This window comes from Lacerta agilis, chromosome 4 (genome assembly GCF_009819535.1).
Source record: "Lacerta agilis isolate rLacAgi1 chromosome 4, rLacAgi1.pri, whole genome shotgun sequence".
Classification (NCBI taxonomy): domain Eukaryota; kingdom Metazoa; phylum Chordata; class Lepidosauria; order Squamata; family Lacertidae; genus Lacerta; species Lacerta agilis.
In genome coordinates, this window is record NC_046315.1 from 89,910,452 (window position 1) to 90,032,101 (window position 121,650).

General features: G+C 42.5%; 2 protein-coding genes across 4 annotated transcripts; one reads left to right on the forward strand and one right to left on the reverse strand.

Annotated features, from left to right (window-relative positions):
* The first annotated feature begins 4,056 nt into the window (after positions 1–4,056).
* DNAJC3 (DnaJ heat shock protein family (Hsp40) member C3) lies at positions 4,057–39,224 on the forward strand. Its single transcript, XM_033147893.1, has 12 exons — positions 4,057–4,251; positions 8,459–8,569; positions 13,025–13,149; positions 14,665–14,739; positions 22,811–22,963; positions 25,809–25,990; positions 27,126–27,245; positions 28,726–28,831; positions 28,919–29,039; positions 32,940–33,072; positions 36,200–36,348; positions 36,764–39,224. Exons 1-12 carry the CDS (start codon positions 4,170–4,172, stop codon positions 36,916–36,918), a joined length of 1,512 nt encoding a protein of 503 aa, XP_033003784.1. The 5' UTR covers positions 4,057–4,169; the 3' UTR covers positions 36,919–39,224.
* A 1,683-nt stretch (positions 39,225–40,907) lies between these two features.
* UGGT2 (UDP-glucose glycoprotein glucosyltransferase 2) lies at positions 40,908–120,842 on the reverse strand. Of its 3 annotated transcripts, XM_033147894.1 has the most exons (39): positions 120,682–120,842; positions 117,311–117,393; positions 114,507–114,637; positions 112,750–112,862; positions 110,013–110,187; positions 108,098–108,194; positions 107,560–107,632; positions 103,993–104,093; positions 98,382–98,481; positions 96,667–96,727; positions 89,822–89,913; positions 89,450–89,600; positions 80,645–80,764; positions 76,875–76,960; positions 76,162–76,297; positions 74,047–74,178; positions 72,573–72,734; positions 69,931–70,054; positions 69,743–69,841; positions 68,008–68,102; positions 65,062–65,268; positions 64,691–64,822; positions 62,760–62,887; positions 62,389–62,484; positions 61,191–61,296; positions 60,292–60,371; positions 58,950–59,139; positions 56,770–56,928; positions 55,570–55,655; positions 50,551–50,635; positions 50,101–50,180; positions 49,138–49,236; positions 48,776–48,860; positions 46,593–46,775; positions 45,454–45,614; positions 45,073–45,187; positions 44,734–44,850; positions 42,518–42,662; positions 40,908–41,397 (listed from the first exon to the last, which is right to left on the reverse strand). In XM_033147894.1, the coding sequence occupies exons 1-39, from the start codon at positions 120,825–120,827 to the stop codon at positions 41,375–41,377; spliced, it is 4,554 nt and encodes a 1,517-aa protein (XP_033003785.1). In that variant the 5' UTR covers positions 120,828–120,842; the 3' UTR covers positions 40,908–41,374. The 3 variants fall into 3 exon arrangements, with proteins under 3 accessions (XP_033003785.1, XP_033003786.1, XP_033003788.1); XM_033147895.1 differs by lacking the exons at positions 114,507–114,637; positions 120,682–120,842 and having other exon boundaries at positions 117,311–117,375; XM_033147897.1 differs by lacking the exons at positions 40,908–41,397; positions 42,518–42,662; positions 44,734–44,850; ... (1 more) ...; positions 45,454–45,614; positions 46,593–46,775 and having other exon boundaries at positions 48,779–48,860; positions 49,138–49,228.
* Positions 120,843–121,650: the final 808 nt, after the last annotated feature.

Genomic DNA, 121,650 nt, shown 5'->3' on the forward strand with positions numbered 1-121,650 from the left:
ATTTACAAAATGTTTAGGGGCATGCGTACTCCTGCTCCCCCCAGGAAAAAAAGCACCGACCAAAACTATACCAATTTGTTTTCCATTATTACATCCATCAAAACTTATTTACACTGTTGAATTTATCTTAACGCTGTCAGAGTTTTCAGCTGTACACAATAATTTCCTATATATTCAATAAACGTTTTCCAATCTTCTCTAAACGTATTATTGATTATTAACTCCCTCCTGGCTCTACGCAGCCTGCAAAATAGCTGTGCCCTTTTAAAATGTGGCTCTTTTGGGGGGGGTGTTATTGGGTTGTTGTTTTTATTTTGATTATATGTATTGTGGTTTTTGTGTTGAACTTTTCTGTGAACCTCCCCAAGACCTCCGGGTATAGGGTGGTATATAAATTCCATTAATAATAATAACAACAACAACAACAACAACAACAACAACAATAAATTGAGTTTAATTAAATTTACTTTTAAATAGACATAGAGAGGATTGCACTGTTAAGTCCCCTGTCCCCGTCCCCCGGTGCATTTTAGCACCCTGAGGAGTCAGGTGTGGGTTTCTTGCACAGCACTACGCTTGCCTTCAGTTACAATCTCACTAATTACCGGTAATGGAGAAGGGATTTTAATCTGCAGATTTATATGCAAGTTAATTAAGCCACCAGTTATAGATTAAACCTGGCAGTCTTAATCAATGCAGACGTAACTTTAAGATGCACAGATCGATTACACAGCTTACTAAGATCCCAGTGCGGAAAATAAAGTTGCAAAACTAAACAAATTGCTTGGGAATTCATGTAGGAGACATTGGGATTTGCTAAAATTCAAATGCTGCACGCCTGTCCAAACTTTATTCCTTGCAACCGGGAGGTGGGATGTTTAGCTAGGCCAAAAAAGAAATGCGCTCCTGGAATTTGGCATGTTAAAAGCATTTTAATTTTTGCAACAAACTTCTGGCCACCTTCAAAAGAAGACAGCGGCGGGGCAGAGGAAGGGGGAGGCAGGCCTCCAGGGCCTAAGTGAAGAAGACCCGTCTTCCTTTTCCCTGCTCGGCTTGCCCCTGCTGGAAAGAAAGGAGCTTTGCAACGAGGCTGTGGGAAGTGTAGTTGCGCAAGGAATCACGAGACCATAGAATTTTAGAGTTGGAATGGACCACGAGGGTCATCTAGTAGTCCAACCCCCTGCAATGCAGGAATCTTTTGCCCAACCTGGAGATTAAGAGTCTCATGCTCTACCGACCGAGCTATCCCAGCATAAGAGTGTTGTTGGGGGGGAAACTATACCATTCAGTATTCCCTTATTGCATCCATCAAAACATATTTACACTGTTGAATTTATCTTAATGCTGCCAGTGTTTTCAGCTGTACACAATTATTTTCCATATATTCAATAAACGTTTTCGAATCTTCTTTAAACATATGTTCTTCTTGTTCTCTTATTTTATATGTTAAGTACAAGTTGTGCATATTCTGTCAACTTGATTTGCCAATCTTCTTTGGCTGGGACCTCGCTCCTTTTCCATTTGGGAGCTAATAAAACATGGGCCGCAGTAGTAGCATGCATGAATAACATTTTTTTATGAAATTGAAAATCTGCTGCTGCTCCTTCCCAGCAGCAGTAACTGGTGCTATCCCAGCAGTCACTAAGCTCCACAGCAAGAGCCCAGAGACATGCATGCACAAAAGCACCCCCTCCTCTCTCCTGGGGATTCTCTTAGCTTGTGCCCAGGCAGCATCCTTCAATCTCTGCTTGCTGAATCGTGCCTCCTTCAGTAAAAGACAGTGGGTGGGTTGCATTGCAGCCTCACTTGCACAGCCTCATACTGTTGACTTATATTAAGCTTGTGGTCTGCTAAGGCTCCTAGATCCTTTTCACATGGACTACTGGCAAAAAGATCTAGAGTTCCACGTGTATCAGCTGGAGCAACGCTGGACCCAAAGGCTGCAATTCTATGCACAGTTCTGAGTGCATTCAGCTCCCATCATCCCTGGGCATTTGCCTCGCTGGCAGGGGCTGATGGAGGTTGGAGTCCAAAAATGTCCAGAAAGGTCGCAGGTTCTCCATCCTGAAAATTGCAGTCAAAAGGAGAGACTTGGGTGGTGGGTATGTTTGCCAACTGTGGAAGTTTAAAAACACCCCCCAACACAACTCTGAATTTTGGATGGTTCTCAAGTTGCTTGTGGTTGCAGGTGTGTATGGAATAAAACAATCTTCGGTCATAGGAGGCTGCCTTTTGCAAAGGCAAACCATCTGGCTCACCCCAGTCTACTGACAGCAGCCTTCTAGAGTTTCAGACAGGGATCTTTAGCATCAATATCTGGAGATGCTGGGACTGAATTTGGGACCCTTTGCAGGCAGATAGAATGGCCCATTCCATTAAATGCCAGTGACTGCTATGCTGATTATTTTTCAAAGCTCAGGGAGAAGGGACAGGATTGTCCCTCCACTACATTAGTGATAACAAGTTTAAAATGCTAGTGGCAAGAATTAGGTTTATTTGTTGTCTGTATAAGCTCACAGACAGCCTAGAGGTAGTGTTTTGTTTTGTTTTGTTTTGTTTTGTTTTGCTAGTTTACATACTTCCACTACAGGAATTATTATTATTTTTAAGTGGCATGTATACTAATACAGTATAACATCATGGAATGTTACTGTAAACATTATTTTGGTACTACTGTTTAAAAAAACCCCCAAAACTAATCTAAATAATCCAACTATTTTGTTTCTTTAGGTAAGTAGAGAATATTGGCTATAGTATTGCAACATCACATAAATGCAACGTCACATAATGACGAGACTGTGTTCAGCCAAAAGCAGCCATTCATAAGTTAGTACTGTATACACCAATGCCTGTAATACACATACCTATATTTATTAGAATAATTTTAGTGGCCTCTAGTGGGTGTTTGTGGCATTTTATATTTTTTACATTTAAAGTACCTAAACTCATGGGGGACATTTCTTATTGCCAGGTCACTATCAGCCTACCAGGTTACTTCTCCTTTTTAAGTGCTTACCTCCAGGGAGTTGGTAAAGTGGGAACTGAAAGGAGATAATGATAGCCATCGTCAAATATCTTAATGGCTGTCAGTCAAATGGAAGATGGAGCAAGCAAGCTCGTTTTCTCCTGCTCCGGAGAGTAGGACCCGAACCAATGGCTTCCAGGTACAAGAAAGGAGATTCCAAATTAACATCAGCAGGGGTGACAACTTGAATAAAATATTGGGGGGGGCTGGAAAACCCCACTCCGCATAATCAGTCACAAGACATGGCACACACACACACACACACACACACACACACTATTTGAATGGCAATGCCGATCAATGGGGGGGGGTATTTTTGGGGGGGGGGGAGTTGGCTCCTATGAACATCAGGAAGAACTTTCTGACAGTGGAACAAACTCCTATGAGAGGTCATGGACTCAGAGGTGAACTTTGGGCTCTCAAATTTCAGCAGCACCCTGTGTGATGCTAAAATTCAGTGACACACACACAACCCCCCTCTTGCACTCGGTTCTTAATAATTGTTGCGGCTCCCCCTGTGACACCGGCGCCCGGTGCAGCCAAACCAGTCATCATGCTACCCTAAAACTGTTTCTTGACAGGCTCTCCTTCATTGGAGGCTTTTAAGCAGAGGTTGACTGACCCCCTGCCATATACGATCCAGCGGAGATTCCTGTATTGCAGGGGGTTGGACTTGATTACCCTTGGGGTCCCTTCCAACTCTACAATTCTAGGATTCTGTGTCCTTGGGGGGAGGGGAAGAGACCCGTGTAACTCGAAAGCTCACATTTGCCTCTTCAGCAAAACTTCGGAAACCAATTCTGTCTTTTAAAAAAAAATCATCCGAAACGAGACCGATCGCGAAGTTGGCAACTGGTAAACTCGGCTCTGAAAGTGAGGGCACGAAGTGAGGGCGGCAGCGGGCTTCGGTTCCCCTTAACGCGCATGCTCAAGTCAACCGGGGGCGGGGACTTTTGACAGTTCGCCTCTCCTGCCCTCCACGTTCCCCTTTGCGAGGGGCGGGACAGGCGCCAGCGCGGCCAATCGGCGGCTCCCACGACCCACCCCGTGGAGCCTAGCTCGGAATGTTGAGAGTTCCAGAGTTCCGAAGTGAACTTCTCGGCGGGTCGGGAGGCGCACGTGGGGACGGAGCGGCTCCGCAGGCATGGTGTCCCCCCGGGCTTGCTCGAGCAGGCTGGGCTCGGCGCTGCCCTTGCTTCTGGTCCTGTGGGACCTGCACTACCAGGGTGAGGAGCAAGCGCTCGCTGCTGCGGGGCAGGCGGGACTGGGGTGCGGGCAAACCCGGGCGTTTCCTTAACCGGGAAGTAGGACGATTAATTACCAGGAGGAAAGTTAAGCGTGTTGTTTTATTTTTCAGGGGTGGGGAAACAGTGGCAATATATGAGGTGCTGTAGTTTAGGGCGCGTCGACTTTTTCCTATTCCAAATCGGGTGCTTAAAAGATCACAGCGCTTGGGAACCCAAAAGCTGTTTTGGCTAAATTAATATGATTCGGTTGTACTTGGTAAGTAGAAAGTGTGTAAAATAGCACTGAAACCATAGAATTGTACAGCTGAAAGGTACCCTAAGGATCATCTAGTCCAACTTATTGCAAAATGCAGCTGTCCCATATCAAGATCGAGCTCGCAAACTTGGGGTTATCAGCACCATGCTCAACTAGTCGAACTATCCAGGTATGCTCAGAAATTACTGCCAAGTACTTGCAGTTGTATTGTAATGATGTTGTTGTTGTTAAGGTAAAATTAAAAGTACTTGGTTTTCCAAAAGCAGTTGTGCTTTAACATAGATTTACCAAGCTAAATGTTGCCCAGTCACAAAAATAATAGCAGATTTGAAGTCCTCACACCTAAAAACGTGTTTTGAGGACCTCTCAGGGAAGAAATTGGCAAAAATTAAGTTTTACCCCCTAAAATGACAGCAAAACTGTCCTCCTTGGGGTGAGAGGGGGTGGGTGTGATTCCACTTAATAGTGAACAGCAAAATGTGAGCTGGCTTTTTGGGCCACTACAGAGTCTAGCGTGGGTTAATGTGTGGAATATGGACCTGCTCTTCTGCTGGTGGGTACCCAATGGTGGCCCTAGCAGGGCTCAGGAAGGGGCTTGGGTGGTGTAGCATAGCAAATATGTGTGGGGGATCCTATTGTGTGTTGTCCGTAAGGGGAGGGACTCAAGTTTTGCCAGGAGTACTCATGACTCTTTGCCAGTTGTTGGAGAGAGGAGTGATGCAATGGGAGTCCTGTCTGTGTCTGTTCAAAGATGATAAAGTGTAGCATTTTTCAGACCAAGACTATACACACGTCTTATTTCAGCTATATTCAGTGAGTCTTGTTCCCTAGCAACTCTTTAGGATTTCAGTTTAATAATATGGTTTGGGAAGTGTCCAGCTAAAATCTTGCTTGTTTTCCGGCATTGCTCAAATCTCACTGTGAGTGACGTTGGGCAAGCTACACCTCCTTCAGGCTCAGCTGTTCCAGCTATAAAGTGGAGAGAACATTGTCATCCTGCCTTAAGTTATAGAACTGTTCTAATGATGTAATAATATGTGTGAGGCACTTTGAGCATGTAGGAAGATATAAATATATAAATTCTGATGATGATATTGTAGTAACACAGCATTTCCTGTTAGTAAAAAGCTGTTGTTGGTGTGTTGTCCTGAGCTCCTTGGATATTATTATTATTATTAATTAAACCTGTATGCTGCCCTTCATCCAAGGTCACAGGGCGATTCACAACATAAAAATACAAAATGAGAGCAGGAAACAAATAATGAAACAAAAGCACAGCAAAACCATTAACTCTCTTCCCACAAACACACGGACAAGGTCATAGGATGTTATTCAGCTAGAGACGGTTGAAGAGGAATGTTTTTGCCTGGTGCCTAAAGGTGTATAATGAAGGCACCAGGCAAGTCTCCCTGCGGAGAGCATTCCACAAACAGGGAGCCACCACAGAAAAGGCCCATTCTCATGTTACCACCTTCTGGACCACTCATGGAGGAGGCACACAAAGAAGGGCCTCAGAAGTTGATCTCTGGCTCAGGGTAGGTTCATATGCATTTAATTTGTGAACCGGGCAATTGCAAATACTGTGTAAACAAAAAATTCCACAATCTCAACAACCACAATAGTGTTTCAAAGCCCATCCTTTCTGTGCTTCCTTTATCCTCACATGGGTGGCTGTGACCTGGGGTCTATGGCTATCAAGGCAGTATGCATTATAGATCTGTGCACTTGGTGGTCAGCATACATAGGTCAACATAGTATCATACATGTGTATGATACTATTGTAATGCAATCTATTAATTGGCTGTGGGGCATAGCCTGAAGACACATGAGGTCACCACCTTGCTGAAGCTAAGCAGGTCTTGTCCATGCAACCTGAGAACCAGTTCTGGTCAGTGCCTAGTTGGGTGACCACCTGAGAGCAACATACATGCCACCTTGGGTTCCATGTCAGAAGAAAGGTTCCATGTCAGGAAATAAATAATCCTAATATTTTGAGTTTGCAGGGGCGCATATGAAGAACATTTGTCTTGTGATAGGAATAGAATTGTGTCTAGTGCTATTGCTATGCTTTTCGGCAACCATAAGCACATTTAATAACAATAAATAAATAAATTTATTATTTATACCCCGCCCATCTGGCTGGGTTTCCCCAGCCACTCTGGGCGGCTTCCAACAGAATATTAAAATACAATAGTCTATTAAACATTAAAAGCTTCCCGAAACAGGGCTGCCTTCAGATGTCTTCTAAAAGTCTGGTAATAGTTTTTCTCTTTGACATCTGGTGGGAGGGTGTTCCACAGGGCGGGTGCCACTACCGAGAAGGCCCTCTGCCTGGTTCCCTGTAACTTGGCTTCCTGGGAACTGCCAGAAGGCCCTCAGCACTGGACCTCAGTATCCAGGCAGAACGATGGGGGTGGAGACGCTCCTTCAGGTATACTGGACCGATTTAACTGTAAATAAACTCTGATGAACCCTGTGTGACACTTCTACATAGATATGTTGAGGAGCAAGGCTAGATCAACACTATATATATTTTTAAAAATTAAGTTTAAAACGCACGCGGCACATATTTAAAGCCACATGGCTTCCCTCAGAGCATCCTGGGAAATGTAGTTTGTTAAGGGTTGCGGGAATCGTGTGTCTCTCTGTGTGGGGAAACTACGGTTCCAAGTTTTCTTTGAAGGAAGCCCTGCACTTTGAATGTGCTTTAAAAGTATTGTGTGCATCTGTTTCAAGGTATAATACCCCATCCCTATGCATTTAGAATAATCACATGGCACAGCCCTGATGGAGTGTACCACTTCAGACTGTAGATGGGAGGAGTTTCCTGTTTTAATGTTTTTTGGCGTAGACAACTCCTTGCATTAGAAAACTTGCACATCAAGGAGAGAATTGTGTTACGACGCCCCCCCCCCCCACTGTCTTAGCATTGTAACTACAGGGAGCTTCTCTGAGACCTATAGGCTAGGTAGCAGGTAAGCCTGTAGCTCCTTTAGCATCTAAATGGGACAGTCTCAGCAGTACATGGTTATTCTGAATGAATAAATTGACTTTACATTTAGTGGTTTTATGTGGAAAACTGCAATCTTGGAGTTTTGTACTTTGTCTTTGAGGCACACACTTGCATGCATTTATATATGATTTCTAGCTATATAAATACTGGCTCTGGTTTCGTAAGATAAAGTTGAACTTTTTATAGCTTGCTCATCTCAAGTAATAAGAGTCTTGTACAGCCTCCATAGACACTCGCGTAACTTTGCTTTCAGTTTTTCTCTTAATAACACCCAGATAACCGCGCTTAATATTTTGTGAGGGCATGCATGAGGTAAGAAGAGATTGCGCAGATATAATGTAATTTGGCCTCCAGAGTTTTTATTGTCCGTGATGATGCGTGAAATGGGGAAGAAAATCGTCATATTGGCTGTCAGAGCTCAGTGAGTCTGTTGAACATTTAGAGGGAAAAGTTATTTGTACTTGAAAATGGCAACTTTGATTTGGAAATCAGTGCAAGACTAAAAAAAAGAAGGGGAATAAAAAAAACACCATATTCCTTAGCTTCTTCCTTTTCTTTCTAAATGCAACTGGCTAGAAAGTACACAGAAGTGTATTTGTTTGTGTTGGTGACCCCATTGAAAGCACAAGATGCACTTGAGAGCAGCAAACGGAATTAACTTTATGAATCTTATGACTATTACGTATTTAATGATCTGAGGGAATGAACTCATTTTAACTTTGAGAAAAGGAAACAGAAATTGCATCATGGCTTGATAGAGTATGCAGATTTTTATTCTGTTTTATTCATATTCATGTATGATAACATTGTGGTGTCAGCTTGGAGGGAGGAGGGAAGCAAATAAAATAGTAAAACAATTCAATTTCTTTCTTTTTTTAAACGATATTAAATATATATATATATATTTCTTCTTTTAGGAGCGGAATGTGGGATAAACGCAGAAGTCGAGAAACAACTTGAAATGGGAAAGAAGCTGTTGGCAGCTGGACAGCTGGCAGATGCTTTGTCTCACTTCCACGCTGCCATAGGTGTGTATCGAAAAGCAGTTGCATTGCATTTGATAGCATTATACTTTAGCCAAATTTTTGTTCTCTCTTTTACCCAAAAGTTCACTGTTCATCTACAAAAACCTTTTCCTCAGTGTACCATCCCTCTTGAGGGATGTGGGTGGCGCTGTGGTCTAAACCACAGAGCCCTAGGGCTTGCCGATTGGAAGGTTGACGGTTTGAATCCCCGCACCAGACCATAGGGCGCACAAAGTTTTTAGAGGAGGAAAACAAGGAAAAAATATCCTGAGTGCAGGGCAACAGCAAACAGCCTGCCCGCCGCTCCCAAACCTTCCCGGGGCTTCAGAGGAAAGGGGAGACTGCTAGCGAGAGCCGCACAGAGCGTGTTAGCGGCTCTTGCTCCGCTGGCTTGACAGCGAGCTGGAAGGAGGGACGGATGGGATGTTGAATAAACTCAAGGGCTGTGTGTGTGTGTTGAACCAAGTCAAGGTGTGTATGTGTGTGTGTGTGTGTGTATGTGTGTGTGTGTGTGTGCATGGGGGGGTGTTGAATCAAATAAAGGGGTGGGGGTGTTGTATAAACTCAAGGGTTGTGTGTGTGTTGAATCAAGTTAAGGTGTGTGTGTGTATTTGTAGGGGAGTGCCACAAAGTAGTCTTTGTACAAAGGAGACCAGAATCTGCCGCTGGCATGGGAAGGGGGAGCAGTCTGGTTTCAGGCTGCTTCCCCCTCTTCCACTGTTCTGTCGCCGGCAGGGACGGGGGAGCAGCCGGATTTCAGGCTGCTCATCCCTCCCCCACCGCTGGGAGCCACGGCTCCGGCGGCAGAGGCTTCCCTCCGCTTGAGGGATCCCGCTGCCATCCAGTGCCTTCACTCCATAAGACGCACAGAGATTTCCCCTTTCTTTCTAGGAGGGAAATAGTGCGTCTTATGGAGCGAAAAATATGTTAAGTTTGTTATTGGTATGAGCTTTCGTGTGCATGCACACGAAAGCTCATACCAATAACAAACTTAGTTGGTCTCTAAGGTGCTACTGGAAGGAATTTTTTTATTTTGAAATCAACAGGACTTGCTTGCAACATGTGATTGTAGTTGGGATCAGGGTGCATGTGTCATAATTTGCAAATGCAGCTCCAGTTTGATGTAACAATCACAGTTTGACCTACCGTGGTTTATCAGTCCAGGAATGAGCCGTGTACCTGCACTCTCCCTCCTTAATTCAAGGACCTGGTTTCTGCAAAGTTAGGTCTGACCCTAGTTTTGTATCCTGGTTTGAGGGAGCCCTTAAGCCAAAGCTTACCAGTTCAGAAATCAGGGAAACTATGGTTAAACTAGGCATGTGAGGGGAGGAACGTGCATGTCGGCACATGGCTTGTTTCTAGGCTGGTAAACAATGGTTCATTGGACTGCGGTCATGAGGTCTGAACCAGGCCTTTGCCTTAGTAGTGGTGACTTTTGAATTTTCTGTAAATTAAATGGGCATGCTTGGGGGTAAAGTTGTCCTTGGTGCATTCTTTAGGCTTGGTTAGTCATGGCAGATAGAAAAATGCAGCGTGTAACGACAGTCTGTATTGTGAATTGTACAGGACTTATCCAAATCTCCCGGATGTCTGTGGGCTCTGGGTGTTCAGAGTGTGATTCAGGCCTGCTTAGGGAAATCCAAGGGGTTAACACATTGACCCATAGGCTGGCAAGGGCCCAAACCCGATATGGGACCTTCATCCACATATAAAGCAGGAGGAGCGAGTATTGGGTGTCAGTGGGAGAGGAATGCTGAACTGTCCCCCACCTTTTCTCCCTGCCTTTGGTTGCTCCAGCACTTGGTCTCCATTCAGGACTCTGGTCCTCTAGCTTTTAACTGTATTTCTATGTGAACGAGACTGATGCAAGGAAAGAGAAACTTTGCCTGTCTGTCCCTGGGGCACCAGGTTTGGTTCACAGCAAGGGCCTTGCCCGTTTCAGTTGAATCCTTATAAATGGAGAGCTGCTTTATATGTGAAATTTGTGCTACACAAATGTAATCTCCCATGTATGGGAGAGATCAGGAAAGACTCAATCCTGCGTAAATGCAGAAAAAACCCTCCCCCACTTGGATTGTGTTTCAGCTTCCCTGCCTTTCTTGGGAGAAAAATTGTGTAGGTTTGGCCCTGATAGATTTTCTCTGTGGCAGGTCAACTAGCAAACATCATTGTAGCGAGGAGTGTGACAAATGTTTTAGGCTCTTCTTGACTTTTTCTGCTTTCAGCACTTCTCTCTCTCTCTACGCTGCTTTGCCCCTTTGACAAGGATGCTCCTGAAACGCTGCGGATAAGCATTTCCAACCCATGAAGCTAGGGCTGCACTTTGCAGCGATTTTTTCCCCTGAATTGTTCTTGGCTACTAACGTGGTTAAACTTGAGCTCCCGATTTACGGAGTCGAGGCACCAACAACCATCCATTTTGTGCGCTGGGAAAAGTTTTCTGGCTCGGAACGCTGAGCTTGCTTTTATGCAAGCGATAAGATGTTCGGGTTCTTTTTAGATGTATACAGATGCTGGGGCTGATGGATGGTATGTGGTAGCTGTGCTCCCGCACCTCTAATCGCAAAACCTGGATCTTTGGCAGAGAGTAACAGATGAGTCTTAGTAGGTGTCTTCCATTCTAGGTGTTCTCTGCCTAGAATTGGCATTTTTTGTAGCACGTTGAACCTTAATTTCTTTTCCTGCGAAAAGGGAGGTGGCACTTAATGATTAATTTGGGGAACTGAGGAGGCAGTTGGGTCCCCCCCCCCCGATCTGTTACAAAAGCTGCCATGTGGCTGCATAACATGAGCTTTCCACATAATGTGACCTCAGGACGTGTTCTTAAATTTTATCCACTGCCTGTTGATGACAGACATCTGCCTTACAGCAGGTGTTGAGTAGAAAGGTTATCAACCAAAGGCACAGCATTCAGCAAGACTGATTCCTGACACCTCATATTGTTGCAATCGGGAGGATTGGGAGAATGGGATATGGAACAGCAGGAAGCATTTCCCAGAAAATCCTGCCTGTCGCCACCACTTCTACAGTTTTCTGGCTTGGTTTGTTGTGCCAGGACAAAAGGGAGTTTCAAAGAGTGTTTAGCTATCTAACTTTACCGGTATATACCCATGATTGCTTTTAAAATATATTTATGGTGGTTGTTTCATTTGTGTTTTGCGGTTTATGGTTTATCTTGTGATGGGAAAGTCTTAAAAACGTGTGTGTGTGTGTGTGTGTGTGTGTGTGTGTATCCGTCCGTCTTTGTCTCCTCCTCTGGCTATCTCCATGCTGCTGAAATGCTGCATCCATTATCTGGGGTCATTGGCTTAAAAATGTTGCCAAAGGCACAAATTAAGGAAATACAAATTGTGATAGACAGAAGAAGTAGGGAACCCCTGGCCTTTGAATGTAACTAGAGCTGCTGGGTCGCTGCCGCCCAGGCCATTTCTGCCAAGACACACCCATCTGCCCTCTGACCTTTGCAAGGTCTGTCAATCAGCCGATCATTGGTGCTTTGCAGGCTGTGCCTTTGATTTCAAACCACACGGGCAAAAGTGAGTCCTACCTAAATGAGCCCACCTATCAAACTTAGCCCATAAGGATCTCTCCATCTACTGCATCCAGTTCTGTGGACAAAGGAAACGATAGTTTAATTGCAAGGCGGTGGGGGGGGGTAGCTCTCTTTTTTGTCATGACCCCATTTAAAAAAATATTATTTTTTTGAAAGGTGTGCATGGCCATGATTTGGCTCAAGTTGGGCAGACTGGGGACTTGTGGATTTCATGAAACCTCCCCTTATCCCTCCTGCCCCCTCCCCACAATTCAAGCTCTGGGGAGAAGCATCCGGTTTGAAGCACTGAGAAACTCCTCCTTAGCAAAGCCTATATACAATGCAACATTCTTGGTGCGGGAGGAACGTTTTGTACTTCCATTCAGTCCCACAGCATCCTCATTGTCTGGGATGGGAATAAGAAGTTAGGATTGGCATGTTTCCGTCCCCGATGATTGCTGTATCAGCAGAATTAATGGGTATTCTTAGAAGAACACGCCACCTCTGATCTCCGGTGAGATGGTTATTTGGCCTTCCGCAAATGAGAGACGCGGGAGCCTGCACCAAAATGTAAAACGGCCTTCGAAAGGCAAGCCTGCAGTTTGAGATAAAAAGCTTTAGCATGTAGGGGGCTTGACTTCATTCCACAGCTGGAATCCACTTGGATGCTCACCTCCTGAAGCCCTAAAAAATAGCCAGGAAGCTGAATGCTCCTATGTGCGTGTGATTTTCATTCCCCCCCCCATTAGCGTTAATAGTGCAAATGTGTCCTATGGAAACATTCCCACCGCTAATTAAATGGTGGTATCAGGCTGTTTAAAAATTCTGGTAATGGCACTGTTATTTCTCCTTATTGCGTGCTTAGTTGTATCCAAAGATTTGGCTGGCTTGAGGCTATGTTCTGATTGCTGCTTCTTCACTTGCAGAAGGGGACTCTGATAACTACCTTGCCTATTACAGAAGAGCCACAGTATATTTAGCCATGGGCAAATCTAAAGCTGCCATTCGTGACTTAAGCAAGGTGGTTGAATTAAAGCAGGATTTCACATCGGTAAGCAATACTTTCCAAAAGACTCCTCCAGGGTGGATGAAAACGGCTTTTGTCTTTGTTTTTTATGTTGCCTTTTAAATGGGAATCTTTTTTCCCCCCCTCTCCAGTAAGTGGCATAATCTAACAGAAAACTTTTTATTATCCTATAACTTGGAGAGGTTAAAATGTAGACTGAAATTCCAGCAACTGCAGGATACAAAACGTGCTTTAGGAGAGAGGGCCACCTTTTCAAAGTGTTAATTCAGTTTCTGATGGGATTGTAAGGTACCCAATATCGTGCTGATGTTTTGATGCAAAGTAGGAGTGCCCACCTAGCAGTTCGAAAGCACGTCAAAGTGCAAGTAGATAAATAGGTACCACTCCGGCAGGAAGGTAAACGGCGTTTCCGTGCGCTGCTCTGGTTCGCCAGAAGCGGCTTTGTCATGCTGGCCACATGACCCGGAAGCTGTACGCCGGCTCCCTTGGCTAGTAATGCGAGATGAGCGCCGCAACCCCAGAGTCGGACACGACTGGACCTAACGGTCAGGGGTCCCTTTACCTTTACCTAGGAGTGAGTACTGGGTATTGAAATCAAGCCTACATAGATTCTTACATGCCCTCAGTTAGTTTTTTGAGATGGATTCTTCAGTGGTCTCCCAGCCCCCTTTTCTAAATCACTAGATCACAAACTCCTTGCGGGCAGGGATGTATATCATTTTGCTTATGTGGCTCTGTAGAACATTGTGTATGTTTGTGCTGCGGTTCCCAAAGGCTTAACAAATCAACCATATTCCCATGGAACCCTGGGACTTGTAGCTCTCTGAGAGGAACTGGGGTCTCCTAACGGCTCTCAGCATCCTTAAGAAACTACAGTTCCCAGGATCCTTTGGGAGAAGCCATGACTGTTCAAAGTGGTATCATAGGGCTTGAAATGTGTAGTGCAGACGCAGCCCGCATCTCTTCAGAGGCAATTTCGGTTGAATTCGGTGGGGCTATTTAAAGTGGGAAAATTATTGAACAGGAGTGGCAATAGACAGCCTCCCCAAAGGCTTTGTAAGACTGGGGGTTCTCAGTGGAAAATGCACCCCCCCCCTTCCTGGTAACTCACCTAATACAGATTCTCTCTTCCTTGGCAATCTGCACATTTAGCTTATGCCCTTTGACTCTTGGTTCTAGCTAGGCAGCTTCCCAAATAATTACCTGCGGTGGTGGGAGGGGCCAAGGTACTTCATGGAACAGCAACAAACTCCATGCTTTGAAATAGAAAATAAATATGTGTTCAATGTATGTGTGCCTACACTTAAGAACCGCATTCATTCATTCATTTAATTTTTATCCCACCTTTCCAAGGAATTGAAGGTGGCATAATTGGTTCTCTCTCCTCCTGCATAGGGTAGCTTGGGGTGAGAAATAGGGCCTACTCAAAGGTCACCCAGGGATTCTCATGGCTGAGTGGGGCACAGACTTCCCTTAGTTTTGCACTAGGTATGTCACACTGTGTCTTCCTATGTTACAGAACTGTTTCCTTTATTTTAGGCAAGGCTGCAAAGAGGACACCTGCTACTGAAGCAGGGAAAGTTTGATGAGGCAGAAGAGGACTTTAAGAGAGTGGTAAGTAAGAAAGCTTAATAATGGGGTTATTGAAATATGGAACAGCGCCCCGTGCTGAAAAAGGGTGGTGCATTGCACATACCCAGTGCATATCACACAGGGTAGCTTCTGCGTCACAATGGCAGAATAAATATTTTTGAATTTGTGCAGTGCTAGGAACAAGGGAAAAGTGGGAGACTTCTCTGAGCATAAAACTGACTAGATAGGGTACTGATATTTAAATACATTTCCACAATAGAAGCAGCCTGGAAAAAAACCTGCAAAACTGAAGCAATAAACTTAACAGCACAGTGCGCTTATTCCAATGTAAACCCCACTGTGTACAATATGATTTGCTCCCCAGTCGGCACACATAAGTCTGCAGCATAACTTTCGAAACCCTTCGTGAATTTGTCCAATCCATTTTTTAAAAAGTCATCTAAGCTAGTAGCCATTGTGACGTCTTGTGGCTGTAAATTGTATGACTTAAATATTGTGTGAAGAAGTGCTAGTGCAAATGGTCTCTCCAGATCTAACACTGAGTTCTATTCCCTCTCACAAATTTCCCTTTCTTCACAACGTACAATTTTCCGTATGCTTATTTGCTACGTAGCCAAATGTATATGAAGGGGAACCAGCCAAAATGATTCAAGTTGTTATAAAATTTCTGGGGTGTTTACGACTGTAAACCGAAGATATTAACAGGAAAATGGGATTTTGAAATGTAATAGGGTTTGGAGATTGAGAACTCTTATCAGGAGACAGTTAAAAATCTTTGGAGACAAGAGAGCCACGATTTAAGCGTGACTGACTTAAGGCCAAAGTATTAAAAATATGAAAAACAAGCACACACCTCTTTCCCAGCACAATAATTTCTACCATAGTTTTGTTTTCTGGTGAAACATAGGCAATGAGTGCTGTCTCTGATTTTTAACAGTTCTGGAATTCCCCCCCCCCCCCCATCATGTGCATGTAGCATTTTTAATGTGTTCTTGAAACCCTTTTTTTAAAGGTTCCATTGGCGATCGATCTTTGTTTCCAAGGGAAAACTGTGGGTTGTATCCATCGGAATTGTCCTGTTCGTGCAAGGACTTCTGTGTGCACAATGGGACGGCGGCTCCTTTCTCTTCTGGGGGGGGGAGGGGGTTGTTTCCCCAAATCCTCTAGGAGACGAAACCCCATTGCGCAGGTGGAAGGGCATGTGCTAATGGGACAACTTTGTTGGAGACCACGCCACTTGTCAGACGCAGGGCTGGTACCAGGGCTGTCTTAAGCATATGTGGTGCTGGGGTGCAAAGATCCGCCTGGCGCCCCCCCCTAGGTTGCCCAGTCCCAGGCATGCAGGAGGGTGGACCCAGCTGGCTGCCCCAGTGTCTCGCCGGCTCAGTCGCCCCCAAACTTGCGGTGCAGAGCCGCCTGCAGCAGAAGAGCCCGCTGCGGCGCTCCGATTGACGGGCGGGCTCTTCCCTGGACTCAGCTCTTGGGCCCCAGACTCTTGGCCTGGCGCCCCTGAGGGCCCGGTGCCCAGGTGCCCCGCACCCCTAGCGCCTATGGGTAAGACGGCCCTGGCTGGTACACATCATCTGCCTGATATGCCTCATGGTGCCACTGGCCCTGAATAGTCCTGGGTGCTGGCCCATTTTAAGGCATCTTGATTGGGAGTGACCACCAATGGCCCCCCACCTGCCTGTAGGCAAGAGTTTGCAGGGCACACAAACCATTGGCAATATTTAAGTTGGAGTTATATAGCAGCTCCTTTGCAAGATGCTTATCTCTTTTACTTAACCTTTATCATCATAGGGTTGGGTGGGGTGCGGTGCTCTTATGACAATCCAGTTTCAGAAACCCTTTCCCTCTCACATTGTAGATAACACTTTTGGTAGCTTCTGGTCTTTCTGTGCCTGCGTAAACGCCTATTAAACATAGCATCACACTTTCCAGCATTTGCCTTTTTGCAAATCAAACCTTTTTAGAAAGGGGAGGCTATAAACAGAATAAATTATAAGCTTTCCTTGAGAAAGTTAAAGTGGCATGTTGTGTAAAGCTACGGTGTGGTGTCTTTCAAGTAGAATTAGTGTGTTGCTTGGAGGAATAAATTTAGCCCTCCAGATGTAAGGAATTAAAAACGGGCAGGTGGCTTCATCAACCAGTTGTGCTGCTAAAGCCATAAAGTTTGGCTCTGTGGAAGACAATTTTGTCTGTATGTGGTGTGAGATGGTTCTGCAGACTACGCTTGTAAAGGAGAGCTTTTCTAGATGGCTTCTGGAAAGGATGAGCTCACAGTAAATCCCACCCCTTGCCAACTGGCTTCCAGAGGAAAATAGGAAGCAGAAATGTAGATTTCACAGGGATTGTCTTTTGTGTCACACAACAGAAATCTTTTAAGTGTCTCTTATGCTGTGTGGAATATATGCAACTACAAAGATTTTAGCATCGTGGTAATTTGGGTGAATGTGTGATCAGTCCCAAGTGGGGGGACTGTGTATGAATTGGGCCCTGGTGAGTTTGCCTCCCCTGTCTTTTTAAAATGGCATTAATATGTATAATGAAGAGGAGGTCTGGTAAAGGGTGCATAACAAACAAGAGTTTTAATAACAAGGGGATTATGGGAGACATAGCGGTGCAGCGTGCTGCTCCTTGCAATACAAAATTGAAAATGATAGCACGGTGACTGGAAGGTGACTCAGACAATTCCTAGTATGGCAAATTAAGGGAGACACTAGACTACAGGCATCGTCTCTCTCGGGAACCACTCCTGGAGCCACAAGCGGAAAACTGATTGTTCATTTTGTATTGTTCCACTAGAGGCCAGCAAAGACTATTATTGAAGACCAACTTCTTTTGTCGGCTTCTTTTGTCAGTTTTGTGTTTTTCTAATGCAGAATGTCCTGTTATTCAGTTTTGTATCCTGCCTATTTGATTAAAATGCTGCCTAGCCAATAATAGAAGCCTTTCTGCTTCAAATAGGCCATAGTGTTTCTCTCGAGACAACGTGATTCCTAGTTATTATATATTTACAGTTATCATTATTTTACAATTATTATTTATTTTAGTAATAGTTCTGATTTGTTTGCGGGACGGTTATGCAACAATTAACATTCACCCTGATGTGTTTGCGGAGTGTTTACACATCTCGATGCATTTCCCTGTCCCTTTCCAAACCACAAAAAAAACATTCACGAGAAAAGAAAGAATAGTGCAGGATAGCTCAGTTGGTTAGAGCAGGGTGCTGATAGCGTCCAGGTTGCAGGTTCGATCCCCCTATGGGACAGCTGCATATTTCTGCATTGCAAGGGGTTGGACTAAATGATCCTCAGGGTCCCTTCCAACTCTATAATTCTATGATTTGTTGCACTAGGGTGAAAGAGCCCTTTGCTTTGCTTTAGTTGCGCAAACCTAAAGTTATGCAAATTCAAAACCAGATGCTGCCACCAGATGGCCCCAGAGAGCAAAAAAAAATATCTATGCAATTTTTACATAGCATTTTAAAAAATTTGTTATAACGATTCAATTTCTGACTTATTTATAGCGTTTTTTTCCTTGTATGTAGATCCACTCCAGATTAGTGCTAGGAAGGAGAGAGGCAAGAGGGGAACCAACTAGAACTGCTCCCCAGTTGCCCACTTGCTCCTCCTCTGCCTAACAGCTACTTGGGTGCCAGCCATGGCATACGATGATGGGATTGGGCTGCAGCTCCACTCCTGATGGGTTGCTCGTTTGATTGCATTTATAGCCCAGCTTTTTCCTGGTGTACACTTAACCCCCGTAACAACCATGTGAGGTAGGCAAACTAAGGCCCGGGGGGCGGATCTGGCCCAATCACTTTCTAAATCCGGCCTGCGGATGGTCTGGAAATCAGTGTGTTTTTACATGAGTAGAATGTGTGCTTTTATTTAAAATGCATCTCTGGGTTATTTGCGGGGCCTGCCTGGTGTTTGTACATGAGTAGAATGTGTGCTTTTATTTAAAATGCATCTCTGGGTTATTTGCGGGGCCTGCCTGGTGTTTGTACATGAGTAGAATGTGTGCTTTTATTTAAAATGCATCTCTGGGTTATTTGTGGGGCATATGAATTCATTCTCCCCCCCCCAAAAAAAAAATTTAGTCCGGCCCCCCCACAAGGTCTGAGGGACAGTGGACTGGCTCCCTGCTTTAAAAAGTTTGCTGACCTCTGGTAGACTGAGAGGCAGTGACTGGCCCAAGGGCACCCAGTGAGGGGTGGGGTGGGGATTTGAACCCTGGTCTTCCAGGTCCTAGCCTGGCACTCCAACCACTTCACCACAACACTGGAGTGCCAAACACGAGCAACCCATAAACGGGGCTAATAGCTGTCAGTTACCAAGTGTAGGCAGACCAAATGATAAACATATCATTGGTGTTAGGGGCCAATCCTGTGCACACTTACCTGGGACTAAGCTCCATTGAATACAGTGTGACTTACCTCTAAGTAAATGTACATAGAATGGCATTGTTTGTTAAAGTGTGGGTGTCTGGGGTTTGGGTTTAGGTTGATAGGAAGCCCTGATTCTCAAAGCAGTTTAAGAAAAGAGTGGGGGGGGACCCCACACAAATCCTAAGTTTTGAATTTGTTGTTTCTTTTGAATTATTTGCTTTGTGTGTGTGAGGTTTTTAAAAATCTGCTTTCAGAAATTGATGAAACGACTTCTAATGTGCCTGCTGGTGTTTTATGGATTTTTTTTTAAATGTTGCACTGTGGGTTATAAGATTGGTTAGCTATGAAAAACTGATAAATTACATGACACCAACCTTAGGAATATGCAGGCCAGAAATGCAAGCTGATGAAGCTCAGTATGACAAATTGTTAAACCCAACACATGTCGCTGTGTTTTTGGCTTAACAAAGCAAATAGATTCATAAAGCAGAAATGAGATGCACACGCAGATAATTTTTAAAAGCAGTTTGACCACTTCCATCTCGTCTATTTTATACTGTTGTTAAACTGCTAATTAAGCTGTACTAAATGATTTTTTTTATTACCTACATTAGCTTGCTATAGGGAGGTCACTGCAGTATATTTTTTATAGCCACAAGTTCTGCTGGCATCATTATTTTTATGGCTAGAAAGCTTAAGTTGACAAACTTTTGATGGATATCCCCTATCCTGGTGGTGATTTCTTAGTATGGCATTTTCTATAAAAGGGTAAATTTCCTGAGAGAGACAGGAGGCCACTAAAAAGCCTACAGACCCATAAGCGATGTAAATATTAGACCATTTATATTGCATAGTGACCACGCAGACAAGTGGTGGGTGATGCAAACTGGATGTCACTGATGTGCTGGGATGTAGGAGCAAAATCTCTTGTAGCACAATCTTATGTCTAATTGGAAGTAAACCCCGTCAGTGGGGCTTACTTCCAGGTAAACGTGCATAGGACTGTAACTTCAATGGGTATGGTCTGAAAAGCTGATGTTCCCCAGTTCTCTTGTCCCATATAAAGGTAAAGGGACCCCTGAACATCAGTATGTCAGGGTTTTTCTGGATTCTTGTTACCCCATTTCCCCATGCTTTTCGACCAGCTGCTAGGCATGCGATTTATCCTCTAAAAGCAGTGCTTCTCAAACTTGGGTCCCCAGCTGTTTTTGGACTATGGCTCCCATCAACCCTGACCACTGGTCCTGCTAGCTAGGGATGATGGGAATTGTAGTTCAACCGAAGTTTGAGAAACACTGCTCTTCAAGAGAGGGATTGGAAACAGTGCCGTCTTAAAGGGATCGGGCGCCCTGGCGCGACGATCCCTCGGCGCCCCCGGTGGGCCGCCTCTCCGCCCACCCCCCTCCCGTGCTGGCCGCCACTCGGGAGGGGGGGTGGCCGAGCGGGGGATGAGGGGCGTGGCGCTGCAAGCCGGCCGCCCTCCGGAGCCCCAGCTGGAGCGCTGGGAAGGGCGCGCAAAGCCCCGCGCCGCTCCAGCGCCACGCCCCTCATCCCCCGAGGGGCGGCCAGCGCGGGAGGGAGGTGGGCGAGTGGGGGATGAGGGGCGTGCGCTGGAGCGGCGCGCACTCCAGCTGGGGCTCCGGAGGGCAGCCGGCTTGTAGCTTGGCGAGTGGGTTGGGGAGGGAGCGCCCGGTATGTCGGCGGGCTCGCGGGGGCACCCCTGGGGGGCCTGGCGCCCTGGTGCACCGCGCCACCCAGCCTCTGAGACGGCCCTGATTGGAAACGTCTGTCTTTCCAGATGTTGTTGGATTCCAGTTCCATCAGCACCAGCCAGCGTTTCCCCTCCGCAATATCTACAGGTTAACTTATTGAAAGACAACTCCCCAAACCCCTAACCATTTGGCACGTGGACTGGGGCGGATGGGAGTTGGAGTCCAAGAACATCTGAAGGGCACCAGGTTTCCTATGAAGATATTGCAGCTGTTGTTGGAATGAAACTCAGGAACGTGACACATTTGCCTGTTACCATTTGACTGACCTCTTCTCCTCCTATTTCCCTTCCTCAATGCCACTTTTGTGTGTACCTTTCCCTTTCTGTTCCTCTTGGACTCGCTCGCTGATTTCACTAGCATGGGAGGTAAGGAGGATGTATGGCCTTGTTTGCTTCCTTGTTAGCGCTCAAGTGTTTCCGTAATCATGATAAATATATTTTCATAAATCAAAAGGCTAAAGACGCCTTTTAAGAGTGCACGTCCCGAACGTGGGGGAACTTAATCATCGTTTTATTATTTGTTCAAGTGTCAGATAAACTAGGAATGGTTCGGAGACAAAAGTAAACAGGCCCTGCCTTGTGTGCAGGGCTCACAGTCTAAAATGACTGAAGAACTGAAACTGCATGTCAGAAAATAGCAACGACGGCAACCCTCCTTTTAATTGGTTTGTGATTGCTTGTTTCCATTCATCAGCTAACTCTGGATGACAGGGACAACCCTGGGCTTTTTTGCACCTGGAGTATAATGGCACTTCTCCCCCCCTCCCCTCCATCACCCCTCTCTTTCTCTCAATCTCTCGATTTCTTTCCTTTCTGCCTTTTCCTTTCTTGTGTTAAATGATGCACAGAGGAGGAGGCTGGAGAAATGTAAACTGTATCCCCTCTGGAATCTGCTGTCCAAAGGGAATGCTTCATGATGTTTCATCAGAAGGTCAGACCTTCTCAACGATAGGCGGCGGATTTAAGGAGCATTTGGTTTGTTTAGAAATTATATTTGTATTCCTAACAATGCATATTGAAATTTCAATATGTTACATGCATTTTCTTTTAAAATAAATAACATTTTCTACTCTAATATCCTGGAGTTATTCCCTCTCTCCCTACTTCAACCCCAAATTCAGTAGTCTGACCTTCTGTATAAAACATGCCTTTTGCCTTGTTTTATGCACATAATTTATTTCTAACACTACAGTATTCTCCCAACAGCTTATTTAGCCATTATAGTGAAATAGTCTGTGGGAGGGATGTGTGCTTTGCTATGTTGAATTATTTGGTTGGATTAGCCGCTGGGATCCAAGCTGACAGGTTGTCTCTATTACTAGCAAATTTCCATGTCTTTGGAGGTGAAAGGAGCCTTTTTATTCTGTGTTTCCCCTGCAGCTTGTGTTCTTTTGTTTCACATTCTCTATATAATTGTGTGAAGCAGTGTGTCTTTTCTAAACAAAGCTTTTGTTAAACTTTGCATATCAGTTGATTTGGCTGAACCAATTTGGTTCAGATGGCGAGTAAAATCTTGGGATCGAGGACATTAAATATAGGGGTGTTGTTATCCATTCAAAGCAAGTCTTGGCCCCATATTACAAAAAAACAATAAAATCTAAATCCTACAACTGATGGCCTCTAGAGATTATTGACCTCCAAAAATAAAGGCTAGCGATGGTAGAATTTTGAGTTCAACTACATCTGAACAGCTGCAGGTTCTTCATCTTTTTATTTATGGGGTAATATCCAGACTTAGTCATGTTTACTAAAGACCCATTGAAAACAGTTACCGTAAGTTTTAAGTTAGTCGTGACTATCAAGTCCCAAGAATTTCCCCAAAGGAATTCAGTGGCATCATTTTGCTTTGTGCACGGTAGATGATGGGTTGTGGAATTCCTCTGTTTCAGGTGTAACTGTTCTTTGTCTTTATTTGTTCGTTTTTGCAGCTTCAGTCTAATCCTAGCGATAAGGAAGACACAGAAGCTCGCACCCAGCTGATGAAGTCTGTTGAGATGCAGCGCCTACATTCCGAAGCGCAGTCAGCATATCTCACGGGGGACTATTACACCGTTATCGGTCTCTTGGATGAAATTCTGAATGTAAGTCTCAGAGGGGAAACGGCTGCCAAGAAATAATTGTGGGCTCTGCAGGTGGCAGTTGAGCAGCTCCTCTTAACAAACTCTACTTTGATATATAGTCATACCTTGTGTTACGTACACTGTGGGATGCGTACGTTCGGGATACGCACCGCGGCGACCCGGAAGTAACGGAACGGGTTACTTCCGGGTTCGCCGCGCATACGCAGAAGTGTGCGGTGTCATCATGTGCATGCGCAGAAGCGCCAAATCGCGTCACGCACATGCGCAGGCGCGGCACTTCATGGTATGGACGTCGCGGGTTATGAATGGGGCTCCGGAACGGATCCCGTTCATAACCAGAGGTACCACTGTAACTCAAGTCCTCAGATCAGTTCAGCTTGAGGTCATAGTAAGAATCTGGCTAAGTGCCTGAATGGCTGAAATTTCACCACTGATTACTGCCTCAACAAATAAATTAGGTATTTATTTGAATTTAAATACCGTCCTATACCCATAGGTCTCAGGGCGGTTCACAGAAAAGATCAACATAAAAACCACAATTTGTTGTTGTTGTTCAGTCGTGTCCGACTCTTCGTGACCCCATGGACCAGAGCACGCCAGGCACACCTATCCTTCACTGCCTCTCGCAGTTTGGCCAAACTCATGTTAGTAGCTTTGAGAACACTGTCCAACCATCTCATCCTCTGTCGTCCCCTTCTCCTTGTGCCCTCCATCTTTCCCAACATCAGGGTCTTTTCTAGGGAGTCTTCTCATGAGGTGGCCAAAGTACTGGAGCCTCAACTTCAGGATCTGTCCTTAATTAAAATAAAAACAACCCAATAACACCCCCCATGGCGTTCACCTTTTACACCCAATGACCTTGTGGCACCGGCCGTGATGCCTTAACGGGAGGCAGCTGTATGCAAGCTCCGTATTTCCGAGGTTCCCGTTCCCACAAACCAGTCTTAAAGGGCCGATATCACCACATGCCCCCAATCGAGTAAATAAATAAAAAATACTTAACTATTAGAGTAGAAATAATCAGAATATTTTAAACTGAAATGATCGCTGAGGTCACTTGGAAGATGTCGTGGCGCGTTCTAGCGACCCGGCTGAGAGATAGGCGTGGCTTCCTCAAACTGACCAATCACATTGCAGGGAGCTCGGTTCTAGAACAGGACAGGTGGATGTCCTGCCATGCCCATGCTAGTGGGGGGGTAGAACTTAGCCATTACATCTAGTAGCCATGATAGCCGTATCCTCAATGAATTTGTCTACTCTTTGAAAAAACCACCCACACCCAGTGAGAGCAAATTCCCTGCTTTAACTTACTAACTTTGCAAAGAAGTCCTTGCAGCTTCACTGGATGTCTGTTGTCAGGGCGTTCAGTGGTTGCTCATGAGAAATCAGCCGAACGCAGAGCTTCTAAAAACTAAGTTCTTTATTGTGCAGATATTTACAGTGGAGCAAAAGTTCAAACGTCCATCTCATCCCTCCGCAGAGTCCGGGAATGAACCCTTCCGGTTCTTGGTCCAGCAAAAGAGGCACGGGATTCTAAACCCCCGCCTCCCCCTTCCACGTCTTTCCTGTCTGCGAACTCGGGGCACGGGAAACTGTCCCTGTTCCCCGCTTCCCCCTTGGTGCTCAGGCTCTGCGATCCCTTCACAGCCCCTGCGCCGACTTCCTGCCTCCAACTCCCCCTCCCCACTGGAGGAATGGTCGCTTCCTCCCGAGGAGGGGGAAGACGAACTGCTGAACAACGGGGGTGGTTCCCTGTACTGCAAACGATCCTGGGATGCTACCGGCCGTGGGGAGGGGGGTTTCCTGACATCTGTTGAGTTCCAGTGTTATAAGAGGGAGGATAGTTTTCTCTCTCCAACTTTCTCTCCAACTTGCATTATTTTATGTGCCTCTACAATGCTTCCTCCTGCTCAACTTTCCTGTGAACTGAAAAGCTCCAACTGTTGAAAGCTTTCCTCATAAGGGAGTTCAACCTCGTGATCATTCTGCTTGCCCCTTTTGGGAACCTTTTCTACAATAGCCTTTCTGAGGCATGAGACAACCGGAACACAGGTTACGCCATAGATTTATATAATGGCATCGTCTTTAAATAAATGCTTACAAATCAGATGGGTTTTTGTTAGTTAGACACAGGCCCCAGTCTCGCCACACAGGCACAATGTTTAAGCACCCACTAAAGATGCAGGTGGCGCTGTGGTCTAAACCACAGAGCCTAGGGCTTGCCGATCAGCAGGTCAGCGGTTTGAATCCCTGCGACGGGGTGAGCTCACGTTGCTCAGTCCCTTCTCCTGCCAATGTAGCAGTTCGAAAGCACGTCAAAGTGCAAGTAAATAAATAGGTACTGCGGGAAGGTAAATGGTATTTCCATGCGCTGCTCTGGTTTGACAGAAGCGGTTTACTCATGCTGGCCGCATGACCTGGAAGCTGTCTGCGGACAAACGCCGGCTCCCTCGGCCAGTAAAGCAAGATGAGCGCCGCAACCCCGGAGTTTTTTGCGACTGGACTTAACGGTCAGGAGTCCCTTTACCCAAAAACATTGTTTTTAATGGGTCTTGCTCTGTGTGCTGCCCACTGTTGTTGTTGTTGTTCATTATTAACTAAATGAACCCTATACCTGTAGATTTCAGGGCAGCTCACAACATAAAATCACAATATAAAAAACTCAAAATGCATAATAAAAACACAAACAAAGGCAACCCAATAATCTCATAATGTGTGTAGAGATGGATCTTTGCCTCACCATAGAGGCGCCATCAAAGTACATTTATCGTCCTTTTTGTAAAAATAAAAATGCAACAACAAACGTTTTGGACCAAAGTCTCGCTTTCATTTTTGGTTTCTCAAGGTTTGTGTTTGGGCTACAGAGATGCGGGAGCTTCGAGCTGAATGTTACATCAAGGAAGGAGAGCCTGGGAAGGCCCTTAGTGATTTAAAAGCTGCTGCCAAATTGAAGAGCGATAACACCGACGCATTTTATAAGATCAGCACTATATACTATCAGCTGGGAGACCACGAAATGTCTTTGAGGTAAGGTTACTATTATTACATGTAAGGACAAAAATAAAAAAGTCTCCACAGAAGTAAGTTGGGTTCCCCCCCCCCAAAAAAAAATCTGCACAGGTTGGAAATACGCTTTGCCTTGGCAGAAACAAAATCTCTGCTTGCCAAGGTATCGTAGGAGCTTGGGAGACATATGTTGGGGAGAAATAGCTCAGAGAAACATTTATTTCTCTCAAGCCTATGGCTTCCTCATTGAAAATCCCCCAGCAACACTTGCCTCCGATCTTATTTTGGGTTTTGGGATTGGGGTGGGAGAGAAAGAAAGGTTCAAAATGCTTAAGTGGGGCCTGGGAAAAATTGGGTGGGGTGTGGCAGGAAGAGTTTTCTCACAGCTTTTTCCCTTTGGCCTTCACATCTTGAGGGAGAAGGTCGGAGGAGGAAGAGCAAAGCACCTTTGTCCGCTCCTCTGCCCATTTTCCTCCAAAAGTGGAGGAAATCCACCACATTTAACTTGGAGGAAAGCACAGGGTTCAGAACCCCACCTGTTCCTTATGATGCCCATCTGTAATTCCTGCTGGTGCTTGAGCCTATGCTTTTGGGCAATCAAAATGTTGCCTTCTAAAACCAAAATATCACTCTCTTTGGAGAACTCTCTGAGGCATCACGTCCCATGCCAGAAAGCTAATTGAACACTTTACCCACAAGGGCTTTTTGGAACCTCAGAAACGGTCCCTCGTATCTCTGCCCACTTTTAGAACCTCAGAAAACAGTGCGATGGGAATCCAGTGCAAATAAAGCATAGAGAGAAAATGATTAAAACAAGTTCTTCCCAGAATGTAAATTCCAGGGTTGCCTGACTGACTATATTAGTTAGCTCCAGAGAAGCTTTTAGCTTGAAAAGAACACTCTAGTATCCAAAGTGGGAGGAAACAGATTGTGTCCCACCCCTCTTTTTACATATATACCATAAGCTTTTGAGAAAACCCTTAATATCCCAATTTTTCAGGGGAGGAAATGAATCTGAGAAAGTGTGACCTGTGAAGGGACACACACAAGATGAGTTTAGGAGCAGGATTTGAATCCAGGTCTTTAAAATCTAGCATGCTGTCCACAGAATAAAACTGACTCGCCACCTCCTTTCTCTTTTCCCCCCTATAAAAAGTGAAGTGCGTGAATGCCTGAAACTTGACCAAGACCATAAGGAGTGCTTTTCTCACTACAAGAAAGTAAAGAAACTCAATAAACAGATTTTGTCGGCAGAAGAACTCATCCAAGAAGGCAGGTAAGGTACTAATTGTTAGGTGCTCTGTGAAACTCTTTCAGTGTGAAGACAGAAACTCAGGCCTGTGATTCTTATCATGGTTGGTCGGTACTAGGAGATTTTTGTTTTTCTATCTGGGTGGGAACCTTACTAGGCCAAATCCCAAATAAAATGCATCCATGCCATTCACTTTTGTTAGACAACAAATGCGAACAGCATGAGCTGTATTTATTGGGGATTTTTTCTGTGCTGCCTTCTAATTTCTGGTTTCTTTTTCGATTTTATTATACGTACCAGTATATTAGACGCACAGCAGTCTCCCATCTAGATTACTAACCTCACCTAGACTGGCCCAGATTGGCACCTGAGGTGGAAAATCTCTCAAGCCCCTTTTCCCTTCCCTGGCAGGAAAAAAAAAGTGCAGTGAGGATACATTAAATAATTAAGCGCTACCCTTTAATGGCACCCCAAATTTGGTGCCTGCCTTGCTCTGCTCTGTGGTATGTTCAGTAAGACTACAGTGTCTGGTGTCCCCCAAAACATTCACCAGGCCCATCTTCCATTGGTTTGTTGCTCCAGTTTCCACCTTTCCTGCCATGTTATCTTGGTCTGAATTTCAGAGGGGTCTTTGTTTCTGTTCTAGCTGTTGGCTCCCCCGTCATACGGATCCGGTTGCGATTAGGCTCATTGCTGGGATCCCCACCGCAGCCCCGAACAATGGCTGAAACATTGCTCTCTGCATGTTTGATTGTCATTATGCAGCCTTTCAGGGGGCTCATAAGAGGGCCAGCACTAAAAAAATTCACAGATATTGATTGGAGAATGTGTGGTGGGTTTTCTGTGGCCACATAAACACACAAACGGCTTCTGGTGCCAAGAAGTGGGTAAGCCTGCAACTTGCAGTGCTGCAGAAATGACAAAGGGGGGAGGAAGCAAAAGCTTCATTATCACTCCAGTTGCTGATAAATACAAAAAAATGGGGAATCGATTGGCTTTGTGAGTAATTAGAGAGGTTTACCGCATGGCCTCTGTGGAAAGCTTTACGTAGTTATTCATCTCCCCAGTAAATTAAAGTGTCAGGGCTGTTAGTTTTAGCGCTAAATGCCATCTCTTATTTAAAACGGCATTTTAATGTCTCAGCGTTTAAATGTGGAGATCACAGCATATTTGCAATTAAAATGCTGCAGCTGCCCATAAATAAATCTTCGTCAGATTGTTAGCTCTTGGGGGAAGCAAGATCAGACCAAAGCTTTGGAAGACAGGAAATGCGCTGCGCACAGAATGTGCTCCAAATGCCACGGTGCCCTGTAACCCACTCGTAGGAAAGGTAAATGAATGCCAGACCTTGGGGGAAGCAAGGCCTGGTTCGCTTGCAGTGCTATGCCAGTTTAGTGCTACGCAAATGAGCCTGGGCACTCCTTCCTCCCCTTTACTCCACCATGGCTGAAAGCACCCAGTCCCTAGTTTAAACTAACCACCGTTTGTCGTCTGCTGTAACTAGGTACCAAGATGCCATTGATAAATATGAGACCGTGATGAAAACCGAGTCCGAAGTTCCCGTTTACACCACTCGAGCCAAAGAGAGAATCTGCCACTGCTTCTCAAAGGTAAATGTTTAGTTTCATCTTTTTTTCGTTGCTGTTGTCGGAAATGAATGCAAGCACTGACCTGGTTGTTCCCTCTTCCCTTTTCAGAACCAGCAGTCGGTCGACGCCATCAAGCTCTGCACAGAAGTTTTGCAGCTGGAACCAGACAACGTAAATGCTCTCAAAGACAGGGCTGAAGCGTATTTGCTGGAGGAGCAATATGAGGAAGGTATGAACTGGTTTTTGACTGTAATAATAAATTATTATTAAAGCTATGGTTAAAGCTATGGTTTTCCCAGTAGTAATGTACGGAAGTGAGAGCTGGACCATCAAGAAGGCTGATCGCCGAAGAATTGATGCTTTTGAATTATGGTGCTGGAGGAGACTCTTGAGAGTCCCATGGACTGCAAGAAGATCAAACCTATCCATTCTCAAAGAAATCAGCCCTGAGTACTCACTGGAAGGACGGATCCTGAAGTTGAGGCTCCAGTACTTTGGCCACCTCATGAGAAGAGAAGACTCCCTAGAAAAGACCCTGATGTTGGGAAAGATGGAGGGCACAAGGAGAAGGGGACGACAGAGGATGAGATGGTTGGACAGTGTTCTCGAAGCTACTAACATGAGTTTGGCCAAACTGCGGGAGGCAGTGAAGGATAGGGGTGCCTGGCGTGCTCTGGTCCATGGGGTCACGAAGAGTCGGACACGACTGAACAACAACAACAACAAATTATTATTATTATTATTATTATTATTATTATTATTATTATTATATGAGAAAGGTAAAAATTCAAGGACAGCGGATGGTTTTATATAGAAATGAACAGCATGGGGCAGTCTAGCTGTTCCCTTTGCCACCATGCAAAATCAGTCCCGTTGGAAAACGGATTAAGAATGACTGGTGTGCATTTATTCACATTCTTAATTTTGAACAGTCAAGGCACTGTGGTAGTGTGCTCAGTGCATTATTTGCAGGCGTAGCTATTCCTCTCTAAACTTTGCAGCAGAAGCCAACTCTGAACGGTGCGGATTCTCTGGGGTTTGTGCTGTTGCTGCTGCTCATGAAGTTACCTTTGTCTGATAAAAGTATGCAAGGTACCAAGCCTTGTTGCCAAGCCTGCGTCCCCCCTTCTGCCCCCAGAGTGGCTTTGCAACTAGTTTTTCCTGCTTAAAAAAAGCACACACAGTGTCAATATATACATATATTGTTTAAAAAAGGGGAAAAGGTAGCCCATTTGAGGAAGGGTATGAGAGGCAGGTAAGACAGTCAACTCAACGCCATTTTTCTAGTTGCTGATTGGTATGTTTTTCCAATGCAGCACTGAGGGGGAAGGGCAAGTTAGCTCCCTTTTGCGGGAGAAAATAAAACTCTAAGAAGCCTTGTTTCAAAGTATGTTTGGGGGTGCCCTTGGGTGTCCTATGTGTTTAAGTACATTGGCGAAGTGTTAAATCTACACATTGTAGATTGGAGCATGATGTCTTCATCAAGTAAGCTTCACCAATGGAGACTTGAGAATTTTATCATCAAGATCATGGTAGGGGCTGTAAGGTTTCTTAATCTAACCCTGGGTTGTATCTTTCCTTACACGCAACTACTAAGAGAGCCATGTTGTGCCCGATTGGTACGTTATAAACCCTAAATCGGTCACTTTATTTTGCTTATGTGGGTTTGGCGGCACTTCGTGCTCTCCCCCATTTTATCCCGACAGTGTTTCTCTGAGGTGGATTCAGGGTAAGAGATAGCAACTGTCCCAAGATTACTTGATGAATTTCATTACAGAACGAAGATTTGAACCCAGTCCATCGCTTTTATCTGTTACACGACACTGGCTTTCCCTTTGCCAATATGTAACCTGCATTCAAGTATCTTCACTCCATTAGCCATGGTGTGTTGTAGTTGCCCGCGGCAATGAACGAAAAAGGCAAACTTTCAGCAGGCATTCTTTCATCCATTGTGAGATTTTCTAATACGTGCTTTAAAGGGGTGGATGAGGTTGTCCGGCATTTAACATTACCAGAGCAATAAAGCTGCAAGATGGGGGGGGGGGGAATCTCAGGAGTTTCACTTTCCAACTCTGACGTAGCCGTAGAGTGTTTACGATGGGCCTGAATAGCAGTTTCCTGCTGGTTTTCTAAGTGAACGGCCAAAGTGTTAAGAAATGACAGTGGCAGGCAGAGAACTCTAGTGGCAAATCGCAGTAGGCTGGCTTAGTGAGAATGAAAAAGAGTAATCAGATTTGCGCTTTGTTGGTGGATGGATGTTTTAAATCACTGGGGCACCAGAACTACTTTTTTAGTTCTTCTTCAAAAGGGAATTGCGTGCAGCCACTGAGTGTCTTAAGTGATATAAATTGGTCACCATCTCCTGCCGGCTTGCCCAGAAACAGCAGAAAGATAAATGTAATGCCTACCGAGAGAGAACAGCTGCTGGAAGATAATCTGATGCAAATGCTTTGTCTTACTTAGAAAAACCAGAAGTCTTGAGATCCACAATGAGACTTTCCGAGATTAAAAACGGAGAAACCAAAAAGGGAAAGGCTCATTATGTAGGAAACGCAAAACTGTGAAGGACACTAAAACGGAAGCTGAAGTGTTCCATTTAGTAGTGAATGACATTCATATTTTTACAAAAACACACCACCTGAAGTGTCCGCTCAATGGTTTTGTGTGGATTGCTCCAGTGATTGACTCAAAGTGGTGGTGGTTTCTAATACCTGTACTCAGTATGGTTTTAACTTCCCCTTCTTATTCCAATGCTTGGATTTCTGAAGAACCATTGATAGGAAGGACTGGGGAAGTTTTTTATAAGAGAATGAATGGGAGATATTGGAAGAGAAGGACAAAGTAATTAATGCAGAGCAGGTGGAGCAGAGAGCTAAGTGAGGAAAAGATCATATTTCTGTGCAATTGGCATTGCTAATGCTGCGTTTTCAGCTTTTATAGAACAGTACTAACCAGGTGATCAAATCTCAGTTTAATAATCTGAGATAGGCATGAGGTTTAGGCACCTGTATGCAGCCGCTTTGCCACGCCTTTCACACAAAATGAACAAGCTAGGAACCTGCAATTATCCACAGCTACCCATTGCATCCAAACTGAGAAACGGTGGTTAATGGCTTCCAAACAACAAAAATATGAAGCTGTGGTTTAAAGCTGGTTTCCTAACACAAATATAATGAGGAGCCATGACCACTCCTTTCCCTAAGGTGCAAATAACTAGACTACACACGACATATTGGTTTTGGGGTCAAATAAGGCCACAACTTTATTGGTTACAGGTGTGAAGGTTTGGCCATAGGGAGTGAATCCAGCAGGGGCATGGGGCACACACCCTATGACCTACATCAAATTGGGGCATCCCCCTAGTGGTCCCCATTGGAGGAGTGGGATGGCCCTAGGCCCTGTCTGAGTATTGGACAGGATCCACTCCTCCTGGATCTTTTTAACAGGATACCCTTACCCGTGGAAGGGCAGGCAGAGGCTACAACCTCCCCTCCAACCAAGACTAGGCTTACCCAATGCCTGTACGCCTTACAGAGTTGCGACAATTGCTATGAGGTAGGCGAAAACCCACATGGCAGAGCCAGTTTGCCAGATGGGAAAAATTCTTGCCTGGCCCCTAAATCCGGCAACCGACATTGTCCATAGCAAGGTTGTACCATCTGCAAAACATCTGAGGGAGGGTGGATGGGAGAACCAGTGCAGTGCAGTGAGTGAGAAAGAAAGAAAGAGAGAGGGCAAAAGGCCCTGCAGGCTGGGCATTTATCCCTGCTCTGAGTGCAGTGCCAAGTGCCACTACTGGTCAGTTGGTGCCCAAGGGAACGCCCCCTAAATTCCTGCCCCGATTGGCCAATTCGGCAGCCAGATGATGATCCAGCCTGCAATAGGCTGGTTCACAGGGGAGGCCCAGGGCCTCCCCACAAAGCTGCCCGCCTGAGGGGGGCAAACAGATTCATCTACCTTTTTTGCTGCTTGTGCAAAGGGAAGAGTGTTATTTTGGCTTACTTAGCTGAGACTTGATTTTCCAAACAAAGACAGTGAATAAGTTAAAATGTGAAATTGAGCCCTCTCTGCTGAAGATTAATCGTTGCAAGATCATTAAGTGCATGCATGTCTTGTTTATTATGTGTAGCTATTCAAGACTATGAAACTGCTAAGGAGCACAGTGACAGTGACCAGCAGATTTTGGAAGGCTTAGAGAAAGCCCAGCGGCTACTCAAGCAATCTCAGAAGAGAGATTACTACAAAATTTTAGGAGTAAAAAGGTGAGTACTTGATAGTCTGCAAGTTTCTACATATTAGGTAAAGGTAAAGGGACCCCTGACCATTAGGTCCAGTCGCTGACGACTCTGGGGTGGAGTTGTGGCGCTCATCTCGTGTTACTGGCCGAGGGAGCCGACATACAGCTTCTGGGTCATGTGGCCAGCATTACAAAGCCGCTTCTGGCGAACCAGAACCGAAATGCCGTTTACCTTCCCGCTGGAGCGGTACCTATTTATCTACTTGCACTTTGACGTGCTTTCGAACTGCTAAGTGGGCAGGAGCTGGGACCGAGCAACGGGAGCTCACCCCGTTGTGGGGATTCGAACTGCCGACCTTCTGATTAGCAAGCCCTAGGCTCTGCGGTTTAACCCACAGCGCCACCCGCGCCTACATATTACTTCTTGCCAATTGTATCTTGCCTTTTCTCCAGGTCCTCACAACATCACCCACCCACCCCTTTTACAAGTCTTTCAGGTGCCCAAAGCTGGCTTCATTTACTTGCCATCTTCTCAGTCTCAAGCATGGACCTCTTGTCACTTAGCTCTTGTCCTGTAGATTTGGACAGTGCCTCAGTGCTCCTGTAATCCAGCCCCCTGCCAATACAGGAAATCCACTACTACAGCATCCCTGATGGGTGGGAAAGGGCTGTAGCTCCGTGGCAGAGCATCCCAGATCCATTCTCCAGCATTTCCAGATAGGACTGGGCGAGACTCCCTCTCTGAAATCCTGGAGAGCAGCTGCTAGTCAGCGTTGACAGCAATAAACTAGATGGACCTGTAGTCTGATTCAGTATAAAGCAGCTTCCTGGGACCATAGAACACTGGCCCTAAAGGATCTTCACTCGGCTCTCAGTACATTTCCAAGCACAGTTCAAAGTGCTGGTGCTGAGCTTTAAAGCCCCGAACAGCTTTGGCCCTGTATATCTGAAGGAGTGTCTCCATCCCCATCATTCAGCCCAGACACCAAAGTCCAGCTCCAAGGGCCGTTTAGTGATTCCCTCACTGTGAGATGTGAAGTTACAAGGAACCAGGCAGACGGCCTTCTCAGTAGTGATGCCCGCCCTGTTGTATGATCTTTTGTAGACATCTGAAGGCAGCCCTGTCTCAGGATGCTTTTAATGTGTGATGTTCTGTTGTGTTGTTGTGTTTCTGTATAATATGTTGGAAGCCGCCCAGTGGCTGGGAAACCCAGTAAGATTGGGTGGGTACAAGAAACTTCTTATTAATATTCCTGTGTTCATCCAGTTCATCCATATTCTGTGTGAGTCTGTTCCACTGTCACAGCCCATGAGGAAGTCCTCCTGAATGTTTAATCCTAAAACTGTGTACTTTCCACTGTTGCTTGACCATCTTTTATGGAGACCAAAATGAATGGTTATTTCTTTATTCCACATACAGCATTCCCCCCCCCCCCCCGCAACAATACTTTAGAGACTTCTTCAATCTCCTAAGGAAAGTACATAATTTTTTATTTGTTTGGCCAGAAGCCATAACAAAACTAAAATATCAATACAAAAGATAATCCAAAAGAACCAACAACATGCACGTACTGGAGAGAACCGTGATTAGATAAGCTCTGGCCTCCAAAGGGGAACACTGCGTCCTAAAGCAATGTTAATTTTGAGCGGAGAGCAAATTCATTTGAACAGGCAGCACCAAAAAGCCTCATTAGCTAAAGGCTGGATGAAGTATTAAGCAAAGAACAAAGCCACTGTTACAGAAAAGCAAATAGCCATGGAAGGGGGAAAAAAGAATGATATAAAAGACCAAGGGCTGAAACAACTTGGCAAGTGAGGAAGGCGATTGCTCGGAAGTGTCTTCTCGAAATACCAGTCTCTCATGTGCAAACTCCCGTCTTTAAAAGGGTACAGATTTAAGAGCATAGCAACAAGAGTTGGGCAGGAAGGCTTTCTCCCACCTCACCCGATGTGCCTTGGTGCAGAGAGTTGCTCTTCGCCCTCTGCTTGTCCTCAATTGACCACTTTTCACTTTTAGCAAAAGCTGCTGTGTGGGGTCCCCAGTCTGAATTATGCTTGCCCCCCACCAGTGCAATTTGCTGCAAGCAGCACCCCTTGAGGAAGCAAATTGCAGCTGGAAGCAGGGAGAGACTTTTGACAAGAAGCTGGTTTTGACAAGAAGCAGTTGTCACAGCACAACTGCTTTTCCTTCAGATGAAAAGTAAACAGTTTATGGCACACTTTAACGAAAGGAGGTTAAACGAAAGGAGGAGCTTGGCCTTTAGAATGGGAACAAGGTTGCATTAGCAAAAATAAAAAAATTGTTGCAGTGGATCTGTAGGTGCTTCTTACATTGCTGTCGCTCTACTGCAGGGGTGGGAACCTTTTTGGCTCTGCAGGCCACATTTTTGTCAGGAACTAGCCGCCTCATGGGCTGCCCACCTGTCAGTCGCATGACATCATAAAGACATCAGGTGGTTGTTGGGGCTTCAAAGCACAGCCAGGCATCTGATCATGCAGCCAATCAAACTGGCTTCAGCTCTAGTGCCCATCAGCAATTTAATGTTTTGTTTAGGTTTGTTTGAAATAGACTTATGTATATAGATTTAGCACAATTGGATGTTACCCTTATTTCCCACTCCCCATGTATCCCTTTTTGTCTAGTGCAAGTCTCAAGTTTGTTTTTTCTCTACTGTGCATAACCAGAGAAACTGTCTCTTTAAAAAAAATCCCAAAAGAATTCAGGCTAGGGTTATTAACATTCTTGAGTCCTATTGAAGTATTCAAGTAACATGCAAAGGGGTGAGAAATTGTAGAGGCACGAGAGGCACATGCACTGCCTAGGTCTGAAGGGGGCTTCTAAGTGCATTCAGAAGGATGCATTTAAGATACCTCTGAAAGATCAGCTACCCTGATAATAACAGAAGGTGCTTGATCCTGCAGAGGCATCCAATCCTGTTTAGCTGAATGCACTTAGCCCCTTCAAACCTTCCAACTCAACATGGAAATGTCTCCTGTGGGGATGTTGGGGGTGGAGCTTACTGCTCTTCCCATGATCCCTTTAGGGCTTTAGGTGCTTGCAAAGACGTCCCGTTTCTATGTGTGCTTGTGTTTCAAGAGTTACCTTGACGTGAAGACAGTTGGAGAACTGATTTTCCCCGCACTCTCTGTAGGAATGCAAGAAAACAAGAAATCGTCAAAGCATACCGAAAGCTAGCAATGCAGTGGCACCCAGATAATTTCCAGGACGAGGAAGAGAAGAAGAAAGCAGAGAAGAAGTTTATTGATATTGCAGCTGCCAAAGAAGTCCTCACTGATCCAGGTATGTGGGCTTGCAGCTTGTTTTGGGACTTGTTCGTTCTCAAAACGATAGACCCACGCAGCCAACAAGTTTGTTTTGCTTTTCATCTCTATTTGAAAAGCAGCAGTTCTCTTCTTTGCAGATGCGTAGCCAATGCCACTGTGTCCAGGCCCCCAGCTAGCACAATGGTGACGGTTTGCTGGCAGCTGGCATGTGGATGGCACCAGGCTGGCTTCCTCTGGTTTCTTAATCATGTTCCACTTGTGAAAAACGCTGATTACCTGACATTTAGGGCCAACTGGGGTGGAAGGCATGCCATGGCTATCCAACCACTTGAAATTTTAGTGGTCTACCATGTGTATGAAATATCCTTAGAGCCCAGTTGGATGATGTGTCCAATTCTACAGAGCTCATTGCCACATGTGTGTCTTTTCAGAGATGCGGAGGAAGTTTGACGCAGGGGAAGACCCGCTGGATGCAGAAAGCCAGCAAGGCGGAGGAAACCACTTCCACAGAGGCTGGAATACGTGGCAAGGGTTTGACCCGTTCAGTTCCGGAGGACCTTTTAAATTTAAATTCCACTTCAATTAGAAACAACCCCACCGCCTTCCTTTTTTGTTTCTAGGACTCTCTTTATTTTTATTTTTAGACAATTTCAATTAGGAGTTTGAACTTAAATAAATGCCAGCTTTTCAGTGATAGGCTAAAGAGTAAGCAAGTCCACAATGGAGAGCCAAACAACAGTTATGTTAGTACTGGTTATTTCTGTCCTTTTGGGTGTTAGATCTCTGATCTCTAAAGAGGTGGAAGGCTGCGGAAGTCTTTGGAGCCCTTATTCTGAAGTGGGTTGAGACCTTCAACTCAAGACACATTAACACCAGAGAAGCAATTGTTTCCCCAAAGCACTTTAATTTTTCTTCTTTTTACTAAACTCTTCATGACCTTTGGAACGCGATGGGATACTTTGTGCTTTCTCGTCGTTACAGTGAGAAAAGCAATCTAGTTTTCATTTCTGTTAAGAGGAAAAGTTTGTTTTCTTGGGAGACATTGGAGGAGCTTCTCCATCACTTCTGCATGCTGTTGACACTTCTGAGGCACCCTGTAAACATAGCTCAGGTTATGACAAAGCCCGCCTCTTCAAAGCAGGATATGGATTGGCCCAAGTATAGATGGTATAACTGTCCTCATACTACTTTTTAGGAGGATTTTATGCAACATGCAAATCCTCTAAAAAGCCACTCTAGTGCTTAAGATAATTCCCCACAGAAGCATCACTAGGACTCTTTACTTTTCCAATATAGGACGACTGCAGCTGGCTTTTGGGCTTTTTCTAACTTATTTTTTACAAGGGCAATTTTCTCATTTGGATTAAAACCTCTTTTCTTTTTATGGTTCCTTCAGAAAGATACTTAAATAGAATGATATTCTTAGTTGGTGTTAATTAAATAGATCCATTTTGAGCTTTTCACTCAACATATGCTTGACATTTGAGCAGAACGACTGAGACATTGCCCCAAATGTGCAGAACTAGTTCTGATCTTGAAGGTTTTCTTTCTTAAAAAGGAAAGAGATGTGTGTAGTGTAAGGAAACTTGTCAACGATGACAGTGTTGGGATGAGGATATCAACAGTGTTTTACAATTTGATGAAAATGTGACCCCTCCAAAAGGCAGTTTTTAGTGCTTCGTTGCCTTAACTAATGCATATAACCAAGAAGCATTTGGGGGTACATAGGAAGAAGGCACTGTTTCATTCTGTTAAACCACTGAGCTACTTGATGTCATAGGAAGCCAAAGCTGACTTCCATTTTAGCTTTGCTGCAGGAACTGGGACATTTCTGATAGCCTTAAATTTAGCATTACTCTGGTACTTGTGAAATGCATTCAAAACAGAATTTAGAGTCCTTTCATAATGAGATGATGGACCTGCAAAAGTGGCTTTCAAAAAAATCTAGCCTCTCTCCAGAAGGCAATTTTTGAGCATTAAGAAATGACTTTAGTGCATTTTGGGCTCAGAGCAGTCTAGTTAAAAATTTCACCACCTTCTCACTCCAGATCTCGAGTCAAAAGTTCAAGAGTAACTCCGCTAATGTTGTAGCTTACAGTACTACTGGTATTCAGTAATCCACAAACCGCTAACCAGTTCTTGCAAGTGAGAGCTATGCATGGAGTAAATTCTGCATATATTTTCTTTTGCTAGATTTGCTGTTACCAAGTCATGTCAATTATGTCCAGTTCGGGTCTAGCGCATTCTCCCTCGCACATCTCAAAACAGCAGAGAAGTATTGAATGGTTGAAGTGCTCCTATGGCGGCTTAATTTATAACGTCTTCTGGCACAGGACGGATTTTTGGAATTGTTTCTTTGAGCACATGCATCTGAACTGCACATCAGACCTTGCTCTCTGTAATCTTCCTAAGTAATGTAACCAATGCCAACCTAATGCTTTTCCTGTGTCCAAGGGAAGTATGTCAAAAGTGTGGCCAAAGGCAGCTCTTATGCATATATGCTGAACAGTGATTTAAATAATTCCTTTTTTAGGCCTATTGTTTGAAATGGGGGAGGGTTCCTGAGAGGCCCTTTGTTTTATTTGTGTCTATTTCAGTTGTTTTGGGCTATCCTTGGGTTTTTCGAGAGCTACTAGCATTGCTCTTGGGTGAAGTGCAATTAGGGCCTGCAAATTAGATTGAACCAGAGTACCTCAGTGCACGATTTATAGTGAAAAAAGACCAGCCAGTATCAGTTAACATATATACCATTGCAGTGTGGGTGCACTTTGGAAATGTCTTGGAATAAAGCTCTATTTTTAAAAAAAACGTTATGAAAGCCAAGAAGGTGTTTTGAAGATAAAGATGCAAACTATTCAAGACAAGATTTTGATTAAAGCTGTGTCTAAGTTATATCTGTTTCAAGCTGCCATCTTTTTTATGAAGTGAGATTAATACCAAGGTAAATAACTGCCATAGTTTTTACAATAAGCAGAGTAGACGAGACTGTAGAATGTTGCTTTTTAACCACTGTCTCACGGTATGGGATAATACTGATAATAGAAGCAGCGCCGGTCCCTGCGAAAGAAATCTCTACAGCAACAGCTCCATCTCCCTCGCATTTGTTTCATGGAGGGCTTACAGCTCCTGCTCTGTCTCAGTTTCTCCTCTACAGCATCTAGTAAAATCTGCTGGTGTTGCCATTGGCAGCCACTGATGTGAAATCAAAATGATGCACAGCAGGAGAGAAGTAAATTTTACTGCACAAAGTGAGAATAACTTGATTTTTATTTTATGTTAAATTCTTATTGTACCATTTGGAGATGGCAGTCCATTGTTTGTTGTAACATCTAGTTCCAGCCTGATATATCATTTTATACCAGAGAGATAGGAAGTAAAGGACATGGATTAGTTTGGCTTAGTGTCATAAAAACTCAAAATTAAAGATCAGGAGGATCCAGGAAACCATATGCCCATCAATAATAATAATTTATTATTTATACCCCAGCCACTCTGGGCGGCTCCCAGCAAAATATTAAAAACACAATAGAACCTCAAACATTAAAAACTTTTCTAAGCAGGGCTGCCTTCAGATGTCACTGGTAACAAGGCTGATATTGTAAAAGACAAAGCAACATAAGACTGAGGAAGAAAGAGTGATTGCAAAAGAGACACCTTGCTAATCTATACAAAGAGAGGCATTTTAGAGAAGCGGTAGAGAAATGTGAGTGTATCAGCAAAGACTCTCAAACAGTCACAAAAAGTGTTGTGGAAGCAGGAAAAGGTTTATCAACTGGAATCCGGTGCATCTGAATGAGGGTCTCACAAAGATTTTGGTTTTTAAATAGATTTATAGATGAAACTGAGACAGGAGAAATTGTTATCTTACCCTTCCTCCTAAAGGAACCCAGGGCAGCAAACAGAACAGTGGCCATGTTTGCCCCAGGTTGGCAGAACAGGTAGACTAATGTTTTGGGGCCCAGCAGCATTTAAGAACATAATAATAATAATAATTTATTATTTAAACCCCACCCATCTGGCTGGGTCTCCCCAGCCACTCTGGGCAGCTAGACTATCTGGGAGAACAAAAAAGGAAACTTAGGCAGGTAGATTGAAAAGAAGGTTAAATGTATATTGGGGGGGGGTGCAGGAGTGAGCATCCAGTAGTTCCAGTAGTTCCTCTGGGGTCTAAGCCATTTGTTTTTACAAGTTGCAAAGAGGGATTATCAACTTTTAAGTTTGCAGACCGGAACTGGATGTTGGAGGATTTGTGTCTGCAAAGGAAGTCCTTCATTTAGTAACGTCGGAGGTAGTTGCAGTTTGCTTGGCCCACACCACTTAAGTGGCTGCTCTTGCTGAGACTCGGGGCTCCCGCTTGGTTTTCCCTGGCAGCAGCCGCTGATCTTACGCAGCATCTCTTTCAGAACCCAGGGGGAATATTGAGGTTTAGCAAGTGCCAAGACGGTTCAGTCCTTGCTGAGCTGGCGAGCTGAACCCACCACGGAATAGAACCCAAATGATTTCTTGCACCAGGAGAGTAAAGTTCGGTAAAAGTGACATCATACATGAATGAGAAAGAGGCACGCAGACACGTCATACAGAAAAAGCAATGCAACTTCAAGTATTGTCTCAGATCAGCCTCCTTGGAAGCTTCTGCGGAAAGATGGAATAGAGCTTTAAAAAGAAAAGTATGAGATGGGGGTGTTTGTTTGTTTACTACAGACAGACACTTTAAAATTATTACATGAGATCTCCAACAAAATATTTGTGTAGTGTGAAACAAAAGCATTGTGCACTTGGCAAATGTAGCACCAGAATTTGTAATGCCTTTGGAAATGACGGAAGTGGAAAGGCAATCGGATTGAATGACAAACTGCACAGCCCACCCTTTACTAGGTTTCCTTTCCACTCTGTTATTCCGTTCCAAGTCTCAATACAACGTCAGATGTTTTTATTTAAAAATATAGAGCATCTCTGTAGTATTTACATACATCCACAAAAACTACCACTAACCCCCAGTCTATGGCCAGTAGCTGTGTCTTCAGGACACTCTTCAAATAGTGCTAAAGTTCATCATGGTTGGGATCTATAAATGAAAAACACACAAAAAAATTATTTGAGTACACAGAATAATTGCAAGATCACACAAGAACTGAACAAAGCCGAGACTTTCTTCGTGCCATTTTCTCATCACCGTTAGAATCACAATTAAGTTACTTAGCCATAATCTTCTGCCCAAGTTGGTGGTTCTATTGCAAGCTGGTTCCTTCACGTAGGAAACAAGACAACCAGAAGTTACTCCAGAGCTTGCTGTTCTACTTCTGGAACTAACTCACAAAAAGGGCCACAGACAATATCATTATACAGGGGCTTGGATAATCTCTGGATTTTATTAGGCAGTAATATTCAATCCTCATGAGAAGAGAAGACTCCCTAGAAAAGACCCTGATGTTGGGAAAGATGGAGGGCACAAGGAGAAGGGGACAACAGAGGATGAGATGGTTGGACAGTGTTCTCGAAGCGACTAGCATGAGTTTGGCCAAACTGCGGGAGGCAGTGAAAGATAGGCGTGCCTGGCCTGCTCTGGTCCATGGGGTCACGAAGAGTCGGACATGACTCAACAACAACAATATTCATTCCAGAAAAGAAAAGAGCAAACAGCTCAAATTCTAGTATCAGCTACCTTGGACTGTATTGGAACATTATAGGAAAGCGGGAACATTCTTTTGGCATTCTCTATTGGCATATACAAACACATAGGGCCTAGGGAGGGTGCAATACACCCTTGTTGCCATTTTGATTGCCATCCTTGAGTTGGAGGGTAATTTTCTGAAACAATGATCTTTCTGAACTCATGAGGGCTCCCTACCTACACATATTAAGAAAGGCATCCTTGCATGGTTCTGAGCAGAGGTGGAGCTAGCTGCTCTGGTACTTGGAGCGGCACACATGCTGTGCACCTGGGGGCGGGGCTAGCATCCTAGGGGGGCAGCGAGTGTCCCAAGGGGGTGATGTCACCTCCCCTCAGGGATGACACCCAGGGCGAACCCCACCCACTGCACCCCCTTTCCTCTGCCAGTGGTTCTGAGGACCCCAACATTGCAAATTCACCAGTCCTGATAAGCAATAAGTTCCAACATTTAATTGCCTATCACCCCCGTCCCCCCGCCAAAGGTCTTTAATGAGCAAATGTTTCTATACCTCACCTTTTTGCTGAGACTGACTCATGATTTTCTTCTCCTTTTTTATTTGATTTATAAGCTGCTGTATTTCAGAATCATACTCTGTCCATTCAGGAACTATCCTGATAGCAGCCTCTAGTTTGGGTTCTTTGGTTTTTGGATTGTTACACTGAAATACAAATATTACAAACAGATTATGGGTCTGATATTGCGATCCAGAAGTGTCACATGGCACAGTCCTCCTGCAGCTAGAATGGAGGAAACCCTGGGGATGGGTCACAAATGAGGGCAGAGACGACATAGCAGGGAAGCAAATCTATGTTTCCCAGGTTTGTGTTGTCCCACTTCCCATATCTGTCTTCCATATGGGACTCACATTAAGCCCTAAAATGCACACCATTCTGGTTCCATAGCAGAATTAGAAATCGTAGCTGTGCTGACACATCAGCAGCCATTATACAAATTATGTTGGCAAAAAAAATCCACGCATTAATATATTTCTGGAGAACAGAATGCCATGCTTTTCAATCACTGCTCTTTAGGCAGCCTGCACATCTGGATAGCATTCTTTTTTATAAACAGAACCATCTGTCACCAGCCCCCCAGGAGCCCTCAGTCCCACCATTCATCTTTTTTTTAAAAAAAAAACTGCCTCATTCCAAACAAGCTCTTCTGTCAACTTCACCAAAAGCACAAGAATGTGAATCTGATGGGGAGTCCACAGCAGACAATCTGATTCTTAAAGATGGAGATCTGATGAACAGATATAAAATTGGATAGCAATGCTCTTCTTGAAAGATATTCACACCTGTATCAAGGTGATTGACTGGAAAAGCCAAGAAAGCTTGACCTGTATCAAGGTGATTGACTGGAAAAGCCAAAGTGTTACTATGCAATTTTCCCTTCCTGAGAAACCTTGGGTGGTAGTCAACCAAGTTATACCGGTACTAGATCTATTGAAATTAATGGACCTCATGTTGATTAATTTCAATGGCCCAACTCGTGAGTCAAGTTACTTCTTGGTGTTTTAACATGCAGGCACAAATGGGACAGAGATCGTCTTTGTGGTCAGGGTTACAGTGAACCACCATTCCATGGGATCTGTTCACCAACTGGCCACTGGGATTTTACCTAAGGTGAGAAGCACCTCTTACACCATGGGATAGAAATAAATCACTGAACCATGATACACCACATTAATTTGAAGAGTGACTCTCTAGACCCAAGAAAGAAAGCATGGGTTGTATCTTGCAGATTAAACACGTGTAAAGTTCAGCTGCTCAGTTTTAAAAGGTAAAGGTGCCCTAGACGGTCAAGTCCAGTTAAAGGCGACTATGGGGTTGCAGTGTTCATCTCGCTTCAGGCCAAGGGAATAGGCGTTTGTCCACAGACAGCTTTCCAGGTCATGTGGTCAGCATGACTAAACCGCTTCTGGTATAACAGGACACCGTGACGGAAGCCAGAGCGCACGGAAACGTCGTTTACCTTCACACCGCGGTGGTACCTATTTATCTACTTGCACTGACTTGCTTTCGAACTGCTAGGTTGGCAGGAGCAGGGACCGAGCAACGGGAGCTCACCCCATCGTGGGGATTCGAACCACCAACCTTCCGATGGGCAAGCCCAAGAGGCTCAGTGGTTTAGACCACAGCACCAATGGAGGGAGGGCATGGAATAAGTACATGTGCTCAGTACCTCCTCCTGACATTACCAGAGGGTGGATTGCAGCGTGCATTGAAGAAATGCCTCATTATCCAACAGTTTACAGCAGGACTGCCTTCAAGACACCATGCAACAGTATTCTTCTTTAAAGGTAAAAGACCCCTGACAGTTAAGTCCAGTTGCAAACGACTCTGGGGTTGCAGCACTCATCTCGCTTTACTGGCTGAGGGAGCCGACGTTTGTCCACAGAAAGTTTTTCCGGGTCATGTGGCCAGCATGATTAAGCCGCTTCTGGAGAAACCAGAGCAGCGCACGGAAACACCATTTACCTTCCTGCCGGGGCGGTACCTATTTATCTACTTGCACTTTGACGTGCTTTCGAACTGTTAGGTTGGCAGGACCTGGGACCGAGCAACAGGAGCTCACTCCGTCGCGGGGATTCGAACCACCAACTTTCTGATCGGGAAGCCCTAGGCTCTGTGGTTTAGACCACAGCACAACCCGCGTCCCCCTTTAGGATGGATAAAATGTACACTGTGGATGTTGGGGGAGGGGGCAATTACTATAAAGTAGCTCACCAGATCAATGGTTTTAGCCTTTTTCTTGGATTCATCGCTGCACCAAGTTTCACACCACAGCCACTCTTGAGGAAGAGATTTAATGGACACCTGATGAATCATGTTATTTGGAAGATCCTGGGGAAAAACACAACTTCACCAGTTAACGCTGCTGCTGCGGTTCCAAGATACAAGCTGAATATTGTGAATAGTAAAATGTTACACACAGTAGCTAAACAGCACTAGCCCATGCTAAAAGCAAAGGGGTGTATTTTCTTTAATTGACTGTGCTACTGTCACTAGCAAGAGCAAGCAAGACAATAGTTTTGTGACATACATACACCACTGGTTGCAGCATACCTGATCTAGGTTGGATAAACTGCCTGGATCCTTACTAAGGGCTTGGTATTGACCTCTAAGCCTATCTCCTGCAGCAATCTTCCGGAACCTCTTCAGATCCACAACATACAAAGCACTATAAAAACGACAAGTTTCAGAGCAATGTATTAAGGTCACATTTCTTTGTATCCAAAAGAAGGGTAAACATGACGCCAAAATAAGGTCTCAACACATAAAAAGAACCCATAGAGGTTCCATGCTTTGTCTATATGTACTTCAGGTTATCCTGCTTAGTGAAATATTCAATAGAGAACTTTGGCATAAAAAATGTTTTAACTAATTTCTACATACCATAAAAAGGAGGGTGCAGAGAAGAGAGATTGGGTTGTTTAGTTCTCCTACCTAATGTGGTACTTCCTTTTTCCAAGATGTGAAGCCCAATAGCCTGACTTCCAGAAACGGTAACCATCCATTTCTGGACGGCTATCGCAGAAGGGAGTATAGCCATAGGGTGCTCCTTTCAAATCTATATCTCGGAGTTCTTTCAAGTCGCTTCTTACGATCTGAACAGTAGGAGAAAGAGAGAGGATGGTGTAATGCCTACACTCTATATCAGTGTTCCTCAACCTTGGGTCCCCAGATGTTTTTGGCCTACAACTCCCATCATCCACGACCACTGGTCCTGCTAGCTATGGATGATGGGAGTTGTAGGCCAAAAACATCTAGGGACCCAAGGTTGAGAAACATTGCTCTATATGACATCATGGAATGCACGGCCAATTAAAAGTAGGAAGCAGAATGCTGGGAAAAAGCAAAGTGAGGAAGGAGGCTAGGTGGTGATAACTGGGGGAAAGAGGAAAAGCTGAACAGAGACCTAAGGGGGAGGGGTGGGGGTGGAGAAGTTGGCTTTTTAAGTGTTTCAAAGCTTTCTTCATCCATCTCATCAGAACATCACTGAGAATTGAACTACCATACTCCATACGTTGAACACACATCTCTGGCACAGGTAGCAGGAATCAAAGCCATTATGGAATGCAGTTCCATCCCAGCTCCCAATTGAAAGAGGATGCCTAGCATGAGCCTAGCAATGCCAAGCCCCACTTGGGGTGAAAACGTTACAAGCAGACCTTTTCATCAGAAATGGTGCCACAAACGCTACATCCTTGACGGCAGTGACTTCCTGGCCAAGTGTACAGAACTGGGAACCCGCAATCAACAATGTAACATGGGAAGGATTTTACCTGAACTCCAATACTCAAGTGGGGGTTGCACTTTCAAAAGCTCTTCCACAAAACCTCACCCAGGAGAAGGATTATGTTTCTGAATCCTCTCCGGGATGTGCTGTGCATCAAAGGGAGCATTCAGATGTGCCCACTCAATGGACTAAAATGGTACAATCTAGGGTTAAACTTTAACCAAGCAAAACTGCAGTTCTGGCCTGAAGCACAACATTCAGGCATATCAGGGACATGCTGAACCAATGCATTCAAGAACAGTCTTAGATGCATACTGTACTTCCTTAAAAACTGGACTTTTTTTACCTGATCAGCATCAACAAATATTATTTTGTCCACAGCCAACGGGAAGAGAACATCCAGAAAAAGAATTTTGTAACCCCAGATGATTCTTTGCTTTTCTGCCTGTTGATGAAGCCAGTGGGGCCATTTGTACTGCACAAGTTCATACTGGAATCCGTATTTGTTTGCCATGTGAGGGATAACTTTCTACAAGATAAAAAGACAGAAGGAAAGTTGCACACACGCTGTTGCCAAGGAAACTTGTCACGGTCACATGGGAAACTTGAGGCAAGCACTACTTCCAATACAATTCCCAGGTTCACCTTTTCCCTGGGGGTGTCTAAATCAAGGGTGGCCTCCTTCTTAGCAGCCATTCCATCCCAGACACTAGTCAGAGAACAATCCAACCCCATTTAGATGGTCAACATCTTGTGATAAACTTGGCAATCTCCTAACAGTACATGCTTCCCAAGTACGGTGCACGTGTCCTCAGATTTGCCAGGATGTGAGGTTTGAGCAAAAAACACTGTGGAATTGCGGGTGGAAAGTCAATTTATGAAACAATGCAACTGTTTGACATGAAGATTATTGTAAAAAATGTTTGAAAAAATTAACGGAGCAGAATTAATGTGCTTCCTGAAATTTCCTTTCAAGAACCAGTCTGACGCATGGTAATTTTGTCTTTCCACGGGCAATATAATAAGGTTCACATCGAGCCTTACTACTAAAAGTGAAAAAAGCACTTTCTTTTTCTAATCAGACCTTGCTGATCATTTGGCCATGTCAGATAAAGCTACATTGGGCATGGGGTGTGTAGCCTGTGGGCAGCCAGTTGTCACTCTCCGATTTCAAGACTGTTATTCTCAACTGGAATTGCTCCTCTTTCTAAATCGTCGAAGAGCTCGGCCTAATATTAGTACAGTCCAGGTGCTGATGGGTGGGACCAAGGTGTTAGAGGATGTGCTGCATGGCTGCCCAGCATCCCTTAAGATAGCCTGCTGCTCTCAGATGTGGCAACAGACACTGTCCTGTCACCAGTGTTGAAATAAGATTCAGATGCCTATCTGGTTGACTTCTGCATATGGAGTAAGGTGGGGTGAATGTCGGAGGGAATGCCTAGTTTTCGGGAAATGATATATAATGAAATGAAAAGGATGTTTAAAATAACCTTTGTTAAAAGAAAAAAAAACCAACCCAGAAGCTTTTCTTTTAGGAATTATACTACCTAAAACGTATAGAAATTTATTTATGCTACTACAGTGGCAAGAATGTTACTTGCCCAAAAATGGAAAGAAGCAGAAATCCCAGCAAAGGAAGAATGGATACAAAAACTTATGGAATATGCAGAAATGGCAAAACTTACCAGAAGAAATTAAGATAACCATTTTTTAAATAAAAGAATGGAAGTGGTTTATTGAATATTTACAGATAAATTATAAACAGATAAAAACACTGGCAGGATTATTGTAATAACCTGCAGTTTCATAAGAGTATATATTTAAAAGAGATGAATAAATGAGCAAATTATGTTAATTTGGATATGTAGAAGACATTAAAAACAGATTTACGGAACTGCAGAAAGAGGAGGAAGTCAAGTTTTGAAATGTCAAAATGATTGTAAAATTAGTGAAATGTTTAAAATTAGTGAAATGCATAAACTTGAAAAGTACAAAATAAAAATACATAAAACTTTTTTTAAAAAAGCCTGATGTTAACTGCACTTAGCTATGGTGTTGATGTACCCCTTAACTGTGACTGAAGGGAACATTTGTGATCCCATGGCTTTATCTTAAACTGCAGTTTGGGCATTGGCCTGTTATGTAATAAGTGGCCATGTTCGATCCTTTCCTGCTCTATAGTTAAGAATCATAGAAGAACCAGATCTTCTTAGCTGCAGTGTGACGCTTTCAAGTTACCAAACCTTTTGAGAAATAAAACTGCTCATAACTGGATTTTACTCAAGAGTTTTAAAAGTTATAAATTGCCCTGACAGAATTTAAAGCACAGACAATGATTACGAATGTCTCTTTCAAAGGCCATCTAGACAAAGGTCACGTTTAAAAGTTGAAAAATGCATGTTGATGTTACTCAATATAAGTTTTGATTTGTGATCTTAGAATACTGACATCTTTCTGCTAACAAGAGTCTGCTATTATTTTCATGGCTCACAAAAGTTTTTAACTTAACAGGGAGATAAGTGTACTTACTTTAAATGTTGGTGACAGGTAATTTTTCAGAAACCAAAATTTAACCGGTGTCTTGGTGTGGCGCAGAACTGAGAGCATCATAATTCTGGAGAGCAAAAAATATATCATCGGTGAACGTTTTGGCATATGCAGAGCATAACATTGCCACAGAGATGCCGGAAGGTAACTTTATATTTGAGATCTTTACAACTGGAAATAAAAAATCCTGTAACAACTACACATGTCTTGCTTATACTGCTCATGCAACCTGCCCCCAGCACTCAAAAGCTCCATGTTAAATACTTCATTCCACTTTCAAAGTTAAAATACAGAGGAAAAACACAATCCTATCCTAAAATACAACAACGAAAAGAATCAGTTACCTTAAAAACCGTTCATACAAATGGCCAGAAGCAACAGAAAAGATATTTAACATATCCATTTTCTTTTCGTTTTCTGCTTTTTGAGTCCCTCCTGTAGAACTTCAAAAAGAGCATTATTCAGCTGGCATTTAAAAGCAAACATCAAGACAAAAGAAGAAAAAAAGGAGGAAGGCACAAGAGCCCAGAGAAGTCTGCAGAACACTGTTTTATTGCCCCAAAACATGGCCCTTTTTGGTTGTGTTGCCCAAACCGTGTAATAATATCACCAGGGGAGGACTTGGCTGCTGCTGAATTTAACGTATTTTCAGTACCATGTGAATAAATTTATTATTTGTCCAGGCCTTTTTAATTTTATTGAATACGTTTTTATCCCTTCTTTCCTCCAAGGTACCCTCACAAAAAAGCATGTGACATGGTTAGGCTGAGAGGCTGTGACTGCCCAAGGCCACTCAGTGAAGTTCATGGCCAAGTGGTGATTTGGACCTGGTTCTCCTCTCCCAACCCTAACCACCTCTAGCACCTTGCCTCTCTTTTTAAATCTTCACATTTTTAATGTCCCTGTGTTATCATTCTGCCCATTCAAAAATCTCTGCTACTTGTTCTGGGAGCCTGAAGAATGGAGTTATAAACGCCCCTAATAATGTCCACAGTGAAGAAACTTTCTGCATCAGTTGTTCATAATAAAATTGGAATTGTACTATGCATTGCTGATTTTGAAGATATGCATGATCAACAAAACTGCCTGTATTTCTGGACTTTTCGGGGGGGGTGGCAAACATGGCTACGGGGACCATCGTGGTAAATTTCGGCACTGCAAAATGCAACACTACACTGCTGTACATAAAATAATGTTTAACATCTTCATTGAGGAAGGGCCAGTTTCTTCCAAGTAATCAGCCTTCAATTCCCCAAAAAGGAAAATCAAATGTGCTGGTTTGCCCCAATGCAAACAAGCCAGTTTACCTAATCATGAAATCTTCTTCTTCTTCCGCTGCCCCGTCACTCAAGAGGCTTTCATGAATTTCATCAGGTTTTTTCTGCACCTACACATGAGAACAAATTGACAGCACACACCAGGCACCATTACAATTGTACTTTGGTTTTTAAACAGCTTAGTTCTCGAATGTTTTGGCTCCCGAACTCCACAAACCTAGAGGTGACCGTTCCGGTTTGTGAATGTATTTGGAACCCAGATGTCCGACGGGGCTTCCGATTGGCTGCAGGAGCTTCGTGCAGCCAATCAGAAGCCGCATTTTGGTTTCCAAATGTTTTGGAAGACGAACGGACTTCCGGAACGGATTGCATTCAACTTCCAAGGTACGACTGTACTAAGTTCCATGCCAAACTAACCTCACAGAAGAGAAAGAAATGAAACATAAAATTGTTCCCGTAATGTTTTATTACCATACATACCTGGACTCTGATGATTTTGCTGCTGAAACTATTTAGTACCACAACAACCTCTTCCGAAACTTCAGAAGAATCAGTTCCTTCATGCCTAGGAGGAGGGAAAAGTTAAGTTATTTTAACTTCAGATTAGAAAAAAACCCCACTTCTTTTTTAATCACAGCATAAAGGAGTAGAATGTTTTGCTCAGATGAAAATGAAAACTGCCTGTTCACAGCATGGTTTGTACCAGCTTACTAATTTAGGAAGTTTTCCACATTTATATGCTTCCAGCAGAGGCTGCTGGTGGAAGGATAAATTTTGGGGGAAGGTCATATCAATTTAGCAAGCAAGTTGGTTCAACAAAGCATAAATCAATACGGTGCTATTATGCTCAACAGCTGAGTTCCAGAGGCCACCTGGCACGAAAACCCACACTTGAGCTATCAGTTATCCACAAGCTACAGGCTCAGCGTCTTTAAAAGCTAATTCTAAATGCAAAATATGCAGTTGTACCTTCATTGAGTGAATAATCCTAATCACACTGAAAAGCAAAAAGTGGCTATTTGGACAACTCCTGTTGCCAAGTCTCTGAAGCCTAGTTGCCAATAAGACCAATCTCTCCCCTCGAGTATCTCTGCATGCGAAAGACTGGCTTCTTGCACAAAAGACAACTTACTGATTCAGCCTCAGCACAGCCCCCACCCCGCTTAAGGCATTCTTAGAAAAGAAGCCAAGCACTATCTGGTAATCTCTTGCAAATATCTGGGCCCTTCTCAGCAAGCCTTCAGAATGATTCTTCCTAAAGCAAGCATGTCTAGAATATCACCAACAGACACACCGCAAAAGAAGATGTCAAAACCAGCTTTAAGACACTGACTAACAGCCAGAAACACTTCTTACAATAAAGGCAACTTCTCCTGTTGTTGTAAAGCCCCTTCCAGCCCTTTAGGAAGGGGGGGGGTGCAGTGGACACGAGCCCCACACGTGCGCAGGGGATGATTGCATCCCCTGCCACCACTGGCTGATCCTTGGGTGCGGTGCCCGGCTAGCTGACCAATTGGTACAGCGGTCGGGCGTGGCTGGCTGCATTTAAGCCAGCCTGCGCCCAGGGCTCAGCCTCTTGCCATCGGATCCCATCCTGCTCGCTTTCCCGCCCTCCCACCCTTTAGGTAGGCAGTTTCTTGACCTTGCTATGGACCACGGTTGGTTGCCGTTAAGGGGCCTGGTAGGAATTTTCCCATTAGGCAAATTGGCACCAGCCTGGTGGTTTTCGCCTACCTCGTAGCAATTCGTCACAACTTGGTTTTGGCGGTTAGGCATTGGATTAGCTTAGGAAGGTTGAAGGGAGGGGGGAGGTTCAGCCATCACCTCCCCCCAAGGCTTTGAAGGGTACTTCAGCAAATGAGTCCGGGGGGCGTGTCCCTGTCCGAAGCCGTGTTTGGTGAGGGCCAAAGGCACGCCCCAGATCGGTAATCACAGGGTGAGTCCCTAGCTGATGTGCAGCAGCAGGGCTCTCACCCATTGGTGGTTAACCCTTCCCGGACTGCCAGCACAACGTGCTGGAGTCAGATATAGCCGGTAGTTCCAATGCCTAAGCCAATACCGCTCAACATCCGTAACCAATAAAGTTGTGGCCTTTTCATGCCCATTTAACCTTATACATTGCGTCCTGTGTCTTTATTTCACCTGGGGGGGGGGTCGGGTCTTAGACATGCAATCTATTGGCAATTGTATCCAACGTCACTCTGTTTTAGGAAGCAAGACAAGCTGCAGACCCGACAAACATAAAATAGACAGCATTTTGTTTATTTGCTCCCCAGTATGTAGATATTCCAATATGGTTAGTTTGTTTAGTTGCCAAACCAAGATTTTGTTTATTTGCTCCCCAGTATGTAGATATTCCAATATGGTTAGTTTGTTTAGTTGCCAAACCAAGATTTATAGTTCTGTAGGGAAAGGAACAGACAAGCATTCCTAACCAATGCATCTGGAATTCATTCATTTTATTTGTATGTGGCTTTTCCACACACACACACACACACACACACAACCATGTTCAAAGTAGCTTAAAACATATTAACAGGATGCGTTTCATGCAAACACTACAAAAACCATTTCATAACAGCAAAAACAATAGCACAGTATCAAACAATAATTTTGATTATATATTTTGTGGTTTTATATTTTGATTTTGTTCTGTGAACCACCCTGAGACCTCCAGGTATAGAGCGGTATATAAACTCAAACAACAACAACAACGGAAAACAAAAATACAGTAACTTACCAAAAAAAATCCACATTTCAATACTATAAATATAACAAGATTACATAAACCATATCCAACAGCAAAAATAACAAAGGAGTTTTGCCTTAGGCATTGACTGTATTCAGACATAATGCTATACCGTTGCTTGGAACAAGGGTGGGAAACTTTTTTTTCTGTTCAGGGTTGTGTTCCCAACGGGGTCATCTGCCAGCAGCAGTTCACTACTGGTGGGCAGGGCTAACACCAAAAGTGGGCAGGGTCAGGCCTTTGGTTGACCCAATTGACATCCTATGCCCTTTTAGAATGTGGTCTTTTATTTCTTTGGGGTGTGTTATTGGGTTGTTGTTTTTCTTTTGATTATATATATTGTGGTTTCATATTTTTATTTTATCCTGTGAATTGCCCTGAGACCTCCAGGTATAGGGAGGTATATAAATTCAATCAATATAGTTTCTTTGTTGAGACAATGCAACAAGCTGTGGTTAAGTAAAAATGGAAACTCCTCCTTGCGGCTGTGACTAGGATAGGAGGGAATGCACAAGCCAAAGTTGTGGCTCGTTCTATTGTATCTGTTTACTGTATTCCTGTAATACGTATTTGATGTAGTTCTTGGGTCTAATAGATGGAAGTCCCCACAACCTTTAGACATATGACTCCTTGCCTCACAGCCAGCAATGGGAGAGAACAGAAAGGACTCAGGTAGCCAGCTCAAATGTCCAAACAACCCAAGATCCTAGTGTTTAAGCAGTTTAAGCAGCCATTTTAATTTTGTTCCTTAGGTAGTCAAATGTCAGTGCAAAATGCTCAGTTTGACAAACAGCACTGAAGGTAAACACTCATGTCATCAATTGAAGCTGGGGTCCCGGGTGTGGTCACAAAAGTAGACAAAAATACCCCCCCCAATGAATTCAATTCATGAATTCATAATATTTGTACAGCCTTCGATTTGAGAACAACAATATGGTATTTCCTTCTAAAATCTTACCACTTTTTAAATGTTCAATCATTTATAACGCTGAGCTTAAGAGAGCTGCATTACTTTTGGGGAGGAGCGTTGCTTGATTACAGAGCATCGCTGTCAAAAGCATTCACTTATTTTTAAACATCTTTTAAACAATGGCAGGTTCACTTATTTTAAAAATCCAATAAAAAGCCAGGGGCTGAAGTGAGAGATGAAACATAACACCCCCCACGTCTCTTGATTAATGTAATATCAACACATATTTCAGGAAACCTACCCAGCTTTAAGATAAATTGCTCAGAATCTGGATTCCAGAAACCCCCGTTTATTGCTTTATTTTATTTCCCTAGGCAGCAATCCTTCATGCAATTACCTGAAAGTAAGACGCATTGAACACAGTGGAACTTAATTCTGAGTAGACACATATTTACCTTCTTTCATTATTAGAGCCTTTTTATCCTACTCTTCTAGTACAAATGTACAAAACAATAAAAAGCTATCAACAGACAGGGTCAAGATTTAAACAATAATAATAGGGTTGCCATGTTTCAAAAAGTATAAACCAGGAAACCCCAAAAGTTGTTGATCTCCCCCCCCCCTTTCTTTTTTTCAAAAGTGCCAACTGACTTGCCTAAGATCCAAGACAATAATAAGGAACAAATTTACATATGTGGGGATATCAATTTAAAGAATGAGCAATTTTAAATGTTATTGTAATTCCCCCCGCCCAACACAGAATTCTTTGATAACCATCTACCCTCTCAGCTGAAGCCGTTGTTTGAAAGAGTTCTGCTTCATTTGTCAAATATTCCCCAGACCACCAGCATTTGTGGAGTTTTGCAGCCCAAATGGTCCATGCAGGCAGTAGCAAACCTGTCTCTGACCTGCAGGGTTCCTGATCCAAGCCCTGCAGTGCCTGACAGCACTATAAATAGAGAAGCACTGGATTGAACTGCAAATGAATCATAATAATTAGACTGAAATCTTGTCACTTGAGAGATGCCAAATTTAGATCTGGCGTCATCCATAGTTACACTGCATAAGAAATCCTGGTTTACAGGTGCAGCTGCTTCACCGTAAATGTCTAAATAGCAAAGGAGCTTTTATTTTATTTTTAAAGAATAATTTCAAGGAGATTAGTAACCTGAATACTAATACATTTCTTTAAAAAAAAAAAAACAGATCGTTTAGTGCATCCAGAAACCAGCCTACTGTTATGTTTAATTCCAACAAATTCTATTGGATTTAGTGCACTTCTTTTTCAATTGCATGGTGGTTATGCAAGTGCTTTAAATAATAAGCCCAAATTCTGTACCAAGAAAAGCTGAACTCTGCAACATAAAATAAACGAGTAAGCAAATCAGCATATGTTTGTTTCTTTTAATTTACCCCGTTTCTGAAATTATCTTTCCTTATTTAAAAAAGCGAGGATGCTAAGGATGTTAAACTCCCTGTTTATACCCGTTACGGAATTTTTATTCCTATGATTTTAAACCTTTTGCAGTAAGACACTGTAATCATGTAACATTCCTAAGTCTTGAAGCTGGGGACTGTACTGTTAAGACTGCCAAATTCCCAATTCAGATGAAGTGAGAAGAATGTGAATTCTTCCAAAGGCATCTCTTTGAACCAGGACGGTTTGGTGAACATCATTCCTTCAGAAGATGCAGGGAGCAAGCAAGGTTAGTCAAAACACCTAGTCAGACTGTGCTGTTGCAAACAGTAGAATGAACAGAGTTGTGTTGATGCCTGAATGTTTCTCTGCAGCAATTCCAGTGACTGCCACATCATTAGCAAATGTTATGTTACGACTTACCTATATATTTGGTAGATTTCTTCGGATCTTCCTTCACGTAGTCTCAAAATCCAAGCACCTGGATTTGCTTTCAACTGAAAATAACCCTACAAAGGAAAAAAAAACAAAAGGAAAAGGAAAATATTGCTTTGAAAGCAGGAGGGGAGAACACTGTCTTTGTACACAATGGCTGTGTTCAACAAAACCTAACATGCCCACAGATTTGCCTGTTGTTCCTCCCCGAATGCAGCCCAGGAAGCAGAGTTTGGAAGTTCACTTCTATTTTAGTTGGCCTGCAGCCAGTCACATTGTCTAAATCTGACAACCAGCGGTTATAGTTTTTGGAACAAGCCAACTTCAAACTATGGTTGATCAAGCTGGTTTGTTTTAAATAAACCAGTGTTAACATTAATCATGGCCCCTTTATAGAACTGTAAGGATCACTTAGAACAGGCATGGCCAAACTTGGCCCTCCAGATGTTTTGGGACTACAACTCCCAGCATCCCTAGCTAACAGGACCAGTGGTCAGGGATGATGGGAATTGTAGTCCCAAAACATCTGGAGGGCCAAGTTTGGCCATGCCTGACTTAGAACCTCTGGGAAAATTCTACTCATGGCACCACATCCTACATAATATCACGGGACAGTGACCTGAAAACAGAGCATTTTTCTGCTATTGCCCCTGTATTTGCATGTAGAATGAGTCTGTAGGAACATCAAGCTCATGAAATCCTTGACCCCTTAAAAAAAAAAGCTGTTGGTGCAACCACAAATAGAAGATTAGAAGCTTCCATTCAATTTTTTTATTGAACGGTTTAGTGTTGGGTCATAGGATCACAGAATTGTAGGGTTCAACGGCACACCAAGGGTCATCCACTGCAATGCAGGATCTATATCCTAAACTGTGGTCATACTTAACTATAGCTCACAAAAACATGGCATAACCATGTTAGGAAGTTGGCTTGTTTTAATAAACCATAGTTAAGATCAATAGCAGTCTGTTCGTGTTCAGATGCAACATAAAGCTGTAGTAATTCAAAAGCAGAAGCAAAATATTCAGCTTGTCTGAAACAGCCATGTGTACCGTTATAATTAACCATCTTTTCTGGGCCCAAAAGGATAAAAGAATCAAATAGTAATGGAACAGTTGTGTTTAGGTAGGCAATAATATGCATTTGGTCAAATAAAGTATTCCATCACCAGGCCTAGCCAGAACCTACCAGATTGGCCATCACAATGGTATCAACTTTAACAGGATTTTTCCTAGTTCCCAAAGTGAACTGCAGTCCGTGAGTTGGCTGTCTAGTGGCTACATCAAAACAATGTCCTTCAAGCAACAAATACTCCAGCTCATACTCTGCTGAAACAACACTCTCAACCTGTGAAAATGCACAATTTCATTGGTTTAGAATTCCAGAAACTAGGGGGTGAGAAGCATATACGGTTAGTCAAATGTTTTGGCTATGGACCTGCGCAGAAGGCTTGGTCTTACTGAAGGCATTAGATCTGATTCAACCTTGCTTCCACAGTATTTAAGCTCTGTCCTTTTTAATACGGCAGATGGAGGGGGAAAGGGTCCCTTCCTCCAGCTGTCCAAGAACTGATTAATTTTGCAGCATCTACGATTTCAACTGACATTCAGTATTTTAACCAGAATTCATCATGCTTCTTTTAGGAAGTTTGCTTCTCTTAAGAAGCTAGGAACATGGGGTACCGCTGTATACAGTGGCACCTTGGTTCTCAAATGCCTTGGTTTGCAAACGGCGAAAACCTGGAAGTGTTCTGGTTTTCGAACATTTTTCAGAAGCTGAATGTTCAGTGTGGCTGTCAGCTATTGTTTCCGGGGCACCTCCACCAATCAGAAGCTGCACCTTGGTTTTCAAACATTTCAGAAGTTTGGTGCTTTTGTTTTTGCTATTTATTTTGTGTTTTTGAGGCTTTTGGGGTTAATTTGTTTTTGTGACTGTGGAACCCAGTTCAGCTACTGATTGATTGATTGTGTGACTGCGGAAATGGATAAAAGCCCCCCATCCAAACAATGACTATCATCAGTGCAGGTAAGAAAAAAAAATGTAATTTTAATTTTTATCAGCTATACTACAGTACATTGATTATTGCTTTCATTTTATGGATCAATGGTCTTGTTAGATAGTAAAATTCATGTTAAATTTCTGTTTTAGGGGTTGTTTTTAAAAGTCTGGAATGGATTGATTTGTTTTGCATTACTTTCGATGGGAAAGCGCACCTTGGTTTTGGGACGCTTTGGTTTTAGAATGGACCTCTGGAACAGATTAAGTCTGAGAACCAAGGTACCACTGTACTGAGTCAGACCATTGCTTCATCTAGCTCAGTATTCTCTGCACTGACTGGTAGAAGCTCTCCAGGACTTCTAGACAGGGTTCTCTACCTGGAGATGCTACCTGGAGATGCTAGGGAACTTCTACCACTGAGTTAAGGGCCATTCTTCTACTGCTTTTTGGTACTGTATGCCAACGCAGCAAAATTCAGTGGTAGCTTTCCTTATCTATTACCTTCATCCAAATATATGAAAAATGTATTGCACAACAGGGTTGACTTCAGAGTTCCCAGAAAGAAAATGTCAGCTTTATTGTTTTTAACCTAGATGTACCCTGCCTAAAAAGTGATTAATCCAAAATCCCCTGTCACGTTTTCATTTTGGTGGGGCCCTAAGCTAAGTATTTGCAAATACCTAAGCTTTTTAGCCATTAGTGCCAGCAGCTGGCTAGACAGTTAGGATCAGGAAGCTACAGTAAGTACTCTTACAAATTTATTGAATACAAAAACACTCATCCTTAGGCAAAAATAAACCCACACCAAAATAGTGGAAACAAAGCAATGTTCTTTGTAATATAAGGAGAGGCAAAATACATAAATGTGTGTAACTCAGCAGGACTCCTGGTTTATTGCCATCAACTCGTTCTACCACCAATACAAAACTTCTTATACTGTCAGGCAAGTGTTTCAAAAACAGTCTATGATGAGCTATAGAAAAACAGACCCAGAATTTACATTGTAAAGGCATATAGTGCCACTGCAAACCCTTAGGTATGCTGTAAAGAAGTTTGAAAATAGAACAATTCACTACTTACACATCAAGTTATGACTTCCGCTCCTTCTTGGTTACATGCTTAGTACACGTTAAAAAAAACTTCTTTTGTCACTAAATCTACCTGATTTATCTATCTGATTTTCACTAAATGTATCTGAAACAGGGCAAACATTTATCAAGTCTTGTTATTTTTCTTGAGGCATTTTTGGCCTGCAAGTCCTAAAGAAAACACAAAACCTGGACATTTTTGTAAAGGGAGGAAAGAATTATTACTTTGTCAATTATGCATTTGTGCAATTCCTACGCCTATGTTTAGAAAACAGTACTTACGTCTTTCAAATAAATGTTATCAAGGTCATAAGAACTGTTCACCGCTTCAACCAGCCAGCTTTCTGGAGTTATCATGTTGAGGGTCAGGAGAAGGGATTCTGGCATTTCAAAGAAGTTTGCTCCCGGTGCAAGAGGAAAGGAACCACTGGCCCCTGAAACAAGTTCGGGCTCCAGAACAAAACGATAAAAACTACGGCAAGGATATGAATGTCAGTGTTAAAGGGAAAAGAGCAGGAAAGGAAGGGCAAGACGCAACTGAAAAGTTTGCATAGCAACTTTTTTATAACACCTTTGAATCCTCTGATCCTATTTTATACATTCATCATTGCCGAGCACGCAAATGCTGCTATTTTTGAAGCAGCTAATCCACACGCGACAAGACAGTGTAGGAGATCTTTTGCACCCTTTCTTTATTTTTAATTTCCACAGGCTTTATAGTTCTTCTAGCTCAGGTCGGATTCCTGTGCCACAATTACCAGCCGAGCCCTCAACAAACACATTCTCTTCACTGTCAACACGTGCCAAGAAGGCGGCTGGTGTTACCAGCCCTTTGAAAAACAGAACACGCAACTCAGGACGCCAGCATTAGCCAGCTGAATGCGACAGCCCTATTATATAGGGCAAGTGAACAAGCCCTTCAAAAACATGAGGCACACAATGATTAATTTTCCTGCCCAGAACCCATTTTATGCCTGGGAGAAAGCAAATACAAGTCACAGAAAACTCATAATATTATAACAAATGATCTAATTATTTTGGCAAAAGGAAAGGGCTTCCTGGCTGTTGGTTACATGGCAGAAAGCAAATATAGCAAAAATGATAAATAAATGGTAATATGATGAGCTCCGATAAGCGATTCCAATTATAAAGTGATTACAATTATAAGCTTTCTTTCTATGAGGATATACTTTGCTTAAAGGACCATTTTTCTGCATTAATACCCACTAATGTTTTATAAGCACCAGCACCAAGCAACGAGTTGCTGCATTTATGCTAGGCATGTTTCTAACAGAGTGCAGTCAACCAATGTGCACATTTATTTAAGAATTCAGAGAAGCAGGAAGTGGGTGTTAATGCCTGGGTACATGAAAGGACTGGAAGATCAAGTATTTGTGGCAATACTTGCAAAATTACTCACAGTAATTCCAAATAGAAGGAAAGGAAGATTTGGAGAGAAGGAAAGTTGCAACAGGGAATCAGCAGAGTGGGAAAACATAAATGAGACTAGCAGAAGATTGTGGAATACTGTAGCTGAGTAAAGTCATTAGGCAAGGCAACTACTTCTAAGTGGGAACCATATTATGGGGCACATTTCATTAATAAACTTTCACGTGTTACTTACCTTTTCAAAGGTGCCTCTGACAGCTTGAATCTACAGTTCATAAACAGCCTCAGTTTCATGTTGACAACCTGACCAAGGAACTAACAGAAGCAATTCTCATATTAACAAAATTGTTTTGTGTGGGATTTTTCCCTATCCAGAATTAAGCACAATTTGCATGGGGCAACAGCGTAATTCCCGACACTTTCATTGCACATATAAATTTACTTGTTTGCAACTTCTTACACCATACCCAAGTGCAACAGAAGTGGTTGCATTGCCCTAAATCCACCTCAAATTGTTTATTCCCCCATGCTAAATATAATAATAATAATTTATTAATAATAAATAATTTTCCCCAGCCACTCTGGGCGGATCCCAACACAATATTAAAAACACGATAAAACATCAAACATTAAAAACTTCCCTAAACAGGGCTGCCTTCAGATGTCTTCTAAAAGTCAGAGAATTGTTTATTTCCTTGGGAGTGAGTTCCGCAGGGCGGGCGCCACTACCAAGAAGGCCCTCTGCCTGGTTCCCTGTAACCTCACAGTGAGAGAACCGCCAGAAGGCCCTTGGAGCTGGACCTCAGTGTCCGGGCTGAAGATGCTCCTTCTGGTATATTGGGCAGAGGTCGTTTAGAGCTTTAAAGGTCAGCACCAACACTCTGAATTGTGCTCAGAAACGTACATATATACAAAATCATCTTATGAAGGAGGTTAGCTTAAAAGAGAGAAGTGGCCCAAAGTCACCCAGTAAATTTCATGGTCAAATGAGGATTGGAATCTGGTTTGTGTTCTCTCTCTCTCTCTCTCTCACACACACACACACACACCACCCACCAACAGCATTCTGAACTACACAGGTTTTAACTAAATCAAAAAGCCGGAATTGCATGCAAGAAATCAATATGATCTTACAATCAGTAAATGTGACAGCTTCTGTGCTTCTCTCGACAACGGGTCTACAATGCCAACAACGTCAAAGAAGGGTTCGCTTTTCTGCTGTGGATCTACCTTTAGTACACTATGGGGAGGAAAACATACCTAAGTATATAAAAGGGCAGGTATGATTTGTAGGGATGGCATACACTGGAATTTTATAATACAGTATAAACCCTTTGCATTTTTAGAAAGCACACTCTGGTTCAACAGATGTCCCATCGCTTCACAATACACAGCCGATGGCGTGAACTACCTCCAGAGAAAAATATTGTGTCAAGTGGAGGTTTATATTCCGCTATTACAAAGCACAGGGGAAAAAACTTTTAAACCATTTCTTGAAGTGATGGGATATGACTTAAAAACAGAACCACAAGATCCATTGGCTTCTGAACTGAAGCATTTGGGACAAACTCAAGAAAGGGACTTAATCTCAGTTGCCACACACACACACACACTTAATAATTATGACAACAGAAAAATCCTCCAAACTCCAGTCATTAAGTCATGTCAGAATGTAGCAGTTTATCCATTTCTAAAAGTCAGGCTTCGTATGAGTTCTGACTGATGTGTTATCAGAACCTTTATTAAATACATCAAGTGCAACCCACAACAAAATGTTGCAGCTTGAAGTGTTCCTGTTTTACTGTTCTGCGTGGTCTGTGATCCTGTCCTTCATTCCCGCTCCCATCCAATTCCCCTGCCAATAGTTAATCAGCATTTCATGAACTCTGAACATGCTCAGTTTTCATTGGGCTAATGGTCATTTGGGGGGGGGGAGTCCCCTATTAGGTCTATTTTCCCACCAGTTTTTATGTACTTCTGCAAACCTCAGGGCTCTGCTGATACCTCCCATTCCTGTACACTGTCTATGTGGTTTTGACCATGTGAACCTATGCACACATGCCTAATCAGCACAGATAGAGGAATTTTAAAAGCAACATCATTTATTTTCAGTTCTCAACAATTAAATCGACTATGGTCTTAGATAGCAAGTTTTTAGATCAAGTTCTATTCTTGGGTATATCTGTGGATTGTTCATTGCCTGTACACATACTAAATCAAGTGCTAGAATACGTTTCATGAAATGTTGAAACATCTTACACATCACTCAGATTTCACAACGACGAATGCACTGTGGCAAAAACTAACACACAATAATTTAGAGGCTTTTTACCTGTGCTTCTCTTTGAGAAAGTCAATATCTCGGCGAACATCACTTTTAGGCAAGGAAGAAAGAAGCGCACTCACTTTCATTGCTAAATTACTGCCGCTAAAGAAAAGGGGGAAAAAAAGGTTTTTTCTTCAAGGCGAACAATCTTATCAGCTACATTTACCCCCTAAAGTATATACAAGGAAGTGTCACCATAACATTCTGAAGGCTTTCAAAAGACGTTAAGACTCAAATGCAAAAGGTCAAATTGATTTGGAGCCAAAGGAGTGAATGTCCAAAGTCACATTGCCTTGGCTAGTGAGGAAAGCTCTAGCTATAATCCAAGAGAACCCCCCAAAAATATTTTAATATATATATATTGAATGAAATATTACCGTTTACCGCCAACACCCATTTCCTTGACCAGGGCTTTGACCTTTGCTGTTGCCTTACTTAGCGTTACTTGCTCCAACAAGTCAAAGTCTTCTGCGGTCAGTTCGTTTTCACGTAGAGGGCCTATTACCTGTTACAAACAAATTAAGACATTGGTGGAGATGGGGGAGGAATGCTACATTTTGCTTTTCAAGACTTCAAACCAGCAGCTGCACCTAGAATGAGCCTAGCTGCCAGTGAAGCTTGAAGTACTTGTGTGTTATGTTCTGCGCATTTTGCATGCACTCTTTCATATCGTGTACGAGAGTGACAATGGCACTGGTGCTTCTTCCCCCTTGCCCCCTTGTAGGGCCTTTAGTGTAATGCCCCAGAGCATCATCAGCCATGGGGTAGGATCCCTTGATCCACAGGCAAGAGCACACAGTGCTGCCTTGGCAGCTAGGCGGTTCACCAATACTCTGTGCAGGCCCACTCCACACTCGGGGAAAAAACACACCAAGAACTCTGGCCAATATACATATATTCAGACAGAGATTACAAACTCTGTCTGAATATATGTATTTGAATGGATTAGTTTTTGTTATAATTGACTATTGATTTGCGAGTAGGGACTACTCCCACTATTGAAACTTATATTGGCCAGAGTTCTTGCTGTGTTTTTTCTTGGTGCTTTTAATAATAATAATAATAATAATAATAATAATAATAATAATAATAATAATAATAATAATAATAAAAAATTTATTATTTGTACCCCGCCCATCTGGCTGGGTCTCCCCAGCCACTAATAACAACCACTCCACACTCAGGCATGGAAATATTTCCATTCTGGACAACCAAACTGGTTCAGTGTCTCACTGTAGACGGTGGCTGCATTTATTACAAGATCGATGACCTGTCAAGGTCACCACCTTCTTAGACCTGCTGAAAGCTAGGTGAGTATACAATTGTATCACTTCCCTGTGAACAGGCAAGGAAGTCAGAAGTAAATGGTGCTGTGCCAGCAGCTTCCCTTTTTTATATCCCATTGGGTGCTGAGACCGGTTGGACTCATTCAGATGAAGGGCTTAGCTGGAGTGGCGAAGACCCATTCAGGCCCTTCTTTGTGTGTCTCCTCCTCGAGAGGTCCAGAGGGTGGCAACACGAAAACGGGCCTTCTCTGCAGTGGCTCCCCGCCTGTGGAATGCTCTTCCCAGCGATGTTCGCCTGGCGCCTTCATTATTCACCTTTAGGCGCCAGGCAAAAATGTTCCTTTTTAACCAGGCCTTTGGTTGATCTGATTGACATCCTATGCCCTTTTAAAATGTAGCTCTTTTTTGCGTTGGGGGGGGTGTTATTGGGTTGTTGTTTTTATTTTGATTACATATATTGTGGTTTTTATGTTGACCATGTTCTGTGAGGCCTCAGGGCGGTATATAAATTCAATAAATAAATAAAAATAAACAGGACCCCAAGCCCAAATATAATGTGTTTGGGTGGGGAAATGGATCCAGCCAGCAGCCTGAATCCTGACCTCCCTCAACCCCTGCAGGACGTTTCAACAATGCAACTGGGACATCAGGGGAAACACTGTCCTTGGATGATTTGAAATGAAACTCTGTGAGTAAAGGCTCAGAGGTTTGCAGATGCCAACCATCAGCCGTTCAGCAGTGTCTGTTTATGGAAAGGAGCCAGATCTATTCCTTCCTGCAAACCCTTATACAGGTATATGACATCAGGTGTAGGGAATATGGGCGTGGTTTGGGGAAGATTAGGACTGTGCAGGTAAAATTAGGAGCCTTCTGTGCCAAATGAGGCCCACAACCAGAGGTTCCCTACTGCTGGTTTGGAATGGTGGATAAGATGCCAGTGAGATGAAAAAAGAGCAAGAGCTGGGCTTTCTCAATAAGCTGAGTGAAGTTAGTCCTACAAATGAGTTTACTTGTTTACTTACCCTGCCATTACTAACAACAGCCATTTGCCCGGGAAGCAGCTTAAGAACCTCCCGACAAAACATCCGGTGAGCCTGAATCACATCGACACCTATCGTGTTGTACTTCTTCTCAAACGCATCGTTATTCATGCCCTAGAACAGAAAAGTAAAAGATGTCTCCCAGGTCAGAAAAGCTAAAACATCTTCCTCAAAGAGAGACTGGGTGTCAAATCCAGCCTGGCAAAAGCACTTCCAAATACTGTACTTAAATCAGTTTCTCCTTGAATTCACGGTGCAATGGCACCAAATGAGGAGGGCCCTCCTTTAAAATTACTTCACTGTCTTGCACGTTCAGCAAATGTGAAGAGGGTAAAGGAGGTAAAACTACTAACCGGAACAAGAAGTGTCTTGATTTTAGTTCCCGTAGAAAGAGATCTTGCCGTGTCCTCTTTTAGAATCCGACCGAGAAAGTTTTTCAGACTAGCGTTTTTCTGCGTTAGAAAAGCTGCCAAGATTGCCCTTGCAATGACAGTGTTATCTTCAGTTATTTTCGATGCAGGATTATGCACAACCCCAAGCTGTACATGACTGCTAGTTTTCTGTAAGACACAGATAGACGTTACATGTTTACTTATTGTTACAGTTAATGCCTGCAAGTCCCTCCCAGACCACAAACTCTCTCTCTCTCTCTTCCTTCAAATCCCTTCTCATAACCCACTTTTCCCATGGAGCCTTTTGATAAGCCTGTCAGTCTGCATCTGCAACTGGAGTGAAGCCTAAACACATTCATCCTTCAGTACCCTTGCCTCTCCTTTCCTTGTTATCAACTCTCGTGTTTTCAAAGCAGCTAAGGTTGATGGGGAGATGCTTTGAAAACATGAGAGCAATTGGCTGTGGCTCCCTGGTATATGCCGAATGTGGGTTTATAAGCTCCCTTTTACACTTTGTTGTGTTTGTCACTGCAAATAATGGTGTACACACAATAAACAGGCTTGCTGTTGAAGTGTGAATTGTCTCTGAGAATGGCATTATAAGACTATGGAATCGAACCAAGACTCCGTGTAGTCTAGCAATCTGATCTCAACCAGCCACAAGTTTCTAGGAAGTTTACAAGCAGGGCATAAATGTTATAGTCAGCCTCCTTCTCAGTTTGCGTTTCTTGGTATAGAAAGTATTGATCTGATGTGCAGATATCTTTCCTATTCTAATTAATTCAAGAGGGTTCTGGAAGCTTCTGTGTGTGAAAGAAACTGGTGCAAGCTGGAAGTTTCTACCTGACACCTAAATCTCTATTCTGCCTAGAAACAAGCAGAAGGTTCATGATATTTGGGTTATTCCTTCAGAGAAGCTGAGTACAGCGGGCTTAAACTGGTTCTGTTCTCTCTTTCTGTCAAGGTCATGCTGGCTATAAAAGTAAAGCCAGAAGGAGCCCGAGTTTCACTTTCTAACTCCTCTTTCCTTCTGGTGTGGTGTTCTGTATATAGTATGCTTAGTGTTAAGGTCTTAGTCTTATTATAAGTTATTGTGAGTTTAAGTTAAGTCTGCTGCAACTGGATTTCTTATGGGCAGTGCCAATCCTGAATATATTGGATTTGTGACCATTATGTTTATTTGCCTTAAGCAGCAGTAAAGCTCTGCTGGATGAAATATTAATTGCCTCTGGTCAATTTCTTTGGGAATCCTGCAACGTGTTTAAGTTTTTACTCTGCTAACTATATGCCAGGGACGTGGGTGGCGCTGTGGTCTAAACCACTGAGCCTAGGGCTTCCCAATCCGAAGGTCGGTGGTTCGAATCCCCACAACGGGGCGAGCTCCCATTGCTCGGTCCCAGCTCCTGCCCACCTAGCAGTTCGAAAGCACGTCAAAGTGAAAGTAGATAAATAGGTACCGCTCTGGTAAGAAGGTAAACAGTGTTTCCGTGCGCTGCTCTGGTTCGCCAGAAGCGGCTTAGTCATACTGGCCACATGACCCGGAAGCTGTACGTCGGCTCCCTTGGCCAGTAAAGCGAGATGAGCGCGCAACCCCAGAGTCGTCCACGACTGGACCCTTGGTCCCTTTACCTTTACCTAACTACATGTCGGAGTGCTGCTCTGCATCAATAATGAGTAGAATTTATGTTACTCCCTGCACTCAAGTATCGAAAAACCTGAACCTTATGGACAGTTCATGCATGTAAAGCAGAATTCAGAACTGTTACGGTGGGAGCAGCCAAGATATATTGTTGGGTCCAGACAAAGTTAGCTATGTATTAGTCCAGCTGAAATCAATGGGACTTATGCTTGTCACAATTAACTAGTCCCGTTGAATTTAATCACTGACCTGAATTCCTATATAGCATATAAAGGTGGTATATTCCGAACAATCAAGTTAACAAAGACAAATGTGACTAAAGCACGACTACCTTAGTTTGGATCCAACTCAAAAGATGCCAGCTTATCTTTTAGAGCAGGAGGCTCCAATGGCTGTTTTCCTGAACATTATTAAAGTCCAGGAAAAACATCAGTTTGGCACAGTAAAACCAGATTTAAAGGACAGTTATTTACTCTGGAAGAAGAAGAAGAAGAGGAGTTTGGATTTGATATCCCGCTTTTCACTACCCGAAGGAGTCTCAAAGCGGCTAACAATCTCCTTACCCTTCCTCCCCCACAACAAACACTCTGTGAGGTGAGTGGGGCTGAGAGACTTCAGAGAAGTGTGACTAGCCCAAGGTCACCCAGCAGCTGCATGTGGAAGAGTGGAGACACGAACCCGGTTCCCCAGATTACGAGTCTACCACTCTTACCCACTACACCACACTGGCTCTCAGTGTCAGATACTTTAAAATTTTATTTATTTAGGCAACCATTCTGTCCATCCTAAATGCAGAGATGGGTATGCACTGCTCAGCATGGAGACTGGATCATTCCCATAATCATTTCCTTCCTTCCTTATTAGAAACACTCTTGCTAAATGAAGGGTTTGGGTGCTGACATAGAAAATTGCATGCGTATAATGAGCTTGTACCATTACATGTAATACAGACATGCCAAAAGAGGTTAGCATCTTTCATCTGGCCTATTTCTTCCAACTCTCTTTGGCTTCTTCAGTCCAAGTCCTTGCCAGCTTTGAGAATTATTCAGTAGCTAATATTTTCACAAGCTTACCTATTCCCTTAAAACTTTTTATTTTATTTTATGGAAAGGAGATAAGACATTAGGTTAGTGAGACCCATTCCACAGTGATGAAATACTGTTGCCATTATTTATATTTTCCATCGCCCTCCTTCTCCAGAGTCTTGCTGAGAGAGATTACCCCGCTGCATACATGCTATGCGGACACAGGAATTTTACGGCACTGACCAGGTATTTCAGCGCGTTTGAAAGCAGTTGCCTCCCATCTGGGTTATCAAAATCAGCAACGATCCATATGGTGCCTGGGTATACTACATCTTCATCTAAAAAAAGACAAGAAAAGAACCCAGATCGAACATTTTCACTTTTCAACATTAAAAACATAAAAAGGGAAGTGCGTGAACAAGAGTGCACTGACAGAACAGAAGTATGGATTGCTGTATACAGAGCTATTTTAAAATATGCTACTAAGTATTTGGGGCAGCACCACTCACACCATGTTCTTACAAGAATGTGACATAGGACTGAAACAGCAAGGAGATGGCAGGACGCTGCCCCAACTGGACCCACCCCTTGCCTGAATGTCTGAATCAGATAGCCTAGTCTACATGCATAGGCCCCTCGCATGATTCAACAATTCTAAATCATCTTCAGTGCTGGTGCACGCTCCGAACTTCAGCCCCAAAGTGCAGCTGGCAGGGGGTGGGTCTGGCAGGGGGTGCACCAGAACAACCATTGAACACGGCTCCACTCTTCCCATTGCACGGCAGGAGGGAGAAACGGCTGCAGAAGGCTTACGTTCTTAAGTGCTATTGCTGGCACAAATATAATGCTGAACTACAATTAGCTCTACAAAGGGAGGAATGCCATGCAAGAGGAGGAAAGTATTGTGCACAGAACCCCAACTGAAGTAGCCATTGTCACTGATTGGGAATGTTGTATCTCGATCAGGCAAGTTTAAGAACCAGTTGTTAAATCCGTGTTCAAAATCAATTGCACACATTGGGACAGAATGTGGCTGATATGACATTAACAGATGCGCCATGTGTGGGATAACCAGTCTCATATAACTAACATGCTTAAGTCTAATCAATGCATGAAGGGGTTAATACCACAGAGTAAGCTGTCCTGGCAGGATTAGCTAGGTCCACTTCCCCTCACCTTTGTAGGAACTAGGTAATCAAGCCTTTGTTCTTCCCAGTCTACTTGAGAAGCTCAGCACTTAAAGAGGTTTGAGGTGGTTGCTCCAGCCCAACCACATGGCTCTCACAAGCCACTCTTGATATCTTAAGATATGAATGACTTCCCTTCTTGTCTTTCCATGGTTCATTTTACATATCTTATATCCCTGCATAGTTTACAAAAACTATCCCAATCGGCTTTCCATTATTATATCCAACAAAACTTATATACACTGTTGAATTTATCTTAATGGTGCCGGCGTTTTCAGCTGTACACAATAATTTTCCATTTATTCAATAAATGTGAAGCACATGAATCTGACCTTTGGAGAATTGTAAGAACCATTTTTTAAACTCACCAAACATGTGGCCTTTTCCTATGCTAGGGGGAAGAGGAAAACTTTGGAAAGAAAAATTTTAGGGGACATTTTGGAACTCACTTGGAGGGGCATAATTTAAAGGTCTAACAGGCTATATTTCCACGCTTTGCTGCGTATTTTGTGGTTTTAAATCTCTGCTGGGGTTCTCTTACCTAAGAGTAGTTGCCCCAAATTTGGATCTTGTTATATTTAAGTTACGTTTAAGGATCTTGTTATATTTGAATAATATTGAATTAAATTATATTGAATGTATATTTGAGGGGTGTTTTTTTACTTAGCTTAAAGCAACAATACAATGTTATAACTAATCTTGGTAAACCATTCAGCTTGTATCAGACATTGCTCTATGAATTCAGGGCTAATAATGCTACATAACAACAGTTAAACAAAAACAAAACGTACCTTTCCTTGTAACATACTTCATGTTTTCTGAAATAACAAAAGTCTTATCTTGAGAGTCCAAGAAGGAAAAAGTTGAGAAATCGTTTGTATCTATAGGAACTGCAAAAATTAAAACGTGGATTGTTAATATCAAATATGAAATCAAACTTAGGACTGACAAAAAGAAAAGAAGCAGTACTTGGGTTTACCTGATGGGGATGCAAAGTTCAAATATCTTCTTTTAGGATCAAGAATCTTGTCGTGTATATGTGAAACTACATTCTGTTGCTCCATGATGAAGTCTACTGCGTTTGTATGGTCATTCAGCACACCCTGAAAGGAAAACAACAGCAGGTTTGCTCAGTTTCCGCACTGCTCAATAACTTTAGATCATTCTGTTGGTACCTATTTGAAAAGTACTGTACCAGTGCCTGTAAAAGGTCATCAGGGCGGGTAACAGCTCCAACTTGTGGTCAAAGGCAGGAACAGAACTTGCCGGAAGTAGGCAGCTTCCATAATCCAATTTGCATATTCACCAAAATTGAAAAGGTTGCTTTGGAATTTTATAACAGCACTAAAAAGGAGGGGGGAAATGCATACAATCTTGATTTTAAAAAAATGAGCTAAATAAAAGAGCTACCAGTGCATGAAAAATGTAGGACACCTAGCCAGCGTGGTGTAGTGATTAAGAGCGGAAGACTCGTAATCTGGTGAACTGGGTTCGCGTCCCCGCTCCTCCACATGCAGCTGCTGGGTGACCTTGGGCTAGTCACACTTCTTTGAACTGTCTCAGCCCCACTCACCTCACAGAGTGTTTGTTGTGGGGGAGGAAGAGAAAGGAGATTGTTAGCCGCTTTGAGACTCCTTAAGGGGAGTGGAAGGCGGGATATCAAGTCCAAACTCTTCTTCTTCTTCCTAAGGGGGGGGGTGAATTTCAAAACTGGCTTCAAGTCCTGGTGACCTTCTACAGGATGCTGTGTAAGGAGAAATGCTGCCTCCCCTCAGTGGCGTTTTTCAGTTGAGCATCCCCATCTTTGTGGGAGAGAAATTTGGAGACTAGAGACCGGGGTGTCAGCTTCTGGGAGCTTCCAAGAGTCCATAAATTCAGGCTCTAGACTATAATATCCGTTAGCCAAAGACATCTTTTTTATAGTGAAGGTGAATCCTGTTATTTTTAAAAAATGGAACAGAGGCTAGAATGGATTTGGGTTCAATCAGCACTCCTACTCCCTTAAGTGGCATTGGGGTGGGCTCTGCAGAAGGGCTATTGAGGAAGAGCTGCCAGAATTGTGAATAGCAGTGGCATATAGAGGGGGTTATAAAAGTGGTGATGCAAAACTTGAGACCCCTCAATCTTGAACTTGAGACCCGTCAACCCAGTCTCCATCATCATATTCTGGACTAACAATTGAGTCACGTGGGTCAGCCCCTGGTATTGGTAATAAGGTCGTCTGAAATCAGTACAAAACGATCAGAAGATTGTGGAGCAATTTCTTCTCTCTCCAGGGAAGAATGCCATCTATGAAGCAGAGTCTTAGAACACACCTGCTTATATCATTTTGTGAAGGGCTTTATGTTTGGAAGTTAATAGCAAAACAGCCTTAGGTTGACCATCACGTTCAGAAGGAGACAGAGGGTGGGAAGGAGTCAAAGTTTGTCCCCATGTTCAGAGGAAACTTCTCCCAGAAATGCCTCTTTGGTTAAATTGTCTCTGAACATCAGCATGAAGCTTAAAAACATGTGGGATGGGTTGGCTGCTGAGCTGCAAAGAGTTAAGGCGAGGGAGAGTTAAAAAAAAAAAAATTGACCAGGGGGAATTGGTGACTCCTTAAAAACTCCTCATTGTCTGGAGGCTGAGGTAGAATAAAGCATTTCTAAGAGCTCAAACTGTTCTGTGTAGCCTCTCCAGGAATCTTCTCTGCTTCTCCGATGAAGAAGGAAACAAGCGGTTAAACAAGCTTCAAGCAGATACTCCTAAGAAAGCATGGGTCTTAATGATTCATCCCCCCATGTAATGGGATCACCTGGCTTCCTGCTCTGAAGGTTTAATGGCTTGCACAGGAATGCTAATGGCCTGCTCCTGCTCCGCTGGCTCCAGGTGCTCGCCCTTTTCAAATGCCTTGCAAGCTACAATGCAGCTGTCAGAGGCAGAAATTGTGGGTTCGTTTGCTGTCATTCTCCCTTTCCAGAGATGCAACAAGCAGGTGTTGGGGTGCCAGTACAACACACACCTCCAACCAGATGTCGTGGATCCAGAGTGGGTTGTGAGGAGCTTTGCAAAGGGCAAAAAAAAATACATTGTGCTCCACTTCCGCCTTCTGCTAAAACAACCACAGGGAGAATAGGAATGAAGGGAAGGCAAGAAAAATCCAAGCAGATAAGGCAAATGGGACTTTTACTGTTGTTGTTGTTATTATTATGACTAGAATGGGCAAAAGACAGAGGTTACTGTGAAGAAAAAGCTGAGGAAGGAAAAGGTAAAGTCAGGAAGGTGGTTAGAACATCACATCACACAAATTATTCAATCATTTAAAGAAAAGGATAGTGGGGGGGAAATGTCTTCTTATCCAGTCCACATTTTTGTAGCAATATTTGTCTTCATACTGTGGCTCCAAGCATCTCAAGGATTAACAAGGTCTTAGTTAAATTCTAAAGCATGGATAATAATTATATATTAGGTTTCAAAATCATGACTGCAAATTAAAATAATGATGCCATTTAGGTTTTCACAAGATTAATTCCAAACCGCCTCATTATAAAAAACGTAGAACATAAGCACAACTTAAGCAATCTTACTAGCCATTATTTCACTGAGCATTTGCTTAAAAATAAAATAAAATGCTAAACATACCAAGAACACTGCCCTCTGGAAGGACTCTGTGGCATCCATGATCTTCACCAGAGAGGTTTGTAGCTCTGCAAGATTCATCTCTTTTCTGTTAAAGGGCACGCCATTAAAGAGAGCTTGAGGCAACGGACCCAGGCCAGTCTTCTTATAAAACATTGCTCCTGCCTAGATGGAGCAAAGATGTCCCAATTATATAGAGCTGACTGTGGAAAAGTAGTGATTAGATATCAAGAGAAAATGAACACAAACATCTATGCATCGCTTGCTGGGACAGGTGAGGAGCAAAGTGATTTATTATTCCTTTACAACTTTTCAAACAGTTATTTTAAAGGCAGGGGGACTGGCAGTCGCCGGCTGAGAACATGACTTCCTGAAACAATGCATTAACAGTATTTGGGTTGAATTCAGGTTAAGTTAGTCGAGCTCAGTTCCCACTGGAATCAATGGGACAAGTCAAGACTAGCATGAACACAAATTTCAATGAAAACTAGCTTTAACTAACTTCTTCTCAACCCAACCCTCCGGATTTCATTTAGACCTGCAAATTCATTGACAACATTAGAATTCTTCATTTATTTATTCTTTCAAATCAATGCATTGATGAAAATATGGAAAGCTGGTTGAACATGCACTGTCATAGGTGAAAAAGGATCTCATGACAGGCAAGTCAAACAAGGTAACGCCACTGTTTTGAATGATAGCTGCCTGTCTGCCTTTCCTGCTTACTTACAAAGCCAAGCATCAAGTTGAATTTACATAAATGGAAACAAAATAGAAAATTCTTTCCAGTAGCACCTTAGAGACCAACTGAGTTTGTTCTTGGTATGAGCTTTCGTGTGCATGCACACTTCTTCAGATACCAGCACCTTAGAGACCAACTGAGTTTGTTCTTGGTATGAGCTTTCGTGTGCATGCACACTTCTATCTGAGGAAGTGTGCATGCACACGAAAGCTCATACCAAGAACAAACTCAGTTGGTCTCTAAGGTGCTACTGGAAAGAATTTTCTATTTTGTTTCGACTATGGCAGACCAGCACGGCTACCCACCTGTTACATAAATGGATTCAGGATGACTACAATCCTACACATGGTGGCTCAAAAGCAAGTCCCACTGAGCTCAATGGGACACGCCTCCCAGGTGACCGAGAACAGAATTGCTGCCTGCAAAATGTATTAGGATAGTGTTGTTTTCTGTTTCCCTATTGACCCTCAAACAACAGAGCATATAAGACTCATTTTAGAAGATACATCCACACATCTGATCCTGGCCATTTCCTGCATTACAGCATCAATGCCGCTTTGCCGATATTCCAGACTCTGTGGCATAGGTATTGTGGGAAGTGAAATATTGTACGTCCTCAAACATCTGATATTCCAAAACCTCAGTATTCAGCCCATGGATTCGTGCCATCCACCCAATACTTTAAAAAATGATATTTTTTTTGTACATACTCTTGCAACTCTGTACTGTTCCTACCTGTCTGTTCTCATCATAATCAGAATCGACACCCAAGATATCTTGCAAGTCAGCATGAGGAAATCCTGTGACAAGAAAACGCTTCACATGCCCCACAGAAAGTACACCTCCCTCTTCTACTTCATGGTATATCTAATTAAGAGAGAGAGAGGAACAGATAAAGAAATGTGATCAACCATTCTACTGATGTATTCATATTATATTAAAATTTTATTGCCAAGCTGCAAGTGGATTTTAAAGGCTCCTGCCGTCCAATCACAGGCCCATCTAGCTCATTTTATTACCGGGTTTTTCAGCAGTAACCAAGAGACGGCACACTTTAATGCCTCCGCCAATTAAACTTCAATGAACTTTCACTCTTAAACTCATCCATCATATACATTTCTGGGCACTTAGGGGAAAAGGAGAAATTCAGGAGAGAGAATAAAACTACCCTTTATTTTCTGCACAATTACATGCATCCATCTCACATCCTTCCAGTACCCAGCCATGAAATGCGTCAAGCAAGCAAAGCAAATATTTACATAATAAAGCTGTCTTGTTGCCTACTCTCTTCCAGAAATATGAGTAAACTGCTAAATATGCAGTCATGTTAGAAATATCACAGCTTAGCCGTCAGAGCTATTTAAGGGAAGACAAGTAGGGAGGCATAAAACCTCACAGCTATAAATTAGCCACTAATAAAGTTAGGTTAGAAATGGGGAGATTTCTATTAGTGGCACATAATTCAAGGACAGCCTCCCTAGAACAGCTTTGGGAGCAAGGAATCCTGACGGCTTCATGGGAGCGTTAGATAAAATTAAAGAGCTAACTTTTCATGATTCTATTCTGCAAGCTTCAGCTTTAACCTGCACTTAAGCACCTGGAATTTACCTTTCTCCTCCAGGGTTCCTGTGAAGCAGGAGTGCACCAACTCTCTTAAATCCATTTGTTTAGCGTTTCTGTCCTTAACAATCCCAAACTGGTGGGCAGAAGCCATTTACACCAGGGGGTCAGAAAGTCTTTCAGTCCGAAGACCAGATTACTAGTGTGGAAAACTTCTGGCGGGATGGGGTGGGTGGGTTGCATTTCAGCAGTGGGTGGTCCACACAGGGGCGTAGGGAGCCGCTTTGCCACCTAGGGCGGCAAACGCGGGGGACACTCCCCTGGGGGCGGGGCGCTGCTCACTGGCGTGCACGCAGCATCCCAAGTGGATTGCGCATGTGCAGACATGCACAGTCCACCCAAGATGGCGGGCGCGAGCGGCCGGCAGCGGCACCCGTTCCGACCGTGCGGCAAGTTTTAAGGCTGCAGCGCACGAACAGCAGCACAGACGCTGTGCTGCTGTTCGCGCACCGCAGCTTTAGAAGTTGCTGCGCCCCACAAGCGCCAGTGGCGCCGGTCGTGGGGGCAGGGCGTCGCCCCCAGTGTCGCCCCCCCCAGGGCGGTACCCGGGGCGGACCGCCCGCTACGCCCCCTCGCTCCGCCAACTGGGTCCACACCCCATAAGTGGGCAGGGCCAGACAAGGAGACAAAAACAAACACAGCCTCTTATTGCACCCTCTTATTGGCCTGACAAAAGCACTTAAGGATGGATGGTAAATATATTTCATAATAATGCCTAACATTGAATTCACCGTCTCCTTTTTTTGTTCCGTTCCATGTTTTCCAGTTTAACCACAGTTGGTTTAAGAGTAAGGAAATTCTAATCTGCCTCCACACACACACACCCCTGGTTTGCCTAGCAATGCTGTAGCTTTTCTTTGCTTTCACCTGTGCCGCATTTCTCTGTCTGCATGAGTCATCTGAAGCTAGCTGAGACTTCCTGCTTATATGTCTCAACTGCCTGCACTGAGTTGGGAGCGTGCGTCTCTATCTTGAGGCAGGGAGCTGAATTTTATGTTTTTGGCCCATTCAGGCTAAGATCTGTGCCCAAAGGCTCATGGATCTGCATCCACCCCCCACCCCACCAGGAAAGCTTGGCAACGATGAGAACAAAACATTTTACGAAAAAGTATTTTTTAAAAATAAATGCATTTAAATAGTATGCCCCCATGGCTACTTTGTACCTGCAGAAAAATACAGGTAACCTTGGGGGGGAAAGGATTGTTTTAAAAATATTTTACAAGCACTAACTCTCGTCATGGCAGTAAAAGCCGCAGGGATATCCATTTCATCTGCAACGAAGTTAAAAGCTCTCCATAAAGCTACACCTGCATCCTTGTTTCCGTCAACGACTTCATCAGTATTTAGGACGAAAACAAACCCAATTCTGTTCAGGAAAAAAAATGGAAATTCTGTAAGAGTTGCAGCATTTTACAAAAGCACATTAAAAGCAGATTAGAAATGTTGCGTGTGAATCCAAGTAGCAAGAATAAACTGGCAACATTCAAAATATTAAAGTGAGTGGCAGTGGCTTACAGCAAATAAAAGCAATTTAATTGTTATGAAATCATCTACCATTAGTGACATTGACTGTGCAGGCAGTGAAAGAGGTAAACTGGAGGGCTAGATAGCTTACAGGTAGACCTGCTTAGAGAAAGGTTTTAATTTAGGGTTACCTCCCTGAGCTCAATCCAATTATGACATCTGACTGCAGATAGTTCTCATGTAGCTATAGGTTCATGGGGGATTTTGCATCTCATGTAGCTATAGGTTCATGGGGGATTTTGCAGATTGAAAGCATTTTAACTGTCCTTACCCTATCATGAGCACAAATAATCACGAACACACAATTAAGAGGATGGCTGGAAGGGCCCCAAGGGTCACCACACATGACATTTACACAGACTGTACGCCAGTGTACACCATCATGTATAAGAAACATATCTGCCTATATTTCAACTTACCTAAGAGGCACCTTTTGAAAGTAGAATACTTCTACAAGTTTCATGAAGTGAGCTGCTTCTTCTTGCATAGGATCAATAAAGATGACCTGACGGGAGAAGAGAATCCTTAGGCCCAATATCATTCCCTGTACTTTCTCCGCTCTTTTCCTTTGCAGACTGAAGAGGCCCGAAGGAACACATTGAGGTAGCATATCTGTTCTAGACTGTACGATTCCAGACTGCAAGTTTGGGCTCACACAACTGAATTATCTCCCACAAAAAGTATTGATGCCCGACAGACGACATTTAGCCCAGCAAAAATCACCTGACGTACTTGTAGGCTATGTGAAGAATTTCCTTGTATAAGGGACATTCCCAAAATGTGTACAGTGGTACCTCCGGTTACGAACTTAATTTGTTCCGGAGGTCCATTCCTAACTCTAAACCGTTCTTATCCTGAAGCATGCTTTCGCTAATGGGGCCTCTCACTGCGTGTGCACCGCTGGCATGAGTCTTCCGCTCGCATCCCGGGGCAAAGTTCGCTACCAGGAGAAACTACAAATAGACTGTATGGAGTTGAAATAAGACTTGGGTTGATTCAATAGCATTGGAGGACCCTCGGCTGGTAGTGATGCAGCAAGAATTATTTGTGGATTGTTGATGAGAACTTGTGGAGCTGAACACCACTTCAAAGGGAGAAGCCAGCTTTGATGGACAATTGATAGTGGAATTTACGAGGGGTCTGGCTCTCCTGGAAAGGAGTGGAGGAAGGCACGCAGGGGGCGAGATTGCTGTGTCGCAGTTTGATTTACAAGAAGAAGAGGACAAGATGGCGCCGGCCGGAATGTGATATTTGGAGGAGGATGGCTTTATCCATACAGAGACATTACTTATTATAATCGTGTCTGCTTGCTGGCATTTATCAGAGGCTGTGAAAATACTGGACCTTGAAAGCAACTGGATGAGATTAGAAAAGCGCTCCGGAGTCCGAGACATGGGGAACTCACAAATTAAAAATTTGGTATAATTGGAATTGTTATAATTGGAATTGTATAATTAATTTGGATTGTAATTCGATTGGTAATTGGAAATATATATTGGAAAATCAATAAATATGATTTTTTTAAAAAAAGAGAAACTACTTCTGGGTTAGCAGAGCTTGTTACCCGAAGTGTGCGTAAGGAGGACGGTACGTCACCAGAGGTTCCACTGTACTGTCATCTGCACCGTGAAATGGTACAGCCCATACACAGATTTATCACTTCAGTGAGAGCTACTAGTTCAAAGATATCAGAAACAAGTAAGCACGTCCCTAGTAATGGCTAGGGGGAATGGAAAGATAAAAGTCCATTTATATACTTGAATGCAACTTTAGAATTTATGCATTTGTAGCAAAAGTCTGGGTGATAAACAGTAGCAGATTTGTCATTTTGAATTTTGTTCACAACCTCCCAAAATGTATATGCTTACCGCTTCCTGCGGCAAACCTTTGATGAATGCCACTTTTGCAGGGGGTCGTGAGAATACTTAAAATATGTATATCTACATTTTGTCTACAAATATTTTACACCCTGGAAAAGTTATTACTCTAGGTTGCTGTATTTTTTATTTTATTTTTGCTGTTGTTACTGAATATCTCAGATGGCAACTTTTCATCTTACGCATTTCAAAGCCAAGAAGCTGAACCTAAATAAAGGAGCCAAGATTTTCAACCTTTGGAGGTGAATTCTTACAATGGCATATATTCATTTGGCCACAGACATCAGCACACAACAATCTGGCTAGCAAAGTGACTGCCCTGGTTCTTTCAGCAACAACCTTTTCGAATATGTGCAGGCAGTTATCTATCAGCTTGGCCAAGGATGAACTTATCACGCTAAAAAGAAATAAGTTGTGTCATGTTAGATGTATCAGGACTTAATGCAGTATTCCAGGCAGACAACGGTAGGCTCTCTCTCACTATAAAGTGTACTGGTACTTAAATTAAAAGCCTAATCACAAGGAAGAACAGAAGGATAAATTGAGTTTTAGTGTCTAAAAGCCAACCAGCCATAGAGGTGCACATTTTAATTTCGCTTTCTTCTGTGATACACTAACAGAAAGGATATGGAGCATGGCTGCTGCAGCTCAAGCAAGAGTTGCTCTCAGTGTGTGTGTCTCCACACAACTACTTTATTTAAGTTAGCAGCAGTTAAGACAATGATGTAGGTTGTTTCTCCCAGAAGATGGCAGCTAGACTTGAATCATGAGATAGTGTATTAATTAGGTATTTTGATGGCTTTTGCTGATCCCAGAAATTCATATTCACATTTCGCTTCTAAAAGTGCAATAGCAGCTTTCACAGTCAAAAGAAGCCTAGCTTTTATCATACTTTCTGAACATGTTGCTGGGATTAAGCTTAGAATTTTTGGAAATCAACTCTGACGGTTCTGATTTCAGCAGGTAGAAAATAAGAATAATCAGCTAAAGAGGTTCTCAAATGCTGAACACACTGCCAAAATCTCAGATAAAATGTGCATGTATAAATTCAGTTATGTATTTGAACACTTCTGAATACTCAGGACCACAGGGGGCTGATTCCTAAGTTCCTGTTGTGGCACAAGAGATGCCTCTTCCATGTAGCCAAATCCCATACCACACTGGTATACTCTTTAATCAGGAATTCCTTCAGCTGTACGAAAGATGCTGTAATAACCAGAGGGCTGCATGCTGTAATGGCACGGGACAGATCAGCCCACAAACATGAAAGTGATGAGGTACGTGCATTTTACAGTTCAATGGTTCCAATTTTCTGGCTGCTTCTCTTGGTATGAATGAATAAAACACATACAGACTGCAACTTCAGTTTAGGGCAGCTTATACAAAGCACTTATGTCATGTCCCAAACCTCAGCAGAGGCCAAACTTCTGACACAATGGAGGAGAAACCAGGTGGATCAACACGACCAGCAAAGCACAACCCGAACTTGTCAAGTCAGGAGCCCCTTGGGTCAGAGCCTCCTGAATGAAGACTCCAATAAACAATATTTCGTTAAATAGATTCTCCTGCTGCCCACTTTCAGACTAGTGCCTGAACATAAGGTCGGGCCAATACACAAGCTGGCCACTGACCAAGAGGCAACTGAGTGCTAGGTTCCCAAGCCAGAAAAATTTCCCTTTAGGGTTCTCCACTTTTGAGAAAGGAAGTGGAGCCCAGGAGGTGCAGTCTGGCGAAAGGGAGGTAAAAAGCTGTGATTCTGATAACAGAAAAAGTATATACCGTATTTTTCCATGTATAACATGCCCCCATGTATAAGACACCCCCTATTTCTGGGCAGCAGCCAATCACACATCCCCCCCATTGCACTACCCATGTATAAGACACCCCTCAATTTTAAGCATCAATTTTTAGGGGGGAGACACCTAATCTTATACAGTACATGGGAAAGTACGGTACTTTGAACTATCCAAGGTTCTCCAAGTCCAGCCTGATCTTATCTGCCTGCAGCTCCAAGCTTTTGCTACTTGGGAAAACGCTGCTAGGAGAGTAACATTTAAAGATGTCTTATCATATTCATTTTCTAGACAGATGCAAACTACGCCTTTTCAGAGTCTTCACAGATACACCAGCACAGCTATGCATATTTTACACACAACCAAGTGAAACAATCTTAAATGACATACACAGACATGTGGATTGCGGCCCAGAGGGTGGGGAGGACAAAGGGCTTTTCTGTGACCTCCACGCAGAAGACCCTAATCCCAAAATAAACGAATATACAAGTAAGTTTGGCCAGTACCCCCAATACATACCATGTTATATAGATTGCGCCGAATCTGCCGCATCATTCCTGCATATGCTGGTTTAAGAAGTTCCTGGAAACTTGTAGGCCACTTGTCATAGATGTGATCTGTTTCTAGGTCATTGATCCACTGAAACACAGAAGTGATTGCCAGAGTTACCATTAAAACCAAACATTATAACCAGTTACATGATGACAACATACTCACATGGCTGTAAGGCTAACGTCTTAAGCACATTATGTTAGAGATTTCAGTGACCTACTGCAGAAAGGAAATGCAGCTGTTATCTTTAAGCAATTAGTAGTTGGCAGAAAGCCCAGATTGCTCTCTCTCTGACCATTAGCAAGCACCTGTGATTGGTCAGTGGAGTATTTAAAGAACTCAGCTTTCTCTGAGAGGGTGTGGTAGGTGCTGGTGTGTGGCGTTAGGTTGATGAGTGAGAGAGAGACAGAGAGAGGAAAAGATTTTATGTTTTGTTTCTTTTATTTTGTAAAGTCTGTAAATAGTAACTTATGGATGCTAGTTGCTTCAATCAATAAATACTGCATATAGTTATCCAGTGAGTTGCTGAGTTCCTGCGTTGAGCTGTCTAGTCAATTTCACAACAGCCAGAAGCTTCCAGAAAGGCTGCGTCTAACTCTGCTGTGTCCAGGAATACGTTATACTCCTGACACTAAATCCCAAAGGTTATGATTGTCTTAAGAGGTTATGGGAGTTCCAGACTGTGGCTGGTGATTGGCTGAAGCTGGTGAAGCTGTGGACGCGTGGAACTGCAAAAGACAGACAACAGCTGCAGCGTGTCATTGCTGGATGCTGTGGATTCCTGTGTTCTCTCTCGGAAGCTGTGAGTAGCTGGTTCCTGGGTTGTTAGGAAACATTGCTCTCAGATGGCTTCTCAACCGTTTCAGATGGCGTTTGAGCGTCTGAATGACCACAACTACTTGCTTTGGTCTGAGCGTATGCAGGCTGTGTTGCAGAGGGACCATCTCTGGCAGGCAGTAAATAAGCCACCTGCAAAGCCTGATGAAGAAGATCAGGACAGAGACCAAAGAGCAAGGGCCACCATAGTCTTGGGGCTGGAAGACTCTCAGTTACCGCATGTGAGAGGGATTAAGTCGGCAAAAGGCGTGTGGAAGGCGTTGAAAGACCTTCATGTGCGTGAGACAGCAGGTTCCAAACTGTTTCTTCGCAAGGCGTTGTATAAAGCAATGTTGCAGCCTGGAGTTACAATGCAAGATCATTTGCACAGTTTGCAGATGAAATTTGTAGCGCTTCAAGAAAGAGACTGTGTATTAGACCAGCAGGAGAAAGTGTCTATAATTTTGAGCTCTCTTCCTGAAAGCTGGGACAATCTAGTCATGACATTTGAAGCGATGAAAGAAGAAGATTTGACTGTTAATTACGTAACTGGGCGTTTGCTGGAAGAATGGCAGAAGCGGGAGGACAGGTCGTTAATTTCAGAGGCTTCGGCAAGCGGTCGGCTTGTAAAGAATGCAAGCAGCGTTCCAGAAGGGAAGCAACAACAACGTTCGTGTCCGGCATCTGGGGAAGAGTCCGCGTATGCTGTGCGTCGGTGCTATCGCTGTGGGTCAACGCGGCATTTGAGAAAATGGTGTCCAGAGGCGGCCAAGCAGCAGCAGCGACAGGAGCAGCAGCAGCGTCAGGAGCAGCAGCAAAGACAGAAGAAATTCTTCAAACGCACCAAGTCAGCGCAACTTGTGACTGCCGTGGTTAAGTGTGCTGATGAGAAACAGACTGTCTGGGTGGTAGATTCAGGAGCTTCTCGGCACATAGTAAATTCAGAGAAAGTTTTTGTTTCTAAGGGCCAAACGCAAAGCAGTCAGGTAGCTTTAGCTGATGGGAGAACTTCTGAGGTACATTCAGGGGGTTCTGTATATGTTCCTTGTCTGCGTGAGTGCCTGGAGAATGTGCTGTATGTACCATCACTAAGAAGCAATTTAATGTCAGTTGATTGTTTGCTTAAAGCTGGGTTTAAAGTTCATTTTGAAAACAACAGCTGTATTATTAAAAAGAATGGTGAGGTTCTTGGCACTGCTAAGCCAGAAGGTGGTTTGTTTAAACTTAAAGCTGGCTCTTCAGTTGCAGCAGTGGTCAGTAATTCTCAACCTGTGTTAAACAACAAAGCTATGCATAACAACTGTTTACATTTACTGCATAGGAAGCTAGGCCATGCTGGATGGAAAAGTGTTTTGAAAATGCCTGAGTTAGCTGATGGATGTAAGCTAGAGAGTTGCAATAAGTATTTGGACTGCAATGTATGTAAGAAAGTCAAAATTTGCAGAGTTCCATTTCCCAGAAGTGATAGAGTAAGTGACTCACCACTACAGCTTGTTCATTTGGATGTAATTGGTCCTTTTGCTGTAAGCAGGGGTGGAGCACGTTTTTCTCTAACAATTGTGGACGATGCAACACGTTTTTCTTGGGCCTATCCCATGAAACACAAGGGAGATGTATTTACCAAATTCAAAAGCTGGGTAGCATCAGTGGAGAGGTTTTTTTCTGTTAAAGTGAAAAGAATTCAGAGTGATCGTGGAGGTGAATTCATGTCTAATGCTTTCAGAGATTGGTTGCAGAAACATGGTATTGGGCATCGAAAAAGTAATGTTTTTTGTCCACAGGAAAATGGTGTGGCGGAACGCAAAAATAGATCATTACAGGACATGATGCATTCAATGCTTGAGGATGCTGGGTTACCTATGTCATATTGGGCTGAAAGTATATTAACTTCGTGTTATATTCAGAATAGGCTGTTCCATCAGACTATTGGTACTACTCCTTATTTCAAATTGTTTGGAAAGAAACCTAAGATAGATCATCTACATGTTTTTGGTTCTAAAGCGTGGGTACAGATTCCAAAGCAAATGAGAAAGAAAGGGGAGCCTAAATCTAAGCAATTAATTTTTGTAGGCTACCAAGAGTTTTCAAAGGGTTACAGGTTTGCTGAAGGTACCAATGGAATTGTGATATCTAGAAATGCCAAGTTTTGTGAGCACGCTGGCTGGGAGAAATTGCATGCAAACACAGAGGTTTGGTTTGATTCCCAAAGGTTTAACAGTGAAAAAGAGACTCAGAGTTCAGAAACTGTGGGGGAGAAAAGTGCTGAGTCATTATCTCCAAAGCAAGAGTCAGATCAGTCATCGCCTGTTCCTAAGCAACAGCAAGGGGGGCGAACGTCTGAGGGGGAAAATGAAACAGAGGAAACTTTTACTCCTAGGAGGTCACAGCGAGAAAACAAAGGAGTGCCTCCGAATCGTTATTGTTCTAGCACAGGCAGTGTATGTAATGTAACGATAGAGCCTCAAAGTTTCCGGGAAGTTTTGGCATTACCACAACAACAGGCAGATTTGTGGAAACAAGCCATGAATGAAGAAATGGCATCTCTTAATGAGCATGAGGTGTTTACACCTGTGGCAACACCTAAGGGAGTGAAGGTGATTGGTTGCAAGTGGGTGTACAAACTTAAACCTTTTGGTTACAGGAGGATACAAATACAAGGCTCGCTTAGTAGCGCAAGGTTTTTCTCAAAAGCCTGGTTTAGACTTTGATGAAACCTTTGCACCTATAGCTAAAAGTGAGAGTGTCAGGTTACTGCTAGCCATAGCAGCGAAGCGAAAGCTTAAAGTCAACCATTTTGACGTACAAACCGCATATTTACATGCACCTTTGAATGAAGACATTTATCTTGCTGAGCCACCCGGGTATGAGACGGGTAACGGAGTGTTAAAACTCAATAAAGCTCTTTATGGTTTTCGGCAGGCCGCGAGATCTTGGAATAAATGTTTACATGCAGCTTTAATTTCATTCCAATTTCGACAAAGTGTAGCTGATAACTGTGTCTATGTGCGTGGAACTGGTGTCAAACAAGAGTATTGCCTTGTGTATGTTGATGACTTATTACACATGAGTAAGTCAGACAGTTCCTGCGTTGAGCTGTCTAGTCAATTTCACAACAGCCAGAAGCTTCCAGAAAGGCTGCGTCTAACTCTGCTGTGTCCAGGAATACGTTATACTCCTGACACTAAATCTTCTTTGTTACCTTAGCTACGTGGGAATTACCTTACCCTAAGTAACCAACTACTGATGACACAACCTAGATGGCAGAAAGTGAGGAGGAATTAAAGAACCTTTTAATGAGGGTGAAAGAGGAGAGAGCAAAATATGGTCTGAAGCTCAACATCAAGAAACTAAGATCATGGCCACTGGTCCCATCACCTCCTGGCAAATAGAAGGGGAAGAAATGGAGGCTGTGAGAGATTTTACGGTACTTTCTTGGGCTCCATGATCACTGCAGATGGTGACAGCAGTCACGAAATTAGAAGACGCCTGCTTCTTGGGAGAAAAGCAACGACAAACCTAGACAACATCTTAAAAAGCAGAGACATCACCTTGCCGACAAAGGTCCGTATAGTTAAAGCTATGGTTTTCCCAGTAGTAATGTATGGAAGTGAGAGCTGGACCATAAAGAAGGCCGATCACCGAAGAACTGGTGCTTTTGAATTCTGCTGCTGGAGGAGACTCTTGAGAGTCCCATGGACTGCAAAAAGATCAAACTTATCCATCCTTAAAGAAATCAGCCCTGAGTGCTCACTGGAAGGGCAGATCCTGAAGCTGAGGCTCCAGTACTTTGGCCACCTCATGAGAAGAGAAGACTCCCTGGAAAAGACCCTGATGTTGGGAAAGATGGCACAAGGAGAAGGGGACGACAGAGGATGAGATGGCTGGACAGTGTTCTCGAAGTGACTGGCGTGAGTTTGGCCAAACTGCGGGAGGCAGTGGAGGATAGGGGTGCCTGGCGTGCTCTGGTCCATGGGGTCATGAAGTGTCGGACACGACTGAATGACAACAAGTAACCAACTACATAGTTGGGAGAACATTCAAATACGTAACCATGTAGTTAAGGACCAATTGTAAGAGTCCTCCTGACCATGAAATTCTGTGGGAAAGACTGAAGTTCCTGGCCTCTATTTTACACACTTGCCTGAGAAGTAAGTATAATTGACTACAATGGGACTTACTTCTGAAAAACAACTTCAGTATGACTCTGTTAACACTCAGAAATAAATGCTTAGGTATCAGATATTTCAACAAAAAGGCAAGGGATAAGTAATAATTTATATTATTTTTTCTTTGTTGTTTGTTTTTAATGTTTATTTTGAAATAATTTTCAATAAAGATTATTTAAAAAAAAAAGGCAAGGGATAAACAGGGGTCGTAATTTCATTGCAGGACAAAAGTAAAACAACAGAGTAGATTACCTGATATGCCAAACAGTGTTACTGCTTAAAGTTTTCTCTTGCCTAACTTAATATGGTGCTAAAAAGGATTTCCAAAGCTTAAGAAGCACTTTATAGACTTTCTCCCTTCAGGGAACACTTTCATTGACTTGTCTGCCAGAGAATACTTGATAAATTTCCCTTGGAACCCTGCCCTGCACAATACATTGCAAAAGATTCTGACGGCTGTTCTAGAGTATGCATTCATTTCAAAATAGACCTTTCCAGGGCTGCTGAACTGAAAGCAGAGACTGGGTTCATACCATGGTATGTGCTAACCATGGTTAAGAACCTCCCCTCCTCAAACTCAGCTCCACCCAAGTCATGATGGACAACAGCAACAACCGGGGAAAAGAAAGTCGTAACATCTTACAAGGACAGAAAGAAACACCACAGACAGAATAATTGCCACACACAGGAAGAGCAGGGATATAGTTTGAGTTCCTTGCTTGTAGTTTTATAAATCATTTAATGTGTTAACATGAATAGAAGTTATTAATATTGCAGTTGTTGTATAAGGGATTATTATTATGACTGGAATGTAATGGAAATTAATAAGATTTTGGAATGCAGAAATAAAACAAATTATGAAGCCATCAATTCCAGCACGTGGGGGGCCACTTTTATCAAAATTATCTAATTGGTATTTGAACGATTGGTACTAATAATAATTGGTACTAATAAGGGTAATTCAGATGGAGGGCACAAGGAGAAGGGGACGACAGAGGATGAGACGGTTGGACAGTGTTCTCGAAGCTACTAACATGAGTTTGGCCAAACTGCGGGAGGCAGTGAAGGATAGGTGTGCCTGGCGTGCTCTGGTCCATGGGGTCATGAAGAGTCGGACACAACTGAACGACAACAACAACTAATAACTGTATTATAAATTGGTATTGTTATAATGAGGCTATTATTGGATTATAATTGAAAACTAATAAAAATTATTATAAAAGGGGGTGAAGTACCCACATTTAAGTTTTCAATCTTATAACAACTAGACCAAGCTTTTTTTTTTTTACATGCTTGTCTGCTTTTGCTCCTTCTTTGCCCAGGATTCAACTTTATAAGTTCATTAGGATCGCTCTTGTCTCTTCAGTCTAGCAACCTCCTGAAGTGGAGCAATGCTGTCACTGCCCAAATAGTTTTAAGGTCTGGGGTCAAACACCTAAACAGACCATCATATTAAATGACAGCCAATGCATAGGGATAATGGGAATTTGTTTTATTTATTTAAAATATTTTTAACCAGCCATTCATTGCAAAGTTGCAATCCAACAATATCTTAGAAGGCACCACTTTGGTTATCCCAGTCTGGAATATATCTAAGCAGCTCTGTTGCAGGGTGAGACCAGCAGAGGTGAGCAAACTGCCTTTCAGAGAAGCTTGTCAGCCATTACTGAAATCCACTTTAAGGTATGCCCAGCCAGAGAAAACCATATGAAGAACTGGCAGGGCTTTTCTTCAGCTGGGACTCACCAGAACTTAGTTCTAGCACCTCAGAGTTGGGTGCCATTGCTGTTAGAAGAGAACAAGGGAGAGATTCGTGGTAAGTTCTGGCACCTCTTTTTCTGGAAAAATAGCACTGAGAATTGGTACTGTTAACAGTCTGCATTTAACTATTAGTAAGAAAATGTATACACTGGAAATCTCATCACAATCATTTAGGGAACACAGAGAGAGAGAGAGAGAGCACTGACAAGGCAGTTAATACTGGTCTACTGTACTCTGAATAGATTTAATTGCATGCAAGTTTTTTTTTTTTAAAAAAAAAACTACACAGTTTAAGGAAACACATATTAAACAGATAAAAGAGAAGAGGGTTTCATCCCCTTCGGAACTCAACGATATATAATGCAGTAAGCAAGTATTTAAAAATTTCTCAGCTACTACCTGTGTTAATATACTTGTCAATAAAGGGTAATTCAGCATCCTTTGGGGTTCTTCCTTTCAATTTCTTCCTCACTTACAAGGAAATTGATCATTTGATACTGAAGACTGTTTATCCACTGATGTACACTTGCAGTTAATGAATGCAGACTTTAATATGGCAGCTACACATAGAAATAAGGTTCTGGTTTTTTGCAGTTGTATCTGAATCTTACCCAATGGCTATCAAGTTCACCAGCAGAACTTTGTGAGAAACCTGAATCTTCGCAATTAATAAATAAATCTCTTTCCTTCAAACAAATTCACAGAATATACAAAGCTAACTTTCTTACTTAGAGGTGTGTGTGTGTGCAATCTATAAATGTATTTCAGTATAGGGTATTATTATTAAATAATAGTAATAGTAATAATAGTAATAATAATAATAATAAAGATTGCTTTGTATAGGACTCATTTTTTATTGAATATCATTTACTATATTTGCCTAGACCAGTAGATCCCAAACTTTATTTCCCATGGAGTATATGAAAATTTCTGATGGTCTTTTAGCTGGGGCAATTAGAATAAGATCCACTATTTGACTATTGATTCAAAACCCTAAAATGTATTTTATATAACTGACTTTTTATTTCTATTCTTTGTATATCATATTGTTGTTTTATTGTTATGGCTGATGACTGATGCAAATAAAGATTCATTCATTCATTCTGATGATCTTGGCAGAGCAATTAAGTGATTTTTCTGCCTCTTGTAGTATTTGTAATGCACTGCGCAAGATGCTGTATGATTTTAAACTGTATTTCATTGCTTCTTTTAATTCTTATATTGTATTTTATTGTATTACAATTTGCATTCCATTGAATTCAAATTGCAAAACAAGGAAATACAATATACAAAAGAAGCAATAAAAACACAATTAAAAATCAACATGAGTATGCAGAGATGCCAAGTACCACTTGAATGTGGCTCACTGGTGGTCCATGGACTACAGTTTGGGGACCCCTGCCTTAAAACAAGAGTGGCCCTTCTGCAAATGGAAGTGCTCATTGTTGCTGCTGCTGCTGCCTGTACTACCCTGTAAAAGTTCTATACAGGTTATGCTGTATAAAATGGGCACACACACCCATTTTACACACATCATACAGAGACAGACAATAAACTCAGACATATTTCACTGCTTGCTGAGAGTGATTTCGACAAGCAACTCAAGGGAAGACTCAAGGGTTTCATGCAAACGTAGCCAGAAAGCATAATGTAGCAGCACTTAAGAAAATGAATGCAGCCTATCCCGTATCTGTCATTTAAACTAAGTTAGAAAAACAGTTAAAGTCTTAACTATACTTTGTTCACTTCATGATCAGCATACCTGCTGGACATTTTAGTGTTAAAGCCTTAAATGCAGTTTTCAAGAGAGGCGGCCATGTTATTTAGATGCAGCAAAGAACAACAAAGGGTGGAATTCAACTGAGTTTTACTTAGAACAGACCTGCTAAAATAAATGAACATGCGAAAGCTAGGTTTATTCATTTCAACAGGTCCACTCTTGAATAAAACTTAGATGAGTATCACCCCAAGGGTCTCATGGGACTTTAAAAGTTGTTAGCTAGATAAAGAAATTAATATGGTTACTTACTACTATTGAAGAGTGACGAATGTCTAATGCATAAGCGTCATCATCAGAATGGGCATCTAATCTCATGATTTTATTAAGAACATCTCCTTTAATTCCAAGGGAGTGAAGTCCGCGCATTGCTTTCTCTTCTACCTTCAAAGTTTCTAAAAGACTATTTAAAAAAAACCCACAAATATATGATTTAGTTAAGCAACTCTTTCGTTCTTCCTCTCAATTTAAATTAAACAAAACAATCAGATTGCTATGCATAATATTCTTTTTAGGACTGTCAATACAGAGCTAACCACAGCTTAGCTGGTCTGTGGATCAAGTTACTGGGCCTTTTCGGTATAGTTAATACTGTATAGGAAAGTTGCATAACTAATACTTTACCTAAATGGATCATGAAGATTCAAATCCATACGAAGACCATTTAGAAATAAACGTGCTTCACCAGGCTGAAGTTCAATAGCTTCATTCAGATGCTAGAAAGATAGTAAAAAGAAGTCAAGCTTAGTATAATTTAGTCAAGACAGTTTAAAAAACTGTCTTCAGAATATCCTCATGTTTCAAATCTGAAATCTATGTGAACAAGATGACATTAATTTTGGCTGGATAAAATTTAATCTTCTAATTATTTTTGTAGATAAGGGATTTCTCCTCTTCTACAGAGTGGGCTTGATGCTAACTATTCATGATCATTCATCCTTTCTTCCATATTCACTGCTCACAGAAAGGAAAAACCAAATAACCTGAAAGACAGGCTTTAACTTAGTTTGACAAATTGTATTTCAGGAAATTAGGCTAAGCATTTGTTGTTGAACACACCACAGTCTTTGAAGCAAACCAGTTCTGGCTCGCTATATATTGCTGCCTATGGTGAAGTGCAAATTGCTTCCCATCCCCTTGTAGGTCACATACTTCAGAAGGTTTTCCTGCACCATTTATAAAATAATTGAGTTGGAAGGGACCTTAGGGATCATCTATTCCAACCGCCTGCAATGCATTCAGTCTCCAATTTCTGTCATGGTACAACGCAAACATCTGGTCATGCTGAGCACTGGGAGGGTGCTGGGATGAGATGGTGATCTCCCAGTACCCAGCCAAGAAGCTTGCTGCTCCACCTGCCAAAAATGCAGGCAGGCAGAAGTAGCAGGGAGGGCAAAACTGGGATATGCTGGATCACGAGCCAGCCCCACTGCTGTTAATTGCCAGTAATTAGGCTGATCATTATAGCAGCTCCAAGCTGGCATAGCCCTGGTGTTTGAATGGCTCTGTTTGTCTATCCCCAACCCCAGCAGTAAAAAAAAAGTAAAGGACCGCTGGATGGTTAAGTCCAGTCAAAGGCGACAATGGGGTGCGGCACTCATCTCGCTTTCCAGCCAAAGGAGCTGGCGTTTGTCCACAGACAGCTTTCTGGGTTATGTGGCCAGCATGACTAAACTGCTTCTGGCGCAATAGAACACTGTGACAGAAACCAAGAGCGCATGGAAATGCTGTTTACTTTCCCGTCGCAGTGGTACCTATTTGTCTACTAGCACTGGTGTACTTTCAAACTGCTAGGTTGGCAGGAGCTGGGACAGAGCAACAGCAGCTCACCCTGTCACGTGGATTCGAACTGCCAACTTTCCGATCAGCAAACCCAAGAGGCTCAGTGGTTTAGACCAGTGTTCCCCAACCTTGCCCCTCCAGCTGTTTTTGGCCTACAACTCCCATCATCCCTGACCAGTGGCCTTGCTAGCTAGGGATGATGGGAGCTGTAGTCCAAAAACAGCTGGAGGCCCAAGGTTGGGGAACACTGGTTTAGACCACAGCGCCACCCAGCAGTGGATTAAATGTGCTGCCTGGCAGCGCCCATACCGGAGCTAGATGCAATTTCCCTATTTTCCCGCAATAAAGAATATTTACATGGTATATTGTGAAGCAGTCTCAGTTAATGCAACTTTTAAAGAGAAGAAATAGGATACTATGCACCATTAGATCATGAAAAAGATTATCTGCTACAGCAGGGGTAGCCATTGTGCCCTCCAGATGTTGTCGGATTTCAGCTCCTATCATCCCTGACCATTGCTCATGTTGGCTGTGACTGATGGGAGTTGCAGTCCAACTTCTGGGGGGGGCACCTCAGACTGGGCTGCACCTCACAAATATACTATACAGTTCTAACTTTAAACTGACTTGGCTCTTAGACTGCATGGGCCTCAGCAATTGCCCTTTGCTGATCTAGTTAGTCCAAGTCTAGATGGGCTTATTTGAGTGTTAATCTTGATGTCTTTGATTGTTTTTTCTGTTTTCCTTTTGAACTTTTATTGAATATTATTGACTTAATATATTACTGTTATAATTGGTTCCATATAAATGTGTTTAGATGATATATTGCCAGTGTTGAATTTGATTTTAAAATTCTTCATTCCTGCTCTGTTTTGTATGCAGACTGATGGCCGTGTGAACACACCCCTCTCTTGGTTCTTTCTCAATCTGTAAAATGGGAGTTACCAAACGGCCTACACTACAATGTACGCCAAAGGCAAATAAGATCAGGGACAATCTCTCTCTCTGTCTCTATATACATACAAAGAGGGCTGGTCTAATGGAAACATTTTTTCACTGGACCTGGTACAATGGCTGTACACTTATAACATGGACCACACAAAGTTTGTTTTTAGACAGCTAACCTGAGCAAAAACAAAAGGAAGGCTTCCTTAGGTGAGTCTGTAACTTGAAATGTTATTTAGGCTTCAACAACTACATCCTTCCGTAACACAGCTACTTACCCTTGAAAGCTATTCTGACTGCATCTAATCACCATATACTTTTCAGTCCTTAATAGGCTTTAGCCTCTTTCCCATATTGCATTTTCTATTCAACTTACATTATCTTAGAGGAGAATCTTTCAGTTCTGCACAGCTTGAAATCATGCCTCTCCTGCTGCTAGACGAATATCCTGTAGCTCAAAAATGTGCATGACAATTTATTCTGCTCTACTACTGATGTCTGAATAGCTGCCAGATTTATAGACAGACAAAAAAGACGAAGAGATTGCTTTCTCGCCACTGCATTCGTGCACACCCAAAGCATTTTTTCATGCGGTCCTTAGAGATAATAACCTTATGTATGCAGCCAGGTGAAATTTGCATAGATTAACCCCAAATTTAATTATCTATATTCAAAGAACTAACCCACGAGGACACGGTTTCGCCAAAAACCTGACGTCATCCGATACACTCAGAAGTTCCGTCAAACGCTAGCAAAAGGCCCCATGCAACGTTTGGCGGTGAAAACCCCACGTTTCAAGGCACTCCACAAAAAGCCCTTAGCAGCCTGACTCGCAGGGTCACGATTTCCCCAAAAAACCGATGTCGTCTGATTCACTCAAAAATGGTGCCAGACACCTGCAAATTGGCCCCTGCAATGTTTGGCAGTGCAAACTGCATGTTTCACGGTAGGCCATAAAAGGAGCTCTCGGCGCCCTGACCCGCAGGGGTCATGGTTTTGCCAAAACATTGTCTGATTCATGAAATTTTGTTTTATTACTTCTCTTCAAAATTACGTTTGAATTCCCTGATGTAGTAAGTTTAAAATACAAAGAACCAACTTACACACACACACACACCCCAATACCCCATTAGCAATTGTGTAGTGCAGTTTCTGCAAGTATATTAGACTCCTGTCTACTCAAACATTACTTTGGATGTGACACTTGAGAGAGAAAGACTCAAAAGTTCTTCTGTTAGGTAACAGGATTTTCCAAAAGAGAGCAACTGGCATCAAAATGTATTCAGGTCTATTTTAAGAGCTATTTAACTACCAGTACTTGATACCATTTTACACTGCGTTTGTGCAGCTGCTGCAGTCTAATAAAAATGAGTAATCTGCAGTAAGGCAGAGAGAGAGAGAGAGAGAGAAGAGGAAAGAGGAAAGAGGAAAAAGGAAAACTTAAATAGGAATTCACTAAAAGATGCTTATTAAAAAGATCAAATGGCTCGAATAAAAAAAATAGCTCCAGGGCTTTAAAAGAAGTATTTGTTTTAGATCAACCACGTAAAAGTGTCAGGAAAGCATGAAAAACACTGTGCTATTTAATAGTGATTTTCATGGGCATGAAGTTCAGTACTGCTTTGAAGCATCTACAAAATGAAATTTATAGCCTGGTGCTAAGCATCTTTACTCAGAAAATAATAAGCCCCACTGAATTCAATGGGACTTACTTCTTATAACCAAGCTTAGAACTGAAGTCTGGATCAAATATTCCCCTTCTATGAGGGGATTTTGCCTAGTTTTGGTATTTTCGAAAGACTATTCTGAAAACCAGTAATGCCAGCAGTGTAGAAGAGAAACATCTTAGCACAACCCATTCTGAAGCAGTCTCAATGGAGTGATCAGAAATCCAAAATCCAAAAAAGAAAAATTGTTGCCAGCAGAATATAGAGCAGTAGTCATGTTAGTTTCTTCCAGCAAACACAAAGAGTTTTGCTGCGGCATCTTCTAGGTTAGCAGATTTATTGGGGCATAATGAATCAATGAAGTGGGTTCTAGCTCGTGAATTTTTTTCACCACCATAAAGCTGCTCACCTATAAGGTGTCAAAGCCTCCTTGAGAGCATTCAGACGTAAAAGCTAAATGCCGAGAAGGAGCAGGCAGGCATCTCGGGCTTGTATTGTCCTATCTTCCCTTTGCAGATGGGGATGACAAACTTTCAGTCAGAGTTTAACAAAATTCATTTGAATCTGGAAATCTATGGGTTCCCACTAACCCCAGGCTGGAATTTTCTAATGTTGGGTACATCTTTACTCGCACAAGATGCAGGGAGAGCTGCTAAGCTTGGGCAGCTTTAAAAGAAGATTAGACAAATTCGTGCAGGCTATGTCCTGCCTGCTCAGTCAGATGCAGAATGCCTCTGTATACCACAAAGTGGGAAGAGTGCTGCTGAACTTGGGTCCCATTGGTGCAATTCCCATATGCATCTGCTTGGCCACTGTGAGAACAGAATGCTGGAGCTCTGGGCCTTTCGCTTTACCCAGTGTCAGGCTTTGGAGAATCAGCCCCCCCCCCCCCCACACACACACAGGGCAGCCCAGAATCAGAGAAACGATAAGAGTTCTTACCAAGCAATTTATTCAATAATTCACAGAGAACGACGAAGGAATGCAGCTGTCCCTAAATTGGAGTTGCTCCAACTGAGCTCCTCTCCCCCCTCCCTTCCTAGCAACAGCACTTCCCCTGACGGTGGCCGCCAGGGGCTAATTGTCTCTTGATTCCTTTGCTCTTCCACTTTCAGCGCACGCCAGGTTCTGGGAGAAGGGGGGGGGGGTCAATAATGCTCTCCAGTGATAACGTGTCAGCTGGCTGCTCTGTCTCTGTCTCCCCCTTTCTCTTTTCCCAACACCTCCCAACTGTTCTGTTCACCTGTCTCTGACCTGTGACCTTCCTCAAACCACTGCTGTAATTCAATACAACCTTCCTCTTCTCTGGGAAGTTCAGGAGGGAGGGGAGGTCTCCACCATTCCTCCTCAGTCTTGTCCCCCTCAGTCCAGTCCCTAATACCCAGCTGGGCTTTTACGTTATTATCAGGATACAGCATGCAAGCCTGAGGCTCATACCTGCACAATCTTGCAGCACGAAACCATAATTTAGCACATGGGTGGGGAACCTGCAGCCCTCCCAGCTGTTGTTGGACGACTTTAGTTCCCATCAACCCTGACCATTGGCCATATTGGCTGGGGCTGATGGAATCCAACAACATCTGAGGGGGGTGTTTACTGTTTTAAGAACATGTGGATTAATTTTTTGCAATATATGGAATGGTTTCCACAAGGAGGTAGGGAGGAAGAAAAGTGCAGACCTAGCAGTAGATAGGTGGTGTCGGATAAGAAGGGTGGTTCTTTCTGACAAGTTTATCAAAATAGATAAGGGACCCTCCAAAAGTACATAGATAATTTTGAGAGCCTGAAGTTTGTTAGAGATTGCAAATTGCCTACGTGCAGAAATGCAGCTGTCTATCTTCAAGCAATTAGCAGTTGGCAGAAAGCCCAGATCTGCTCTCTCTAGACCCTTAGCAACGACCTGTGATTGGTCAACGAGTTCCTAAAGAGTGAGCTCTGTGTGAGAGCTTGTTGTGGTTAGTGTGGTGGTTGTGTTAGTGTAGAGAAAGTGGTCAGTGTAGAGAGAGAGACAGAGAGGAAAGATTTTATGTTTTGTTTCTTTTATTTTGTAAAGTCCGTACATAGTAACTTATGGATACTAGTTGCTTCAATAAATACTGTATATAGTTATCCAAGGAGTTGCTGAGTTCCTGCATTGTGCTGTCCAGTTAATTACACAACAGCCAGAAGCTTCCAGAAAAAGTCTGCGGTTAACTCTGCTGTGTCCAGGAATACGTTATACTCCTGACACTAAATCTTAAGAAAGTTGTCTACATGTTATGCACAGAGAAGGGGGGGAGAGACTTTGCGGTTGGTCCATAACCTAACTCTGCCTGCATCACTGGTACTGTACCCTTGGCACCCACAAGTTCCTCAAATAAAGGGTGGTCAAGGAATTTAATAAATAAATAAAATTCTTCACACCTCTGCGAGTAGCATCTTTTATATACAATCAGGGAAGAGCAGAAAGAGGTGTCAATGAGTATCTGATCCACTATACATATAAGAAAATGAATCCTGAATGAAGCAATCTTCCCAAACATGGGGCTGTTTGGAATGGGACAGTAGCTGAAGATTACTGACTTGATCTAGGATGATAGGGGTAAAGCTGAGGAAGGAGGCTTATATTTTAGAACATACACTGAGGAACACAGATCTCAAATGACCCATGGGTTAAGGGCGAAAGCTCAAAATATAATTCTGCGATACATTAAAATACATTATCGACAGAGCAAATTATCCTGCGTGCAGACATTTGGGTACTGAACTGATTTATGTTCAACTCCAGTGGTCAATTAAAGCAGCTTAGTTCAGAGTTAAAGCTCAAGCCCTGAAGGTAACACCTGAACATTAATGGTCTAAGTTTCATTGCTCACTGTAGCTGGAAGGGCTGCTCAGCAAATCATGTCATGCAATATTTGAGCAGAAGGTGTCATGAGCAGCTAAGGACTGCAACTGATGAGCAAGTCTACATTTTGAAATTCTGCTGCTTACATTTTAAGTTACATCACAATAAGTTTATCTCCCAGCACTGTATAATATATGCATCTCTCGACAACTGCATCATTTTGTATAATAAAAAGAACAGTAACAAACCTGTTGATTTTCCTTTATTTCTTTCCGCATTTGCAGGTTCACTAACACTTTGGTCAGGGATCTGAAAAAGTCAGAGATCATGAACTGTTCTGCCTTTCGGCATTTCTCCCACCTATTCTGAGGGAGTAAAGTACTCCATAGGCAAAGTTTGCATGCAATGATATATCCCCTCTAACACCCAACCACAATGAAACAACTGGTTTAAACTAACTAATTTGTAGTAACTTCTGAACTGGAAACTACAATTAGCTTGAGCTATGGTATCTTAAACTAGGCTTTTCCCCCTGTGGCAGGTGAGGGCATGTTCAAACCAGATGTCCACTCTCAACTTTTTGTTATCTAGCAAGACCTGTAAACTTTTCTTCTAACTATTACAGATTTTTAGAAAAGACTTTTGATAGACAGTGGTACTTGACTTAAGCATCATTTTCAACGGTTGTTATATGCTCAAATACAAATTTTATGCAAGATGTATTCAAACGGGAACAAAGAAAAGTTATTCAAGTTTCTGCCAGTCGACAGAAATTACTGCTCATGTCTAACATCAACCATGCACTCTCATCTCCGCCTTATTCTGTCTAAGGGTTGTCACAATAGTTCAAAAACTACAGCCAGCTGTGCCTTGCAATGTCAAATAAGTACGGGATTGTATTGGGGATTCGAGGCATCGCAGACCGTAATAATAGTGTATTGTCTGATAGAACAGTAGGGAAAGAAATTTGGCTTTTGTAGCAGAGGGAGACCCACAGGGTTGTTGTAAGGGTAAACGAGATAAGAACTGTAAAGCGTTTTATCCACGAAAAACGCTATAAAAAGTTCACTTACAATCATGACAATGTCTGCTAATGAAGGAAATCTTGACATGATACCAGTTGTATAAACACTGGAGAGCTAGCTTCGCTGCTGTTATGAGTAATCGCTTGGTATAGAAAGATGACAAAGAACTGCCTATTATTGTGGCATGAATGATCATGGCTATGTTTCTTAATTTGACAACTTGCACCCAATGGGCCATTTCAGACTTAGCATTTGGATTTACATACTGGATCCTTCCATCTGTTGAATTCTATCAACTGTTGTTTAGGCTTGTTAAAAACCACTTTCCTGGCCACATGATAAGAATCAGCTTCAAGGCAGGATGTGGGGTAGATCCTGATTTTCTTTATTGACACAGACAACTTACATAGATATATGAGAGCAGTCAGGCTAGCAACTTTTGTGGAGTTTATTAGAAGGCTACTCTAGTATATTGTAGTGGACAACAGTGCTGAACTTGGACTGGAGAGACCAAGCTCAAATTCCACTCGGTCAAAAAGCTCAACTCAGACCAGTCACTTTCTACCTTCTAGGGTTGGCGAATGAATAAAATGAGGGAAAGTCACATCTGCTGCCCTAATAACTTTGGGGAAAGGGGGGGGTGTAAATAAAGTTTCAAAAGAAACACTCAAAATCCAGACATTCATTAATATACAGTGGTACCTCGGTTTACGAACTTAATCCGTTCCAGAAGTCCATTCTTAAACCAAAACCATTCTTAAAACAAGGCGCACTTTCCCTAATGAGGCCTCCCGCCACCGGTGCCCTTCCACCGTTCGGATTCCGTTCTTAGGCCAACACTATTTCCGGTTTTGCGGAGTATGTAAACCAAATCGTTCTTAAACTGGACTGTTCTTAAACTGAGGTACCACTGTAATGGGAAGTAACATTAGCCTTACCTGGCCTTGACTGGGAAGTTCTGTGCAATGTCCTTCATGACTTTTAATGCATTATAAGCAGGCACAGAGAGAATTCGAGAGGCTGCTTGCAAACTAATGTCTACAAGAAAACAAAGCATTCACTGAAGAACCTTAGGTATGGATTTAAAACATTTGTTAATAGCAAAACCTGTCTGGCTTTAATTAACTTGAAAGGCAATGCTTTTCTAACTATCAGCTACAGTTATGTTGGCAGGTAGAATTTAGGGAGAGAAGGGAAGAGGAATCCTAGGGTCAACTCCCAATTCCTTGACTATGGTCAGATGCCTGGAGCATATATATATATGTTGACTAGACATAGGTGTATAAGTAACAACTGTAAATAGAATTATATAATAATAATAATAATAATAATAATAATAATCATCATCATCATCATCATCATCATCTTTATTACGGTCCAGAGACCCAACAATTCATTATAAAACAGTTCACAGTTTTGACTGCCCGCCTTCAGGTTATATAAGCATTATGTACAGACTTAGGAAGAGAGATCATTTGTTCTTGCCACCACCGATAAAAACTTCGCCACTGCTAATGTTCTATCATTTATCCGGTCTTCCAGTATATTCATCATTAGTCAATCAGGTCATTTGCACACACAGTTAACAAAAGCAACAAGATAAGCAACAAGGTAAATATATAAAAAAATACATTAATCCATCGTAACATATGATTAAGAACTCTACCATTTCAACTACTCTTTGACACATCTTATCGTCTGAAATGGTGACTTCCACAGCCCTAAAGCCAATTTAACAAATGCAGCAGTCCTATTTCTATACACATTTTCCACAAATGCACTCAGAGGCTACTATGATAGTACACAGCCGTAATACAAGTTATAATTGTCACCATGACCAGAGATAGTAAACAGTCTAAACTATACTACAGATGCAGAAGTAATTAAATAATTTTTTTAGGTGTAAGATGTGGCAGCAGGTTAAGCTTGTTTTGTCTGCTGATGTTGCAAAGGCTCTACTCAGAAAATTATCCAGCTTATGAATGCACATTCCTTCCGACTTTCAAAAGCTGCTTCCCTTTCCGACTCCTGTTTAGTGCTGACCCCCCAATTTACTTCAGAGCACCAATGGTTAGTACTTGCTCTTCCAACCTAAACACAGTTTGCCACGATATTTGAACTGGCAAACTACAGAGAGTGCTGTACGCACATGTCAGGTGTGTACTTTGGCAATCTTTGATAACGTGGCATTCTGAGCGAGCCCAAAACATGGCACCCCAAAATGGATCTTCTCAATTATGGATCTTCTGAATTTTGTGCCTCTGTGGCTCAGCGCCCTGTGTGGGGCAACTGCCTGCACCGCCCTAACTCAGACGTGGTACATGTCTTGTTTCCAGTTCTCCAAATGGTTTGTAGGAATGTCTGAACTTAGCCACTGAACTATTTGTAATTTTCAGTTATATACATTCCAAGAGTTTTACAGTGATTTTAACATTTCAAAATTTGACTTCCTTATTCCTCTTTCTGCGGTTCCTTAAATTTATATTTATCATTTCCTGAATATACTGAATTAACTTTTTTTTTTTATTCAACTACCTTACTCTTTTTATTCAACTACTTTACTCTATTTACTCTTATGAAACTGCAGGTTATTACAATAATCCTGCCAATGTCCATATCTGTTTACAATTTATTTGTACATATCCAATAAACAATTTCTGTTCTTTTATAAAAAGTTTGTTGTTTTGCCATTTCTGCATAATCCATGAGTTTCTGTATCCAGTCTTCTTTCCTCAGGTCTTCTTCTTCTTTCCATTTTGAGGCCAATAACATTACTGACGCTGCAGTCGCATACATAAATTTTACCACTGAACTGCTTTTACTTCTACTCGCATTTCTGATTGTTCAAACCTCATCTGCATGCATCTGTCAGGACTGCTTGTATGTTTTGATTGGATTGGATCAGAGTGTGGAAAACCCCTAGAATTCAAGCTTTCTGAAAATTTAAACTTTCCAGAACAAGTTTCATGATAGCCTTAAAACTGTTCTTCCAGCTGTTGCTGAAACGCAGCATAGGTGCTAGACCAAATTTCCAACCGTTGGGGAAGAAGTTTCAGACTCCAATATAATTTCTTGGCACTCTCCATGATTACCAAAAATCAGAATAAATTAGGCAAAATAGTATTGATTATTCAAAAGCAGCAAAAAATTAAAAGGTGCCCCACTTGCATTATTTATACAGGTTACAGAATTCAGCTTATTTTAGCACAGAATTTGGAACACTGGAAAACAGGAATACCATAATAACTATAGAGGAAACACAGTAATAGCTACAGGTAAAACTCGAAAAATTAGAATATCATGGAAAAGTTCATTTATGGAAGCAATTGTCTTCATTAGCTACTGGAGTTTAATATATGAGATAGACTCATGACATTCAAAGCGAGATAGGTCAAGCCTTTATTTGTTATACTTGTGATGATTATGGCATCCAGCTGATGAAAACCCCAAAGTTGAGATTGTTAATTTGCGGTTCTCATCAGCTGTACGCCATAATAATCACAATTATAACAAATAAAGGCTTGACTTATCTCACTTTGCATGTCATGAGTCTATCTCATATATTAGTTTCACCTTTTAAGTTGAATTACTGAAAGAAATGAACCTTTCCACGATATTCTAATTTTTCGAGTTTCACCTGTATATTGCCCAGTTTCAAAAGGTTTCATTAAATTTATATTCCATCTATTTTATTTGATCTCCTAGTGGCTTATAACAAACAAATCTAATTCACAAGGCTATTCTCCTCTCTGCAATGCAGCCAATGCTGGCCTTTAGTAGAGCTACAATCCTATACCACTTACTTGGATGTAATCCACACTAAACTCAATAGGACTTACTTCTAAGAAGACATGCATAATGCTATAAGACCCAGGGAAAGCAGTGGAACTTAATTTAGTCACAACTAACTAATTCTCATTAACTTGTTTATTTATTTCCAAAAAGGATATCCTATATGTAACATAAAAGCATACAAGAAACTGTTACCAATAACGCTGAAAGGGGAAAAGGCATCATATCGTGCTACTTTTACAGTATTATGAAAAAAAGCCTAATCTTCCACAAGCTTCATGGTCAATTTCCCTCATCCTCAACATATCATAGATATGACGAAATAGCTTTTAAAGTAGTATTATGGCTTTTATTTTGCAATGATAACACTTCATGGCCCACTCCTGCGCTGCATTAATAGAAACAGTAAAGATAAATTGTACCACAATGATTTCAGCCACACAAGATCCTCCTGCAGGTCATCAGGATAGGAAGATTTAACATCTTTCCCTCCCCTCCTCCTCTCTGAAGAGCTTTATGTGCACTTTGTTCATCTGATGCAGCAGTTTACCAATAAAATCTAAAACTGTTTAGTTAAAAATAGATTCACAGAAGAGAACAATAGATGCTTCTTGGTGTTTCATCCTGTCAATGAGGCCAGGACAAATGTTTTGAGCCTGACCATATACAGGTGAAACTCGAAAAATTAGAGTATCGTGGAACAGTCCATTTATGTAAGCTATTGTTTTCATTAGCTACTGGAGTTTAATATATGAGATAGACTCATGACATGCACAGCGCGATATGTCAAGCCTTTGTTTGTTATAATTGTGATGATTATGGCGTACAGCTGATGAAAACCCCAAAGTTGAGATTCTTAAGTTAGGGTTCTCATCAGCTGTACACCATAATCATCACAATTATAACAAATAAAGGCTTGACATATCTCGCTTTGCATGTCATGAATCTATCTCATATATTAGTTTCACCTTTTAAGTTGAATTACTGAAAGAAATGAACCTTTCCACAATATTCTAATTTTTTGAGTTTCACCTGTATTAATCTCGTGATTTATTTCTGAAAACTTAAGAAAAGCTACAAGGATCCAATCAGAGAACCAAAATGTGCGGTGGCTGCTGAAAGTAGCAGCTGTGTGTCTAGTTCCCCAGCCCCACCAAAGTTGGTTATATGAAGGGAGCCTGAAAAACCCATTGCACGTTGATGCTGGGACATAAATTCTGAAGTACAGAAGCGCATATTGACAGCCTTCCATAGCCACACTCCACTGAGTTAAAAAAAATCAGGCAGCTGTCTTGATCTACTATGACACATGTACACCTCAAAGATTAGTAGACATGGCATAATACAGTACCCAACTTATTGGGATCCTAGAATACTGGGCTGGCAGAAGGTGGTGCGCCGCTAAACCTGGAATCACTTGCCTGATCAGCCATGAGGCAAGACTACAATCTTATGCATGGTTACCTGAGAGTAAGTGCTACTAAATTCAGTCGAGTTTGTTTCTAACGGCATAGGTTCAGTTTGCTAAAACACACTGAGCTTTAACAAAAGTCCAATGAAATGCTACCTTTAGCTTTTGATCAGCCATGCTAACCATTTTACAAAAAGGTGTTACCATTTAAACTGCTGGCACGAAGCAAGAACCGCAAGGAAAGGAAACAAAAGCAGCCAGCTTCTGTCTATTGCCCACATTCTCCAACTTCCTTTATGGTGATATGGTACAAACAACAGTAAAAATTGAAAGCCTCGGTATCATCACATACCCTTGCCAGAGCCATGAGAACAGAGGTAGTGGTGGGTGGGTGGGTGGGTGGCTGGGGGGTGGGGACTGTATCCGGTGCTCCAGCAGAGGACGTCATTGTTCCCCCAAAAATGCCCTAGAGATTAATTCCACCACATTTCCTGTTCCACTGCACTACTTAGAACTAGGCATAACATCTAGAATGGTCCCTCAGGTTTTCAGCATGATACTTCCATAACACTAGCAGATTACCATCATCATTGGGAGATCAACACAGCTCACTGAAAATGTATCCCATGAAAATGTAGTTCTGGTAAATACTCCTTAAGCAATATAGCAAAAGAAGCATAACAGATATACAGGTGAAACTCGAAAAATTAGAATATCGTGGAAAGGTTCGTTTCTTTCAGTAATTCAACTTAAAAGATGAAACTAATATATGAGATAGACTCATGACATGCAAAGTGAGATATGTCAAGCCTTTATTTGCTATAATTGTGATGATTATGGCGTACAGCTGACGAAACCCCCAAATTAACAATCTCAACTTTGGGGTTTTCATCAGCTGGACACCATAATCATCACAATTATAACAAATAAAGGCTTGACATATCTCGCTTTGCATGTCATGAGTCTATCTCATATATTAAACTCCAGTAGCTAATGAAGACAATTGCTTCCATAAATGAACTTTTCCATGATATTCTAATTTTTCGCGTTTCACCTGTGCAGATTCTAATACAATGGCTAATCTGTGAGCAAGGGATTCACATTTTATTTTATTTTTTTAGCCCGGATGATAAAAGTTATGCGTGCATAGCAGTTATTTCCAAATGTACACCTCTAGAATTTCTCTCTCAGAAGAGCCCCCCCCCCCCCCGCACCAAAAACCCCTTTGCACATACAAGGTTTGCAAACATTACATAGATGTCAGTATAACTGGTGCAAATACACTGCCATTCATTGTTCCACTGTATTACACCAAACAAACAAACAGCTAGTATAAAGGTTATTACCTGACAATTCCCAAACCTTCAAAGGCTCTGTATCATCACTACTTTCAATCAGGTATTTCCTCAGCTCTTGAAGATTGTCTCTGAGGTCAGGATAGTTCTGCCTGGATTTTATGAAACATAAAGCAAGTCAACACTACACAACACTTGCAGGAGATTACAATTCAGTTGGTGTAAAGACCAAGGAGAAACGTTTGAAAATTGTAGTTTTAATGTTTCTCCTAACCCAGTAGGGAGGAACTTGTTAATGCTACTGTCCCGCACAACCAAAGCTTGAAGAGGGGGTTCAAAGCAAAGTTTCAACCGCTGATTACCGTTAACCATGGATAGCACCCATAGGAGCCAACTCTAAATAAATGCCGTACCATATAGGCCGAAGTTGTTGAGCTTTTTTTTTTTTTTTTTTGACAAAAACTCCAAATAAATGCCGTCTTTAGCTATTTTGGGGGAAAGTCCGATATGAGCTGCCATTTGCCTGGGTTTTCCGGGACATTTTAACCAATTCTCAAAAATCGCACCCGGGAAATTCCGGGTGTATGGCAGCCCTATGTATCAGAGCCAGACAATGGCACTTTTGTAGGCCTGCTGACCTTCCAGTTGGCCGTTCCCTTCCATTAGGCATGGAACTTTTAGGCTGCAAACCTTCTCTCTCTCTTCCCCTCTCCCAAACCGCAGCTTTACAGTGCAGCAAAGCCACCAGCACACTTGCAGTCCTGCCACACATGGTTGCCAAGGTGGAAGGTGGAGGGCGGAAATGTTGCTGTGCCAGCCTGGGGCTGGCATAGCATTCATAGGCCTGATGCTGTCACACAATGACAGTGAAACCAGCTCAGGATCCGACAGATATGGGCCAGCTCAGCGCCTCCCTACCCCTGGAACACTCTGTTTCAGGGCGTTGTGCTGTCTACTGTTGGCAGGCATTCCAGCGGCACTAACACCTGCCCGTCTGGTGGGTGCAAGAGTGCTACACCAACGGCAGGAGGCTGATTTACCTGGGAGAGCTTGGCTGGTCCCTTCACCCAATTCAGCTCACCCTCCCAAGCCTGGTACAAAGGAAATTTTGGAATTATCTCCCATGTAGTAGTACCTCCCTTTCTATAGATATTAGACAGAACTTTTGCATAATTCAAGTTATATAATTATAATTATATAGTTATACAATTATTTATCGTAATATTCAAATCAGATTAAGGAACATTGAAAAACAAAACATTGAGTCAGCTGTAAATCAAATTTGCTCCCTTAAGTTTTATGGTTTAAATCAGGAGTAGGCAACCTAAGGCCCAGGGACCAGATGAGGTGCAATCACCTTCTAAATCTGGCCTGTGGGTGGTCCAGGAATCAGCGTGTTTTTACATGAGTAGAATGTGTCCTTTTATTTAAAATGCATCTCTGGGTTATTTGTGGGGCATAGGAATTCGTTCATCCCCCCCCCCAAAAAATATAGTCCAGCTCACCACATGGTCTGAGGGACGGTGGACCGGCCCACAGCTGAAAAAGGTTGCTGACTCCTGGTTTAGATAACAGGGTCACTTATATTTCAAAATTAATAATTCCAGTCCAATGCAGGGCCTTTATGTTAGCCAGACTGAACGTTTTCCCCTCAGCTTTTGTCAAGTGCAGACATTCAAACATCCCCAGAAACAATAGACATTGTGGATGTTTTTGGAACATGCTGGACACAGTAGAACATATTCTTTTCTACTGCCCATTGTACAACCAGCTACGCAAATGCATGCTATCCACCTTTTGGGGGGGTAGTCTAACATCATGGCACAATGAAAATATCAGATTCTATCTGTTTAATATTAACCCGCAAGTAACTGCAAGGGTGGCTGAGTTTTTATCAATAGTATCTCTCAGAGTGGTGAATGGCACTATTTAGCGGGAAGAAACTCCAATGAAAATCCTCACTATTACAGTACATATTTTTACATGGCTATTTATTTGTATATATTTTAAAATTTTATACATAGATGTTTTATGATGGCCTATATTTGTAATGCCTAATAAAGGTTTGGCGAAGTAAGATATTAGGCAAACACCAGCAGTAATGGTCTTTAGACATTTGCTGAAATTTGCTGAAATCCTTTTTATGTTTAAGCAGGCTTTCTCTAATATGTGACTCAGCCGTTTATTACTCATTGAGGAAATTTATTTCAACATCTATATTTGATGTGTTCTATTTTTGTATTTATTTTTTGTATTTTTAATCCACTCTACATTTTTTGTATTTTTAATCCACTCTACATCCAAAAAGTCTCCATGGGCAGTTAACAAACGTCAGTGATAGTTGTGTAATATAATATGAAGACATTTTTAGTTTGTGGTTTATTTTCATTTCAGTTTATCTTCATAAAGGATAAATATGAGCTTTGAATTAATAGGCTACACCCACAAAAGCCAACAAATGGTGCCTAATTTTCTATAAACATATCTATTTTTGTTGATTTTCCTTAGTTCTTAATAAAGGATGTTGATTGAGCCATGGCCACTGGACCCTGCATCTTAACCATCCATTTCCCCATATTAGGTATTTTAGGTATCGTGTCCAACATTTAGCAAAAATGGCAGCTGTTATCATATAAGGAGCTGATTCTTTACGTTAATGCAAAACGTAGGCCACCCAGAGTGGCTGGGGCAACCTAGTCAGATAGGTGGCATATATATGATACAATTACTAATAAAAATGAAATGAAATGGAAATGGAAATGGAAATAGCATTGCTGTTGCTGTTATGTGTGCAGGTCCTGGTCCAAGGTCCAAAGTATTTTATAGCAGGCATGTCCAACAGGTAGATCGTGATCACTGGATGTCTGTGATAGATCACTGGTAGATCACTGATTCCCCCCAAACAAACTGAACAACTGTGTTCCCCCTAAAAAAAAGTTGAATATTTTACCTCCCTGAAAAAACTCAACAACTTTGGCCCGAACTCCCCCAAAATGGGCCTTGCTGCTTCCTTTAAAAAAAGCTCAACAACTTTGACCTGAACTCTCTAGGGAGTTGGCCACCCCTGTTTTATAGAATGTAATGGTCTACATGATGTAATGAAGTGTGGTAGCTTTTGGTTTCACTCAAAAATATTCTACTGTATGAAATGGGGACATGTTGAGCAAAGGTGCAATTTTGTTCTTCCTCATGTTTGTTACTTTCCTCTCTGTGGGATATTTTATGATATATAAAGCATTTACCAGCATAAAAGGTGTTTCATCCTAACTGAAAATAAAAGAGATGTGCTTATGTAAGTAACCAAGCATAGTGTTATTATCTTCATATGGTCAAACAACATGCCTTTTTAAAAAGATAAAATATATTTATTTGCACAGCAGGAAAATGTCTTTGTGCATCCATTCTTCAACAGAAACCTGATCTTAAAACAATTGCAATATGGTCAAAAGTAACATTTCAACATTTCAAGATATTTGTAACTACCAGTTTAAATTAACTTCATAAAACAGGTAAAATATCAAAAGGATGATTTTTGCAACGGATCTTATTCAAGCACTAAAAACACAAGTTTATAAAAGCAAGCATGCCAGTATGGAATTATAATTAACATAAACTCACTTTAACGTGTCAAAGAGAAAGCCCTGGACTTCACTTTCCTCATTGCCTCCTTCTGCTGTTACATTATTTGCAGCTAAACAAGACACATGAACAAAAATATGACAATATATTTGCTTTCTAGAACTGATTACAATTACTAGTTTTTCTATCAAAGAAACTCACTGCCTAAAATGAGAGGAAAAAAGAAATTAGACAGGTCCTAAAATAGATGACAAAGGAGGAAGATCAGGTTTGGCATACAGTTAGAAAATAGGAGTTTTCCATTCTATCTACAAAAAAAAATAAAAATACAGATGTACATTTCTGTATTGATTCTCAACGCCTGTGGCTACTTTTGCCATATCCCACAAAATGCAATCACAACCAACGGTGTGTGTCAGGAAAACAAATACTGGATGAATTACTGACCCAATAAGAAATTTTCCATTAACTTCAATGGGGCAATGTAGAAGATTACTGCCTTCAAAATTCTAGACACTGCCAAATATTTTGTGATGATAATGTCTCTAGTAATACCACACACCGGAGAAAAATGTACCTTTGGTCTGAGAGTCATCCACCGCTTTGTATTCTGTACTCTTTACTGCAAGTTCCACACCATATCCAGACAAATACATCTTCTCAGAGCTAGGTTTCTGCTCGAGTACATCATTTCGAAAAGAACAGGAGGGAGGAGTGTTAAGTACTGCCATTTCTAAATGAGTTCTAAACTTAGATTTATTTCAGAGTAAATCACATTTAAATCTGTTGAACTCCTGAGTAAACATACAGTGGTACCTCGCAAGACGAATGCCTCGCGCAACGAAAAACTCGCTAGATAAAAGGGTTTTGCGATTACAGTGGTGACTCACAAGACGAATTTTTCTATGGCCGTGTTTCACAAGACGAAAACGTTTTGCGGGTTTTTTTCGCACAACCGTTTCAGTGCAAGCCGCGCTTCACAAGACAAAATTCTCACAACACGAAACGACTCGCGGAACGAATTAATTTCGTCTTGCGAGGCACCACTGTACACAAGATCAGGATTTTACTTTACAAGTAATTGCCCATTACAGCTGCAATCCTATACCCACTTCCCTGATAGCAATCCCCATACAATTCAGAGGGACTTACTTCAGAGTATAGCATTGTACTTTGAGTTGTAGCAGGCATTAGACAAGAACTATGGATTCTAATCATTCTGTTTCTAAAACTAAGAGAGGCCTACATTCTGAAAGAATCCCTTCTATTGGCAGAGAGCCTTATCAGTAGTGACGCCCATCCTGTGGAATGCCCTCCCATCAGATGTCAAAGAAATAAACAACTACAGTGGTACCTCGGTTAAGAACTTAATTCGTTCTGGAGGTCCATTCTTAACCTGAAACTGTTCTTAACCTGAGGTACCACTTTAGCTACCGGTAATGGGGCCTCCTGCTGCTGTCGCGCCGCCACCACGATTTCTCTTCTCATCCTGAAGCAAAGTTCATAACCCAAGGTACTATTTCTGGGTTAGCGGAGTCTGTAACCTGAAGTGTCTGTAACCCGAGGTACCACTGTATCTGACTTTCAGAAGATATCTGAAGGTAACCCTGTTTAGGGAAGTTTTTAATGTCTGATGTTTTATCATGTTTTTAATATTCTGTTGAGAGCTGCCCAGAGTGGCTGGGAAAAATTATTAATAAATTTATTATTATTATTATTGTTGTTGTTGTTGTTATTATTTAAATTATGGTCAGAATTATTTTTTTTGAACTTCGGACACTACACCAATCCATTTACACTTTCTTAGGTACTGCTCCACAGCATTTTCATCACCAGCCTAATTGACTTCAATTTAAAAAAACACGACTTCACACCAAAGTTTGGCCTCCTAACCATGTGACTGAATGTCAGGATCCAATTAATGCAATATTAACTTGCAGGATGCTTGGTGCGGTATATGCATGTGGTTTGCAGTCTGTGCTTGCATAGGGAAAGAATTCTGACATAAATAACATTCTAGAGGAAAGTAGGGCGGAAGTGCTTCACTAATAGGGCAAACAGATGCAAAAGAAGACAGTTAATAGTTTAATAGTTGTGCAGAAGTGGGAGCTGTAGCAGATGTAATATTTCTAATATGAAAGGCACAGGAACCCTGTCCTCTTTTGCATCTGGCCACCCACAATGGGAACCTAAAAACAAAGTGGGGGTGAAGGAAAAATAATCATTTTCAATAAAATGCCAGGCTCACCTGGAGCCAGTCATTCTCCTGTTCATTTCAATGTACTGTGTTATATTTGAAGCCTATGGGAAACCCATAAGTATGACACAAGGCCAAAAGCCCCCATGTCCCCTTTTTGTGGCAAACTGTGGCTGAAAGGCTTTGAAACTGACAACAAAGTATGCAACAACGGGGCTTCATGGACATTTGGAAAGGTTTAAACCAACTTTAATTCAATTGCAGTTAACTATATCCCTTCTGCACACACACTTACCTGGACAAAATGTCGAAGAACGTAAACAATTTCCTCTTTTTGTGCTTGTTCAGACAAAACTTTGTGAAATGTAGCAAAGTCTTTTGTACCCATTTCGGCATAAAGGATCACTACTGGGCCGGTCTCATTAAGCATGGGGAATTTATGATCTCCTTTGAACAGATATGGCTTGGGCCTTGGATTAAGAACAAAAAACATGTCAGCCCAAAAGGAATAACTTAATTTGAGTGTGTCAGAACAGGAGACTTCACTGCCTGGTTACTGAACAATTGACAAAAGTATGTAACACAATCCAATACATGCTTACTCAGAAGTAAAACCCAATTTGTCCAATGGGGATTCCTCTCAGATAAGGAAGTACCATATAGGACAGGCATCCCCAAACTCAGCCCTCCAGATATTTTGGGACTACAACTCCCATCATCCCTAGCTAACAGGACAAAGTGGTCAGGGATGATGGGAACTGTAGTCCCAAAACAGCTGGAGGAACGTGTTTGGGGATGTCTGATATAGGATTTCAGAATAAGATAAGGATATCACAGTGGCTAAAACTGGTTGCAGAGCAAGCTAAGTTAGTTTCCAGCTGAAGATGCAACTCAGCATCAGCCAGCCATTTTATCAAGACAGATAAAAAAGCTACACAGCTGCAAGCACAAAGCACTGAATGCTATTTTAATTATCCAGTACATGCAGACTTTTTATTTAGTACCGTTCACGGTAGCTATTAGACCAAAGGGAATGCAATCACTAAAGATGGCATGGGTAGTTCAAGCTCTAGTTGAATTTATGCTTTGTTTCATGAAAAAGTAGCAATAATCTAACCATGACCAGAAGTCAAAACATACATGTAGCTTCATCCCAGTCTGGTGGAACTTACTCCTATGTAAGCTACAATCCTATGCATAATGTGTGTGCCTTGTAAACAACAAGAATTTGTTGAGTATGGGAATTTAATGACTTTGCAATCCTGTGCCATTTTAAACCATGTGTAGTTTGTTAATCTCACAATTTATGGGCTAATTCTGCCAGCAGCATATCCACAGGGAGCAGAGCAAGGTGGAGGGAATAAGCCACAAGGTTCATTTTCATAGCATGCACAGTGCTTCTATCGTACCAAAGTAACTAAAGTTTAAGGGACACTAGGGGTAATGTTCCTTAGAACATGCTGAAGCTCAGCCAAAGAAATCTAGGAATGCATATGCTTTGAAGTCCGTATAAATTCTCATCAATTATATGTAGGCTGGCAGACAATGGGATCAAACACCATTGTCTTCAGATCTGGGGAACAATCAGGTCTGAAATAATGCACCTAATCCCTGCAGCCAAGTAGCCTTCAAATGTTGCAAGCAAGTAGAGAGCCAGAAGCAATTTTGTGTGCGCGTGCAAATGTATATACCATGTATATCTATGGATTGCATTCAATGTTAGTTTTATTCAGAGGATGATCACAGAAATTAATGGACATGGCTAAGGTAGGTGTATTGACTGAAATGGTCTACTCTGTGTAAGACTTAGCTGGATATTGTTGGTGAAAAAAAATATACAGAAAGGATAATTTCTGGATGCCAAGATCCAAATTTGGGGCAAGTACTCTGGTGAGAGAACCCCAGCAGAGATTTAATGTCACAAAATATGCAGCAAAGCAAAGCATGGAAATATAGGCTGTTAGACCTTTAAAAGTGAATTCCAAAATTTCTGTTCCAGCATAGGAATGGACCACACGTTTATAAGTTAAAAATTGGTTTACTTACAAACTCTTCAAAGGTTAGGTTCATGTGCTTTTCCAGACATCAGTCAGAAGTTGCACAGGCAGTAAAAGTTAGCTTACAAAGTGGTGAAAGTTCCTAAATTACTGTATAGGAATTCTGGAGTGGCTGGTGAGAACCATGCGGCTGAGCTGGAGCAGACATCTCAAACCTCTTTACACACTGAGCTTCTCAGGAAGATCTCCTCCCAAGATAAGGGGAAGTGCATTAATTTGATTATGCATGTTGGTTATATGAGGCTGGTTTCAAACTAGCCTGGTTTTCCCATACATAACACATCTGTTAATGTCATATCAGCCACATTCTGTCTCAATGTGTGTGGTAATGTGTGTGGTAATTCCACAGGTATAATCCTGTATCCATATAATCTGTGTCAGAACCACACACGTGACCACTTGGGTCAGAGAAAAGTTAGTCGGCTGGTTTGAAATTTGCGAAATTTCATTAGTGGCAGGGAGCAGGCACTAGACAGCCTGGCTAATATTTCTAAATCGGAAGGTGCAATGTGTAGTATCTCACACCAACATCTTACATCTCTCATGGTTTTAAAAGCTCCACCAATCTTTTAAAAAGAAAATAATAGCTGTTATGTGGCAATCCCACACAGTTCCATGGGTAGAACTCAACATTCTCTTGCAGAATCAGAACTCTTGGAGTGTCAGGGGAGGCCACCTGATAGGATGGAGGTGGCAGCACACCAACAGATGGAGCTGAACTGACAAACACTTCCTGAAATGGAAAGTTCATATGGAAGAAGGATTGCAAACAGACACTCTTCCCAGGCGCCTGAGATGAAGCAAGAGCTGCAACTCAAAGTGGCATCTTTGACCAACATGTATCATTGAGTCCCAATATCCAGATTTATATGGTAAGAACAAAGGTATATGCGTGCTGCCAAAACAAATAAAAATGTGATACTGTGGAACAAAAGCTTTAAGAACTGTTCGTTCAAAATAGCTCATTATATTTACCTTGTAGCAGCTTTCTTCAAAAGCTTCCAAATTTCATTAGTCTTACAGGTGCTCTTCCCATGGATAACCACAAATGCACTGCAACCTTTCGGTGGCGGCTCATCAGCTGCAATCTAATATTTCAACAATTACACTCAACCCAGCTGGTGTAATTGCATTTCATCCTAAAAGTAATGCACCTTCCTTTGATTAAAACAGCTCATCAGCTGCTATCACATTGTGCGTCTAAGTACCAAGTATGTGAGGAGAAAATAATGAAAAGATCGGAGCCCTACAAGTAACACCAATGTATCCTGTCTCAGAATCCCACCGTTAACAGTTATTTGGATGTTTTAGAAATCAATCTTTTTTTTTTATTAAGATAACAGAACACACTTTTTTAAGGAAATAACAGAAGTAAACAGGGAAGCTATCATCTTTTCTCACATTCCCCAACTCCAGTTGAGGTCAAAATACACAATCTTTGGACAGTTTTTATACAAATTTTTGCAGAAACATGTGCCTACTTCACGTGACAGGGACACACTTTATTAAACTAGTTTATAAAGTATAAGATGATTTTATAAAATTGCTGATAGGCGAATTCATAGTTACCATGCCTATTCTCCTAGTTCCAAAAATGCCCTCAGAAATACCCACGTTAAGATCAGACTCAGCTTTGGTGTCAACATCAATAGGATACACCTTTCTTTTTCACATCAGTAAGAGCAAGTTTGCAGCATTTTCTGTTGAGTCCAGTGAGTTGTTTGACCATATTTTAACTAACTATAGTTGGGGTGGGGAGAGAGTTTCCCACATTTAGACATTACGGGGAATTTGTTAGTTCTAAAGCACATGTGGACAACCTGCAATCTAGGGGGCTGAACTCTGCACACACCCCATTAATGGGCAGAAATGAAGAAATGAACTGGGAGATCATGCGCTTATTATAATATAGAGTCTTCCTGGATCACTCATTGTTGTCTTACACACATAACATTAAGCCAAACCATGGCTTAGTGCAAATGGGCAGGCTCCCAGAGAGCCTTTCTTCTCCAAAGTTGCTTTGCCAATGCACTAAGCTGTGCTTTGGCTTAGCATGACATCCAAATCCATGCTTGTGGTTTAGCTTTCGCATCCAAACCACAAACTCCCTAGGTCCTTGTTTGCAGCTTGCAGTTTGTCTTGCAAGAGACTTGGGTCAGCACAGCACAACATCATAATGACAAGGAGGAGCAAAGCAGCCATTATGTCCTCTTTGGGAGCCATGGTTTCGCTCAGCACTACACGCAAGCCAGGCCAGTATTTCTATGGCGTGGGACCGATTTGAGGCTTGCTTCTGAGTTCACACTGAACAATATATTGCAGATGGATATCACCTGAAGAGGTCATATGGATGTAAAGCAAATAAGTGTTTTTCTCCAGACCAGTCCTACCAATATCAACAACACTACTGGAGACTAAGGGCTGCTTTGAAGACCACCACCACTTGGCTGCTACTGTAAATCCATCCCTCTGGTCTTTTTTTCCCTTCCACGCAGCACTATAGTTCTACAGCAGCTTAGCAAGCAGACCATCACGCTACCACAAAACATTTTGGAAGGGAGGGTTGCAGCAGCATGAAGAAAGCACTCTTAGCCATGCTGCAAGCTTCTGCCAGAGAACGGCTTGCAGTATGACAACAGCCACAATGAGGAGCCATTTTTGAAAGCCCCTCTTTAGCATGTGAACCAAAGCCATATCCAGATTCCTAGCTTGTACCAGCCAATTTTACACACCTGCTGAAACATCTGAATGGTTGGGGAATGTGCTCGTAAGGAAAGAGAAAATTTCAAAAGATTAATCTGCACATTTGAAAGGAACTGTCCGGCTTTCTTCAGGATTAAGTTGTAATAAGAATGCTCCGAGACTGTATTAAAAAAGGAAAAGAAATACAAGTGAGATGTTAACATCTAATCCCAAATATCACTGAAATACAATTACGTGTTGGCAAATAAAAATATCTGGAATACAGAAAGTTCAGATGACTGGCCAATTATAAAATGTTTATTAATACAACGTACAATTTCTCTAGTTGGGGGCTTACAAAGCAAACATAAAACATGCTATTAAATGTCCATCAAAGGGCAGGTATATCGACTTGTGAACTGGTGCAGAAGTTGAATCATACATCAGAGAGCATTACTGTGTATTAATCACTAATCATTTTACCAAATAAAATGGCCCAAGCTAAGGTAAATGCCTGAAATCCTATGAACTAACAAGCAAAAAGTGCTGTGTTGCTGAATAAGTGAAGAAGAAAATGGAGGAAGACAAGACAGACAGTGCTGTGGAAAAGGAAAAAATAAAGTAGTACTAGTACAGATAAACAAAAGACAGAAAACAGGTTGCTATTCCACTGAGTGGTTATGCATATAATTTTCTTTTAACAAACAGCAATTACGGCTGCCATCCTAACCGAACACCTGGGCAAGTCCTCAAGGACTAAAGATTATAAAGACAACAATTCTGTAACAACCATATTTAATGGTTGCCAGCTTCAACTCTTTCCTGCACTGAGCATTCTGGTTGTGTGGCAGTTTGATTGGGGTTTTGGTGGAAATATTTTAATTCACTATAACACATAAGTATGGGGACAAGAGGACCAGCTGTGGCACCTTGTTCCTTCCTCTTAGTGCTTGGAACAGTGAAAAACTCTCCAGTCCCAGGTGGTGGGGAGTGACTAAGGAGGAGCAATGACCTAATGAGAACAGAATGCAACTCTAGGACCATATTATGGTGTGATTTGCACTTAATGTTAAGCTGCAGTTTATTAGATCATTTGAAGCCATAGCAGCAGCTTAACCATGGTTTATTAAACATGAACAAACCTCACCTGTAAGCCATGGTGTGCTGCTGGTTTATAAACCTTGATGTGCACTAACCATAGTTTAGAGTTATGCATAAACCTGTCCAAAGCAAAGCATCAGAAGGTGTAGACGCTCCCTTCTGTGGAAATGTATTTTTTTTTTTAATATTTCATGGAAGCTACCATGGACATTTAAAGGAGGGATATAAATCCCCAAAACAAACAAAATGCTGTGATGTGCCCAAAGGACTGGACACAATTAAAATTAGCATGCAATGTTTGATTCACTGCTACATCTAAACTTGAAGGACATTGTTTTAGCTAATTAGTAAATAAGAATCTGAAACTATTGTTTGATTCTTGTTTGTTCTCACTAGCAAGAGTTTAAGCAAACCACTTTTCTCCAAGTTTGAAGGAAATGGGGAACTATGGTTTGTTACAAACAGAAACCAAACCTTCCAGTCGCCTCCTTTGATGTGCTGCAGAAAAGAGCTCTGGGTTATTATAGATACAAAAATGCTGTACCTACACATTTATCAGTAACTTCATGTGGTGAACAGAAAAGAGGATGAACCCGGATATGACATTATGGAATTGCCAAGTGGCAAGGCTCACTCAAAAGGCCAAAATCAAGACCCTCCTTCATGCTGCTTCCCCTCCCCACCAACAAATGTTGGGATGCTTAGGTCAGAAATCTTTTTTAAAAGATCTCTGATAACTAAGAAGATGATGCAGAATATAAATAAGGATGAGGGGGCCATTAAAAAGGTTTGGGCAAATATTTTAAAAAGCCATTGCTTATTTGTTTGTTTGTTTGTTTGTTTGTTTACTAACTAACTACATTTACATACCACTTTGTAAGGCATAATCACCTACAGAATCCATGAAAACATAATAGCCAAAAGAAACAGATTAAACCACGTTAATACCCCTAAAAATTGAGCAACAGCAATTCCAATATCATGATGAATAAGAGAGACTGAAATAAAAATATTTTAATTTTCTTTTTTCTTCTTAGAACAGGAGGCCCCACATATTCGCTGAGGAAATAAGTTTCAGAGGTACAGACCCACCTCTGAAAAGGACCTGTCCATGCTATCCATCAGTCTAATCAGTGGCTGACTGCAAAGTCCAGGTATCAGCCAGGGCAAGGCAGCCTACGTTATGCAGTGGATTTTGGGAAGGGAGAATATCATTCTGATTTTCTGCTTCAGGCATCAACATGTCTTGGACTGTCTCAAGGTTCTTATTTTAATGTGAAGAAACCAGAAAGTCAAGCGCTACTAAGGACAGGTTGCAGAATACACTGTGCATTTAAAGTGACCCTCCAGATGTTGTTGGACTATTTATCTATAACATATTTTATTGCTTAATATAATCAAATCTCTAAGTGGTTTGCATAAAAAAGAATAATTTTTTCCTAAAACACAACATAAAGACAAGATTTTTAAAAACCCAAAACCTCCCATCAGCTCCAGCCAGCACCACTAATACTCAAGGGTGGTGGAAGAGTTGTAAACCAACAACAACTGGAGAGTCCCAGGTTAACCATTCTTGGTTGAAAGCATGCACGCTACAGCACAAGTTACAGAAAAGTATGCTAGTCTAGAAATCATAGCTGTCAACTTTTCCCTTTTCTTGCGAGGAATCCTATTCGGAATAAGGGAATTTCCCTTTAAAAAAAGGAAAAAGTTGACAGCTATGGTCTAGATACACACAACAAACTCAACTTACCTCCTTTCCTGTATAATGTTAATTCTTTCACCGTTTCCAAAAACTGCCAGAATTGCTCATTGCCTTCTTCTGCAATGAATTCACTGTTAAAAATGTGTGTGATAATTCATCCATTAGTATAGCTCATAAGACACAAACAAGCATTTTGAGAAGAAGCCTAAGTGAGCGATCCTATACACAAGCGGCTGGCATATAGCAGGCCTCGCATCAGTTAAGCTGGTGCAAAAATTACACCGGATCCAAACTCCATTCATGAATGGGGCTTCTGCTAGCAAAGCCCGCCTAAACCTGGCAGAGGGGGAACAGTTCTTTAAAATTGTGTTTGAATTACGCCACTCTTTTTGCTGGTTTAATTTATCCCAGCCAGGTCACGTAACTGAGCTGAATGGGCTTAGGATCAAGCTTTAGTCTCCCTCTCCAGTACTGACCCCAACACACCTCTAGAAAACTCATTTTTCAAGGCTTACGCCAGTTTAAGATCCACTGAGCTCAACTCAGTAAGATGGGATCCAGCTAAGACAGATGGGGGTGATATGTCAGTGTATCTCCAGCTGAGCTAAGGATGAAGAAGCTGAACAGGTGTAGCCCAGATCCACTGGGAACCTCCCAGCTCAGCTAGGGATCTGCTGGATCCTAACCTCACACATCCTAGAAGATGTTGCTATGCCAATTCTCCCTAAGTGTTTGAAAAAGCCTAAATGATTTAAAGACATAATTTACTTCTCACCCCAAAATTGTAGAAGTCCTTTGAGATCAGTAGAACAACACTACATAGCAAATGTTCTACAGAATAATAACCCATGTCACCAACCAACAACAAGACATAATCTACATAGCCAGAGCACTGGATCCCCGGAAGTATATTTTGTATTAAGCTGTCAACCTATTAATTAATTGATTAATGAATCCCCTTCTACACGCACCTTAAGGAAATTTACAAATATATAATAAAAACTGCTGACAGGTTTTTCTTAAGTCCAAAAACAATTAAAGATAGATTTAAAAACAATGCAGACTGAACAACTAAGGCAGAGATGTTTTCATTCAGTTATATAGCACTTGCTCAAATTAGGCTTGCAGGATGTAATTCTCGCTTTACCTCAGACAGGAAACTGAGGTAAAAGCTGCAGTCCAAAACATACTTATTGCAGAATAAATCCTGTTAAATTTAGTAGGACTTATTTCTGACTAAACGTACTTTTAGAATTGCTATGTACATATGACACCCTAGCACACCTAGCAAGTACACCAATGAAATTGGATTTAAACAATTAACTCTGAATGACTTTAAAGACATTCAGTCACCCATAAGCTCAGCAGGCAGGCCTGTACTGTAAAATGAGTGGATGAAAACTGAGTATGATGAGATATGCAAGTTGCCTCATTCCTCCATACATGTAGCACATACAGTGCAAAATTTTATGGTATTGTACAAGAGGTATGTTGAATGTTCATTCTATTTTGGGGGTGGCAGGAAAAGGAGCAGGATGCCAAACTGAGGACCACTCATAAGCTTAAATAGCAAGCAACATTTCTGGTTTAATATAGCAGAAAATAATGCTATTTAAACACACCAATTCATTTTTCTTCTATTTTATGACAGCATAAAAAAGAAGGTGGGAAAATTTTGGAACGCCCTCCCACCAGATGTCAAAGAGAAAAACAGCTACCAGACTTTTAGAAGACATCTGAAGGCAGCCCTGTTTAGGGAAGCTTTTAATGTTTAATAGACTATTGTATTTTAATATTCTGTTGGAAGCCGCCCATAGTGGCTGGGGAAACCCAGCCAGATGGGCGGGGTATAAATAAATTATTATTATTATTATTATTATTATTATTATTATTATAGTTATATACAGCATGCACACAGTGTGGCAACATTGGTCGAATTGCTGGAATATAAAGATCAACCATATTGAGGTATTAAGTTGTTACTGGTGACATGTAAAATTATTTGAAATAAGATTCTTACAGTACATCACTTTGACATGTTATGGCATTGGAACAAGATTCATGGGCATGCCAGATGCAGAAGACCCATACTTGTTTCTTGTTATTTTTGATACTGCTGGATATGTAAGATATCTGACCTCAGTATTTTTACCACATAGCTACATGTTCTTAATGGAGATAGCAATAAGGCAAATGAACTCATACGAGTGGAATGCCAGGGCACTTATTTGGTTTGTGATTGCAACTCCAAGACACTTTCTCTGGAACAATCTCCCTAACATGCCATTAAAATCTTTGCGACAGGCTCTTAAATCATTCCATAAACTCCAATGGATTTTCAAGGAAACTACCCTAAATCAACTGAAATTATGGACTTCCATGGAAAATTAATGTTACACATACATCACAGCATTCATCTTATGTATATCACAACTTTCCTACAAGTTAGTTCCAAGGCAGCATTCATTGTCCCTCCCTTCTCCTCACAATAACCTTGTGAGGTAGGTGAAAGAGTGTGATCTTCAAGGCTGAGTATTTCAGAAGGAGTCTCTCCAGACTTCACCAGCCTGGCACCCTCAAGATGTTGCTGGAACTACGACGTCCACCAACTCCTGCCAGGTGCGCTATGGAGCTGATGGTGTCTGCAGTCCAACAACACCAACAGGGCACAAGGGTGACAAAGGCTGCTCTAACCACTACACTGCACTCCCTGGCACTGGAAGTCTCTGCTTCTCCCAATCAGACTGCCCTGACGTCCTTTTCCCTCGGCGTCCACCAGCCCCAGCCGGGAGAGTTGTGATTCCCAAACCCCTCTGGATTCCCACCAGGAGATCTGGTTGGAGGTTGCGCAGCCCAGTGCTTCTCAACCTTGGGTACCCTAGCTGTCTCCGGATTACTACTCCCACCACCGCTAGCTCACAGGGCAAGGGATGATGATAGGAGTTGTACCCGACACCTGGGATGTCAAGTTTGTGGAGCACTGGCTCAACAGGTAAGGCATGAGGGTTGCGGGTTCGAGTTCCATGTTAGGCAAAAGATTACTGCAGGGCAGAGGGCGTTGGAACAGATGACCCTCGTGGTCTCCTAGAATAAGGGATGGTGGGATCTGAGGATTCCAACCCGATCTCCCCACCCAGCATAGCTGCCAACCTTTCCCTTTTTTTGCGGGAAATTCCCTTATTATAGCATTGGAAAACAGCAGGGAGGGTTGACAGCTATGCCACCCAGGGCAGGCCCACCCATGAGGCAAGGTGCAGGGTCCACAGGGGCAGCAGATCCCGAGGTCAACCTTTCCCCGAAGTCATCCCTCGCCCCCTTTTGGAGGTCCGCCTCAGCTGCCCTCGCTTTCCCTCAGCTGACCCTCAAGCAAGCCTCTCGGTGCCCCTCTATCTCTTTCTCTCTCTCTCTCGTCCCCTCACCTGGCCTCCAGCAGCAACGGCGTCGCCGGCCACTTCGCCGCCAGCCGGGCGGCCACCGCCTTCCGCGGGGAGCTCTCGGCGCCGCGCGGCCACAAGCCGCACACCAGCACCCCGGCCACCAACACTGTCACCCCGGCCACCGCCATGGCCCGCTTCGCCCGCGTCGCGAAAATCCCCCTCAGAGCGGCTGCCACGCACAGGCGGCGGCCCGACAGCGGGCTCCGCCCCCCGGCCGTGCCGCCCCGTCCAATCGCTGCCCTCGGCTCCAGTCCAGGCCCCGCCCGCTTCCTTCCCGTAGGATCGCGGTCCCGCCCTTCCCATTGGTCCGCGGGAAGGCTCCAATCGGATACGAACGCAACAGCGGCTGAAGTAGGAGGCGGGGCCTGGAGGGAGGGGCGGGGCCGGCCGAACGAGAACCGTTATAAGATGCTGAGCTTTCCCAACGCGATGCCCAGCGCAACCCTCGCGGGGCGAATCCGGTTTATTGGTAGTGCGGACGTATTATTGTCGATGGATCCGTAGTATATTGGTGATAGGTCGGGGACCTGAAGCGGAAAGTAAAGCGTGTTTGGTACTTCAAGCCCCTCTCAGCTGTGCCCGTAAAGTGCAACGGGAGGTGGTGAGATTAGAGCTTCCTTCTTTCTTCATCTTTGGCATCCCTCTTAGCAGAGTGTCTTCCATAAACACTGTCTTAACAGTGAGTCCGTAAGTGGCTGTGGAGGCCAGTTCTGGATCCACACGTCCTTCCACAGTGGGGACATGTTTCCGGGCGGGAGTTGATCACGGTGAGGGTTTGCCAAACATGCCTTCCTCTCAGCGCGCTTCCCCCTTTCATCCTGAGTTTGAGCATCTTCGAAGTCCTTGACACCTTGGGTAAAGGCTGTTCTCCAATTGGACCACTCGCAGGCCAGTTGTCGGTGTTTATACTACATTTTAAAAAATTTGTCTTGAGGCAATCTTTAAACCTCT

Bases quoted from the DNA above. Each gene is read 5' to 3' on its own strand.
- DNAJC3 (XM_033147893.1), top strand. From the start codon at position 4,170: ATGGTGTCCCCCCGGGCTTGCTCGAGCAGGCTGGGCTCGGCGCTGCCC. The intron at 14,740-22,810 runs GTAAGTAAGAAA...TCGTTTTTGCAG, and splicing joins AAGAGGACTTTAAGAGAGTG to CTTCAGTCTAATCCTAGCGA. The intron at 22,964-25,808 runs GTAAGTCTCAGA...TGGTTTCTCAAG, and splicing joins TCTTGGATGAAATTCTGAAT to GTTTGTGTTTGGGCTACAGA.
- UGGT2 (XM_033147894.1), bottom strand. From the start codon at position 120,827: ATGGCGGTGGCCGGGGTGACAGTGTTGGTGGCCGGGGTGCTGGTGTGC. The intron at 80,765-89,449 runs GTAAGTAACCAT...TCTGTGTTTCAG, and splicing joins TTCGTCACTCTTCAATAGTA to TGGATCAATGACCTAGAAAC. The intron at 64,823-65,061 runs GTTAGTAGTTTT...TTTCTGTTCTAG, and splicing joins TCAAGACACTTCTTGTTCCG to GGCATGAATAACGATGCGTT.